We start from the raw sequence: 142,084 nt of genomic DNA on the forward strand, positions 1-142,084 counted from the left end.
CGGGTGCAAACAGGTGATGAGGGGTAGCTTGTCTCCGCAGCCACGTGGTCCCTGAAGGTCGACGACGTCCAGGAGTCGGCTCACGAGCTGTCCCACGCAGGCTCTCGCTGTCGGCGGTGTCGGCGACTTGATCGAAGCAAACAAGCCTTGGCAAAAGCAATTGCAGGAGGATTCGGAAATCAGCTGTTGGTTCTGACCAGCAAGGTCAGATGGATTGCTCCTTTGGAGGGGAGCAAGGGCCAGTCTGGAGCAACCAGACCAGCGGTGTTTGTCGTAGATTTCGTCGCCAAGATGGCCACTAGCCAGCGGGCCAGCAACCGGTTAGGCGCGTCGAGTGGCAAAATGCAGAAGGGCCCCACACAGATCGTGGAGATGCTGGAGGGCTCACCTTTGGTGCAGATGCTGCTCGAGGGTTGGGCTTCTCAGGACCCAAAGCACAACTTGGAGGGAGCCTCGGTTGTTGCACTGGTCAGCTTGTCGTAGTCGTTCCAAGATGGCTGGCTCCACGTGTCTCGGTGCCTCCACGGGTCTCCTCTTTTCAGGGACTGTGGATCGGGCGGTGAGAGGTCTGGAGGTCCAGGTCTTGTCAGTCTCTGGGCTCGGGCTCCGGCGGGAGGCGGCGGCAAAGCAGACGTTGATGCGCTGGATGGTGCTTGCGTTAGCAAGGTGGTCACTCCCTGACCACAGGGGAGATTTTCTTCAGTCTTCTGTGCAGCAGAATGTCGAAGTTCCCGTCTTCTTCTTAGTTTCAAGTTGATTCCAGGATGTCTAAAGTCTTAGGACACAGCTCCTACCTTTATTCGGATTCTAGGGGCCGGACTACCTGCTAGGTCCCTCCCTATGGGTGGGACCAGGAAGGGGGGTGGTTACACCCCCAATCCTTTGTCCAGCTCGCCCCAGGCCCGGGACTGGTGTGCCCCAGGACCGGTTTGAACTGGCATATGCCCCGAGGCTCCTTGTGAGCCACAGGCATGTCTGGTTTCTTTCAAGCCCTACCTGACCAATACACAAAATCCTGTCTGGGGTGGTGCATGCACCTCCCCTGGCAGGAAACCCTTTGTCCACACCTCCCAAGCTGGAAGGACTCCCAGCAGCAGGAGGGCAGACTTGTGTCTGTGGTGGCAGCATCCATTTTGTGGAGCTGAGGCTATGTCTGATTTTACCCGGGTTTCAGGCACTGTACATGTCGTGTCCCTCTAGAAGGGTGGAATGCTAACCCCGTCGCCAGAATTGGCGAGGGGTTAGTATTCCAATTCGTATGACACCTTACTCGACATGTTTTGATAAAGCCAAACCAAAGTTAGCATTTAACCGCGAGGTTCATAATGCACTTAAGAGTATATGGTATGACGATATCTGGAAACAGTAGAAGGAAGTTGTTCCGACCACTGCAGACAGGCTCAGCTCATGCCAGAGCACCATCTCACATGGAACCAAGCACTCTGCCTTCAGGATTGTTAAGGCCTGCCATAGGAGTGACTTATAGGTTACCAGGTGTCCCATTTAAGGTTAGGTATAGGTATACTACACCTAAGTAAGAGGTGATTACACCAACTTACCCCAGCTGAGTGATCAGCCAGTTGTGTCAAATTGTTAGGCCAAGCCTGGGGTGGCATAATACATGCTGCAGCCCTTGGCAGGCCTTGGGTACACCAATGCCCTGGGTACCTAGTGTACACTGGTACAGGGGCTGACAGGGTGATCCAACCAATTGGGTATGTACCTAGGGTACATGGAGTCCATTTTACAGAGAGAGCAGATAGCCTGAGAGCCTGAATGGCAGGATCTCAGGCCAACTAAGTCGAAAAACCAGCTAGACACTAGGCAAAAATTTGGGGGTAACCATAGTCAGATATCCACCTTCCTACAATGACGCACATGATACCTAGGAAGAGGTGCCCCAGGGCACAGTAGTGCCCACACTCCTCCATGGTCCAGGATGTACATGACTGCAAATTAAGCAACCGTCCCTGCACTTAGCAGGCCTCCCACTCAGGCACATCATGTCAGAGGGCACACAATTGGACATGCATGTTGGAAGGCTGTACATTTTGGAGACACACCCCTATGTCGTGATTCACAATCAGTGCCAAGTGACATGGACACCACATTGACTGAAATTGTCCATGGCACACGCAAGGTCCCCATACCTGTGGCACATCACCCCCACACATGATGCTGATAGCATAGGTCACCTGCATGAACTGCCTGCCCAAATAACCTTGTGCAAGAGTGGCTACAGACCGACCAGGGAACACATGGCAAGGAGGGGAATGGAGGGAGTGAGAACAGCACTGTGCTACTTTGTGGAGAAGTTGACGCACTGCACAATCAAACCCTGGCAGTGTATCCATGCAACTGCACACTTACATTGGCTGGGGACACACAACTGACACACATGTACCTACCCCCTTCCTGCTGCTGCTTCTCCTGTAGGCGCCTGTCCATATCGGGGAAGACCACCGCCAGCACACGCTTCTGGATGTGGGTCAGACGACGGCGCCCACGGTTCTTACGGCTCACAGGTGAGTCCCCCAGCAGGACCCGTGCAATCCTCCTCGTCCAGCACCGGATGTCCTGCCAGCGTTTCCTCACCTGAGACAGGCTCCGCCTCCGACCCTCTGTACCCCTCACGGCACTGACGGCTTCACTCCAGATCTCCCCCTTGGCAATGGCACCTACCTGTGAGGATGCAAAAGTGAGAATACATTAATCCACATGAGCAGAAACACAGAGACACACATATAGAACAATCCTCATTATGAACAGGCCATGGTATGCATGCAACTAATTGCACCTTTGTCATAGGGACATTATCCACTGTGGAAGGCCAAATGCACTACGTGCCATTGAAAGTACACGGGTGGCATAAGGGGTACCACACACTCACTGACCAGGGATCACACTGTGCCTCACAGGCTACACCAGGATTATGTACAGCACCTCACAGCAGTCACCTGCCCCAGCACACTGATGCTACCTCAGCAGAGTACACAGACACACACAGGTACAGGACAATCACATGGCATTGCCAACTGCGGGTACACACCTCACTCTGCCCATGTGCCAGTAGACGGGGGTGTCACAGGTGTGGGGCTGGCTCAGCACGGCATGCACACAGCACTGCTCCCTGCTCACATCGGATGGCCAGGCTATATCCATCACTCATGCTGCTTGTGTGCAACACTCCCCATATGCACTCACCCACATGACAGGGGACTTACACACACACCAATGTGCAGGGGACGAACACGGCCTTTGGACACTCACAGCACAGGTACACTGACCAAACACACATCCATGGGTACTGACACCTGTCACACTGGGGGGAACACAGGATCACATCAGGACTGTGGAAACAACATCCCCAGGAGGAGTATGCAGGCAGAATGTGGCATGCACCTTGCATTCATTGTCACAGTAGGCACTATGCAAGTGAGGAGTGCACACAGGAAACACAGCATGCTCTGCATGGGTGACATGAGGCCTTCCACACCCTGGGACCCACTCCAAACAACAGTGCATGTCTGTCACACATGGATACAATGGCAGAAGTCACTGGCACACAAAAGGGGCACAGTCTAAGCTAGTGGAGTCTGCACTCACCTGAACCCCTGGTCGACCATACAGGCTCTGGAACTGTGGGAGGATCACATCTATCAGGGCAAGGTTCTCCTCCTGGGTGAATGGCTGTGACCTCTCCACAGTCCTGGACATGGTGCCAGAGGAATCACTATCAGCAGCAGTGGTCATGGATGAATGGATGTGCAGGCAAGTGCTCTCTCATGGGACCTGGCTGCCTTATATATGCCTGGCTGGCCTGTTCATGTACAGGAGTACAGATTGATTGGTCAGTCACATTTGCATCCTACGTTTCATCCAATCCCTTCAAACCTACCCCAGTGTGTGCCTTTGCATGGTTTCAGTTTTGATGATGATGTCAAGTCAACATCCACATTGCAACAATGTAGATTCTTTCAAACTGACTTCTGCTGGGCACCTGGTGCTCAAATTCAAAAATCTAACTCAGTCTCCATGGCAACCATCATGCATTTAGGCCCTTATACTGTCCCTCATGTGTCCCCTATGTGTTTTCATACATATACACACAGGTACGGTGCGTTCCACGCCCTAGGGCACCCCACAAGCAGTGATACGGACCGTACACGCGCTTGTACGGTCCGGATCACAATATGGGCGCTGGCGTATGCGTACGCCACAGTAGTACGAACTGTACACGCGCTTGTACGGTCCGGATCACAATATGGGCGCTGGCGTATGCGTACGCCACAGTAGTACGAACTGTACACGCGCTTGTACGGTCCGGATCACAATATGGGCGCTGGCGTATGCGTACGCCACAGTAGTACGAACTGTACACGAGCTTGTACGGTCCGTACTACTGTGGCGTACGCATACGCCAGCGCCCATATTGTGATCCGGACCGTACAAGCGCGTGTACAGTTCGTACTACTGTGGCGTATGCATACGCCAGCGCCCATATTGTGATCCGGACCGTACAAGCGCGTGTACAGTTCGTACTACTGTGGCGTACGCATACGCCAGCGCCCATATTGTGATCCGGACCGTACAAGCGCGTGTACAGTTCGTACTACTGTGGCGTACGCATACGCCAGCGCCCATATTGTGATCCGGACCGTACAAGCGCGTGTACAGTTCGTACTACTGTGGCGTACGCATACGCCAGCGCCCATATTGTGATCCGGACCGTACAAGCGCGTGTACAGTTCGTACTACTGTGGCGTACACATACGCCAGCGGCAATATTGGCCCAGGGACCCTATACACGCACTCAGAGCGTATGTACGGTGCGTTTCACACCTGTCAGTGTTGACAGGCGGCACACAGACAGGAATGGAGCGGTCAGATTTTGCCAAGGGTGGACACCAATGCATTGTCTGTGCAATACCACATGTGTGTGACACAGGTGTGTCAGGATGTGATGTGGCACTTTACCCCTGAGGTGTGGGCAAAGCACATGTACGATGAGCTGTGTACACATGTCGTGTGTGATGGTGCGCATTGTACCACACATCCCCTGCACTCCTTTGACATGTGTGCATGTCGTACACACTAGTGGAGCCATGAGTCACTTGCATGTCCCAGTCACGGACACCCGCACCTGTCCCCTGATGCCAGGTACACGGAATATTACACATGACATGTGTATGGCTGCGTTGCACGCTGCAACCATGTCATGTGTGTGGCATGTGTTTCCATGATTTTGCTGTAGGTGTGTGGTCCAATGCATCAGCAGTTGCTGCTGCCAACATGTGTCTGTGTGTAGATGGCCATGGCACACTGTTCCGCACACCAGCCCACATATGTGATTTGCCATGAAGTGTGTATGTATGCAACTACACGGAGTATCAACACAAGTACATATCCACATGCTCTTTATGTATGTTCTGTCTCGACATGTACTCCTCCAAGGCAATGTGTGTGGCCTGTCCTATTCCTATGACATGTGACCAGTGCATATCGCATCCAACAACCTGTCTGTACCATACGCATACTACTTCTGCACATGTGTGGATGTCTGTGAATCCTGTGATGCGTGTGCATGTTCACTTACACTGGCCCACAGCTAGTCTCATGCCATGTCATCGTGATCTTGCCCCACTCCGTTAGTGGCTGTCCCTTGGTAGGAGTGTCACCTGACTGGCGTACGTGTCCAGGAAATGTGGCACAGACCTGACTCAGAATGTGGCATATGTGTATTGGCTGTGTAACATGTGCTCAGTGCATTGACAATGTCGTTGTACAGTGCTCACTCTTCGGTGTTCCTTCCATTTCACTGCAGGGCTCCGCCTCTCCCTCGACGTATGCCAGACATGGCTGCCCTGCATGAACGGGACTGTATACGCCGCTACAGATTCAGCCAACGGTTGATTGATGAGTTGACTGGCCGGCTGGAAGCACAACTCCTCCCGCGCCACAGGTATCCCAGTGCACTGACACCCAAGTTGAAGGTGATGGCAGCCCTACATTTCCTTGCCACGGGTACGTTCCAACATACCATTGCTGATGTCGGGGGCATGTCCCAGACGATGTTCAGCCGTGTTCTGCATGATTTCTTAGAGGCCATGTTGGTTCACCTGGATGAGTACATTAAATTCCCAATTCGTGAGCAGTTGACAGATGTCAAGCGTGAGTTCTATGCCCTGGGAGGGATGCCCCATGTCATTGGGTCCATAGATGGGACACATGTTGCGTTGGTACCACCACAGGCACAGGAGGTGGTGTATAGGAATCGCAAACATTATCACTCCATTAATGCCCTTGTGGTGTGTCTGTCCAACATGGTGATTTCACATGTCTGTGTTCGCTTTCCAGGATCAGCACACGATGCCTTCATCATGAGGCGTAGCAGGCTGCCTGAAATGATGCTGCAGCTGCGGAACGAGCGAGCATGTATTGTTGGTGGGTAGACTCTGGCAGTTCAGTGTTTGGCGTCATCTTCCAATCTCACTGCCTGTGCTGACACACTTCTGTCCATGATGTTTCCTTGTAGGGGACGCTGGCTATCCCAACATGCCATGGCTGATGACGCCTGTCCGCAACCCCAGCACGGCTGCCGAGCACCGCTACAACAACGCACATGGGCGGACCAGGAGAGTCATTGAGAGGACGTTTGGACTTCTGAAGAGCCGATTCCGGTGCCTCCACAAGACCGGCGGAGCACTCCCATATGCCCCGGTGAAGGTGTGCAAGATCATCATCGTCTGCTGCATGCTGCACAACATGGCAGTGGAGGAAGCTGTTCCACTCATACTGGATCAAGATGACCAGGACCATCCACCCGTGGAGGATGAAGGCCTTGGTGACGGGGCAAGTGATGTGGAGGAGGCTGTGGAGGACATGCGGAGTCGGCTCATACGCAACTTCTTTGCTTAGTGGTGAGTTCCAGTGTCTGAGTGTGCACGCATTGGGCCGTGTGTGGCATGTGTTGCAATGTGTGTGTCCATCTGCATGTCTGCCAAGTGAGTCAGTGGTGTGTATTGAAGTGTCACTCGAGTGATGGCGCAATGGAAGGATGTTGTCTGAGGGTCATCATTGTCACCTGTCATGTTGACAACATGATACGTGTTGAGTACATGCTTGCGGATGTGCTCCTTTGGGCTGACTCCTTGTGTGTCTCTCTTCCACAGGTCCATGGGCATGCTGTCTGCTGGTGGCATTGTTGTGCTCCTGCTACTCCTCATGAACACAGCAACATGTGCTGATTCTGCGTCACATGCACGGGCAAGTTTTGAAATCTCCTTAGGGTAAGGGATGCCTCACGGCGTTTTGGGTGTGTGAATTGTTTGTAGTCTGTGTGCACTTCTCCGGTTCATGTGTGTTCCATTTGCATACATGTGGATCCTACATGGGGAACATGACATGGGGCAGGCTTCACCTGGAGCCATGGTCAGACTTGGTGACTGTCATGTGTCAGGGGATTGGGGATTGTGATGAGGCCATCAATGTGTGTAACACTGGCCTCGGAAACATACAGGTTGCACCGGGTTGACATGGTGTGTGATTGCCCCATCAGGGCCTCAATGGTGTATAGCAGCCTCTCCGTGGCAGCAGGGGGTGTTTAGCTGTTATCCGTCACTTGTGTGCCAGTTCAATGGAATACCAGCATCTGTGTTGCAATGGGGGGTGCCAGTGTTGCTCCCACATGTTCATCCACATGACCTGTGTATGTGTTGACAGAGTATCATGTCATTCCAACACACATGACTAATAAATTTGTCCCTCTGTCTCCAAGGTGCCTCTTCCCTGTCAATGGTGGCCTGTTGCCACTGTGCGTGCGGCATGTCTGGCATAGTTTTCAGAGGTGGTGCATATGTGTCTATGTGTAGAGTGACAAGATGCTAGCGGTTTGTCAGGGAGTAGAAACTGTATTATGCACAAGATGCACAGTTCCATCCACCTCAAGGCAAGAGAGACCATCCCCCAGGGCAACTACAACATCCGTGTCGAATCCTACCCTGCAGTCTACGGACATGTGCCTTACGACTCCCATGATACTTGTCCATATCCGGAGTGCATCTGCACAACTCTGCTACTGCATCGGGCAACCAGGCCACATCAACGTCCAAACGGGATGGGGGGAATGATTCACAGCCAGCTGCAGGATGACCTTCTCGATCCACGCCCACACTCATGATGCAGCCCACAACCCCAACACAACCATGTGGCACTGTGATCCAAAACTGCATTCTGGCATCTCCATGCATCCAACCTTGGCCTAGCCACCATTCTCAACATCCGCCTGACGCAAGCATGCAGGACATGGTAGGGACACATGTCTAGACATACCTGGGAGCGGCAAGCCAGGTCACTCCACATGATCCCTGACCTCTGCGCATGACTGTTGCTCCCCTGAATGTGTCTGTAGCCACAGTTGTGCGGGAACCACTAAGCTGGTTGGGCCCAGCACAGGTGAGTATGGTACTCCATGTCTGTATCAGATGATACATTGGGACCCATGTGTGTCCTGGGCAAGACTGCGACCCCACGGTTTGGATGGTTGGAGTTAATTCTGAGATCAGGCATGCTTTGACTTTACGACACACACATGTATTGTAATAATGCAGAATCACGGCATCATCTTGTAAGTGTGATTAATTTATTTGTGGTGGGGTACGGGTTTGTGGGGATGACAAGAGGTGCACAGCGGGAGTGTAGAATCCAAAGTTCACTGGGGGAGTTGGTATCCTTGCCGTAGCAAAATGTCAGAGTCCATGCCACAGTCTTCGTCAACATAGGTCAGACAGTGACCAGCAAGTCCATGTGGCAGAGAATGTCATGTGCTGCTATTGGGCCAGAGGGCCAGGTGCCAGGCCAGGTGACCTGGGAGATGGTGATGTTCTGCTGACTCTCACAGTCTTTTTCGTGGACGACCCACCTTCCTGCGGGGACCCTCGGAAGCAGGCCGTGACGATGTCTGTGACGCTCCGTCGGATGAATCCTCCTCCTCCTGATCCCTCCCTGTGTCTGGTAATGGCCTTCGCCTGGTGCCACAGGGAGGGTTGCCCATGTTGTCGGCAATCCGACGGAGTACACCGGTCATTTGGGTTTGCACCGCCACGAGCTCAGCCTGTCTATCCTCCATCCTTCCTTGGTGTTGCAGTTGACAGGCATGTTGCTGGGCCTGCAGGGTCTTCATCTCCTGGAGGGTCCCCTTGATGTCATTGAGGGTGGACGCAATCTGGTCCATGCCCCTGGTGTCACGCCGGTATGTATCCAGGATGTTGCTGACCTGGGACACTACCGGGTCCTGAGCTGCCTGGTCAGGTTCGCGCCTCCGCCGTCCTTCACTCCCGCCACCCCTGCCCACGTGCACCTGGCCTGCCGTTGTGGGCGCATCGGGTCTCCGGGACCCCTGAGGGATGGCATCTGCGTTGCTGCCTGCCTCCTCCTGGGTGCCCGGAGGACCGTGTCCCTCCTGGGCAGACTGGCTGGGTGGTCGTGTGCGGGCAGGGCTCCTGGACGTCTCCTGGGATGTGGCAGGAATGGGGGTGGTGGTTGGCACAGTTGTACCTGACGCAGGTGCTGCAGGTGGTTGGACACCAGAGGGGCCAGGTTGGTCTTGGTCATCCACGGAGTGGTGAGAGTCATCGCTGGCGGTGGGGTCCTCATCCCGCGGAGCCTGGTCCTGTGAGACTTCCCCCCCAGTGTTGGGGGGTGATCGTCGACGTTGACCTGTGTGTGAGAGAGACAATGTTAACAGTGTTACATGTGGCATCCATGTTTCATGCATTTCTGATTTGGCACTCTTCCTCTGGGTAGTTGGATCTGTCTAGCATTCCTCTCACAGTGCACTTGTGCATGGGTATGTCCCTTGGCCACAGCTGTCAGGGCTTTACGCATGTGTGACACAATCTTAGTTGATGCATCTATTTGGGTACACAGTCAGCAGTGTGGTGTGCGGGCATAGCGAGCCATGCAGAGGCGCCTTACGTGTTGCACTGTACGTGGCCAAATGGTGTTTTGCCAAGGCAATTTGATGTTGCAGGTAGGTGACTGAAGCATTTGTGACAGGGTTCTTACCGACACAGTGGGTGGGTATACTGGGTGTGTGGTTAGGTCTGTGCCTGCAGCACGGATGGACTCGTGCACAGATTGACACATGGACCGGTCTTCATCTACGGTAGGGGGGGTTTGAGGCACTGCCAGACCTTGTCTGCATGCACACAGTCCACCGGCTGACGAGTGGACATGGCCACACCACCCAAGGGTGATTTAGTCTCCCTGTGTCTCCCTTCCTCCCTCCCTCTGTCACCCTACTCCCTCCCTCTGTCGGTCTCCCTGTGTCCCCCTCTGTCTCCTTCCCTCTCATTCCCCCTCTCCCTCCCTCTATTTGTCACCCTCTGTCACCTCAGGCCAGCTTCCTGGGCACACACAGTTAGCCGGTCTTTGAATGGCCATTGGCTTGTTCATGTGAGTTAGTTCCTGTTCTCCGGGCACCCATTGGGCAGTGTGTCTGAGTGTAGGCTGCTGCTGTGGCGGTGTGTGCTGAGACTCTATCAGAGCGATGCATCTTCATTGTCTGCTGTTATGTGCAAATTGTGCCTTCAGACCCATGTCATCCTGCATGGCAGCCACCATTTGCAGGCAAGACAGTACTGTGTGGGTACACACAGTTTGTATGGCTGTGCCCTGGGCCATATGGGCTGAGGGCATTGTTGTGTGCTTGTGAGTTGCTCAATGTTAGTTTTGATGCCCCCACTCCCAGCATCGACCACATCCTGTGTTGTGTTGGTGTTTTGTGTGGCCTGTGACTTGGCATGGCCCTGATTGATGCATGGGGCATGGAGGCGCTAGTGGCATGTGTGTGTTTGTGGAGTGTTGTTGTGTCCGGTGGTGGCTTGGGGGGGGTGGCATGCATGATTGATTGTGTATGGCATCCCCCCCATGTGAGGTGAGTTGTTTGTGTACTCACCAGGGTCTGGGAGTCCTGGCAGTCCGTGTAGTCCCTCCACCGCCAGCGTGGACATCACCTTCTCCTCCCAGGGATGGTATTGTACCGGTCTGGGGGGCGGCCCTCCTCCAGTGATGTTCCCCTGGTTGTGATTGTCAGTCATCTTCCTCTTGACCGTCCTCCGCAGATCGTACCACCTGGATTGGCACTCGTGCCTGGTCCTTCTGGTGGTCCCAACAGCATTCACAGAATCGACAATCCTCTGCCACATGGCCGTTTTTTCGGATATACTGGTCTGTCTGACCAATGTCCCAAAGAGCTGTGGCTCGACTCTGAGGATTTCGTCGACAAGGATCTCCAGCTCCTCCTTTGTGAACTTTGGATTCTTGGTGGTGGACATGGCGTGGGGTGTGGGTGTGGATGGTTGTGGGGGTGTGGGTGTGGATGGTTGTGGGGGTGTGGGTGTGGATGGTTGTGGGTGTGTGGGTGTGGTAGTGGAGGTGTGTGTGTGAATGTGATGAGGGGGTGTTTGTGTAGGTGGTTGTGTGAAGGTATGCAAGTGTGAGGTTCAAGTATGGTGGTGTGGGTCGTCTGTGGGCTCTGGCAGCAGTGGGTCTGTTGCAAAGGCTCATGTTTTGTGTGTGTGGTCCATTTTTATTGGTCCATTTGTGGGTGTGGCTGTGTTTGAAATTTGTGTGGGTGTGTTATGAGGAGTGATTGAGTTTTGGGCCTCTGTTTGGCAGTTTGGCAGTTGCAGGTCAGTGTATGTGATGTTTGTGGGGTTGTTGGGCATGTTTGGTGGTGTGGTGACACTCTAATTGACTCGCCTTGTGTAAATATGGTTTGTCCTGGTTCAGTACGTGTGTTTTTGGCGTCAGTACGGTCCGTACATGCACTGGTGGGGGTACGGTCCGTACATTCCCTGGTGGGGTGTGGGTATGGCCGTACATACACGGGTGGTGGTTTGGTGCGTACATACAGTGCTGGGGTGGGGGTTTGGTGCGTACATACACGGGTGGGGGTTCGGTGCGTACATACACGGGTGGGGGTTCGGTGCATACATATAGTGCTGGGGTGGGGTTTCGGTGCGTACATACACGGGTGGGGGTTCGGTGCGTACATACACGGCTGGGGGGGGTTCGGTGCATACATACACTGCTGGGGTGGGGGTTTGGTGCGTAGATACACGGGTGGGGGTTCGGTGCGTACATACACTGCTGGGGTGGGGGTTCGGTGCGTAGATACACTGCTGGGGTGGGGGTTCGGTGCGTACATACACTGCTGGGGTGGGGGTTCGGTGCGTACATACAGTGCTGGGGTGGGGGTTTGGTGAGTACATACACGGGTGGGGGTTCGGTGCGTACATACACGGGTGGGGGTTCGGGGCGTACATACACGGGTGGGGGTTCGGTGCGTACATACACGGGTGGGGGGGGGTTCGGTGCGTACATACACGGCTGGGGGGGGGGTTCGGTCCGTTCATACACGGGTGGTGGTTTGGTGCGTACATACAGTGCTGGGGTGGGGTTTCGGTGCGTACATACACGGGTGGGGGTTCGGTGCGTACATACACGGCTGGGGGGGGTTCGGTGCGTACATACACTGCTGGGGTGGGGGTTCGGTGCGTAGATACACGGGTGGGGGTTCGGTGCGTACATACACTGCTGGGGTGGGGGTTCGGTGCGTAGATACACTGCTGGGGTGGGGGTTCGGTGCGTAGATACACGGGTGGGGGTTCGGTGCGTACATACACTGCTGGGGTGGGGGTTCGGTGCGTAGATACACTGCTGGGGTGGGGGTTCGGTGCGTAGATACACTGCTGGGGTGGGGGTTCGGTGCGTACATACACTGCTGGGGTGGGGGTTCGGTGCGTACATACAGTGCTGGGGTGGGGGTTTGGTGCGTACATACACGGGTGGGGGTTCGGTGCGTACATACACGGGTGGGGGTTCGGGGCGTACATACACGGGTGGGGGTTCGGTGCGTACATACACGGGTGGGGGGGGTTCGGTGCGTACATACACGGCTGGGGGGGGTTCGGTCCGTTCATACACGGGTGGGGGTTCGGTGCGTACATACACGGGTGGGGGTTCGGGGGCGTACATACACGGGTGGGGGTTCGGGGCGTACATGCACTGCTGGGGTGGGGATTCGGTGCGTACATACACGGGTGGGGGTTCGGGGGCGTACATACACGGGTGGGGGTTCGGGGCGTACATGCACTGCTGGGGTGGGGATTCGGTGCGTACATACACGGGTGGGGGTTCGGTCCGTTCATACACGGGTGGGGGTTCGGTGCGTACATACACGGGTGGGGGTTCGGTCCGTTCATACACGGGTGGGGGTTCGGTGCGTACATACACTGGTGGGGGTTCGGGGGCGTACATACACGGGTGGGGGTTCGGGGCGTACATGCACTGCTGGGGTGGGGATTCGGTGCGTACATACACGGGTGGGGGTTCGGGGCGTACATACGCGGGCGGGGGGGTGGTGGGGTGTTCGGCGCGTATGCGGGCACATGTCTCCATGGTTGCTATGGGAGTTCGGTTCGGACGGTGTTTTTTGCGTACGGTTGTGAAATGGGGAGGACGGGAGGGATCGTACTTGCGCTGTCGGACTTTATTTTTCCGCACGGTGGGTTTTTCGACCGGGGACGTGTCGGTGACTTTTCCCGACCCGAGGACGTGTGGGGAAATCTTCCCAATGCGATTCGTATGGACTTTTTTCCGTTCGAATCGTACTTGGCAGTTTGTACGCTACTTTGACGATTCGGACGGAAAAAAATCCGGATACGAGTCGGACGGGGAATTTTTTACCAGGATCGGAATTGGCACCAGAGTGTTCACTGTACCTGGGAGCGTGCGATGTGTTGGACGAGTCTTCGGTGGTGGGGTGCAGGTTCTGCACCTCGAGGGTCTCCGGATCGAGAACCAGCGGGCGGCTTTTCGGAGACAGGCGCGGCCCCGGGCTTCAGACACAGGCTGTGCGGGAGGTCACTGCAGTGGGGGCGGCGCGGTCAAAATCTTCCTGGGAGGTGAAGCGGGGCGGCCGGGTACGCTACGACGTACGGGCGGCCGTCCGAGGATTGAACTCGCGTTCTGAGTAGAAATCCGGCGGGAGGGCGAGGGGGCACCAAGCGCGCTCCAGTAGCAGGCAGGTGACAGGGAAGCGGGCGGCCAGACCCGATGGACCAAGAGCGACTCAGGTAGAGCGGGGCTCTCGACGAGTGGAGGCGGCCAAGCTTCTGGGTGTCACGGCCCTTGGAGGGAGCGAAGGTGCGCTGAGCACTCCGGCGGGAGAAAGCACACGGCTCGATTCTCAGACGAGCGGAGACACGGTGAACCCACTGGTCCTGGGGTTCAGTTCAGGGGGCAAGCTCGATCAAGCCCTTGGAGACTGCTGTGAACACAAGTCTTTGAGTCAATAAATAAAGCAAGTCTTTTGCAGGTTACTTCTCTCCCTTGGCAGCGAGGCAACCACTGCAGGCAAGTCCTCCAGACTTAGGAACAGCGTTTCCTCCTTCAGCTTCAGGTTCCTCCTCCTCAGGCAGAGCGTTCTTCCTGGTCACAAGCAGGATCTAATTTCTTGGGAGCAGGGCTCCTACATTTATACTCAGTTTATTTTGTCTTTACAGGCCAGGGGGGCCTTTACATAATCCTAGTCCAGTTCTTTTCAGTGAGGAACACTTTGTTGTTGAGACTCTGGCTTCTTCTTTCAGCAGGCAGGGCAGAGACATCAGACGCTCCCGAGGGGGTGGAGCCAGCATTGTGGTGGCAGAGCACTGTCCCATTCAGAGTCAAGGTGCACTCCTCCCACCCATCCTGGTGTAATCTTCCTATTCACCACCTGGCAGCCCCAGCCTGTCTCCTGGAACTTCCCAGCCCTGTCACTCAAGCTACACACAAAGAAGATAGCCCTCCCCTCCAGAGGCGGACTGAAATGGTTAAGCAAGCAAATGCTAACTTTCTAAAAGTAGCATTTGCAAACACAGGATATTAAAATAAACTTTACTAAAAGATGTATTTTATTATTCTGAGTTCAGGCATACTAAACACGAATTTCTACCATGCTTCCTGAGCCTGCTAGGATTATAGAGTGTTATAATCTAGCAGCCCATTCTGGCCTATGGAGAGCAGGTAGCCTTACAATAGTGAAAAACGAAAATGGCTGTAGTTCACTATTAGGACATGCCACACACCTCAGGGCATGTCCTACCTTATCCTTACAATGCACCCTGCCCTAGGGGGTGGTTAGACAAAATATCGAGTTTTGAATATCGACCTACAATAATATTGAGTTTTTAATATCGTAGGGACAGAATATCGAAGTCAAGAATATCGATGGACAGAATATCGACCCCAAGGTAAGTAATATCGATGTAAATAATATCGAAGTACTTAATATCGATGTAAGTAATATCGTAAGCAAACATATCGATGTCAATAATATCGATATTTATATGTATTTTATTTGTATGTTAAAGATTATTGTAATGTATTTTAATACATTTAAAAATAAATGTTTAGAGATTAATCATTATTTTAAAGTAAATTTAGCCTTTTAGTATCAGAGCGGGTTGTGGGTTTATAGGGGAATAGGGTGGGAAGTAATTTAATTATAATTAATGAATTAATATGTTTTGCTTAATTGGTATTTATGATTAATGAATTGTTAATTAATTATTAATTGTAAATTAATTTTATTAATTGGTTAATTATATTAGTTATAATTAGTTTATTATTAATATTTATTTATTGTGATTGTTAATATATTTATTGTTAATTAATAATTAATTGGTGATTTATTTTTATTAAGTGATTAATTGATAATTAAATTAATTATGTGAATTTATATGTGTAGTGGGTTTATAGGGAAATAGGGTGGGAAGTAATTTAATTATAATTAATGAATTAATATGTTTTGTTTAATTGGTATTTATGATTAATTCATTGTTAATTAATTATTAATTGTAAATTAATTTTATTAATTGGTTAATTATATTAGTTATAATTAGTTTATTATTAATATTTATTTATTGTGATTGTTAATATATTTATTGTTAATTAATAATTAATTGGTGATTTATTTTTATTAAGTGATTAATTGATAATTAAATTAATTATGTGAATTTATATGTGTAGTGGGTTTATAGGGGAATAGGGTGGGAAGTAATTTAATTATAATTAATGAATTAATATGTTTTGTTTAATTGGTATTTATGATTAATTCATTGTTAATTAATTATTAATTGTAAATTAATTTTATTAATTGGTTAATTATATTAGTTATAAATAGTTTATTATTAATATTTATTTATTGTGATTGTTAATATATTTATTGTTAATTAATAATTAATTGGTGATTTATTTTTATTAAGTGAATAATTGATAATTAAATTAATTATGTGAATTTATATGTGTAGTGGGTTTATAGGGGAATAGGTTGGGATGTAATTAAATTAAAATAATTAATGATATTGTTTTTTTATTTGTATTTATTATTAATGAATTGTTAATTAATTATTAATTGGTAATTAATTGTTATTAGTTAGTTAAATATAGTAAATATAAATAATTTATTATTTTATTTTATTTGTTGTTATTGTTAAATAATGTATTGTTAATTAATAATTAATTTTTGATTAGTTGTAATTTGGTAGTTAATATGTATTAACTAGTAAATTAATAACTATATTAATTATAAAGAATGTATTATGAATTGTAAATAATAGATAAATTGATAGTTAAATTTATTGTGTTTTTTGTATGTGTAGTGTGTTGTGTGTTAAAGGGGGAATTGTGTGGGATGTAATTAAACGTTATTTATTAAAATATTTAGTTTAAATTATTTGTATTTATTAATAATGATTTCGTAAAGTAATTATTAATATGCAATTTTTTCCTAACAAATTATTTAATTGGTTATTATGTTTATTGAACCCCTACGCTATCCAGTGCTTTCCCAACTGTTTCACTATCTGGAGGGGGAATAGTAATTTGTACCCCTACGCTATCCAGGGCTTTCCCTACTGTTGCACTCTCTGGAGTGGGAATAGTAATTTTTACCCCTACGCTATCCAGCGCATTCCCCTACTGTTTCACTTACTGGAGTGGGAATAGTAATTTGTACCCCTACGCTATCCAGTGCTTTCCCTACTGTTGCACTCTCTGGAGTTGGAATAGTAATTTTGACCCCTACGCTATCCAACGCTTTCCCTACTGTTGCACTCTTTGGAGTTGGAATAGTAATTTTTACCCCTACGCAATCCAACGCTTTCCCTACTGTTGCACTCTCTGGAGTTGGAATAGTTATTTTTACCCCTATGCTATCCAACACTTTCCCTACTGTTACACTCCCTGTAGTGAAAATAGTAATTTTTAGCCCTACGCTATCCAACATTTTCCTTACTGTTTTTTTTGTTGGAGTTGGAGTAGTAGTTTTATTTTCTCTGATATTTAATATGTTTTATATTATTTCAGCTAATGTAATATATCATTAATAATACAAAATATTCAAATTAAAATAAATTTTTTTTATTTGCTATATGTAATTATTTAATATGTATTAATGTTATTGTTTTATGTGTATAGATGTATTGCTAATTTTTTTACAAAATTAATAATTTATACGTTACTAAAATAATAATTAAAACTAATTATTAAGTAAGTATATATATTATATATTATATGTATATGTTTAATTAATGTTTTTATAAAATTATATATATTAATTATTAATTTTAAATATTATAAAATATATTTAATTATGTTTATTTAATTTATAAGTATTATTTGGTTTATTTTACATATATTTTTAAACTAAAAAAAAACGATATTTTTTACTAACGATATTTTTTACTTCGATATTTAATTATCGATATTTTTGTACTCACCATGTTGTAGATAGGATGTCGATATTCTTGACATCGATATTTTTGTTCCGATATTTTTGTAGGTCGATATTTTGACCTTCTATATTTAGTCAGTGATCCGCCCTAGGGCCTACCATAGGGGTGACTAATAGGAAGGTAAGGGAAGGTTTAGGGACTGGCAAGTGGGGACACTTGCCCAGTCAGCATGACAGTACCAGACTGCATGCAGGTTCTGCAATGGCAGACCTTAGACATATTTTACCCCGCTGCTTCTGTGGGTGGCACAACCAGTGCTGCGAGCCCACTAGCAGCATTTGGATATACAAGCCCTTGGCACCCCTGGTGCACTCTACTAGGGACTGATAGTAAACCAAATAAGCCAAACATGGAAGTCAATTCACATTATACATTTTACCATAGGGAGCACTTGCACTGTGGCACTGGATGGCAGTGGCACAGTGCCCTGAGCAGCTAACACCAGCACAAAAATACATTGAGGCACAGACAAAAATGGAAGGGTGACCCACGCCAATGGTGCCAGGTCTAACAGGTAGTGTAGGGGATCATGTTGGGGATCGTGTTTTAGGGGTTAGGGTAGTGCAGTGGTGTTTGGGTAGTGTAGTGGGTCGTGCAGAGGGTAGATTTAGGGTTTAGGTTAGTGCAGTTGTCTTTTTGTAGTGTATGAGGTTGTGATGGGGTAGTGTTTTATGGTTTAGGGTAGTGCAGTGGTGTTTGTGTAGTGTAGGGGGTCATGCTGGGGTAGTGTTTTTAGGGATTATGGTAGTGCAGTGGTGTTTGGGTAGTGTAGGTGGTCGTGCTGGGGGTAGTGTTTTAGGGTTTAAGGCAGTGCAGTGCTGTTTGTGTAGTGTAGGGGTCGTGCTGGGGTAGTGTTTTATGGTTTAGTGTAGTGCAGTGGTGTTTGTGTAGTGTGGGGGTAGTGCTGGGGGTAGATTTAGGGTTTATGGTAGTGCAGTGGTGTTTGGGTAGTGTAGGGATTCATGCTGGGGGTTGTCTTTTAGGGTTTAGGGCAGTGCAGTGGTGTTTGTGTAGTGTAGGGGGTAGTGCTGGTGGTAGATTTAGGGTTTAGGCTAGCGCAGTGATGTTCTGGTAGTGTAGGGGTTTGTGCTAAGGGTAGTGTTTTAGGGTTTAGGGCAGCGCAGTGGTGTTCGGGTAGTGTAGGAGATCGTGCTGGGGTAATGTTTTAGGGTTTAGGGTAGCGCAGTGGTGTTCGGGTAGTGTAGGGGGTCATGCTGGGGGTAGATTTAGGGTTTAGGGTAGCGCATTGGTTTTTGGGTAGTGTAGGGGATCGTGCTAGAGATAGTGTTTTAGGGTTTAGGGTAGCGCAGTGGTGCTTGTGTAGTGTAGGTGATCTACTGGGGGTAGATTTAGGGTTCATGGTAGTGCAGTTGTGTTTGTGTAGTGTAGGGGGTCGGGCTGGGAGTTAGAGTTTTAGGGTTTAGGGTAGTGTAGTGGTGTTTGTGAAGTGTAAGGGGTCATGCTGGTGGTAGTGTTTCAGGGTTAGGGTAGTGCACTGGTGTTTGTGTAGTGTAGGGAGCCGTGCTGGGGGAACTGTTTTAGGGTTTATGGTAGTGCAGTGGTGTTTGTGTGGTGTAGGGGGTCATGCTGGGGGTAGATTTAGAGTATAGGGTGGTGCAGTGGTGTTTGTGTAGTGTAAGGGTCTTGCTGGGGGAAGTGTTTTAGGGTTTAGGGTAGTGCAGTGGTGTTTGGGTAGTGTAGCGGGTCGTGCTGGGGTAGTGTTTTAGGGTTTAGGCTAGTGCAGTGGTGTTTGGGTAGTGTAGTGGGTCATGCAGGGTATAGATTTAGGGTTTAGGGTAGAGCAGGCGTCTTTATGAAGTGTAGGAGGTTGTGCTGGGGTAGTGTTTTAAGGTTTAGGGTAGTGTAGTGATGTTTTTGTAGTGTAGGGGGTAGTGCTGGGGTAGTGTTTTAGGGTTTATGGTAGTGCAGTTGTGTTTGTGCAGTGTGGGGGTAGTGCTGGGGGTAGATTTAGGGTTTAGGGTAGTGCAGTGGTGTTTGGGTAATGTAGGGGGTCGTGCTGGGGGAAGTGTTTTAGGGTTTAAGGCAGTGCAGTGGTGTTTGTGTAGTGTAGGGGGTCGTGCTGGGGGTAGTTTTTTATGGTTTAGGGTAGTGCAGTGGTGTTTGTGTAGTGTAGGGGGTAGTGCTGGGGATAGTTTTACAGTTTAGGCTAGCATAGTGGTATTCTGGTAGTGTAGGGGGTTGTGCTAGGGGTAGTGTTTTAGGGTTTAGGGCAGCGCAGTGGTGTTCAGGTAGTGTAGAAGGTCGTGCTGGGGGTAATGTTTTAGGGTTTAGGGTAGCGCAGTGGTGTTCAGGTAGTGTAGGGGGTCATACTGGGGGTAGATTTAGGGTTTGGGTTAGCGCAGTGGAGTTTGGGTAGTGTAGAAGGTTGTGCTGGGGGTAAAGTTTTAGGGTTTAGCGCAGCTCAGTGGTGTTCGGGTAGTGTAGGGGGTCGTGCTGGAGATAGTGTTTTAGGGTTTAGGGTAGTGCAGTGGTGTTTGGGTAGTGTAGGTGATCATGCTGGGGGTTGATTTAGGGTTCATGGAAGTGCAGTTGTTTTTGTGTAGTATAGGGGTTCGGGCTGGGGGTTAGTGTTTTAGGGTTTAGGGTAGTGCAGTTGTGTTTGTGTAGTGTAGGGGGTCATGCTGGGGGTAGTGTTTCAGGGTTTAGGGTAGTGCAGTGGTGAATGTGTAGTATAGGGGGTCATGCTAGGGGTAGTGTTTTAGGGTGTAGGGTAGTGCAATGGTGTTGATGTTGTGTAGGGGGTCGTGTTTTAAGGTAGTGCAGTTGTGTTTTGGCAGTGTAGGGGGTCGTTATGGGGATAGATTTAGGGTTTAGGGAAATGCAGTTGTTTTTGTGTAGTGTAGGGGGTCGGGCTGGGGTTAGTGTTTTAGGGTTTAGGGTAGTGCAGTTGTGTTTGTGTAGTGTAGGGGGTCATGCTGGGGGTAGTGTTTCAGGGTTTAGGGTAGTGCAGTGGTGAATGTTTAGTGTAGGGGGTCATGCTAGGGGTAGTGTTTTAGGGTTTAGGGTAGTGCAGTGGTGTTAGTGTTGTGTAGGGGGTCGTGTTTTAGGGTAGTTCCGTTGTGTTTTGGCAGTGTAGGGGGTCGTGCTGGGGTAGATTTAGGGTTTAGTGAAATGCGGTGGTGTTTGTGTAGTGTAGGGGGTCATGCTGGGGGTAGTGTCTTAGGTTTTAGGGTAGTGCAGTGGTGTTTCGGTAGTGTAGGGGTGTAGGAAGGTGGATATCTGACTATGGTTACCCCCAAATTTTTTGCCTAGTGTCTAGCTGGTTTTTCGACTTAGTTGGCCTGAGATCCTGCTATTCAGGATCTCAGCCTGGCTGTTCTCTCTTTAAAATGGACTCCATGTACCCTAGGTACATACCCAATTGGTTGGATCACCCTGTCAGCCCCTGTACCAGTGTACACTAGGTACCCAGGGCATTGGTGTACCCAAGGCCTGCCAAGGGCTGCAGCATGTATTATGCCACCCCAGGCTTGGCCTAACAATCTGACACAACTGGCTGATCACTCAGCTGGGGTAAGTTGGTGTAATCACCTCTTACTTAGGTGTAGTATACCTATACCTAACCTTAAATGGGACACATGGTAACCTATAAGTCACTCCTATGGCAGGCCTTAACAATCCTGAAGGCAGAGTGCTTGGTTCCATGTGAGATGGTGCTCTGGCATGAGCTGAGCCTGTCTGCAGTGGTCGGAACAACTTCCTTCTACTGTTTCCAGATATCGTCATACCATATACTCTTAAGTGCATTATGAACCTCGCGGTTAAATGCTATCTTTGGTTTGGCTTTATCAAAACATGTCGAGTAAGGTGTCATACGAATTGGAATTCTAACCCCTCGCCAATTCTGGCGACGGGGTTAGCATTCCACCCTTCTAGAGGGACACGACATGTACAGTACCTGAAACCCGGGTAAAATCAGACATAGCCTCAGCTCCACAAAATGGATGCTGCCACCACAGACACAAGTCTGCCCTCCTGCTGCTGGGAGTCCTTCCAGCTTGGGAGGTGTGGACAAAGGGTTTCCTGCCAGGGGAGGTGCGTGCACCACCCCAGACAGGATTTTGTGTATTGGTCAGGTAGGGCTTGAAAGAAACCAGACATGCCTGTGGCTCACAAGGAGCCTCGGTGCATATGCCAGTCCAAACCGGTCCTGGGGCACACCAGTCCCGGGCCTGGGGCGAGCTGGACAAAGGATTGGGGGTGTAACCACCCCCCTTCCTGGTCCCACCCATAGGGAGGGACCTAGCAGGTAGTCCGGCCCCTAGAATCCGCTTAAAGGTAGGAGCTGTGTCCTAAGACTTCAGACATCCTGGAATCAACTTAACACTAAGAAGAAGACGGGAACTTCGACGCTCTGCTGCACAGAGGACTGAAGCCAATCTCCCCTGTGGTCAGGGAGTGACCACCTTGCTAACGCAAGCACCATCCAGCGAATCAATGTCTGCTTTGCTGCCGCCTCCCGCCGGAGCCCGAGCCCAGAGACTGACAAGACCTGGACCTCCAGACCTCTCACCGCCCGATCCACAGTCCCTGAAAAGAGGAGACCCGTGGAGGCACCGAGACACGTGGAGCCAGCCATCTTGGAACGACTACGACAAGCTGACAAGTGCAACAACCGAGGCTCCCTCCAAGTTGTGCTTTGGGATCTGAGAAGCCCAACACCCGAGCAGCATCTGCACCAAAGGTGAGCCCTCCAGCATCTCCACGATCTGCGTGGGGCCCTTCTGCATTTTGCCACTCGACGCGCCTAACCGGTTGCTGGCCCGCTGGCTAGTGGCCATCTTGGCGACGAACTCTACGAAATACACTGCTGGTCTGGTTGCTCCAGACTGGCCCTTGCTCCCCTCCAAAGGAGCAATCCCTCTGACCTTGCTGGTCAGAACCAACAGCTGATTTCCGAATCCTCCTACAATTGCTTTTGCCAAGGCTCGTTTGCTTCGATCAAGTCGCCGACACCGCCGACAGCGAGAGCCTGCGTGGGACAGCTCGTGAGCCGACTCCTGGACGTCGTCGACCTTCAGGGACCACGTGGCTGCGGAGACAAGCTACCCCTCATCACCTGTTTGCACCCGACATCGCCTGGTACCCACCTGGTGCCACGCGGGTCACTGGCTAGTGACTGTGAACACTGTCCCCTCTGCTTACAGGTCTTCAACATCTCCGATCCACTCTTGGATCCACTGCATCTCTCCCGGACCGACCGCCTGCAGCATCTTTGTCTTCAAGCTCCACGGAACAGATAGAAGAAACCCGACGCACTTCGAGGCCTATGCACCCGCTTCCTGTGGGTGAGGTAAAGCTGGCACACCTGTGCCCAAGTGTAGTATTACATCTCTAGTGCCTGTGTTCCAAACCTTGAGTTCCTAGTCCATCCGGAAGATCCTCTTTGCAGTAACTTTGTACTTTTTACGCACCCATTGAAACCTATGGGAGCACGCGTGTGACTATTTGCTCTGCACACGCCACCCGTGGACCTCCTGGTCACTAACTGACGTTAGCTCCTTGTAGGCCCAGCGATTCTAGAGGCCCTAGGCCTTTTCCCTTTTCTGTTCGTGGTACTTATACGACTATTTTAGTATATGGTTTGAGTGGCCACCAGGGCCTATCCATATAACGTGCAACTTCTGTGTATTCTGTGATAATCTTGTTTGACGATTGGTGCTCCTGTGCTCATAAAGAGACTAGGGGTTACTTTGAGAAATAAATACATATATATTTTGAATATATATCTGTGTGGTGTCCTTTCATTGGTATAAAAGGGGGTTACATTTGGTAAAACAGCTGGCTTAACACGCTTCACGAGTTTAGCCTCAAAGACTGCTTAGCCTACGCTACCACTAGGGCAGCTAGTCCGAAAAGGTTGACTTACAACCACACCATAAGGGTTGCTTGGCATGGTACAAGGTGATCACTTTAACTAGTGAGCATCATATACCAGGCCAACTTCTCACATTGGTGGCAGCGGTGGGATTTGAGCTTGCTGTGTTTTACCATTGTAATCTCTTGGTTACCAATTGAAATATCACATAGGTACCTGTAGGTACATATAAAACAAGATTAGATATACATAAGTTCTACTGAACTTAGTTGTTGTAGAGCAAAGGGAGTAGTACACCCTGACTACAACTACTAGATAGGTTTAGTAGGTAAACCCAAGTGTAGGTAGATTGCAACACATCCACCCACACTTAAGAGCAATGGCCGGGGCAGAGGGGTCCACTGTACCCATCTCTGTTGAGAGTGACCCCCAGAGGGCACCATCCAGCTTTGCTACCCTTAATCAGAATGAGCTCAGGCATTTGGCAACTCTTAGAGGCCTTAAACAGCCCAAGAACCCAAACTCTGCTGAGCTCAGAGAGCTCTTACAGAATGATGAGAATCAGAGAGCACTCAAGAAAGCTTCCCAGTTAGCCCCCTTAGGGTCAGGAACAGGAGGCCCCCCTTCTGAAGAGACTACAGAGGTACCCAGTTCCAATAGCCATCCCTTAGATGAGAACCATACTACAGGGGAGGAAAGTGGTGAGGATACAGAAAGTAGTGATGATGAAGGGAGAACTAGCCCAGTGCCAAGTATTATACTTGGCCCAGCTAAACTAAGGCTATTGGGGACTGACAATGGGTTCACCCCATTGGATCTCCCCAGTGGACTTAACACAGGGCTTGGGAGGCAAAGGAATCGCTCAGGTGACTCCAATGCTTCTCATGGCTCTAGAGGCTCTCAAGGTCACTCCAGGAAAAGGATGACCACCCCTCAGAGGAGGGAACATGAGGCCAGAATGCAGGAAGCCCAGCTGAGGATCAGGAAGCAGGAGCTAGAAGTAGCCCTGATGGAAGAAAAACTGAACAAGGCTAGGCAACCTAGAGAGAGTGGGTCTATACCCACTGGTGGCAGCATTGTCCCTAAGGACAAAGATAGGGTCTTTGATAATAGGAACCTGTCTAAGGTTGTGCCCCCCTACAAAAGTGGGGATGATATCCACAAATGGATAACTGCTCTTGAGAGAGCCTGCAAAGTACAGCAGGTTCCTGAAGACCAGTGGGCAGCAATCCTCTGGCTCTCCTTTGAAGGAAGAGGCAGAGACAGACTCCTCACTGTTAGGGAGGAGGATGTCAGAAACTACAGAGTCCTGAAGAGTGTCCTAGTTGATGGGTTAGGCTTAACCACTGAACAGTACAGGTTAATGTTCAGAGACACCCAGAAGACACAGACTCAGGACTGGTCTGAATATGTTGAATGTGCCACTAAGGCTTTGGAGGGTTGGTTGCTGGGAAGTAAGGTATCTGATTATACAGGATTGTACAATTTGATGATGAGAGAACAGATTTTAAGTAACTGTCAAAACCAGCTCCTCCATCAACACCTGGTAGACTCAGATTTGACCTCTCCCCAAGAATTGGGAAAGAGGGCAGATAAATGGGTCAGGACCAGGATCAGGCCTAAGAATCAGGGTGGTGACCAAAAGAAAGATACCACCAAACCTCAAGAGAAGGGTGGGGATAGAACAAAAGAGAAATCTTCCTCAGGGCCCCAAAACTCCACGCAGGGTGGTGGGTCCCAAGCTCCCTCCTCTACCACAGGTAAAAAGCCCTACTGCCATGAGTGTAAAACTCCTGGGCATTGGAAAACTGACAGCAGTTGCCCAAGGGCTACAAACAAAACTGTTCCTCCAATTACTCCTGTCACACCACCTATTACTGTCAGCAGTAATCCCCCAGGTGGTGGGAGTGCCCCCAAAAATTTGGGTGGGTTTACTTGGGGAACACAGGGGGACCCTGGCTTAGCCAATTCCCCTGCAGCAGATACTCTTGTCTGTGACGGTGGCATGGGGTTTGCCAACTTCACTGCCTGTCCCAACACTTTGGGTAGGTACAGACAGGAGCCCTACATCAATGGTACAAAAGCTGAGGCCTACAGAGACACTGGAGCTAGCATCACAATGGTGGCCCATTGGCTAGTTCCCTCTGAGCAGCTTTTGCCTGGTTTCTCCTACCAGGTGACCAACATTGATGGCAAACAGAACAGTCATCCCATGGCAGAGGTATGTCTCAGCTGGGGAGGTGTCACTGGCCCTAAAAGGGTGGCAGTGTCCCCAACCTTGCCTGTAGACTGCTTACTGGGGAATGACTTAGAACTCTCAGCTTGGGCTGGAGTTGAACAAGACACCCATTCTAAAATGGTAGGCCTTTCACAAAAGGGTAGTGGGGTTGTGCCATTCACAACCCCTGTCCAAATAGATTTCCTCCCTGGAAAGGTTGGAAGGGCAGTGGTAGCCACAGCCCAGGCACAGACAGACTTCCCTGTAGAGACTGGCAGAGCTGTGACAGTCACAGCTCAAACACAAACTGAGTGCCCCCCTGAAAAGGTTGGCAAGGCTGTAATGGTCTCAGCCTATACTCAGACTGACATGGGTGTAGTGAAGCCTGAAACTATGGATCACTCCACACAAACAGAGAGTAGTGGGGAGGAAGAAAAGTCTCCCTCTCCCCAGACAATAGGAAAAAGTCAGCCTCCTCAGGGAGCTGACCTCACCCCTTGTAAAGGAACTGCCCCAGAGGTAGCCAGGCCTGGCCTGGCAGAGCCTCTGATGTCAGTGGCCCCTTCCAAGGTGGGACCCAGTCTGGTGCAGGTAACCTGCCTCTCTCTACCCTGCCTCAGTCAGCCCAGGGCTGCAGAGGTCAGGGAGGCCAGTGGACCCCAAGAGGGCCCCTGTCCACAAGCACCCCCCCATCAAAAGAATGAGGATTGCCTGGCTAGTAGCCCTAGTCAGGTGATGGGTAAAAACATTCCTGAGGGATCTCCTTTACAGGTAGTTAGGGACCTCCCCCAGAGGGATTCTGTTGGGTACAGGCAAACATGGGACCTTAGGGCCCCAGACCTGACCTGTCCCTCCAGTAAGCCCACAAAAGGGACCCAGCCTCCAGCTTTAGGAAGCCAGAGGCTGACCCTGAGAGCCCAGTGCAACTCAGTTAAGGAAAGAAAGGCATCCATGGTGGAGGGGGATTGGAGGAAGCTGAGGCCTCACTTTGAGGACACTCACTTCAGTACTCCATCTCAACACCAGCCTTTTACTTTGCCAAGACACACCAAAGGTAGAGATTCCCTATGGTGGAGACCCTCTGATACCCTTAGGGTGAGGGATTGCCTAGTGGACCATGAGACAGGGGGTAACCATGCCAGTGCTGGTTCCTCCTTATATGGCCACTTGGGCAATATAGGCTTACCTGGTCAAGGTCAGCCTTATCTCCCTTCGTTTGGGGGGGGGTTGTGTAGGAAGGTGGATATTTGACTATGGTTACCCCCACATTTTTTGCCTAGTGTCTAGCTGGTTTTTCGACTTAGTTGGCCTGAGATCCTGCTATTCAGGATCTCAGCCTGGCTGTTCTCTCTTTAAAATGGACTCCATGTACCCTAGGTACATACCCAATTGGTTGGATCACCCTGTCAGCCCCTGTACCAGTGTACACTAGGTACCCAGGGCATTGGTGTACCCAAGGCCTGCCAAGGGCTGCAGCATGTATTATGCCACCCCAGGCTTGGCCTAACAATCTGACACAACTGGCTGATCACTCAGCTGGGGTAAGTTGGTGTAATCACCTCTTACTTAGGTGTAGTATACCTATACCTAACCTTAAATGGGACACCTGGTAACCTATAAGTCACTCCTATGGCAGGCCTTAACAATCCTGAAGGCAGAGTGCTTGGTTCCATGTGAGATGGTGCTCTGGCATGAGCTGAGCCTGTCTGCAGTGGTCGGAACAACTTCCTTCTACTGTTTCCAGATATCGTCATACCATATACTCTTAAGTGCATTATGAACCTCGCGGTTAAATGCTATCTTTGGTTTGGCTTTATCAAAACATGTCGAGTAAGGTGTCATACGAATTGGAATACTAACCCCTCGCCAATTCTGGCGACGGGGTTAGCATTCCACCCTTCTAGAGGGACACGACATGTACAGTACCTGAAACCCGGGTAAAATCAGACATAGCCTCAGCTCCACAAAATGGATGCTGCCACCACAGACACAAGTCTGCCCTCCTGCTGCTGGGAGTCCTTCCAGCTTGGGAGGTGTGGACAAAGGGTTTCCTGCCAGGGGAGGTGCGTGCACCACCCCAGACAGGATTTTGTGTATTGGTCAGGTAGGGCTTGAAAGAAACCAGACATGCCTGTGGCTCACAAGGAGCCTCGGTGCATATGCCAGTCCAAACCGGTCCTGGGGCACACCAGTCCCGGGCCTGGGGCGAGCTGGACAAAGGATTGGGGGTGTAACCACCCCCCTTCCTGGTCCCACCCATAGGGAGGGACCTAGCAGGTAGTCCGGCCCCTAGAATCCGCTTAAAGGTAGGAGCTGTGTCCTAAGACTTCAGACATCCTGGAATCAACTTAACACTAAGAAGAAGACGGGAACTTCGACGCTCTGCTGCACAGAGGACTGAAGCCAATCTCCCCTGTGGTCAGGGAGTGACCACCTTGCTAACGCAAGCACCATCCAGCAAATCAACGTCTGCTTTGCCGCCGCCTCCCGCCGGAGCCCGAGCCCAGAGACTGACAAGACCTGGACCTCCAGACCTCTCACCGCCCGATCCACAGTCCCTGAAAAGAGGAGACCCGTGGAGGCACCGAGACACGTGGAGCCAGCCATCTTGGAACGACTACGACAAGCTGACAAGTGCAACAACCGAGGCTCCCTCCGAGTTGTGCTTTGGGATCTGAGAAGCCCAACACCCGAGCAGCATCTGCACCAAAGGTGAGCCCTCCAGCATCTCCACGATCTGCGTGGGGCCCTTCTGCATTTTGCCACTCGACGCGCCTAACCGGTTGCTGGCCCGCTGGCTAGTGGCCATCTTGGCGACGAACTCTACGAAATACACTGCTGGTCTGGTTGCTCCAGACTGGCCCTTGCTCCCCTCCAAAGGAGCAATCCCTCTGACCTTGCTGGTCAGAACCAACAGCTGATTTCCGAATCCTCCTACAATTGCTTTTGCCAAGGCTTGTTTGCTTCGATCAAGTCGCCGACACCGCCGACAGCGAGAGCCTGCGTGGGACAGCTCGTGAGCCGACTCCTGGACGTCATCGACCTTCAGGGACCACGTGGCTGCGGAGACAAGCTACCCCTCATCACCTGTTTGCACCCGACATCGCCTGGTACCCACCTGGTGCCACGCGGGTCACTGGCTAGTGACTGTGAACACTGTCCCCTCTGCTTACAGGTCTTCAACATCTCCGATCCACTCTTGGATCCACTGCATCTCTCCCGGACCGACCGCCTGCAGCATCTTTGTCTTCAAGCTCCACGGAACAGATAGAAGAAACCCGACGCACTTCGAGGCCTATGCACCCGCTTCCTGTGGGTGAGGTAAAGCTGGCACACCTGTGCCCAAGTGTAGTATTACATCTCTAGTGCCTGTGTTCCAAACCTTGAGTTCCTAGTCCATCCGGAAGATCCTCTTTTCAGTAACTTTGTACTTTTTACGCACCCATTGAAACCTATGGGAGCACGCGTGTGACTATTTGCTCTGCACACGCCACCCGTGGACCTCCTGGTCACTAACTGACGTTAGCTCCTTGTAGGCCCAGCGATTCTAGAGGCCCTAGGCCTTTTCCCTTTTCTGTTCGTGGTACTTATACCACTATTTTAGTATATGGTTTGAGTGGCCACCAGGGCCTATCCATATAACGTGCAACTTCTGTGTATTCTGTGATAATCTTGTTTGACGATTGGTGCTCCGGTGCTCATAAAGAGACTAGGGGTTACTTTGAGAAATAAATACATATATATTTTGAATATATATCTGTGTGGTGTCCTTTCATTGGTATAAAAGGGGGTTACATTTGGTAAAACAGCTGGCTTAACACGCTTCACGAGTTTAGCCTCAAAGACTGCTTAGCCTACGCTACCACTAGGGCAGCTAGTCCGAAAAGGTTGACTTACAACCACACCATAAGGGTTGCTTGGCATGGTACAAGGTGATCACTTTAACTAGTGAGCATCATATACCAGGCCAACTTCTCACAAGGGGGTCATGCTGGGGGTACTGTTTTAGGGTTTAGGGTAGTGCAATGCTGTTTGGGTAGTGTAGGGGGTCATGCTGGGGAAAGTGTTTTAGGGTTTAAGGCAGTGCAGTGGTGTTTGTGTAGTGTAGGGGTCCTGCTGGGGGTAATGTTTTAGGGTAGTGCAGTTGTGTTTGTGCAGTGTGGGGGTAGTGCTGGGGGTACATTTAGGGTTTAGGCTAGTGCAGTGGTGTTTGGGTAGTATAGGGGGTATTGCTGGAGATAGGTTTAGGGTTTAGGCTAGCATAGTGGTGTTCTGGTAGTGTAGGGGGTTGTGCTAGGGTTAGTGTTTTAGGGTTTAGGGCAGCGCAGTGGTGTTCGGGTTGTGTAGGGGATCATCCCGGAATAGTGTTTTACGGTTTTGGGAAGTGCAGTGGTGTTCGGGTAGTGTAGAGGGTCATGCTGGGGGTAGATTTAGGGTTTAGGCTAGCGCAGTGGTGTTCGGGTAGTGTAGGGGGTCGTGCTGGGGTAGTGTTTTAGAGTTTAGGGTAGCGCAGTGGTGTTCGGGTAGTGTAGGGGGTCATCCCGGAATAGTGTTTTACGGTTTAGGGAAGTGCAGTGGTGTTCGGGTAGTGTAGGGGGTCGTGCTGGGGGTAGTGTTTTAGGGTTTAGGGCAGCGCAGAGGTGTTCGGGTAGTGTAGGGGGTCGTGCTGGGGTAGTGTTTTAGGGATTAAGTTATCGTAGTGGTGTTCGGGTAGTGTAGGGGGTCATGCTGGGGGTAGTATTTTAGGATTTTGGGTAGCGCAGTGGTGTTTGTGTAGTATAGGGGGTCGTGTTTTAGGGGTTAGGGTGGTGCAGTGGTCTTTGGGTAGTGTAGGGGGTCGTGCTGGGTGTAGTGTTTTACGGTTTAGGGCAGTGCAGTGGTGTTTGTGTAGTGTAGGGGTTAGTGCTGGGGGTAGATTTAGGGTTTAGGCTAGCGCAGTGGTGTTCGGGTAGTGTAGGGGGTCGTGCTGGGGTAGTGTTTTAGAGTTTAGGGTAGCGCAGTGGTGTTCGGGTAGTGTAGGGGGTCATCCCGGAATAGTGTTTTACGGTCTAGGGAAGTGCAGTGTTGTTTGACTAGTGTAGGGGGTCGTGCTGGGGGTAGTGTTTTAGGGTTTAGACCAGCGCAGAGGTGTTTGGGTAGTGTAGGGGGTCGTGCTTGGGGTAGATTTAGGGATTAGGGTAGTGCATTGGTGTTCGGGTAGTGTGGGTGGTCGTGCTGGGGTAGTTTTTTAGGGTTTAGGTTATTGTAGTGGTGTTCGGGTAGTGTAGGGGGTCATGCTGGGGGTAGTGTTTTAGGGTTTAGCGTAGCGCAGTGGTCTTTGTGTTGTGTAGAGGGGTGCTGGGGGTAGATTTAGGGTTTATGGAAGCGCAGTGGTGTTTGGGTAGTGTAGATGGTCGTGCTGGGTGTAGATTTTTAGAGTTTAGGGTAGCGCAGTGGTGTTTGGGTAGTGTACAGGGTCGTGCTGGGGATAGATTTAGGGGTTAGGGTAGCGCAGTGCTGTTTGTGTAGTGTAGGGGGTCGTGCTGGGGGCAGTGTTTAAGAGTTTAGGGTAGTACAGTGGTGTTTCTATAGTGTAGGGGGTCGTGCTGGAGGTAGTATTTTAGGATTTTGGGTAGCGCAGTGGTGTTTGTGTAGTATAGGGGGTCGTGTTTTAGGGGTTAGGGTGGTGCAGTGGTCTTTGGGTAGTGTAGGGGGTCATGCTGGGTGTAGTGTTTTACGGTTTAGGGCAGTGCAGTGGTGTTTGTGTAGTGTAGGGGGTCGTGCTGGGGTAGTGTTTTAGAGTTTAGGGTAGCGCAGTGGTGTTCGGGTAGTGTAGGGGGTCATCCCGGAATAGTGTTTTACGGTCTAGGGAAGTGCAGTGTTGTTTGACTAGTGTAGGGGGTCATGCTGGGGGTAGTGTTTTAGGGTTTATACCAGCGCAGAGGTGTTTGGGTAGTGTAGGGGGTCATGCTTGGGGTAGATTTAGGGATTAGGGTAGTGCATTGGTGTTCGGGTAGTGTGGGTGGTCATGCTGGGGTAGTGTTTTAGGGTTTAGGTTATCGTAGTGGTGTTCGGGTAGTGTAGGGGGTCATGCTGGGGGTAGTGTTTTAGGGTTTAGCGTAGCGCAGTGGTCTTTGTGTTGTGTAGAGGGGTGCTGGGGGTAGATTTAGGGTTTATGGAAGCGCAGTGGTGTTTGGGTAGTCTAGATGGTCGTGCTGGCTGTAGATTTTTAGAGTTTAGGGTAGCGCAGTGGTGTTTGGGTAGTGTACAGGGTCGTGCTGGCGATAGATTTAGGGGTTAGGGTAGCGCAGTGCTGTTTGTGTAGTGTAGGGGGTCGTGCTGGGGGTAGTGTTTAAGAGTTTAGGGTAGTACAGTGGTGTTTCTATAGTGTAGGATGTCGTGCTGGAGGTAGTGTTTTAGGATTTAGGGTAGTGCAGTGGTGTTTGAGTAGTGTAGGGGGTTGTGCTGCGTTAGTGTTTTAGGGTTTAGGGTAGTGCAGTGGTGTTTGGGTAGTGTAGGGGATCGTGCTGGGGGTAGTGTTTTAGGGTTTAGGGTAGTGCAGTGGTGTTTGGGTAGTGTAGTGGGTCTTGCTGGGGGTAGATTTAGGGTTTAGGGTAGTGCAGTGGTATTTGTGTAGTGTAGGGGGTCGTGCTTGGGGTAGTGTTTTAGGGTTTATAGTAGTGCAGTGGTATTTTGGAAGTGTAGGGGGTTCTACTGGGGGAAGTGTTTTAGGGTTTAGGGTAGTCAGTGGTGTTTGGTAGTGTAGGGGGTCATGCTGGGGGTAATGTTTTAGAGTTTAGGGTAATACAGTGGTGTTTCTGTAGTGTAGGGGGTCGTGCTGTTGGTAGTGTTTTAGGGTTTAGGGCAGTGCAGTGGTGTTTGTGTAGTGTAGGGGTAGTGCTGGGGGTAGATTTAGGGTTTAGGCTAGCGAAGTGGTGTCTGGTAGTGTAGGGGTTTGTGCTAGGGGTAGAGTTTTAGGGTTTAGGGCAGCGCAGTGGTGTTCGGGTAGTGTAGGAGGTCGTGCTGAGGGTAATGTTTTAGGGTTTAGGGTAGCGCAGTGGTGTTCGGGTAGTGTAGGGGGTCATACTGGGGGTAGATTTAGAGTTTAGGGAAGCGCAGTGGTTTTTGAGTAGTGTAGGGGTTCGTGCTGGTGCAAGTGTTTTAGGATTTAGGGTAGTGCAGTGGTGTTTGTGTAGTGTAGGTGATCATGCTGGAGGTAGATTTAGGGTTCATGGTAGTGCAGTTGTGTTTGTGTAGTGTAGGGGGTTGGGCTGGGGATTAGTGTTTTAGGGTTTAGGGTAGTGTAGTGGTGTTTGTGAAGTGTAAGGGGTCATGCTGGTGATAGTGTTTTAGGGTTTAGGGTTGTGCAGTGGTGTTTGTGTAGTGTAGGGGGTCGTGCTGGGGGTAGTGTTTTAGGGTTTAGGGTAGTGCAGTGGTGTTTGGGTAGTGTAGGGGGTCGTGCCGATGGTAGATTTAGAGTTTAGGCTAGCGCAGTGTTGTTCGGGTAGTGTAGGGGGTCGTGCTGGGGTAGTGTTTTAGAGTTTAGGGTAGCGCAGTGGTGTTCGGGTAGTGTAGGGGGTCATCCCGGAATAGTGTTTTACTGTTTATGGAAGTGCAGTGGTAGTGTAGGGTAGTGTAGGGGGTCGTACTTTGGGTAGATTTAGGGTTTAGGGTAGTGCAATGGTGTTCTGGTAGTGTGGGGTGTCGTGCTGGGGTAGTGTTATAGGGTTTAGGTTATCGTTGTGGTGTTCGGGTAGTGTAGGGGGTCATGCTGGGGGTAGTGTTTTGGGGTTTAGGGTAGCACAGTGGTGTTTGTGTAGTGTAGGGGGGTGCTGGGGGTAGATTTAGGATTTATGGAAGCGCAGTGCTGTTTGGGTAGTGTAGATGGTCGTGCTGGGTGTAGTTTTTTTAGAGTTTAGGGTAGCACAGTGGTGTTTGGGTAGTGTACGGGGTCATGCTGGGGATAGATTTAGGAGTTAGGGTAGCGCAGTGGTGTTTGTGTAGTGTAGGGGGTCGTGCTGGGGGTAGTGTTTAAGAGTTTAGGGTAGTACAGTGGTGTTTCTGTAGTGTAGGGGGTCGTGCTGGAGCTAGTTTTTAAGGGTTTAGGGTAGTGCAGTGGTGTTTGGGTAGCGTAGGGGGTCGTGCTGGTGGTAGTGTTTTAGGGTTTAGGGTAGTGCAGTGGTGTTTGGGTAGTGTAGTGGGTCTTGCTGGAGGTAGAATTAGGGTTTAAGGTAGTGCAGTGGTGTTTGTGTAGTGTAGGGGGTCGTGCTTGGGGTAGTGTTTTAGGGTTTATAGTAGTGCAGTGGTGTTTTGGTAGTGTAGTAAAGAACCAGAACCAATTGGGCCTGGTGGCGCAGGGTACACCTTAATCTCCTGGGTTCTCCTGCTTCAACTAACAGAGACACGGGGACACTCTGTCGGCGTAAATGATCAGATTTTATTAGCTGCAGCTAGTACAGTTGTCCTAGAAGTACACACGGTATGTTCTCAGGAGACTGCCACTTCACTCCGTGGCGCACAATCTTATATAGTACATAGATAACAAATACATTAACAAAGAACACACCTAAAACATACATAGAGGACCAATAAGGTAAGGTTAAAGTCAGAACATGTCCAATAGAAAAGGTTGAAAAACAAAGATATCGAGTAACTCGAAGAAGCCTCTCCTCCAACGGAGTTTGCCATCCCTCCCACAGGTTAAGGTATTAACATGTTTGTAACTGGTTTGCAGGTGGCGAGATACGTTCGTGTGTTTTGGAGGACAGTTGTGAAACAAGAGAATACGAGCGGAGGACAGCGAAGGCCAGAAGATAAGATAAAGTCAGGAGAGAATAGTGTGAACCAACAGATAGTTAAGACAGGGATTAGAAGAACCAGACAGGGATTAGTGTACTCGGCCAGTCTCTAACACCAGCTTCGTAAACAGAGGCACAAGGCTATTTTGACACAATATTGCAGGAAAAGCAGAAAAGACTTTGTTAGTTGTGCTGCCTGAGTGAGGGCAACACAAAATGGCGGCAGAGCACAAAATGGCAGCTCAATGCGATCGTGATCGAAAATCGAATTTCCTCAGACCCTCCTTTTGTCAGAACTCAGGCAAGATACATAGACTCACGTTAATCTGAGTCGATGTCGATGGCCATGAGGTCATCGAGCTGTTGCTGTAACATCATTCTAATATTCTCTGTTCTTTGTGCCTTGGGTTTTGGGATGCACACAGTAACACAAAGGTCGCAGATGGCGGGACCACAGTGCATACAAAGACAACAAGAGAATACGATCGCTAAAACCATACCAAGGAATGTTAGCACTTTCCAACCCCATTTGGACAGTAGTTCCCAAAACCATCCCAATAATGACCAATCTCCTTCGTCCTGATGAATCGACTCAGAGATTATATGTAATTTAGAGATGGCCTGGTATACTGTCAGAGCGTCATCAGGTATATAAATACAGCAACTCGATTTGATCAATTTGCAGACTCCACCACAATCTGCAAGAATAACATCTAGGGCAACTCGGTTCTGTAAAGTCATAAGACGATCCGCCTGTAGTTCCGCTGTAATATTACTTAAAGCTCCTACAGTGATGTCTATGGTAGTCTCTACGACACGAACCAGTTTCCTCAAATTCCTGCTGTTTGCCATAGGACCCCAAAAAGGAAGAAATCCTTTTAGGAAGTCTCCTCCCTCTTGACCCGCTGTGTCTTTGGAATCAATAATTCCTCTGCCATATCTGTTTTTATGAAAATTTGAAGAAGCAGTGTATGGAGGGAGAAGAAGAAAAGCTATATAGCAAGTACCGGAAAAACCAGTCGGCAACCACATATAGGTTCTATCATAACAGATGAAATATGTGCCCTGAGATGGCACTAATGGCGGCGAATTCTGAGAGGAATGAATGTAAGTATGGGAACAAAAGCTTTTTCTCTGTTCGGGGTCAGTAGTTTGGCCATTGATTTGCAAACAGAAATTGCCTTGATGAGGTACAGTCCAAATCGGTGGAGATTTTCCTTGTTTAACCTTATCACTAAGGCTTGTGATGTAATGAGTGACATTCCAATTAGTATATGCTTTTCTCTCATCAATAGAAATGTTACTATTTTCCATGATTTTACCCATAGCTACCATTCCCTTTATCAATGAACTATGACTGAAATCTGGTCCACCAATATAAGAACTGACAGGTCGTTTGAATCGGCTTTGATAGGCGTTAGAGAAAATTACAAAATAAGCCCAAGCAGAACCTTCATAAGAGAATGGAAGGACTAAATATGGCATCCCTTTTTCTGTGGTATGAGGCATTAATCCACACACCCAACAATCGGTTGTATTAATTACTAATTGGTGTTGGTGTAATAATTGAATAAATTAATTATTGTAATATTCGATTCTTCCTACGAGTTCATGTTGAGGGAGTGTATGAAATAGATGCGGAGAGATAGTAGAATAAGAAGGCACAGTAATAGAAGAAGGGACAACTTTTTGCTGCATAGCATAAACAATCCAACCTATACACGCCAATAGAATACACAATAATATGAAAACACATAAGGTTATACTACAACAACTGTATATTATTTTACAATGATTATTCTTCATTTTGTTCTTTCTCTCTCTTTCGCCTAATGTAGTTTCCATCTTCTAAATGGATGCTCACGGCAATCTTCCTTAATCACTTGATTATGATTGTCTGCCGTCCTATGACACTGCAAGTCCTGCAGGCCTATTGCCACTATTCAGGTCTCAACCAAGACTCCTACCGTGACCCTGCAACCGGGATAGAAACTACATAGAAGAGAGATTCTCAAATTTTCTTTTTCAGTCTGGGTTTAAATCGTAATGGGTTTTGTCAGGTACAGTCTGATCCTGAAACAATGTTCGTGGGTTTGTGGTGTTCAGACGAAAATGTGATGGTACAGCTTCTTGGAGAATGTCGTCGTTTTCTTTTTCCGACAATGTTCCAGTCAAACGTGCATCACTAAAGGGTACAAATCGGGGAACCTTTTCGCTTTCAGAGTCACTTGTACCCTTACGGACCACTGATCAAAGGGCAAAGGCAAAGGAACCTTCTTGCAGTGCACGCCGTGAATCCAGTTTTTCTTTCCTTCGACCTTCACTGCTGTACGGGTTGTTAGGAGGATCCGACGGGGCTCCCTCCAGCGAGGCTCCAAATTCTTCGTCCTTTGAAAGTTCTTTACACAAACCCAGTCACCTGGTCGGATGGAATGACCTGAGTCTGTGGAGGCCTCTGGCAGAGTGCTCTGAACCTGTTGATGAAGAACACGCAATTTAGTTGTGAGGTCATGCAAGTAATCAATCAACATTGGGTATGGTAAGTCTGAATACTTTTTAGGACGAGGGACTCCCCATATATTGGCTGGGCGTCCAAAAACTACCTCATAAGGGCTAAGTCCCAAACGAGAATGCACAGCCGTTCTGGTAAATAGAAGAGCCAAAGGTAGTGCATCGGGCCAACTAAGGCCTGTACTAGCCTGTACTTTAGCAAGCTTGAGTTTTAGGGTGCCATTATAGCACTCCACTAGACCCGCTGATTGTGGATGGTTTGCCGCATGGAATTTTAGTCTTATACCAAGACCTGCACAAACCTTTTGCATGACTTGGCCCACAAATTCGCTCCCATTGTCGCTCCAGACAATGCGCAGCAAACCGAATCTAGGGAAAAACTCTTTTAGAAGTACTTTGGCTGTAAATAAAGCAGTATTGTCTTTCAGGGGGTATGCCTCTATCCATCGGGAAAAGGCACATACCACCACTAGAACATATTTGAGATTGTTGCATCGTTCCATGTGAATGTAATCGATTTGCAACACCTCAAATGGATAGGTCGGAGGAGCAAAATGACCTGCTGGAGTTGGGGTTCCCTTTCCCGGATTGTACATTAAGCAAACAATGCAATGTTTCACTACATTGTCTGCACACTTCGGTATTCCTTCGTTTTGCTATACTGGAGCCAGAAGCTTGCATATTCTTTTCGCACTTAGGTGGGCTGGACCATGCGCCATAGTAACTACAGGTAGTACATAAGCGTCTGGTAACAGCCAACGTTGGTGCTCGGACAATTCCACCCAACATCCCATTTCATCTAACATTCCTGTACTTTCTTTCCACCTACTCAATTCTTTCTCTGTAGCCTCTTCTTGAATTGATTTCCCACTTTCTACTGTATCCTCATACATTCCTCTTTCTCTGACCCAATTTGCAGGGCCTGCAACATACATGTGACTTGTAGCATCTCTAGCTGTCTTTTTCGCTACCTCATCTGCAAATGCATTCCCGCGACCAACATCGTCAGTAATCTTCTTGTGCGCACTACACTTCACAATTGCTATTTGGGTAGGCAAAGCAAGTGACTCAAGAAGATCAGTTACCAACTGACCATGTTGTATCTTAGTGCCGTGGGAAGTAAGGAATTCCCTTTCTTTCCACAAACGTCCAAAATTGAACGCCACACCAAAAGCATACTGACTGTCGGTGTACACGTTCACTCTTTTTCCTTCGGATAACACACACGCTCTGGTTAAGGCTATCAGTTCAGCTGCCTGGGCTGAGTTATGTCTGATGCGTGCTGTTTCCACGACTGTATGCAAGGTAGTAACAGCATAGGCTGAAGTTACTTCTCCATTAGGAAGTTTAAAACAAGAACTATCTACCCATAGCGTTCCATCCGGATTCACTAATGGCGTATCTGTTAAGTCAATTCTACCTTTTGTCTCTTCCTCAGTACAAAAGAAACAATCATGTTGCTTCTGAACACCTTTCTCTTCTGGAAGAGGCAATAACTCGAACAGAAGTAATGCTCTACCTGTTTGAATAAAGATGGATCAAATAAATCTCACTAACAACTCACCCGCAATTGGTCGTCAACGGCCACACCATTGGGAAGAGAGCACACAAACAAGTATAAATTGTGATAAAAGATAATATTTTTCTTTATTCTTTTTGTTCAATAATTTTGTTGATAAATATACAAAAAACACATGTGCTCAGAATAAGCAAAAAGACAGATTTTTTTAAAGGATATATGCAAAAAATCAAAGAGGGCCCCCACAGGGGGGTTGGAGGAGTGTATAAACAATTAAATAACAGTCATTCTCATCAAACAACCCATACAATCTTACACAATCAACCCAAACATAAAACATACATTTGCTCTACATTAAAATATTTGTAAATATACAAAGGAACAATCTCCTCACAGTCTTGGAGTGTCTAATATGTTGGACACCACTAAATCGTACAAAGGGACACGCCAGATCATACAAAAAGACACGCCGACGCGCGTTTCGGTGCAATCACCCAATCATCAGGGTGCCACCTTCTTCAGGGCGTTTTCTATAATCACAGGGGGCCTGCGGATAGGTAAAATTCAAAGAAAAAAACATCTCATTAGAGGTAACAAAATAATGTATCAATTGTTCACATTGCGTACATCAATTGTAAGATAAAGCACATCAATAAATAATTAATATTTGTTCACAAATCAATTTTAAACCAAAATGGTGTGGCGCGCAGGCGTTCAAGTTGGGTTTCAAATAACATAACCAAATGCTGGATAAATAAACAAATACAATGAAGATAATCAGAACGTGATAACCAAAGCAACTGCACATTGTAGGTCATCTCTCATAGGATAGGTTGCCCATGGAGAAACCAATAGAGGGAATACAAGGAACTAAAACAAAAATAGTGTGATAAACATGAAGATAACAACAGCCAAAAATAGAAAAAAGAGTAAATATATGATATACTGTATGGGTTAAAGACCTCACCCAAGTTCAAATCCTAAGGAACATCAAATAAGACAGGGAAGCGATCACAGGATGAGCTGTAAGGGGAACCACTACGATAAGTGTCCTAAATCGGGAAAGACATAAAAGAAAAGAAGCACCCATTAAAGAATAATTTAACCCAGGTTGTGCTAGATATGTACAAAAGAAACAAAACAACACCCGCTTGCCTTTCAAGTTGTGCGGTAGAGGCTCAGGTCGGGGAAGCTTCAAGATCGGTAAGCGCCCCTTATTCTGTTCGTTAGGGCGGTTAATTCCATTAACTGCTTGCAAGCTAGATGAAAAATAGAATGACACAAAAGTATAAGCTAAAAATAGAGATATGGAGCTTGAGGCACCCATTCTTAAACTAAATTAGACATGAATGTTGCTAAATGGATACATTTAAAGACAGCGAAAAGTCGCCAATTGCTCGCGGCTTCAAATTGAATGTCGGGAGATTCAGTCATACCTTAGAATCCGTTGCACAATGATAGAAGGCCAACTGGTCACGTCGCGGTATCACAAGGATCTTAGGAGCAATATATCCCGAGAGCAGCCGCTCAAGTGGAAATGTAGGTAATTGACGGGGCAATGAGGTAGAACTGAATAAAAGATGGTAAAAGAATGTGATCAACAGACCTGGTTGCTGTACGGATAGCCCAAGGCAAAACACTGGGTTTTTACATCAAAATCATGTAAGTATCTAAAATGCCGTTACAGGTGCTAGGGGGAAAAAGGAATCTACGCGTCTGGTTTTTTACCTCATAAATAGGTTCCTGATGTCTCAAACCGATGTGGGGCAGGGATAGCGAGGTTCCGAATCAATGGTTACCGTAGCAAGTAAACGCGCGAACGGCGGGTGAAACACAGGGTCTTTAAATACAAACGTCAACCAATGAGAGGACAACAAAGCTATGACGTCAATGAGCATGTGATATTGACTTCAGTATGATAACGCTGATTGGTGCTCTGAGTAAGCCGGGAAGATAAGGGAAACGATCTATTGGTTCCCTGTATAGCTCGATACATTCATCTGCCACGGGAGAAGGAAAACGTCATCTCAGACGTATTCAGGATGCACGCAATGATGAAAAGAAATAGATCTGTATCTCAACAGACAACACAAAAGGTTCATAAAATGGAATTGAATAAGAGGTAGAACAGCATATTAGTGTGTAAACAGAGGATCTTGTTATATAGAAAAAAAACAAAAAACGTGATTCAGTTACAAGAATCAAAGGGTGAAATGGAAGAATCTAACCATGAAACGATCAGTCACAAAAGTTCACTGCAGTTTGAAGGGTTGCCAAAATCGAATGAAATTAAACAATCTGAAAGAAGATGTAGTTAGAAGGCGTAAAAGGTGTGCCCCACATATAAACCCCCAAACGAGTCAACAGTACATGGGCCAATAGAGATGGTTTAAGCCAGGCCAGCAGGGTGTGATATCGCCAGAAAAACAGCCCAAAGAGGTTAAGATTCGTTCAGGCCATTTTTTTGAGCATCAAGAAGAAATATCCAGAAAACCTCACGTTTTTTACAGATGTTAGTGATGTTAGTGCCCTTATGGCTTTGTATTTTTTCCAGAATGGTGTAACGTAAATCGCTTTCATTGTGATTAGCCTCTTTCCAATGGGAAACGAGTGGGGCTGAGAGATTGTTACGTCTGATGTTTGATTTGTGCTCTCCAATCCGTACCCTGCATTCCCTCGCGGTTTCTCCGACATAGGGTAATTCGCAGGGACATAAGATGACATAGATACAATTCGAGGTACGGCAGTTGGTCATTTCCCCTAGTTCTACCGAACGATGACGAAAATTGATTCTTTCACTTACGATGGCATTGACACATGCATGGCATGTTCCGCATTTGTGGTGGCCACGGATAGGTTGGCTGCCAGTGATGGATTTCTGTACAAGTGGGGTCTTAGAACTTGTGTATTTGGCCTTAACTAACAGGTTCCTCAAGTTTTTGTTGCGTCTGAAGGCAAATAGCGGTTTTGGAATCCTGGGTGCATCAGCGTCAAGATTTAATAAGTGCCACTGGGAGTTGACAATGTGTCGAATTATGTTGTTAAATGAGGAGTGTTTTGTAATGCATATGTTTATGTTTATGTTTTTAAGATTTTTATTGCGCACGAATACCCTAGGGTGTCTCGGCGCATATAGAACTTCCCAGAAACAAAGAACATCTGAGGAGATTACTGGTTAAATAACCAAGTCTTTAGGAGCTTACGAAACATCAAAAGGGTGGGGGCGGTTTTTATAGTCAATGGGAGGGAATTCCACAGCCTGGGAGTTGCCACCAGAAAGCGTCTATCACCCCATGTGGAGGTTCTGGTGCGTGGTACCGGGAGCACGTGCATGGAGGCTGAACGTAGAGTTCTTTTGGGAACATAGATTCGGAAAGCGTCCTTCAGGAACTTAGGTCCTGAATCATGAATAGCTTTATAGGCGATACATAGAGCCTTGAACTTTATCCGACTCTTTACTTTCAGCCAATGCAGTTGGTGTATGGCCGCGGAAGTAGGATGACGAAATGGAACCTTGAGCAGTAATCTGGCTGCCGCGTTCTGCACTGATTGCAGCTTGGCTAACACCTGCTCCTGAGCATTGAGAAAGAGGCCATTGCCATAGTCCATTTTTGAAAAAACAAGGGTGGTAATTAAGGTTTTTCCAGCATTTGAGGGAAGGTATGGCAGCAACTTCTTGATTTTTCTCAGCATATAAAAGGAGGATGCCGCCACAGCGTTGACATGATGCTTAAAAGACAGTTTGTTATCGAACATGATGCCGAGATTCCTGACCTTGGTCACTGGAGTGGGGGGGGGGACCCATATCACTGGGCCACCAGATCGAAGACCACTCAGGAGATGGCCTGCCAAAGGTCAGCACCTCGGTCTTATCCGAGTTCAATTTCAAACTGTTATCCGCCATCCAAGAGCTGATGGCCATCATCCCTTCTTGGAATTTAGCGGCGACTATAGGACCATCTTTATGAACAGCCAGCACCAGTTGGGTGTCGTCAGCGTAGGTGGTTAACTGCAGGTTGTGAACTTTTATAACCCTCGCCAGGTCCGCCACATATATATTAAATAATGTGGGGCTTAGCGAAGATCCCTGAGGGACCCCGCAAGGGAGAGTGAAAGTGGGTGAATAGAAGTTACCCAGTTTAACCGCTTGAGTTCGGTTGGCCAGAAACGAGGCAATGAGATCTTTTGCGCGATGAGTTACCCCCATGGATGCGACACGGTCGACCAAGATGGCATGGTCGACCGTGTCGAAGGCGGCGGACAGGTCAAGGAGCACCAAGATCGCGGCCCCCCCCAGATCCATAATGGATCTGATCTCATCGGAAGCCTTTACCAAGGCCGTTTCTGTGCCATGATGTTTCCTGAACCCAAACTGAGTATCATCTAATAAATTTGATGGTCGATGAACTCAGATAATTGCCGGTTCATAATTGACTCAAATATTTTGGCCGGAAAAGGTAGGCAAGCAATAGGCCTGTAGCTAGCTGAGTCAGTGGGATCTAGAGATGGTTTTTTCAGTAATGGTTTAATTACTGCCTTTTTCCAGACTTCCGGGTAAATGCCTGAATGGAAAATGGAGTTACAAAGATCCGTGAGGGGAGGTGCAATGACCTCAGTAAGAGTATTCAATATCACGGGGGGACAAGGGTCAAACGGAGATCCGGACTTGATGGAGGTAACCAACTTACTAATAAGTTCATTTGAGACCGGACAGAAGTTGGTAAACTCGGGCCTAGGAGAAAGAGAATCAGGGGTAGATGAGCGTGTAGGGAGGGAAAACGATGAGTAGATCCTGGAGACCTTAGTAAAAAAGAAGCTAGCCAACGCATTGCACAGAACTTGAGAGGGTTCAGTCGGAGGGCCTGTAGGGGGATTGGACAGGATGTCAACTACCTGAAACACCTTTTTGACGGAATTTTGAGCTGATTCAATTTGGGCCAGAAAAAAGGTACTTTTACATTTCACAATGTGTTTTTTGTATAGTGCCAAGGCATCTTTATAAGTCTGTCTATCGACAGGATTATAGTGCTTTCGCCACCGCCTTTCCAGGTTCCTACAGTGTTGACGCTGTAAGCGGAGATCGTCTGTGAACCAGGGAGCAGACAGTAATACCCTATTTGAAATAAAAGATTTAGTTGGGAACACATGGTTCACTGCATCAGAAATCCATTCCTGGTATCTGCTGGACGTTACTCTGGGATTAAGGGAAGCCTCGTACCGGGAGTCTACTAGAGTCTGGGAAAGAAGTGAGTGGTCGAAGTTTTTCCAGGCTCTAGAGCTGATGGAAATACGGGGCATAGGTTTGGAGAGATTGGAGTTGTTTGCCTGGATGGTGAAGATTACAGCGAAATGGTCCGACCATACCACAGGACTTACTAAGGATAAGGAGAGCTTGGGGTTGTTGGTAAACAGCCCGTCCAGCGTATGTCCGGCTTGATGTGTAGGGACGTCTACTAATTGAGATAGACCGGCCACTTGTAAGTTGGCTGTTAGTTGGGAGGTGTCTTTATTCTCAAGGTCCTCCAAGTGGAAATAAAAGTCACCTAGGATGGTGAAGTGCGAATGGCTTAATGAGAATTCTACAAATTCTTCCAGGGCCAGAAGGAAGCGCGCATGAGGGCCAGGGGGGCGATATAACAAAATCCCCTTAAAGGCCTGATTATGGTTGAGTGAGATAGCAAAAAGAAACGCTTCACAGTATGGTCGGGTTAGAGGATCAATTTTAACTCTTAAGTTGGCTTTGTAAATTATGGCTAAGCCACCTCCTCTCCCCGTAGTTCTGTCTTGTCTCACCACACAGAAGCCCTCTGGGGTGGCTGAACAAAAATCCGGACCCGAGGAGGCATCTCCCCAGGATTCCGTGATAAACAAAATATCAAGCTCCTGAGTGGTAATGAATTCCCTTATTTCCCAGCAATGACTCGGGAGAGAGCGGGCATTAATGAGTGCTGCACGAATATGGCGAATGCGAATTGGACCCAAGCCAGTAGTGTGCTTTACAGGGGAGGGAAGGGGGAAAGCAAATTTGCACCCTGGACATGAGGCCGGTATGGATTGTAAACAGGTAGCAAGGGGCAGACATAAGCACCGATCACTAGGAGTGCCTAAATTGAGATCCATCAGCTGGGAATGAGAGTAATATAACCTGGTGCTGTGGAGGGCCGGTTCTACACGACCAGGAGGAGTAGCCCTGGGCCCGGACCTGGCGCGGACGGGCGCAGACGGGCTCGCCTTTGGCGAGCCTTCGGCGCGCCCGCGGCGCGCCCGCTGCACGCGTCCGCGGCGCGCCCGCTGCATGCGTCCGCTGCGCGCTCACTTCATCGGCTTCTAATAATGCCGTCTGCGAGTCATGTGAGGGGGGTGTGTCAGGGAAGAACTGAAGCGTGTGACCTGCCCTACCAAAATGGTCCGAGGAGCATTGAACACAGCTCCGAGTGCAATAATTAAAACAATACAGTACAGCGATATTAAAACAAATGTTAAGCTATTCAGCAGTTTCCCCAGACAATACCAACAATACCCAGGACTTTGTTAAAGTGAAGTCCGCAGCGCGCTCGCTTCTCGGCTTCTAATAATGCCGTCTGCGAGTCACGTGAGGGGGGTGTGTCAGGGAAGAACTGAAGCGTGTGACCTGCCCTACCAAAATGGTCCGAGGAGCATTGAACACAGCTCCGAGTGCAATAATTAAAACAATACAGTACAGCGATATTAAAACAAATGTTAAGCTATTCAGCAGTTTCCCCAGACAATACCAACAATACCCAGGACTTTGTTAAAGTGAAGTCCGCAGCGCGCTCGCTTCTCGGCTTCTAATAATGCCGTCTGTGAGTCACGTGAGGGGGGTGTGTCAGGGAAGAACTGAAGCGTGTGACCTGCCCTACCAAAATGGTCCGAGGAGCATTGAACACAGCTCCGAGTGCAATAATTAAAACAATACAGTACAGCGATATTAAAACAAATGTTAAGCTATTCAGCAGTTTCCCCAGACAATACCAACAATACCCAGGACTTTGTTAAAGTGTATCAGTTGTTCGGTTTGTTTTTTCTCTTTGGGGATAAACAGAGTGTCCCGATTGTAGTAGCGAGCTCTTTTAAAGGCATCGCGTCCCACTTTTTTAGGATACCCCCTTTGAATGAATTTTAGTTTCATGGCTTCTGAGTGGTAAAGGTAATCCTGAATTGAGGTGCAATTTCTACGCAGGCGTAGAAATTGACCAAATGGGATGCTATTTTTCTGGCTGGACGGGTGGAAACTGTCAAAATGAAGGAGAGTGTTTCTCGATGTAGGTTTGGTAAACAGTGTAACTTTCAATTGGGCATTTTCGTGTTTTACTACCACATCCAAGAATTCCAAACTTGTGTTACTAATTGTAGGAAGGTGGATATCTGACTATGGTTACCCCCAAATTTTTGCCTAGTGTCTAGCTGGTTTTTCGACTTAGTTGGCCTGAGATCCTGCCATTCAGGCTCTCAGGCTATCTGCTCTCTCTGTAAAATGGACTCCATGTACCCTAGGTACATACCCAATTGGTTGGATCACCCTGTCAGCCCCTGTACCAGTGTACACTAGGTACCCAGGGCATTGGTGTACCCAAGGCCTGCCAGGGGCTGCAGCATGTATTATGCCACCCCAGGCTTGGCCTAACAATCTGACACAACTGGCTGATCACTCAGCTGGGGTAAGTTGGTGTAATCACCTCTTACTTAGGTGTAGTATACCTATACCTAACCTTAAATGGGACACCTGGTAACCTATGAGTCACTCCTATGGCAGGCCTTAACAATCCTGAAGGCAGAGTGCTTGGTTCCATGTGAGATGGTGCTCTGGCATGAGCTGAGCCTGTCTGCAGTGGTCGGAACAACTTCCTTCTACTGTTTCCAGATATCGTCATACCATATACTCTTAAGTGCATTATGAACCTCGCGGTTAAATGCTATCTTTGGTTTGGCTTTATCAAAACATGTCGAGTAAGGTGTCATACGAATTGGAATACTAACCCCTCGCCAATTCTGGCGACGGGGTTAGCATTCCACCCTTCTAGAGGGACACGACATGTACAGTACCTGAAACCCGGGTAAAATCAGACATAGCCTCAGCTCCACAAAATGGATGCTGCCACCACAGACACAAGTCTGCCCTCCTGCTGCTGGGAGTCCTTCCAGCTTGGGAGGTGTGGACAAAGGGTTTCCTGCCAGGGGAGGTGCGTGCACCACCCCAGACAGGATTTTGTGTATTGGTCAGGTAGGGCTTGAAAGAAACCAGACATGCCTGTGGCTCACAAGGAGCCTCGGTGCATATGCCAGTTCAAACCGGTCCTGGGGCACACCAGTCCCGGGCCTGGGGCGAGCTGGACAAAGGATTGGGGGTGTAACCACCCCCCTTCCTGGTCCCACCCTTAGGGAGGGACCTAGCAGGTAGTCCGGCCCCTAGAATCCGCTTAAAGGTAGGAGCTGTGTCCTAAGACTTCAGACATCCTGGAATCAACTTGAAACTAAGAAGAAGACGGGAACTTCGACATTCTGCTGCACAGAAGACTGAAGAAAATCTCCCCTGTGGTCAGGGAGTGACCACCTTGCTAACGCAAGCACCATCCAGCGAATCAACGTCTGCTTTGCCGCCGCCTCCCGCCGGAGCCCGAGCCCAGAGACTGACAAGACCTGGACCTCCAGACCTCTCACCGCCCGATCCACAGTCCCTGAAAAGAGGAGACCCGTGGAGGCACCGAGACACGTGGAGCCAGCCATCTTGGAACGACTACGACAAGCTGACCAGTGCAACAACCGAGGCTCCCTCCAAGTTGTGCTTTGGGTCCTGAGAAGCCCAACCCTCGAGCAGCATCTGCACCAAAGGTGAGCCCTCCAGCATCTCCACGATCTGCGTGGGGCCCTTCTGCATTTTGCCACTCGACGCGCCTAACCGGTTGCTGGCCCACTGGCTAGTGGCCATCTTGGCGACGAAATCTACGACAAACACCGCTGGTCTGGTTGCTCCAGACTGGCCCTTGCTCCCCTCCAAAGGAGCAATCCCTCTGACCTTGCTGGTCAGAACCAACAGCTGATTTCCGAATCCTCCTGCAATTGCTTTTGCCAAGGCTTGGTTGCTTCGATCAAGTCGCCGACACCGCCGACAGCGAGAGCCTGCGTGGGACAGCTCGTGAGCCGACTCCTGGACGTCGTCGACCTTCAGGGACCACGTGGCTGCGGAGACAAGCTACCCCTCATCACCTGTTTGCACCCGACATCGCCTGGTACCCACCTGGTGCCACGCTGGTCACTGGCTAGTGACTGTGAACACTGTCCCCTCTGCTTACAGGTCTTCAACATCTCCGATCCACTCTTGGATCCACTGCATCTCTCCCGGACCGACCGCCTGCAGCATCTTTGTCTTCAAGCTCCACGGAACAGATAGAAGAAACCCGACGCACTTCGAGGCCTATGCACCCGCTTCCTGTGGGTGAGGTAAAGCTGGCACACCTGTGCCCAAGTGTAGTAATACATCTCTAGTGCCTGTGTTCCAAATCTTAAGTTCCTAGGTCATCCGGAAGATTCCTTTTGCAGTAACTTTGTACTTTTTACGCACCCATTGAAACCTATGGGAGCACGCGTGTGACTATTTGCTCTGCACACGCCACCCGTGGACCTCCTGGTCACTAACTGACGTTAGCTCCTTGTAGGCCCAGCGATTCTAGAGGCCCTAGGCCTTTTCCCTTTTCTGTTCGTGGTACTTATACCACTATTTTAGTATATGGTTTGAGTGGCCACCAGGGCCTACCCATATAAAGTGCAACTTCTGTGTATTCTGTGATAATCTTGTTTGACGATTTGTGCTCCTGTGCTCATAAAGAGACTAGGGGTAACTTTGATAAATAAATACACATATATTTTGAATATATATCTGTGTGGTGTCCTTTCATTGGTATAAAAGGGGGTTGCATTTGGTAAAACAGCTTGCTTAACACGCTTCACGAGTTTAGCCTCAAAGACTGCTTAGCCTACGCTACCACTAGGGCAGCTAGTCCGAAAAGGTTGACTTACAACCACACCATAAGGGTTGCTTGGCATGGTACAAGGTGATCACTTTAACTAGTGAGCATCATATACCAGGCCAACTTCTCACATTGGTGAGCAGCGGTTGGATTTGAGCTTGCTGTGTTTTACCATTGTAATCTCTTGGTTACCAATTGAAAGATCACATAGGTACCTGTAGGTACATATAAAACAAGATTAGATATACATAAGTTCTACTGAACTTAGTTGTTGTAGAGCAAAGGGAGTAGCACACCCTGACTACAACTACTAGATAGGTTTAGTAGGTAAACCCAAGTGTAGGTAGATTGCAACACATCCACCCACACTTAAGAGCAATGGCTGGGGCAGAGGGGTCCACTGTACCCATCTCTGTTGAGAGTGACCCCCCGAGGGCACCATCCATCTATGCTACCCTTAATCAAAATGAGCTCAGGCAGCTGGCAACTCTTAGAGGCCTTAAACAGCCCAAGAACCCTACCTCTGCTTTGCTCAGAGAGCTCTTGCAAGAAGATGAAAATCAAAAAGAGCTCAGGAAAGCTTCCCAGTTAGCCCCCTTAGGGACAGGAACAGGAGGCCCCCCTTCTGAAGATGCCACTGAGGTACCCCTTTCCAATAGTCACCCCTTAGATGGGATGCCTACCACAGAGGATGAGAGTGAAAAGGATACTGACAGTAGTGAGGATGAAGGGAGAACTAGCCCAGTGCCAAGTGTTATACTTGGCCCAGCTAAACTAAGGCTATTGGGGACTGACAGTGGGTTCACCCCACTGGATCTCCCCAGTGGACTTAACACAGGGCTTGGAAGGCAAAGGAATCGCTCAGGTGACTCCAATGCTTCCCATGGCTCTAGAGGCTCTCAAGGTCACTCCAGGAGAAGGATGACCACCCCTCAGAGGAGGGAACATGAGGCCAAGATGCAAGAAGCCCAGCTGAGGATCAGGAAGCAGGAGCTAGAAGTAGCCCTGATGGAAGAAAAACTGAGCAAGGCTAGGCAGCATAGAGAGAGTGGGTCTATACCCACTGGTGGCAGCAATGTCCCTAGGGACAAAGATAGGGTCTTTGACAATAGGAACCTGTCCAAGATTGTGCCCCCCTACAAAAGTGGGGATGACATCCACAAATGGATGACTGCTCTTGAGAGAGCCTGCAAAGTGCAGCAGGTTCCTGAAGACCAGTGGGCAGCAATCTTATGGCTCTCCTTTGAGGGGAGAGGCAGAGATAGACTCCTCACTGTTAGAGAAGAGGATGTCAGAAATTACAGAGTCCTGAAGAGTGTCCTAGTTGATGGGTTAGGCTTAACCACTGAACAGTACAGGTTAATGTTCAGAGACACCCAGAAGACACAGACTCAGGACTGGTCTGAATATGTGGAATGTGCCACTAAGGCTTTGGAGGGTTGGTTGCTGGGAAGTAAGGTGTCTGATTATACAGGATTGTACAATTTGATGATGAGAGAGCAGATTTTAAGTAATTGTCAAAACCAGCTTCTCCATCAACACCTGGTAGACTCAGATTTGACCTCTCCCCAAGAATTGGGAAAGAGGGCAGATAAATGGGTCAGGACCAGGATCAGGCCTAAAAACCAGGGTGGTGACCAAAAGAAAGATACCACCAAGCCTCAAGAGAAGGGTGGGGATAAAGAAAAAGAGAAACCTTCCTCAGGGCCCCAAAACTCCACACAGGGTGGTGGGTCCCAAGCTCCCTCCTCTACCACAGCCAAAAAGCCCTACTGCCATGAGTGTAAAACTCCTGGGCATTGGAAAACTGACAGCGGTTGCCCAAGGGCTAAAAACAAAACTGTTCCTCCAATTACTCCTGTCACACCACCTATTACTGTCAGCAGTAATCCCCCAGGTGGTGGGAGTGCCCCCAGAAATCTGGGTGGGTTTACTTGGGGAACACAGGGGGACCCTGGCTTAGCCAATTCCCCTGCAGCAGATACTCTTGTCTGTGATGGTGGCATGGGGTTTGCCAACTTCACTGCCTGTCCCAACACTTTGGGTAGGTACAGACAGGAGCCCTACATCAATGGTACAAAAGCTGAGGCCTACAGAGACACTGGAGCTAGCATCACAATGGTGGCCCATTGGCTAGTTCCCTCTGAGCAGCTTTTGCCTGGTTTCTCCTACCAGGTGACCAACATTGATGGCAAACAGAACAGTCATCCCATGGCAGAGGTATGTCTCAGCTGGGGAGGTGTCACTGGCCCTAAAAGGGTGGCAGTGTCCCCAACCTTGCCTGTAGACTGCTTACTGGGAAATGACTTAGAACTCTCAGCTTGGGCTGGAGTTGAACAAGACACCCATTCTAAAATGGTAGGCCTGTCACAAAAGGGTAGGGGGGTTGTGCCATTCACAACCCCTGTCCAAATAGATTTCCTCCCTGAAAAGGTTGGAAGGGCAGTGGTAGCCACAGCCCAGGCACAGACAGACTTCCCTGTAGAGACTGGCAGAGCTGTGACAGTCACAGCTCAAACACAAACTGAGTGCCCCCCTGAAAAGGTTGGCAAGGCTGTAATGGTCTCAGCCTATACTCAGACTGACATAGGTGTAGTGAAGCCTGAAACAATGGATCACTCCACACAAACTGAGAGTAGTGGGGAGGAAGAAAAGTCTCCCTCTCCCCAGACATTAGGAAAAGGTCAGCCTCCTCAGGGATCTGACCTCACCCCTTGTGAAGGAACTGCCCCAGAGGTAGCCAGGCCTGGCCTGGCAGAGCCTCTGATGTCAGTGGCCCCTTCCAAGGTGGGACCCAGTCTGGTGCAGGTAGCCTGCCTCTCTCTACCCTGCCTCAGTCAGCCCAGGGCTGCAGAGGTCAGGGAGGCCAGTGGACCCCCAGAGGGCCCCTGTCCACAAGAACCCCCCCATCAAAAGAATGAGGATTGCCTGGCTAGTAGCCCTAGTCAGGGGATGGGTAAAAACATTCCTGAGGGATCTCCTTTACAGGTAGTTAGGGACCTCCCCCAGAGGGATTCTGTTGGGCACAGGCAAACCTGGGACCTTAGGGCCCCAAACCTGACCTGTCCCTCCAGTAAGCCCACAAAAGGGACCCAGCCTCCAGCTTTAGGTAGCCAGAGGCTGACCCTGAGAGCACAGTGCAACTCAGTTAAAGGAAGAAAGGCATCCATGGTGGAGGATGATTGGAGGAAGCTGAGGCCTCACTTTGAGGACACTCACTTCAGTACTCCATCTCAACACCAGCCTTTTACTTTGCCAAGACACACCACAGGTAGAGATTCCCTATGGTGGAGACCCTCTGATACCCTTAGGGTGAGGGATTGCTTAGTGGACCATGAGACAGGGGGTAACCATGCCAGTGCTGGTTCCTCCTTATATGGCCACTTGGGCAATATAGGCTTACCTGGTCAAGGTCAGCCTTATCTCCCTTCGTTTGGGGGGGGGTTGTGTAGGAAGGTGGATATCTGACTATGGTTACCCCCAAATTTTTGCCTAGTGTCTAGCTGGTTTTTCGACTTAGTTGGCCTGAGATCCTGCCATTCAGGCTCTCAGGCTATCTGCTCTCTCTGTAAAATGGACTCCATGTACCCTAGGTACATACCCAATTGGTTGGATCACCCTGTCAGCCCCTGTACCAGTGTACACTAGGTACCCAGGGCATTGGTGTACCCAAGGCCTGCCAGGGGCTGCAGCATGTATTATGCCACCCCAGGCTTGGCCTAACAATCTGACACAACTGGCTGATCACTCAGCTGGGGTAAGTTGGTGTAATCACCTCTTACTTAGGTGTAGTATACCTATACCTAACCTTAAATGGGACACCTGGTAACCTATGAGTCACTCCTATGGCAGGCCTTAACAATCCTGAAGGCAGAGTGCTTGGTTCCATGTGAGATGGTGCTCTGGCATGAGCTGAGCCTGTCTGCAGTGGTCGGAACAACTTCCTTCTACTGTTTCCAGATATCGTCATACCATATACTCTTAAGTGCATTATGAACCTCGCGGTTAAATGCTATCTTTGGTTTGGCTTTATCAAAACATGTCGAGTAAGGTGTCATACGAATTGGAATACTAACCCCTCGCCAATTCTGGCGACGGGGTTAGCATTCCACCCTTCTAGAGGGACACGACATGTACAGTACCTGAAACCCGGGTAAAATCAGACATAGCCTCAGCTCCACAAAATGGATGCTGCCACCACAGACACAAGTCTGCCCTCCTGCTGCTGGGAGTCCTTCCAGCTTGGGAGGTGTGGACAAAGGGTTTCCTGCCAGGGGAGGTGCGTGCACCACCCCAGACAGGATTTTGTGTATTGGTCAGGTAGGGCTTGAAAGAAACCAGACATGCCTGTGGCTCACAAGGAGCCTCGGTGCATATGCCAGTTCAAACCGGTCCTGGGGCACACCAGTCCCGGGCCTGGGGCGAGCTGGACAAAGGATTGGGGGTGTAACCACCCCCCTTCCTGGTCCCACCCTTAGGGAGGGACCTAGCAGGTAGTCCGGCCCCTAGAATCCGCTTAAAGGTAGGAGCTGTGTCCTAAGACTTCAGACATCCTGGAATCAACTTGAAACTAAGAAGAAGACGGGAACTTCGACATTCTGCTGCACAGAAGACTGAAGAAAATCTCCCCTGTGGTCAGGGAGTGACCACCTTGCTAACGCAAGCACCATCCAGCGAATCAACGTCTGCTTTGCCGCCGCCTCCCGCCGGAGCCCGAGCCCAGAGACTGACAAGACCTGGACCTCCAGACCTCTCACCGCCCGATCCACAGTCCCTGAAAAGAGGAGACCCGTGGAGGCACCGAGACACGTGGAGCCAGCCATCTTGGAACGACTACGACAAGCTGACCAGTGCAACAACCGAGGCTCCCTCCAAGTTGTGCTTTGGGTCCTGAGAAGCCCAACCCTCGAGCAGCATCTGCACCAAAGGTGAGCCCTCCAGCATCTCCACGATCTGCGTGGGGCCCTTCTGCATTTTGCCACTCGACGCGCCTAACCGGTTGCTGGCCCGCTGGCTAGTGGCCATCTTGGCGACGAAATCTACGACAAACACCGCTGGTCTGGTTGCTCCAGACTGGCCCTTGCTCCCCTCCAAAGGAGCAATCCCTCTGACCTTGCTGGTCAGAACCAACAGCTGATTTCCGAATCCTCCTGCAATTGCTTTTGCCAAGGCTTGGTTGCTTCGATCAAGTCGCCGACACCGCCGACAGCGAGAGCCTGCGTGGGACAGCTCGTGAGCCGACTCCTGGACGTCGTCGACCTTCAGGGACCACGTGGCTGCGGAGACAAGCTACCCCTCATCACCTGTTTGCACCCGACATCGCCTGGTACCCACCTGGTGCCACGCTGGTCACTGGCTAGTGACTGTGAACACTGTCCCCTCTGCTTACAGGTCTTCAACATCTCCGATCCACTCTTGGATCCACTGCATCTCTCCCGGACCGACCGCCTGCAGCATCTTTGTCTTCAAGCTCCACGGAACAGATAGAAGAAACCCGACGCACTTCGAGGCCTATGCACCCGCTTCCTGTGGGTGAGGTAAAGCTGGCACACCTGTGCCCAAGTGTAGTAATACATCTCTAGTGCCTGTGTTCCAAATCTTAAGTTCCTAGGTCATCCGGAAGATTCCTTTTGCAGTAACTTTGTACTTTTTACGCACCCATTGAAACCTATGGGAGCACGCGTGTGACTATTTGCTCTGCACACGCCACCCGTGGACCTCCTGGTCACTAACTGACGTTAGCTCCTTGTAGGCCCAGCGATTCTAGAGGCCCTAGGCCTTTTCCCTTTTCTGTTCGTGGTACTTATACCACTATTTTAGTATATGGTTTGAGTGGCCACCAGGGCCTACCCATATAAAGTGCAACTTCTGTGTATTCTGTGATAATCTTGTTTGACGATTTGTGCTCCTGTGCTCATAAAGAGACTAGGGGTAACTTTGATAAATAAATACACATATATTTTGAATATATATCTGTGTGGTGTCCTTTCATTGGTATAAAAGGGGGTTGCATTTGGTAAAACAGCTTGCTTAACACGCTTCACGAGTTTAGCCTCAAAGACTGCTTAGCCTACGCTACCACTAGGGCAGCTAGTCCGAAAAGGTTGACTTACAACCACACCATAAGGGTTGCTTGGCATGGTACAAGGTGATCACTTTAACTAGTGAGCATCATATACCAGGCCAACTTCTCACACTAATCTGGGCAGTGAATCTCAGATTGGAGTCTGCCAGATTGATCCATGATAGGAATTCATCGAGATTGTCCTTTTCGCCTTGCCAAACGAAAAAGATGTCATCAATGAAGCGTGCCCAGTATCGGATGTTCTCGTAATACGGGGCCACTTCATTGTAGATGTTCTTTTTTTCAAAGTGCCCCATGTATAGGCAGGCCACACTTGGGGCACATGATGCCCCCATGCTGACACCTTTGATTTGATGGTCAGTGCCAATTTTTCTTCTTTGGGTATATTGTCGGAAGCATATGGTATAAATTTGAGGGCGTTTTGGATTTTATTAAGAACCGCCTTCTCAAAGCATTCCACTTCTTTGCCCACCTGTTCAATGTTAGGTGTGAAATTGGATGGTGGTTTCAGTCCCGATAAATTATTATTGGGAGCAGAGTCCATAATATTTTGAAAGAACATTTTTAGTCGTACTTTGCGGAAGAACACGTGTAGGTCCTTCATAAGTTCGAATCTGTTGAGGTTCATAGAAGGGACAAATGAAAGGCCCTTTGTAAGAAGAGTTTCAGTAGAATTGTCCATTTGATGGGACGACAGGTTGAAGACTAGAATTTTGGTTAAGTTCTCCAATATTGGTTGTGACGTGTACGGATGTATCTCTGTAATCTTCTGGAAGAGGCAACAGAGTAGCTGGATTTAAAGTATTACATCGTTTGATGTGCACGTGACTAGCCAAAAGCGTCAGCTCGTATCCAGTCAAACGAGCACTCGTAAGATGCTGTGTTTTTGTTCTGTTTAGCAAAGTATCCACTGCATGTGGTACCATAACAATGAGAGTATTATCTAGCACCACTCCAGCAGACTGTCGAATAGAAATTGCTGCTGCTGCTGTCGCTTTAAGACAACTAGGCAATGCTTTAGCTACTGGATCTAACGTAGCCGAAAAATAGGCACATGGCCGCTGTTTATCTGCAAATTGCTGTGTTAAAACTGACAGTAGTAAACATAAAGGGTCAACCCATATGAAGTCACTGGGACCTGGGTAGAGAACAGTATAGAGAAAAGTGGTCCCAGCGTACAGTTCATTTAAAGCAAAACATTAAAGAGACACAATTAAACGAACAGCTCAGAAAAGTTCGAATGCCATTTAATCACACCGAATATGTTAAGATGTTTCAAATGGAGTCAGCAATTTTAAGCAACAATTTGTAAAAGTAGAACACGTGCCCAAAGAGAGGGATGGGGGGGTGAGTGAATTAGTGCGGAATTTGAAAGGAAGTGAACACAGTGGTAAATATACTAAATTACACTCAAATTGAACGGCATACTTAAATCTCTGCCGTATTTAATACACAGATTAAATCATAATCACAATATCCACAATTCTGAATAATGCCATATAAAGACGATCACAGTGCATCATGTACTGTTAACGATATTGGCCAAAGATGTTAAGTCGACGTTTCGACCCCTTGAGTGTTGTAGGTGTTGGATGCAACCTTACGAAGTAGGGTCTTCATCAGGACTGGGATAAACACAAAGGGAGCGTGGGCACCTGAAGAAACAAAATATGAATGAGTATAAAACTCATCAATCTCTTACTCAGGGGAAATAAAATGAATTAAAATATCAGCAAAAGATACCATGTCTGTCGGAGGACAGGCCTCTAAGACGTCCGAAGGTCGTCAGAGAGAGAGGGATTCAAACTCCTCGGCGGTAACAAACAGTCATAGAGAGTGGTGGACACCTAAAATGAAATTAGGTGGATCAAAATACAGAACCAGGGTAGTTAGTTCAAAAAATGGTCGCTCCCATAGTAAGCGAAAATAATTTACCATAGACCGCAATTCTTTGGGGTTGTGTCTTGAACTTTAATGAACAGCAATGCCTGGAAATAAATCCAGGTGATTTGGATGGTCGAACTGCTGAGAACTAAACACCGCTAGTTCGCCATCAGTGAATAAATCTAAAAAGAGGAAAAGACAAATCGGTTGAATGGAGAGAGGGGGGGGGGGACCCTGCAAATGAAGAATCGAAAAAATGCTCTAAAGATGTTACTATTCTTGGAAGGTATGTGGTGAAACATATCTGTCTTGTGCGTGAATCCCGTAGGATCACGAAGATAATAGAATTAGTAAATTCCGGGGCACTAGGTCGAGACAAAGTGTCGGGAGCCGACACAGCATGTCATATAATACATGCGGACAATTCGTACTAAAATAAGGAACCGTAAAAATGCAGGTCAGGGTGTCTCGGACAGTGTACAGAGCCCCGATGTCAGCATGGGAGTTGGAGATTGCTTACCCTGAGTCTCTGCTTCTGCTGCACAAGCGAATGGAAAGTGCGCGCCCGGAGCACATATTATTAAATAGGGAGACGCGAGGTCAACGCGTGTTCTCCGTTACCGTGCTGGCGCTAGATGCCGGTTAACAAACGTAATGAAAAAAAGACTATAGTTGGAAAAGTGCAGTCACGAAGTAAACAAAGTAATTGAGTTTTGTATAAACCTTGTAACGCATGACTCTAGCAAATCACATAGATGGCATTGGTGGCCCAACCAGAAACATTGTAATTTGTATACATATCGTTAGTAAAACGATTTAACAAAAGGAATCATTTCTCATTAGTGCAGATTAGAGAACAATGAATTTACAAGATGATAACTCTGTGACCTAGGTGGAGAAGAAAAACAGATATAACATATCCAGGTTTAATGCAAAATGTGCGCTAGTATGGGCGTCAACAAAATCAATGAGTATTGCAGTTCTTAAGCAAGACGAGCATGTAAACATTGAAGCGCATATTAATGTGTCTGTATGATATAAAATGACCGTCAAGATCAAGCACAAAACATAGATAACATTAATGGCCCAACTCAAAATGCAATATACGTTATCATTTGTAAACATGTAAATTGAGAAAGATATAGCAGATGAGCAATTCTCATTATATTAACTCCTTAACCTCGGGAGAGGAGAGAAACAGATATATCGTATACAGATATAGCTCCCACTGATTAAACGCGGAGGACTGCTAATTGGGCGTTACTACCATCAAGTTCATTGAGCCCATTAACCACAGTGTCCATCATAGACATCCATTTAGACTCTCTCACATTAAGGATGGCTGATAAATTGCCACCTCTGGGGCCCACCTTCACCTTCTCAAGAACCAGCCATTTGAGATCATCCGGTTTATGATTTTTTAAGATACAGTGTTCAACGAGGGGAGCTCCCGCCACGTTACACCGGATTCTGCTGTGGTGCTGCAGAATTCTGGCTTTCACCTTTTGTTGTGTCTGTCCAATATAGAGTAAGCCGCAGGGGCAACCGATACCATAAATTACATTGAAAGAGTTACAGTTAGTGAAAGAACTGAGAGTTATCGAGTGTCCTCTATACGTAAAGATCTTCGTTGTGTCAGTGGAATCGCAGGCCTTGCAGTGACCACACTTGAAATGTCCGATCACTGGTGGCAGGCTCCAAAGTTCTTGGATGGTCGGTGTTGTTACTGTTTCTAGAAAAGAGTGGACTACATAGTCCTTCACGTTTCTCGCTTTCTTGAAGGAGTGCATCGGCGGGTTCGGTTGATCGATGTCATCAGCCACTAATTTCCAATGCTTATTGATCACTTTCTTAATTTCATTACTTCGTGTCGAGAAAGTGGTGACACAAATCATTCTCTGCAATGCCGTATCTTGTTTGGCCTTAGGTGTTAGGAGGGTTTCCCGGGGGTTGAACCATGCCCTCTTGCGTGCCTTCTTAACCAGTCTCCTCGGATATCCCCTTAATAATAGTCGATTGCTCAGATCCTCAGATTCGACAAGGTAATCTTCCTTTTTGGTACAGTTTCTGCGGATCCTCAAAAACTGTCCAAAAGGTAAATTATCCCTAAGACCACGTGGGTGGTGACTACTGTATCTAAGTAGGGAGTTGCGTTCAGCAGGTTTCCGATACAATGTTGTGTGCAATTTGTTGTCCTCACAATAGATTTTGATGTCCAGGAAGGCAAGTTCTTTGGCATCCGAGTGTATCGTGAACTGGATGTTGTCATTACGTAGATTGAGCCATTCATGAAAGACCGCCAATTCAGTGGCGTCTCCATTCCAAATCAGGAGTATATCGTCGATGTAACGTCTCCATAAATTGATCTTGCCAGAGAATGGATTGTTGTTGAAGATAAATAGGCGTTCAAAGTGGTCCATGAAGATTATTGCTAGATCAGGAGCAAAGGCTGCTCCCATGGCAACACCTTTAGTCTGAATGTAGAAATCTCCTTGAAAGATAAAGAAGTTTTTTTGCATGGCAATCGTCAAGAGTAGAATGATGTGATGAGTGAAGTCCTTAATACCAGACCAGCACCTATGAGAGTTCCAACAGAGTTCATAATTCAGACTAAAGGTGTTGCCATGGGAGCAGCCTTTGCTCCTGATCTAGCAATAATCTTCATGGACCACTTTGAACGCCTATTTATCTTCAACAACAATCCATTCTCTGGCAAGATCAATTTATGGAGACGTTACATCGACGATATACTCCTGATTTGGAATGGAGACGCCACTGAATTGGCGGTCTTTCATGAATGGCTCAATCTACGTAATGACAACATCCAGTTCACGATACACTCGGATGCCAAAGAACTTGCCTACCTGGACATCAAAATCTATTGTGAGGACAACAAATTGCACACAACATTGTATCGGAAACCTGCTGAACGCAACTCCCTACTTAGATACAGTAGTCACCACCCACGTGGTCTTAGGGATAATTTACCTTTTGGACAGTTTTTGAGGATCCGCAGAAACTGTACCAAAAAGGAAGATTACCTTGTCGAATCTGAGGATCTGAGCAATCGACTACTATTAAGGGGATATCCGAGGAGACTGGTTAAGAAGGCACGCAAGAGGGCATGGTTCAACCCCCGGGAAACCCTCCTAACACCTAAGGCCAAACAAGATACGGCATTGCAGAGAATGATTTGTGTCACCACTTTCTCGACACGAAGTAATGAAATTAAGAAAGTGATCAATAAGCATTGGAAATTAGTGGCTGATGACATCGATCAACCGAACCCGCCGATGCACTCCTTCAAGAAAGCGAGAAACGTGAAGGACTATGTAGTCCACTCTTTTCTAGAAACAGTAACAACACCGACCATCCAAGAACTTTGGAGCCTGCCACCAGTGATCGGACATTTCAAGTGTGGTCACTGCAAGGCCTGCGATTCCACTGACACAACGAAGATCTTTACGTATAGAGGACACTCGATAACTCTCAGTTCTTTCACTAACTGTAACTCTTTCAATGTAATTTATGGTATCGGTTGCCCCTGCGGCTTACTCTATATTGGACAGACACAACAAAAGGTGAAAGCCAGAATTCTGCAGCACCACAGCAGAATCCGGTGTAACGTGGCGGGAGCTCCCCTCGTTGAACACTGTATCTTAAAAAATCATAAACCGGATGATCTCAAATGGCTGGTTCTTGAGAAGGTGAAGGTGGGCCCCAGAGGTGGCAATTTATCAGCCATCCTTAATGTGAGAGAGTCTAAATGGATGTCTATGATGGACACTGTGGTTAATGGGCTCAATGAACTTGATGGTAGTAACGCCCAATTAGCAGTCCTCCGCGTTTAATCAGTGGGAGCTATATCTGTATACGATATATTTGTTTCTCTCCTCTCCCGAGGTTAAGGAGTTAATATAATGAGAATTGCTCATCTGCTATATCTTTCTCAATTTACATGTTTACAAATGATAACGTATATTGCATTTTGAGTTGGGCCATTAATGTTATCTATGTTTTGTGCTTGATCTTGACGGTCATTTTATATCATACAGACACATTAATATGCGCTTCAATGTTTACATGCTCGTCTTGCTTAAGAACTGCAATACACATTGATTTTGTTGACGCCCAAACTAGCGCACATTTTGCATTAAACCTGGATATGTTATATCTGTTTTTCTTCTCCACCTAGGTCACAGAGTTATCATCTTGTAAATTCATTGTTCTCTAATCTGCACTAATGAGAAATGATTCCTTTTGTTAAATCGTTTTACTAACGATATGTATACAAATTACAATGTTTCTGGTTGGGCCACCAATGCCATCTATGTGATTTGCTAGACTCATGCGTTACAAGGTTTATACAAAACTCAATTACTTTGTTTACTTCGTGACTGCACTTTTCCAACTATGGTCTTTTTTTCATTACGTTTGTTAACCGGCATCTAGCGCCAGCACGGTAACGGAGAACACGCGTTGACCTCGCGTCTCCCTATTTAATAATATGTGCTCCGGGCGCGCACTTTCCATTCGCTTGTGCAGCAGAAGCAGAGACTCAGGGTAAGCAATCTCCAACTCCCATGCTGACATCGGGGCTCTGTACACTGTCCGAGACACCCTGACCTGCATTTTTACGGTTCCTTATTTTAGTACGAATTGTCCGCATGTATTATATGACATGCTGTGTCGGCTCCCGACACTTTGTCTCGACCTAGTGCCCCGGAATTTACTAATTCTATTCTCTTCGTGATCCTACGGGATTCACGCACAAGACAGATATGTTTCACCACATACCTTCCAAGAATAGTAACATCTTTAGAGCATTTTTTCGATTCTTCATTTGCAGGGTCCCCCCCCCCCCCTCTCTCCATTCAACCGATTTGTCTTTTCCTCTTTTTAGATTTATTCACTGATGGCGAACTAGCGGTGTTTAGTTCTCAGCAGTTCGACCATCCAAATCACCTGGATTTATTTCCAGGCATTGCTGTTCATTAAAGTTCAAGACACAACCCCAAAGAATTGCGGTCTATGGTAAATTATTTTCGCTTACTATGGGAGCGACCATTTTTTGAACTAACTACCCTGGTTCTGTATTTTGATCCACCTAATTTCATTTTAGGTGTCCACCACTCTCTATGACTGTTTGTTACCGCCGAGGAGTTTGAATCCCTCTCTCTCTGACGACCTTCGGACGTCTTAGAGGCCTGTCCTCCGACAGACATGGTAACTTTTGCTGATATTTTAATTCATTTTATTTCCCCTGAGTAAGAGATTGATGAGTTTTATACTCATTCATATTTTGTTTCTTCAGGTGCCCACGCTCCCTTTGTGTTTATCCCAGTCCTGATGAAGACCCCACTTCGTAAGGTTGCATCCAACACCTACAACACTCAAGGGGTCGAAACGTCGACTTAACATCTTTGGCCAATATCGTTAACAGTACATGATGCACTGTGATAGTCTTTATATGGCATTATTCAGAATTGTGGATATTGTGATTATGATTTAATCTGTGTATTAAATACGGCAGAGATTTAAGTATGCCGTTCAATTTGAGTGTAATTTAGTATATTTACCACTGTGTTCACTTCCTTTCAAATTCCGCACTAATTCACTCACCCCCCCATCCCTCTCTTTGGGCACGTGTTCTACTTTTACAAATTGTTGCTTAAAATTGCTGACTCCATTTGAAACATCTTAACATATTCGGTGTGATTAAATGGCATTCGAACTTTTCTGAGCTGTTCGTTTAATTGTGTCTCTTTAATGTTTTGCTTTAAATGAACTGTACGCTGGGACCACTTTTCTCTATAGTGTTAAAACTGACAACGCACAACCTTCTCTTTCATGAACGTAGAGCGTAAAAGGCTTACTGTAATCAGGAGTACCTAGTACAGGAGCAGAACACAGAGCAACACGTAAGTCAGTAAAACTCCTCTGACACTCGTCAGTCCATGGAAGGGGCTGAGGCATATCTTTCAAAGTGAGTGCCAACAAAGGCTTGGCCAACAGAGAGAAGTTAGGGATCCACTGCCTACAATAGGAAGTAATGCCCAGGAAGGCACGTACCTCTCTTTGTGTGGATGGCACAGACATTTGCGCAATAGCTTGGATACGTTCTGGGGTTAATCGTCTTCCCTCCTTTGATAAGAGATGACCCAAATAGGTAATCTCTCGGCGAACATATTGTAGCTTAGAAAGTGAAACCTTATGATTAAGATCGGATAAGTGTCGCAACAATGCAACCGTCACATTCTTACATATATCCTCTGAATCAGCAGCGATTAGCAAATCGTCCATGTACTGAATGAGAGCAGCACCAGACGGCAAAGAGAAAGCATCGAGATGACATTTCAAAGCTTGGCTGTAAATAGAGGGACTTTCACAATAGCCTTGAGGTGCGCGCTTGAACCGGAAGCTTCGGCCTCCAAGAGAGAAGCCAAAAATATCCCTACTTTCTTCGGCAATGGGAATACTAAAGAAAGCATTTTTCAGATCATTAACAGAAAACCAAACTGCTGTAGAAGGTATCATCGTCAATAGCGCAGTGATATCTAGGACAATGGGAAACTGTGGTACAACAATTTTGTTTACCTCCCGAAGATCAATTACAAAATGATAAACAGGAGGCTGAGAAGGATCAGTGCGTTTAAGAACAGGAAGAATAGGGCTATTACATATGTTACCTCTCGTTTCCTCAACCACATCTTTCTGAATCAAATCATGAATGTTTTCCAAAAGCGCTTTTTCACCTTCAGTGGAAATTCTATATTGAGGAACACATGGCAATTCAGCATTGGGCTTGAGAGTGACAACATAACGTGGAATTTCAAGACAACCAACATCATTTGGACCCGTAGCCCAAAGCGTTGTAGGAAGAGAGAGCAATTCAGGTGGAAATTGATCTTTAGACAAGTACATTGGAGAAGTCAGTTTCTGTCCTAAGGTGAGATATACACCAGAAGGAGAACAATATATCGTTGCATGTAATCTTTTCAATAGATCCAAGCCCAATAGATTCTCGCCGCAACCATTCGTTAAGAGAAGCGGAACTTCTAAATCATAAGGGCCAATTGAAATAGGCAAAGGGCAAGAAACCTGATTACGAACTGGGGCGCCAGAAAAACCTACAGATACATTCGTTAAGCCAGACAAAGGTGCCCCAGGGAGCTTTGAATGAATGATAGAACTTCTCATCGCACCAGTATCTTAAAGAAATGGCTCTGAAACACCCTTTGTAGTGACATTAACATAAGGTCCATTCTGATCTACTGGAATCGACACAACTCCCTTACTTTGTCCATGGCTGTCCTAGTTAGCATGAAGACTTTCATTCCCGTCTTCAATATAACAATCCTCATTGTAATACTGTGTAGACCGAGGTGCCGATCACGATCCGGTAAAAAAATTCCCCGTACGACTCGTATCCGGTCTTTTTACCGTACCAATCGCACAAGTGCCGTACAAACTGACAATTACGATTTGCATGGTAAAAAGTCCATACGAATCGCATTGGGAAGTATTCCCCACACGTCCTCGGGTCGGAAAATGTGTCCGACACGTCCACGGACGATTTACCGTACAAATGTGAAAAGTGAAGTCCGACCGAGGAATTACGATCCATCCCGTGCGTCCCATGTTACAACCGTATGGAAAAAACACCGTCCGCACCGAACTCCCATAGCAACCATGGAGACATGTGCCCGCATACGCGCCGACCCCCCCAGCCCCCGTACATTCGAGTCGTACCCCCCCAGCCCCGTATGTACGCGCCGACCCCCCCAGCCCCCGTATGTACGCGCCGACCCCCCCCTGCCCCCGTACGTTCGAGTCGATCCCCCCCAGCCCCCGTATGTACGCGCCAACCCCCCGTGTATATACACCCGTGTACGTGTCGAACCCCCCGTGTATGTACACCCATGTACGTTCGAGTCGTACCCCCACATGTGTATGTACACCCTTGTATGTGTCGAATACCCCAGTGTATGTACACCCTTGTACGTGTCGAACCCCCCGTGTATGTATACCCGTGTACGTTCGAGTCGTACCCCCACCCGTGTATGCACACCCTTGTACGTGTCGAACCCCCCTGTGTATGTACACCCTTGTACGTGTCGAACCCCCCCGTGTATGTACACCCGTGTACGTTTGAGTCGTACCCCCACCCGTGTATGTACACCCTTGTACATGTTGAACCCCCCTGTGTATGTACACCCTTGTACGTGTCGAACCCCCCCGTGTATGTACACCCATGTACGTTCGAGTCGTACCCCCACCCGTGTATGTACACCCTTGTACGTGTCGAACCCCCCTGTGTATGTACACCCTTGTATGTGTCGAACCCCCCGTGTATGTACACCCGTGTACGTTCGAGTCGTACCCCCACCCGTGTATGTACACAAGGGTGTACATACACGGGGTTCGACACGTACACGGGTGTACATACACGGGGGGTCGGCGCGTACATACGGGGGCTGGGGGGGTCGACTCGAACGTACGGGGGCTGGGGGGGTCGGCGCGTACATACGGGGGCTGGGGGGGTCGGCGCGTACATACGGGGGCTGGGGGGGGTCGACTCGAACGTACGGGGGTGGGGGGGGTACGGCGCGTACCGGGCCACCTACTCTGGTCGTTTCGCGACGTACTTCGCTTTTCCGGCACTTTTTGGGTGCCGTGAAAATATTGCCGTCCGGACTGCTGTCGGTTCGAATCGTGGTTCCTGGGTCGTGAAACGCTGCCTGAAAGCGTCCCGACGTCACGTCGCAGCATTCCCGGATCACATTCGTATGTATATTTTCGTCGGTCGGTGTTTTTTACGATTCGTACGGAAATGGTGTTTCCGTGCGAATCGTAATTCCATGTTTATAAAGTTTTACGACCGGGTACGAGTCGGACGGAGAAAACGCTCCAACCGACGGTTCGTACCCGGTTTTTACCGGATCGTAATCGGCACCCGAGCGTTTTGCTGATCAAAGTAGTTCACGGAACTAGAGGGAGGAAGGGAACGCTGTTCTTGAGTCAACATACCTCGACCTCTACCACTGTTTGCTGACTGGAGGCCAGCACGACCTCGTGAAGCAGATAGTGTCCCAATTCGCTGCAATAAAACCGGACAACTATTCTTGAAATGACCTTCCGCTCTACAATAGGCACATTGATTAGGACTTAGCAAAGGTCGCGGAATATATGGCTCAGGCTTTTGATACACCCTCTGAAACTGTGGAGGCTGTTGAAACTGGGGCTGAGCATAACGATGTGGATAAGCCTGTTGCAAGAGAACCTTAGTTTTCAATTCTTTAGTCTTTTTCTCTTGCTTATCTTTTTCTTCTTTATCTCTATTTTCATAATATTGAGCAGTAGCCAATATCTGAGCTGAAGAAGAAACAGCCCATGAACTTTCGGAGTCTTTCAACTTATGCGACAGCTCGGGAAGCAAATTAAATACGAACTTATCTACAAATAACCGCTGTCCACCCTCCGTAGTCATGTCCTGACCACTGTGATCAATGAATGTCTCCTCAAAACGAGTGAAGAAATCGGAGACACTCTCATCTTTCTTCTGTTTACACGCGGCTAGTTTATCCCAGTTAACTCTCAAGGCAGGCATCATCGTTTTCATTAATGTAATAATCCTACCAGGGAGTTCTGAAATCAAAGCCTCAGGCTTCGCACTACCCACTTGGTCTCTATCTGCGGCAATTATAGCATCCCAGTCTCCACCTAATTCTTGGGCATGATTCTCTTTACGAATCCTAGCCCATAATGCTTGTGGAACTACATTCCCCATCAACATATCAATATCTGCTAAATTCATGATGCAGGCTTCAACAGTTTGTGACAATTCTTTATAATAACCTGCAGGGTTTTTACGAGGATCCGGTAGAGACAGTTTAAGGGCTAAAACTTCAGATCTTTTCCAGGGGACATGTACCCATATTTGCTGGAAGTTTTCAGGAATAGGTGGATTACCACCTGCTCCTGGAACCTCTTCTCTCCATACCGGAGGAACCTGTCTCATTGGATAATTTTTCAGTGTCAACCTAACTGAGGGATCGGAATCTAAAAAAGTCTGTGAGGTAAATAAGGTTCTATAGGAAACAAGTGTCTTTACAGCATCCTCAACCTTAGAACCCACAATGAGTCCCTTATCAAAATCAGCCTGAATATCTAACAGACCCTGAGGAACCGAACCCAAGTCCATATCCTCCCATCCTTTAATAAGAGTATCACACATAGTATTGAAAACATATCTCTGCGTAGGCGCATTCCACTGTGAGAAGGTAGGCATAATGTCGGGTACACTATACCGAGGACCCTTCTCAATTCATTTACGAGCGAGAGAGTCCAACTTTTCTCGTTCTTCGGAAGCTGGGAACTGACTACGAGACTGTCTTCGAGAAAAAGCCAGAGACCCATTTAATGCCTCAAAGAAAGGTGATAAAAGACCAGAGACCGTTTCTGTGAGTCGTTTACGCATTGACGGAGAATTGGACATAAGGATAGGGGACAAGGTATTAGGCGAACTGACGGAAGGGAAATTAGTAATTACTGGTGGAGCGGAAGGCGTAGAAGATGAAGGTAAAGGAGTCGAAGGCGAAGCTGGCAAAGGCGGCAATACTTGAGGGGGCAAATGTGGAAGAGCCGGAGCAGGCGGATGCACAACTGGCGGCTGTACAGGCTGTAACAACGGGGGTGCATTAGCACCTTGTACATAGGGTGGAGGCAATCTCAATAGGTGAGACATTAAGGAATCCTCCTCTAAATCCTTTCTTTTATCAGAGGGGGAAGCTGGCAACATCGGATAGCATTTATCTATCGCCATACGATGCTGTCTCTCTGAAATTTCCTTCGCATTATCAGCTTCATCATCTTTGAATTGCTGAGCAGCCTGTATAATGGTCATACCCTGTGCTTTCTTATCTCGTTTTTCTTGTTTAATTTTTCTCTGTTTGGCTTCCTTACGCCAAAGGCGGAAAGAGTCAAACATTGCCGGCCGGGCTTTTCTTTTAAATAAAATAGTTTCCAAATTATCTAGAATGTCAGACTCAAAGCAACCATTTTCTGGCCATTTTAAAACACCATCATTCTTCGTGTATCGGATCCATGCCTCGTTAAAGGCAATGGGGCCAACACCATGTTTAGAATAGAGCACATAAGTGGGAGTTCCAACCGAAGGAATCGGACAAGAGTCCTCCAGCCGGGAATCCCTATTACAACCAAAACAACAAAGTTTCTCAAACTTAGTCAGACCAGGCATCGTTATTTCACTGGACTGTTCACAAACATCAAGGGGGTTAAATCAATTAACACAGCACAAATGTACTTAACCCTCGGCTTTGGTTATTGCAATAACCGAATCAAAGAACCAAAGAACCAAAGAACCAAAGAACCAAAGAACCTAAGGACCAAAGAACCAAAGAACCAAATGTGGGAGCGACCCACCAATACTTAACTAAGATGTCTTCTTACACCAACAGAGGCCCCGTCTATCGTCTCGCTTTACCATACATCATCGAAAGAGGGCCAAGGCAGGGCGGCAGTCAGGGCAGCAGTCGTCAGTAGTCGTCAGGAAGGAGTAACCTCGCTGCAAAAGACCTTCGGACCACTTTCGACATACAGGGGTCGCTTGACGTGGCTCGCGATTCCTCCAGAATTTTCTCGCGGGGTTCCTCACGACCTTCAGGCAGAACCACTACCTCTGAAGCGGCCCGACGTGGGCGCCAGTTGAAGAACCAGAACCAATTGGGCCTGGCGGCGCAGGGTACGCCTTAATGTCCTGGGTTCTCCTGCTTCAGCTAACAGAGACACGGGGACACTCTGTCGGCGTAAAAGATCAGATTTTATTAGCTGCAGCTAGTACAGTTGTCCTAGAAGTACACACGGTATGTTCTCAGGAGACTGCAACTTCACTCCGTGGCGCACAATCTTATATAGTACATAGATAACATATACATTAACAAAGAACACATCTAAAACATACATAGAGGACCAATAAGGTAAGGTTAAAGACAGAACATGTCCAATAGAAAAGGTTTAAGAACAAAGATATCGAGTAACTCGAAGAAGCCCTCTTCCAACGGTGTTTGCCATCCCTCCCAGAGGTTAAGGTATTAACATATTTGTAACTGGTTTGCAGGTGGCGAGATACGTTCGTGTGTTTTGGATGACAGTTGTGAAACAAGAGAATACGAGCGGAGGACAGCGAAGGCCAGAAGATAAGATAAAGTCAGGAGAGAATAGTGTGAACCAACAGATAGTTAAGACAGGGATTAGAAGAACCAGACAGGGATTAGTATACTTGGCCAGTCTCTAACACCAGCTTCGTAAACAGAGGCACAAGGCTATTTTGACACAATATTGCAGGAAAAGCAGAAAAGACTTTGTTCGTTGTGCTGCCTGAGTGAGGGCAACACAAAATGGCGGCAGAGCACAAAATGGCGGCTCAATGCGATCGTGATCGAAAATCGAATTTCCTCAGACCCTCCTTTTGCCAGAACTCAGGCAAGATACATAGACTCACGTTAATCTGAGTCGATGTCGATGGCCATGAGGTCATCGAGCTGTTGCTGTAACATCATTCTAATATTCTCTGTTCTTTGTGCCTTGGGTTTTGGGATGCACACAGTAGCACAAAGGTCGCAGATGGCAGGACCACAGTGCATACAAAGACAACAAGAGAATACGATGGCTAAAACCATACCAAGGAATGTTAGCACTTTCCAACCCCATTTGGACAGTAGTCCCCAAAACCATCCCAATAACGACCAATCTCCTTCGTCCTGATGAATAAATACGGCAACTCAATTTGATCAATTTGCAGACTCCACCACGATCTGCAAGAATAACATCTAGGGCAACTCGGTGCTGTAAAGTCATAAGACGATCTGCCTGTAGTTCCGCTGTAATATTACTTAAAGCTCCTACAGTGATGTCTATGGTAGTCTCTACGACACGAACCAGTTGCCTCATATTCCTGCTGTTTGCCATAGGACCCCAAAAAGGAAGAAATCCTTTTAGGAAGTCTCCTCCCTCTTGACCCGCTGTGTCTTTGGAATCAATAATTCCTCTGCCATATATGTTTTTATGAAAATTTGAAGAAGCAGTGTATGGAGGGAGAAGAAGAAAAGCTATATAGCAAGTACCAGAAAAACCAGTCGGCAACCACGTATAGGCTCTATCATGACAGATGAAATATGTGCCCTGAGATGGCACTAATGGCGGCGAATTCTGAGAGGAATGAATGTAAGTATGGGAACAAAAGCTTTTTCTCTGTTCGGGGTCAGTAGTTTGGCCATTGATTTGCAAACAGAAATTGCCTTGATGAGGTACAGTCCAAATCGGTGGAGATTTTCCTTGTTTAACCTTATCACTAAGGCTTGTGATGTAATGAGTGACATTCCAATTAGTATGTGCTTTTCTCCCATCAATAGAAATTTTACTATTTTCCATGATTTTAGCCATAGCTACCATTCCCTTTATCAATGAACTATGACTGAAATCTGGTCCACCAATATAAGAACTGACAGGTCGTTTGAATCGGCTTTGATAGGCGTTAGAGAAAATTACAAAATAAGCCCAAGCAGAACCTTCATAAGAGAATGGAAGGACTAAATATGGCATCCCTTTTTCTGTGGTATGAGGCATTAATCCACACACCCAACAATCGGTTGTATTAATTACTAATTGGTGTTGGTGTAATAATTGAATAAATTAATTATTGTAATATTCGATTCTTCTTACGAGTTCATGTTGAGGGAGTGTATGAAATAGATGCGGAGAGATAGTAGAATAAGAAGGCACAGTAATAGAAGAAGGGACAACTTTTTGCTGCATAGCATAAAAAATCCAACCTATACATGCCAATAGAATACACAATAATATGAAAAAACATAAGGTTATACTACAACGACTGTATATTATTTTACAATGATTATTCTTCATTTTGTTCTTTCTCTCTCTTTCGCCTAATGTAGTTTCCATCTTCTAAATGGATGCTCATGGCAATCTTCCTTAATCACTTGATTACGATTGTCTGCCGTCCTATGACACTGCAAGTCCTGCAGGCCTATTGCCACTATTCAGGTCACAACCAAGACTCCTACCGTGACCCTGCAACCGGGATAGAAACTACATAGAAGAGAGATTCTCAAATTTTCTTTTTCAGTCTGGGTCTTAAATCGTGATGGGTTTTGTCAGGTACAGTCTGATCCTGAAACAATGTTCGTGGATTTGTGGTGTTCAGACGAAAATGTGATGGTACAGCTTCTTGGAGAATGTCGTCGTTTTCTTTTTCCGACAATGTTCCAGTCAAACGTGCATCACTAAAGGGTACAAATCGGGGAACCTTTTCGCTTTCAGAGTCACTTCTACCCTTACGGACCCACTGATCAAAGGGCAAAGGCAAAGGAACCTTCTTGCAGTGCACGCCGTGAATCCAGTTTTTCTTTCCTTCGACCTTCACTGCTGTACGGGTTGTTAGGAGGACCCGACGGGGCTCCCTCCAGCGAGGCTCCAAATTCTTCGTCCTTTGAAAGCTCTTTACACAAACCCAGTCACCTGGTCGGATGGAATGACCTGAGTCTGTGGAGGCCTCTGGCAGAACGCTCTGAACCTGTTGATGAAGAACACGCAATTTAGTTGTGAGGTCATGCAAGTAATCAATCAACATTGAGTACGGTAAGTCTGAATACTTTTTAGGGCGAGGGACTCTCCATATATTGGCTGGGCGTCCAAAAACTACCTCATAAGGGCTAAGTCCCAAACGAGAATGCACAGCCGTTCTGGTAGATAGAAGAGCCAAAGGTAGTGCATCGGGCCAACTAAGGCCTGTACTAGCCTGTACTTTAGCAAGCTTGAGTTTTAGGGTGCCATTATAGCACTCCACTAGACCCGCTGATTGTGGATGGTTTGCCGCATGGAATTTTTGTCTTATACCAAGACCTGCACAAACCTTTTGCATGACTTGGCCCACAAATTCGCTCCCATTGTCGCTCCAGACAATGCGCAGCAAACTGAATCTAGGGAAAAACTCTTTTAGAAGTACTTTGGCTGTAAATAAAGCAGTACTGTCTTTCAGGGGGTATGCCTCTATCCTTAGGGAAAAGGCACATACCACCACTAGAACATATTTGAGATTGTTGCATCGTTCCATGTGAATGTAATTGATTTGCAACACCTCAAATGGATAGGTCGGAGGAGCAAAATGACCTGCTGGAGTTGGGGTTCCCTTTCCCGGATTGTACATTAAGCAAACAATGCAATGTTTCACTACATTGTCTGCACACTTCGGTATTCCTTCGTTTTGCCATACTGGAGCCAGAAGCTTGCATATTCCTTTCGCACTTAGGTGGGCTGGACCATGCGCCATAGTAACTACAGGTAGTACATAAGCGTCTGGTAACAGCCAACGTTGATGCTCGGACAATTCCACCCAACATCCCATTTCATCTAACATTCCTGTACTTTCTTTCCACCTTCTCAATTCTTTCTCTGTAGCCTCTTCTTGAATTGATTTCACACTTTCTACTGTATCCTCATATATTCCTCTTTCTCTGACCCAATTTGCAGGGCCTGCAACATACATGTGACTTGTAGCATCTCTAGCTGTCTTTTTCGCTACCTCATCTGCAAATGCATTCCCGCGACCAACATCGTCAGTAATCTTCTTGTGCGCACTACACTTCACAATTGCTATTTGGGTAGGCAAAGCAAGTGACTCAAGAAGATCAGTTACCAACTGACCATGTTGTATCTTAGTGCCGTGGGAAGTAAGGAATCCCCTTTCTTTCCACAAACGTCCAAAATTGAACGCCACACCAAAAGCATACAGACTGTCGGTGTACACGTTCACTCTTATTCCTTCGGATAACACACACGCTCTGGTTAAGGCTATCAGTTCAGCTGCCTGGGCTGAGTTATGTCTGATGCGTGCTGTTTCCACGACTGTATGCAAGGTAGTAACAGCATAGGCCGAAGTTACTTCTCCATTAGGAAGTTTAAAACAAGAACCATCTACCCATAGCGTTCCATCCGGATTCAAAAATGGCGTATCTGTTAAGTCAATTCTACCTTTTGTCTCTTCCTCAGTACGAAAGAAACAATCATGTTGCTCCTGAACACCTTTCTCTTCTGGAAGAGGCAACAGAGTAGCTGGATTTAAAGTATTACATCGTTTGATGTGCACGTGACTAGCCAAAAGCGTCAGCTCGTATCCAGTCAAACGAGCACTCGTAAGATGCTGTGTTTTTGTTCTGTTTAGCAAAGTATCCACTGCATGTGGTACCATAACAATGAGAGTATTATCTAGCACCACTCCAGCAGACTGTCGAATAGAAATTGCTGCTGATGCTGTCGCTTTAAGACAACTAGGCAATGCTTTAGCTACTGGATCTATTGTAGCCGAAAAATAGGCACATGGCCGCTGTTTATCTGCAAATCGCTGTGTTAAAACTGACAACGCACAACCTTCTCTTTCATGAACGTAAAGCGTAAAAGGCTTACTGTAATCAGGAGTACCTAGTACAGGAGCAGAACACAGAGCAACACGTAAGTCAGTAAAACTCCTCTGACACTCGTCAGTCCATGGAAGGGGCTGAGGCGTATCTTTCAAAGTGAGTGCCAACAAAGGCTTGGCCAACAGAGAGAAGTTAGGGATCCACTGCCTACAATAGGAAGTAATGCCCAGGAAGGCACGTACCTCTCTTTGTGTGGATGGCACAGACATTTGCGCAATAGCTTGGATACGTTCTGGGGTTAATCGTCTTCCCTCCTTTGATAAGAGATGACCCAAATAGGTAATCTCTCGGCGAACATATTGTAGCTTAGAAGGTGAAACCTTATGATTAAGATCGGATAAGTGTCGCAACAATGCAACCGTCACATTCTTACATATATCCTCTGAATCAGCAACGATTAGCAAATCGTCCATGTACTGAATGAGAGCAGCACCAGACGGCAAAGAGAAAGTATCGAGATGACATTTCAAAGCTTGGCCGTAAATAGAGGGACTTTCACAATAGCATTGAGGTGCGCGCTTGAACCGGAAGCTTCGGCCTCCAAGAGAGAAGCCAAAAATATCCTTACTTTCTTCGGCAATGGGAATACTAAAGAAAGCATTTTTCAGATCGATAACAGAAAACCAAACTGCTGTAGAAGGTATCATCGTCAATAGCGCAGTGATATCTGGGACAACGGGAAACTGTGGTACAACAATTTTGTTTACCTCCCCAAGATCAATTACAAAACGATAAACAGGAGGCTGAGAAGGATCAGTGCGTTTAAGAACAGGAAGAATAGGGCTATTACATATGTTACCTCTCGTTTCCTCAGCCACATCTTTCTGAATCAAATCATGAATGTTTTCCAAAAGCGCTTTTTCACCTTCAGTGGAAATTCTATATTGAGGAACACGTGGCAATTCAGGATTGGGCTTGAGAGTGACAACATAACGTGGAAATTTCAAGACAGCCAACATCATTTGGACCCGTAGCCCAAAGCGTTGTAGGAAGAGAGAGCAATTCAGGTGGAAATTGATCTTTAGACAAGTACATTGGAGAAGTCAGTTTCTGTCCTAAGGTGAGATATACACCAGAAGGAGAACAATATATCGTTGCATGTAATCTTTTCAATAGATCCAAGCCCAATAGATTCTCGCCGCAACCATTCGTTAAGAGAAGCGGAACATCTAAATCATAAGGGCCAATTGAAATAGGCAAAGGGCAAGAAACCGGATTACGAACTGGGGCGCCAGAAAAACCTACAGATACATTCGTTAAGCCAGACAAAGGTGCCCCAGGGAGTTTTGAATGAATGATAGAACTTCTCATCGCACCAGTATCTAAAAGAAATGGCTCTGAAACACCCATTGTAGTGACATTAACATTAGGTCCATTCTGATCTACTGGAATCGACACAACTCCCTTACTTTGTCCATGGCTGTCCTAGTTAGCATGAAGACGTTCATTCCCGTCTTCAATATAACAATCCTCATTGTAATACTGTGTAGACCGAGCGTTTTGCTGATCAACTGAAACTGTGGAGGCTGTTGGAACTGGGGCTGAGCATAACGAGGTGGATAAGCCTGTTGCAAGAGAACCTTAGTTTTCAATTCTTTAGTCTTTTTCTCTTGCTTATCTTTTTCTTCTTTATCTCTATTTTCATAATATTGAGCAGTAGCCAATATCTGAGCTGAAGAAGAAACAGCCCATGAACTTTCGGAGTCTTTCAACTTATGCGACAACTCGGGAAGCAAATTAAATACGAACTTATCGACAAATAACCGCTCTCCACCCTCCGTAGTCATGTCCTGACCACTGTGATTAATGAATGTCTCCTCAAAACGAGTGAAGAAATCGGAGACACTCTCATCTTTCTTCTGTTTACACGCGGCTAGTTTATCCCAGTTAACTCTCAAGGCAGGCATCATCGTTTTCATTAATGTAATAATCCTACCAGGGAGTTCTGAAATCAAAGCCTCAGGCTTCGCATCACCCACTTGGTCTCTATCTGGGCAATTATAGCATCCCAGTCTCCACCTAATTCTTGGGCATGATTCTCTTTATGAATCCTAGCCCATAATGCTTGTGGAACTACATTCCCCATCAACATATCAATATCTGCTAAATTCATGATGCAGGCTTCAACAGTTTGTGACAATTCTTTATAATAACCTGCAGGGTTTTTACGAGGATCCGGTAGAGACTGTTTAAGGGCTAAAACTTCAGATCTTTTCCAGGGGACATGTACCCGTATTTGCTGGCAGTGAGCAGGAATAGGTGGATTACCACCTGCTCCTGGAACCTCTTCTCTCCATACCGGAGGAACCTCTCTCATTGGATAATTTTTCAGTGTCAACCTAACTGAGGGATCGGAATCTAAAAAAGTCTGTGAGGTAAATAAGGTTCTATAGGAAACAAGTGTCTTTACAGCGTCCTCAACCTTAGAACCCACAATGAGTCCCTTATCAAAATCAGCCTGAATATCTAACGACCCTGAGGAACCGAACCCAAGTCCATATCCTCCCATCCTTTAATAAGAGTATCATACATAGTATTGAAAACATATCTCTGCGTAGGCGCATTCCACTGTGAGAAGGTAGGCATAATGTCGGGTACACTATACCGAGGACCCTTCTCAATCCATTTACGAGCGAGAGAGTCCAACTTTTCTCGTTCTTCGGAAGCTGGGAACTGACTACGAGACTGTCTTCGAGAAAAAGCCGGAGACACATTTAATGCCTCAAAGAAAGGTGATAAAAGACCAGAGACCGTTTCTGTGAGTCGTTTACACATTGACGAAGAATTGGACATAAGGATAGGGGACAAGGTATTAGGCGAACTGACGGAAGGGAAATCAGTAATTACTGGTGGAGCGGAAGGCGTAGAAGATGAAGGTAAAGGAGTCGAAGGCGAAGCTGGCAAAGGCGGCAATACTTGAGGGGGCAAATGTGGAAGAGCCGGAGCAGGCGGAGGCGCAACTGGCGGCTGAACAGGCTGTAACAACGGGGGTGCATTAGCACCTTGTACATAGGGTGGAGGCAATCTCAATAGGTGAGACATTAAGGAATCCTCCTCTAAATCCTTTCTTTTATCAGAGGGGGAAGCTGGCAACATCAGATAGCATTTATCTATCGCCATACGATGCTGTCTCTCTGAAATTTCCTTCGCATTATCAACTTCATCATCTTTGAATTGCTGAGCAGCCTGTATAATGGTCATACCCTGTGCTTTCTTATCTCGTTTTTCTTGTTTAATTTTTCTCTGTTTGGCTTCCTTACGCCAAAGGCGGAAAGAGTCAAACATTGCCGGCCGGGCTTTTCTTTTAAATAAAATAGTTTCCAAATTATCTAGAATGTCAGGCTCAAAGCAACCATTTTCTGGCCATTTTAAAACACCATCATTCTTCGTGTATCGGATCCATGCCTCGTTAAAGGCAATGGGGCCAACACCATGTTTAGAATAGAACACATAAGTGGGAGTTCCAACCGAAGGAATCGGACAAGAGTCCTCCAGCCGGGAATCCCTATTACAACCAAAACAACAAAGTTTCTCAAACTTAGTCAGACCAGGCATCGTTATTTCACTGGACTGTTCACAAACATCAAGGGGGTTAAATCAATTAACACAGCACAAATGTACTTACCCCTCGGCTTCGGTTATTGCAATAACCGAATCAAAGAACCAAAGAACCAAAGAACCAAAGAACCAAAGAACCAAAGAACCAAAGAACCAAAGAACCTAAGGACCAAAGAACCAAAGAACCAAATGTGGGAGCGACCCACCAATACTTAACTAAGATGTCTTCTTACACCAACAGAGGCCCCGTCTATCGTCTCGCTTTACCATACATCATCGAAAGAGGTCCAAGGCTGGGCGGCAGTCAGGGCAGCAGTCGTCAGTAGCCGTCAGGAAGGAGTAACCGCGCTGCAAAAGACCTTCGGACCACTTTCGACATACAGGGGTCGCTTGACGTGGCTCGCGATTCCTCCAGAATTTTCTCGCGGGGTTCCTCACGACCTTCAGGCAGAACCACTACCTCTGAAGCCGCCCGACGTTGGGCGCCAGTTGAAGAACCAGAACCAATTGGGCCTGGCGGCGCAGGGTACGCCTTAATGTCCTGGGTTCTCCTGCTTCAGCTAACAGAGACACGGGGACACTCTGTCGGCGTAAAAGATCAGATTTTATTAGCTGCAGCTAGTACAGTTGTCCTAGAAGTACACACGGTATGTTCTCAGGAGACTGCCACTTCACTCCGTGGCGCACAATCTTATATAGTACATAGATAACATATACATTAACAAAGAACACACCTAAAACATACATAGAGGACCAATAAGGTAAGGTTAAAGACAGAACATGTCCAATAGAAAAGGTTGAAAAACAAAGATATCGAGTAACTCGAAGAAGCCTCTCCTCCAACGGTGTTTGCCATCCCTCCCACAGGTTAAGGTATTACCATGTTTGTAACTGGTTTGCAGGTGGCGAGATTCGTTCGTGTGTTTTGGAGGACAGTTGTGAAACAAGAGAATACGAGCGGAGGACAGCGAAGGCCAGAAGATAAGATAAAGTCAGGAGAGAATAGAGTGAACCAACAGATAGTTAAGACAGGGATTAGAAGAACCAGACAGGGATTAGTGTACTCGGCCAGTCTCTAACACCAGCTTCGTAAACAGAGGCACAAGGCTATTTTGACACAATATTGCAGGAAAAGCAGAAAAGACTTTGTTCGTTGTGCTACCTGAGTGAGGACAACACAAAATGGCGGCAGAGCACAAAATGGCGGCTCAATGCGATAGTGATCAAAAATCGAATTCCTCCGTAGGGGGTCATGCTGGGGGTAATGTTTTAGGGTTTAGGGTAGCGCAGTGGTGTTTGTGTAGTGTAGATGGGTGCTGGGGGTAGATTTAGGGTTTATGGAAGCGCAGTGCTGTTTGGGTAGTGTAGATGGTTGTGCTGGGTGTAGTTTTTTAGGGTTTAGAGTAGCGCTGTGGTGTTTGGGTAGTGTACGGGGTCGTGCTGGGGATAGATTTAGGGTTTAGGGTAGTGCAGTGGTGTTTGTGTAGTGTAGGGGGTCGTGCTTGGGTGGTGTTTTAGGGTTTATAGTAGTGCAGTGGTGTATTGGTAGTGTAGAGGGTTCTACTGGGGGAAGTGTTTTAGGGTTTAGTGTAGTGCAGTGGTGTTTGGGTAGTGTAGGGGGTCGTGTTGGGGATAGTGTTTTAAGGGTTAGAGTAGTGCAGTGGTGTTTGGGTAGTGTAGTGGGTCGTGCAGAGGGTAGATTTAGGGTTTTGGTTGGTGCAGTCGTCATTGTGTAGTGTAAGAGTTTGTGCTGCTGTAGTTTTCTATGGTTTAGGATAGAGCAGTGGTGTTTGTGTAGTGTAGGGGTCGTGCTGGGGGTAGTGTTTTAGGGTTTAGTGTAGTGCAGTGGTGTTTGTGTAGTGTGGTGGTAGTGCTGGGGGTAGATTTAGGGTTTATGGTAGTGCAGTGGTGTTTGGGTAGTGTAGGGGGTCGTGCTGGGAGTAGTGTTTTAGGGTTTAGGGCAGTGCAGTGCTGTTTGTGTAGTGTAGGGGGTAGTGCTGGGGGTAGATTTAGGGTTTAGGCTAGCGCAGTGGTGTTCTGGTAGTGTAGGGGTTTGTGCTAGGGGTAGTGTTGTAGAGTTTAGGGCAGCGCAGTGGTGTTCGGGTAGTGTAGGAGGTCGTGCTGGGGGTAATGTTTTAGGGTTTAGGGTAGCGCAGTGGTGTTCGGGTAGTGTAGGGGGTCATGCTGAGGGTAGATTTAGGGTTTAGGGTAGCGCAGTGGTTTTTGGGTAGTGTAGGGGTTCGTGCTGGAGCTAGTGTTTTAGGGTTTAGGGTAGCGCAGTGTTGTTTGTGTAGTGTAGGTGATCATGCTGGGGGTAGATTTAGGGTTCATGGTAGTGCAGTTGTGTTTGTGTAGTGTAGGGGGTCGGGCTGGGTGTTAGTGTTTTAGGGTAGTGTAGTGGTGTTTGTGAAGTGTGAGGGGTCATGCTGGTGGTAGTGTTTCAGGGTTTAGGGTAGTGCAGTGGTGTTTGTGTAGCGTAGGGGGTCGTGCTGGGGGAAGTGTTTTAGGGTTTAGGGTAGTGCAGTGGTGTTTGAGTAGTGTAGGGGGTTGTGCTGGGGTAGTGTTTTAGGGTTTAGGGTAGTGCAGTGGTGTTTGGGTAGTGTAGGGGGTCGTGCTGCTGGTAGTGTTTTAGGGTTTATGGTAGTGCAGTGGTCTTTGGTTAGTGTAGGGGGTCTTGCTGGGGGTAGATTTAGGGTTTAGGGTAGTGCAGTGGTGTTTGTGTAGTGTAGGGGGTCGTGCTGGGGTAGTGTTTCAGGGTTTATAGTAGTGCAGTGGTGTTTTAGTAGTGTAGGGGGTTGTACTGGGGGAAGTGTTTTAGGGTTTAGGGTAGTGCAGTGGTGTTTGGGTAGTGTAGAGGGTCATGCTGGGGGAAGTGTTTTAGGGTTTAGGGTAGTGCAGTGGTGTTTGAGTAGTGTAGGGGGTTGTGCTGGGGTAGTGTTTTAGGATTTAGGGTAGTGTAGTGGTGTTTGTGAAGTGCAAGGGGTCATGCTGGTTGTAGTGTTTCAGGGCTCCGTCCATCACCACCCCCTTTTGTACTGCTTTGATCGCCATAAGTTGGCAGGGTATGCTCAGACGTGAGTCCCTTGCTCACTTTGCCCCTGGATTCAAGCAAGCCTCACTGAAGACGGCTGAAATGCCAGAAACCGGACCTAGGAAGCTTGTTTCCGGTCCAGGGAAGGCATGGCTTGGCAGTTCGGGCTGCACTGTTCCCATGAGGCACAGGGTCAGACTGATTTGCATATGGCCATGTCTGAACTGGGGTGGCAGAGTGGGCTAAAGAAAGGTGATGGATCAAACCCAGATCTGTTGACTGGGTGTGAGTATTTGACTGGTTCTGATGCTCCGTCCATCACCACCCCCTTTTGTACCGCTTTGTTCGCCATAAGTTGGCAGGGTATGCTCAGACGTGAGTCCCTTGCTCACTTTGCCACTGGATTCAAGCAAGCCTGGCTGAAGACGGCTGAAATGCCAGAAACCGGTCCTAGGAAGCTTGTTTCCGGTCCAGGGAAGGCATGGCTTGGCAGTTCGGGCTGGACTGTTCCCATGAGGCACAGGGTCAGACTGATTTGCATATGGCCATGTTTGAACTGGGGTGGCAGAGTGGGCTAAAGAACGGTGATGGATTAAACCCAGATCTGTTGACTGGCTGTGAGTATTTGATTGGTTCTGATGCTCCGTCCATCACCACCCCCTTTTGTACCGCTTTGTTCGCCGTAAGTTGGCAGGGTATGCTCAGATGTGAGTCCCTTGCTCACTTTGCCACTGGATTCAAGCAAGCGTGGCTGAAGACGGCTGAAATGCCAGAAACCGGTCCTAGGAAGCTTGTTTCCGGTCCAGGGAAATCATGGCTTGTCAGTTCGTGCTGGACTGTTCCCATGAGGGACAGGGTCAGACTGATTTGCATATGGCCATGTCTGAACTGGGGTGGCAGAGTGGGCTAAAGAACGGTGATGGATTAAACCCAGATCTGTTGACTGGGTGTGAGTATTTGATTGGTTCTGATGCTCCGTCCATCACCACCCCCTTTTGTACCGCTTTGTTTGCCATAAAAGTTGTCAGGGTATGCTCAGACGTGAGTCCCTTGTTCACTTTGCCACTGGATTCAAGCAAGCCTGGCTGAAGACGGCTGAAATGCCAGAGACCGGTCCTAGGAAGCTTGTTTCCGGTCCAGGGAAGGCATGGCTTGGCAGTTCGGGCTGGACTGTTCCCATGAGGCACATGGTCAGACTGATTTGCATATGGCCATGTCTGAACTGGGGTGGCAGAGTGGGCTAAAGAACGGTGATGGATTAAACCCAGATCTGTTGACTGGGTGTGAGTATTTGATTGGTTCTGACACTCCGTCCATCACCACCCCCTTTTGTTCCGCTTTGTTTGCCATAAGTTGGCAGGGTATGCTCAGACGTGAGTCCCTTGCTCACTTTGCCACTGGATTCAAGCAAGCCTCGCTGAAGACGGCTGAAATGCCAGAAACCGGTCCTAGGAAGCTTGTTTCCGGTCCAGGGAAGGCATGGTTTGGCAGCTCGGGCTGGACTGTTCCTATGAGGCACAGGGTCAGACTGATTTGCATATGGCCATGTCTGAACTGGGGTGGCAGAGTGGGCTAAAGAACGGTGATGGATTAAACCCAGATCTGTTGACTGGGTGTGAGTATTTGATTGGTTCTGATGCTCCGTCCATCACCACCCCCTTTTGTACCGCATTGTTCACCATAAGTTGGCAGGGTATGCTCAGACGTGAGTCCCTTGCTCACTTTGCCCCTGGATTCAAGCAAGCCTCACTGAAGACGGCTGAAATGCCAGAAACCGGACCTAGGAAGCTTGTTTCCGGTCCAGGGAAGGCATGGCTTGGCAGTTCGGGCTGCACTGTTCCCATGAGGCACAGGGTCAGACTGATTTGCATATGGCCATGTCTGAACTGGGGTGGCAGAGTGGGCTAAAGAACGGTGATGGATCAAACCCAGATCTGTTGACTGGGTGTGAGTATTTGACTGGTTCTGATGCTCCGTCCATCACCACCCCCTTTTGTACCGCTTTGTTCGCCATAAGTTGGCAGGGTATGCTCAGACGTGAGTCCCTTGCTCACTTTGCCACTGGATTCAAGCAAGCCTGGCTGAAGACGGCTGAAATGCCAGAAACCGGTCCTAGGAAGCTTGTTTCCGGTCCAGGGAAGGCATGGCTTGGCAGTTCGGGCTGGACTGTTCCCATGAGGCACAGGGTCAGACTGATTTGCATATGGCCATGTTTGAACTGGGGTGGCAGAGTGGGCTAAAGAACGGTGATGGATTAAACCCAGATCTGTTGACTGGCTGTGAGTATTTGATTGGTTCTGATGCTCCGTCCATCACCACCCCCTTTTGTACCGCTTTGTTCGCCGTAAGTTGGCAGGGTATGCTCAGATGTGAGTCCCTTGCTCACTTTGCCACTGGATTCAAGCAAGCGTGGCTGAAGACGGCTGAGATGCCAGAAACCGGTCCTAGGAAGCTTGTTTCCGGTCCAGGGAAATCATGGCTTGTCAGTTCGTGCTGGACTGTTCCCATGAGGGACAGGGTCAGACTGATTTGCATATGGCCATGTCTGAACTGGGGTGGCAGAGTGGGCTAAAGAACGGTGATGGATTAAACCCAGATCTGTTGACTGGGTGTGAGTATTTGATTGGTTCTGATGCTCCGTCCATCACCACCCCCTTTTGTACCGCTTTGTTTGCCATAAAAGTTGGCAGGGTATGCTCAGACGTGAGTCCCTTGTTCACTTTGCCACTGGATTCAAGCAAGCCTGGCTGAAGACGGCTGAAATGCCAGAGACCGGTCCTAGGAAGCTTGTTTCCGGTCCAGGGAAGGCATGGCTTGGCAGTTCGGGCTGGACTGTTCCCATGAGGCACATGGTCAGACTGATTTGCATATGGCCATGTCTGAACTGGGGTGGCAGAGTGGGCTAAAGAACGGTGATGGATTAAACCCAGATCTGTTGACTGGGTGTGAGTATTTGATTGGTTCTGACACTCCGTCCATCACCACCCCCTTTTGTTCCGCTTTGTTTGCCATAAGTTGGCAGGGTATGCTCAGACGTGAGTCCCTTGCTCACTTTGCCACTGGATTCAAGCAAGCCTCGCTGAAGACGGCTGAAATGCCAGAAACCGGTCCTAGGAAGCTTGTTTCCGGTCCAGGGAAGGCATGGTTTGGCAGCTCGGGCTGGACTGTTCCTATGAGGCACAGGGTCAGACTGATTTGCATATGGCCATGTCTGAACTGGGGTGGCAGAGTGGGCTAAAGAACAGTGATGGATTAAACCCAGATCTGTTGACTGGGTGTGAGTATTTGATTGGTTCTGATGCTCCGTCCATCACCACCCCCTTTTGTACCGCATTGTTCACCATAAGTTGGCAGGGTATGTTCAGACGTGAGTCCCTTGCTCACTTTGCCACTGGATTCAAGCAAGCCTGGCTGAAGACGGCTGAAATGCCAGAAACCGGTCCTAGGAAGCTTGTTTCCGATCCAGGGAAGGCATGGCTTGGCAGTTCGGGCTGGACTGTTCCCATGAGGCACAGGGTCAGACTAATTTGCATATGGCCATGTCTGAACTGGGGTGGCAGAGTGGGCTAAAGAACGGTGATGGATTAAACCCAGATCTGTTGACTGGGTGTGAGTATTTGATTGGTTCGGATGCTCCGTCCATCACCACCCCAGTGTTGGAGGTCGTGCTGGGGGTAATGTTTTAGGGTTTAGGGTAGCGCAGTGGTGTTCAGGTAGTGTAGGAGGTCATGCTGGGGGTAGATTTAGGGTTTGGGGTAGCGCAGTGGTGTTTGAGTAGTGTAGGAGGTCGTGCTGGGGGAATGTTTTAGGGTTTAAGGCAGCGCAGTGGTGTTCGGGTAGTGTAGGGGGTCGTGCTGGAGATAGTGTTTTAGGGTTTAGGGTAGCGCAGTGGTGTTTGGGTATTGTAGGTGATCATGCTGGGGTAGATTTAGGGTTCATGGTAGTGCAGTTGTGTTTGTGTAGTGTAGGGGGTCGTGCTGGGGGTTAGTGTTTTAGGGTTTAGGGTAGTGCAGTGGTGTTTGTGTAGTGTAGTGGGTCATGCTGGGTGTGAGAAGTTGGCCTGGTATATGCTGTTCACTAGTTCTAGTGACCACCTTGTACCATGCCAAGCAACCCTTATGGTGTGGTTGTAAGTCAACCTTTTTGGACTAGCTGCCCTAGTGGTAGCGTAGGCTAAGCAGTCTTTGAGGCTAAACTCGTGAAGCGTGTTAAGCAAGCTGTTTTACCAATAGTAACCCCCTTTTATACCAATGAAAGGACACCACACAGATATATATTCAAAATATATATGTATTTATTTCTCAAAGTAACCCCTAGTCTCTTTATGAGCACAGGAGCACAAATCGTCAAACAAGATTATCACATAATACACAGAAGTTGCACTTTATATGGATAGGCCCTGGTGGCCACTCGAACCATATACTAAAATAGTGGTATAAGTACCACGAACAGAAAAGGGAAAAGGCCTAGGGCCTCTAGAATCGCTGGGCCTACAAGGAGCTAACGTCAGTTAGTGACCAGGAGGTCCACGGGTGGCGTGTGCAGAGCAAATAGTCACACGCGTGCTCCCATAGGTTTCAATGGGTGCGTAAAAAGTACAAAGTTACTGCAAAAGGAATCTTCCGGATGACCTAGGAACTTAAGATTTGGAACACAGGCACTAGAGATGTAATACTACACTTGGGCACAGGTGTGCCAGCTTTACCTCACCCACAGGAAGCGGGTGCATAGGCCTCGAAGTGCGTCGGGTTTCTTCTATCTGTTCCGTGGGGCCTGTAGACAAAAGTGCTGCAGGCGGTCGGTCGGGAAGAGATGCAGTGGATCCAAGAGTGGATCGGAGATGTTGAAGACCTGTAAGCAGAGGGGACAGTGTTCACAGTCACTAGCCAGTGACCAGCGTGGCACCAGGTGGGTACCAGGCGATGTCGGGCGCAAACAGGTGATGAGGGGTAGCTTGTCTCCGCAGCCACGTGGTCCCTGAAGGTCGACGACGTCCAGGAGTCGGCTCACGAGCTGTCCCACGCAGGCTCTCGCTGTCGGCGGTGTCGGCGACTTGATCGAAGCAAACAAGCCTTGGCAAAAGCAATTGTAGAAGGATTCGGAAATCAGCTGTTGGTTCTGACCAGCAAGGTCAGAGGGATTGCTCCTTTGGAGGGGAGCAAGGGCCAGTCTGGAGCAACCAGACCAGCGGTGTTTGTCGTAGATTTCGTTGCCAAGATGGCCACTAGCCAGCGGGCCAGCAACCGGTTAGGCGCGTCGAGTGGCAAAATGCAGAAGGGCCCCACGCAGATCGTGGAGATGCTGGAGGGCTCACCTTTGGTGCAGATGCTGCTCGAGGGTTGGGCTTCTCAGGACCCAAAGCACAACTTGGAGGGAGCCTCGGTTGTTGCACTTGTCAGCTTGTCGTAGTCGTTCCAAGATGGCTGGCTCCACGTGTCTCGGTGCCTCCACGGGTCTCCTCCTTTCAGGGACTGTGGATCGGGCGGTGAGAGGTCTGGAGGTCCAGGTCTTGTCAGTCTCTGGGCTCGGGCTCCGGCGGGAGGCGGCGGCAAAGCAGACGGTGATTCGCTGGATGGTGCTTGCGTTAGCAAGGTGGTCACTCCCTGACCACAGGGGAGATTTTCTTCAGTCTTCTGTGCAGCAGAATGTCGAAGTTCCCGTCTTCTTCTTAGTTTCAAGTTGATTCCAGGATGTCTGAAGTCTTAGGACACAGCTCCTACCTTTATTCGGATTCTAGGGGCCGGACTACCTGCTAGGTCCCTCCCTATGGGTGGGACCAGGAAGGGGGGTGGTTACACCCCCAATCCTTTGTCCAGCTCGCCCCAGGCCCGGGACTGGTGTGCCCCAGGACCGGTTTGAACTGGCATATGCACCGAGGCTCCTTGTGAGCCACAGGCATGTCTGGTTTCTTTCAAGCCCTACCTGACCAATACACAAAATCCTGTCTGGGGTGGTGCACGCACCTCCCCTGGCAGGAAACCCTTTGTCCACACCTCCCAAGCTGGAAGGACTCCCAGCAGCAGGAGGGCAGACTTGTGTCTGTGGTGGCAGCATCCATTTTGTGGAGCTGAGGCTATGTCTGATTTTACCCGGGTTTCAGGTACTGTACATGTCGTGTCCCTCTAGAAGGGTGGAATGCTAACCCCGTCGCCAGAATTGGCGAGGGGTTAGTATTCCAATTCGTATGACACCTTACTCGACATGTTTTGATAAAGCCAAACCAAAGATAGCATTTAACCGCGAGGTTCATAATGCACTTAAGAGTATATGGTATGACGATATCTGGAAACAGTAGAAGGAAGTTGTTCCGACCACTGCAGACAGGCTCAGCTCATGCCAGAGCACCATCTCACATGGAACCAAGCACTCTGCCTTCAGGATTGTTAAGGCCTGCCATAGGAGTGACTTATAGGTTACCAGGTGTCCCATTTAGGGTTAGGTATAGGTATACTACACCTAAGTAAGAGGTGATTACACCAACTTACCCCAGCTGAGTGATCAGCCAGTTGTGTCAGATTGTTAGGCCAAGCCTGGGGTGGCATAATACATGCTGCAGCCCCTGGCAGGCCTTGGGTACACCAATGCCCTGGGTACCTAGTGTACACTGGTACAGGGGCTGACAGGGTGATCCACTTCCAATTGGTTATGCACCTAGGGTGCATAGTTTTAATTTAGTAGAGAGAACAGCAGGCTGGGGGTCTGATTGGCAGGCCCACAGCCTCAATATGTCAAAAACCAGTGAAGCAAAAAGCAAAAATTTGGGGTGACCATAGGATAGCAGACCCTACTCTCCTACACAACCCCCCCCCAAACGCTGGGACATTAAACTAGCCTTGACCAGTCTCGTCTTCATGTCCTAAGTGGAAGTACCTGGAGAGACCATCTGCATTCCCATGGTCAGTACCTGGCCGGTGCTCCACTGTAAAGTCCATCCCCTGTAGGGAAATGGACCACCTAAGCAGTTTGGGGTTTTCACCCTTCATCTGATTTAGCCACAAGAGGGGCTTATGGTCGGTCTGAATCTTGAAGTGAGTGCCAAACAAGTATGGCCTCAGCTTCTTCAGGGCCCACACCACAGCAAAGGCCTCCCTCTCAATAGCTGACCAATTCTTCTCTCTGGGGGTCAACCTTCTGCTAATAAAAGCAATGGGTTGGTCTTGACCATCTACATTAAGTTGTGACAGCACAGCTCCCACACCCAACTCAGAAGCATCTGTTTGGACAATAAACTCTTTGGAGTAGTCAGGACTTTTCAGGATAGGTGCAGAGCACATGGCCTCCTTCAGGTCATCAAATGCCTTTTGACAGCTTACTGTCCACTGAACCTTTTTGGGCATCTTCTTGGATGTCAGATCATTAAGAGGAGTCACAATGGACCCATAGTTCTTAACAAACTTCCTGTAATACCCAGTCAAGCCCAAGAAAGCTCGAACTTGAGTCTGGGTGGTTGGAGGGGACCAATCCTTGATGGACTGTATCTTACTCTCCAGTGGTTGAACTTGGCCCCCACCTACAAGGTGGCCCAAATACACAACCTTACTCTGCCCTATCTGGCACTTAGTAGCCTTGATAGTGAGGCCTGCCCTTTGCAGAGCCTCAAGAGCCTTCTTCAGGTGGATCAGGTGATCCTCCCAGGTGGAACTAAAGACAGCAATGTCATCAAGATATGCTGCGCAAAAGTCATCCAACCCAGTAAGGACTTGGTTCACCAGCCTTTGGAAGGTGGCAGGTGCATTCTTCAGACCAAAGGGCATCACCACAAACTGATAATGCCCACCTGGGGTTGAGAATGCTGTTTTGGCCTTAGACTCCTCAGCTAACCTGATTTGCCAATAGCCAGCTGTCAAGTCAAATGTGCTCAAAAACTTTGCAGAAGCTAGTTTGTCTATGAGCTCATCTGCCCTTGGAATAGGGTGTGCATCTGTCCTGGTGACAGCATTGAGTCCTCTGTAGTCCACACAGAACCTCATCTCTCTCTTGCCATCTTTGGTGTGAGGTTTGGGGACCAGAACCACTGGGCTAGCCCAGGGGCTCTCTGAGGGTTCAATGACACCTAATTCCAGCATTTTATGTACCTCAGCCTTTATACAGTCCCTGACGTGGTCAGGTTGTCTGTAAAGTTTGTTCTTTACAGGCAGACTGTCACCAGTGTCCACAACATGGGTACACCAGTCAGTTTGACTAGGTATCAAGGAAAACATATGTGAAAATGATTGTAGAACCTGCCTACATTCAGTCTGCTGATGGGCAGTGAGGTTGCCTCCAAGGGTCACTCCTTCAACTGAGCCATCTTCAGGGTTCTGAGACAACAGGTCTGGGAGAGGGTCACTCTCTTCCTCCTGTCCCTCATCTGTAGCCATGAGCAAGCCCATGTCTGCCCTGTCAACATATGCTTTAAGCCTGTTAACATGGAGTACCCTGTGGGGACTCCTGGGAGTTCCTAGGTCCACCAAGTAGGTGACCTCTCCCTTCTTTTCCAGGATTGTATGGGGTCCAGACCATTTGTCTTGGAGTGCTGCTGGGGCCACTGGCTCCAACACCCATACCTTCTGTCCTGGCTGATACTCAACCAAGACAGCCTTTTGGTCATGCCAAGCTTTCTGTAAGGCCTGGCTTGCCTCAAGGTTTTTAGATGCCTTCTCCATATACTCAGCCATCCTGGAGCGGAGACCAAGTACATAGTCCACTATGTCTAGCTTAGGCTTTTTGAGAGGTAACTCCCATCCTTCCTTCACCAAACACAGTGGGCCTCTCACAGGGTGCCCAAACAACAATTCAAAGGGGCTGTAGCCAACTCCTTTTTGTGGGACCTCTCTGTAAGCAAACAGAAGGCAGGGTAGAAGGATATCCCATCTTCGCCTGAGCTTTTCAGGTAATCCTTTGATCATACCCTTTAGGGTCTTGTTGAATCTCTCAACAAGCCCATTGCATTGTGGGTGATAAGGGGTGGTGAACTTGTAGTTGACACCACATTCCTTCCACATAGCTGTTAAGTATCCTGACATAAAGTTGGTACCTCTGTCAGATACTACCTCCTTAGGAAACCCCACTCTGGAGAATACTCCCAGCAGGGCCCTGGCCACAACAGGAGCTGTAGTGGTCCTAAGGGGAATTGCCTCTGGATACCTGGTGGCATGATCCACTACCACCAGTATAAATCTGTGCCCAGATGCAGTGGGAGGATCCATGGGACCCACTATGTCTATTCCCACTCTTTCAAAGGGAACCCCCACCACAGGTAGTGGTATCAGGGGGGCCTTTGTTGTGCCACCTGATTTGCCACTGGCTTGGCAGGTAACACAGGAGCGACAAAACTCCTTTGTATCTTCATTCATATGGGGCCAGTGAAAGTGAGGGACAAGTCTGTCCCAGGTCTTGTTCTGGCCTAGGTGTCCTGCTAAAGGAATATCATGGGCCAAGGTAAGGAGGAAGCCCCTAAATTGCAGAGGTATAACCAACCTCCTGGTTGCACCAGGCTTGGGGTCTCTAGCCTCTGAATAAAGGAGCCCTTCATCCCAATACACTTTATGGGTACCTTGAGCATTCCCAGCAGCCTCAGCAGCAGCCAGCTGTCTGAGGGGTTCAAGAGAGGGACAGGATAACTGAGCCTGCCTCAAGTCAGCCCTTGAAGGTCCCCCTGTCCCCAGAAACTCAACCTGATCAGGTTCAAGCTCTTCAGGGACAGTTCCTTCAGGGTCCTCTAGATCAGCTTCCTGGGAAGGCTGATCATCACTCTGAGGCAGGGGGGAAGGCACAGCCTTGACCCTCCTGTTCTTCTTCTTGGTAGGTGCTTGGTCCATTGTTCCAGGATCCAAGACCTGTGGTTCAGTGAGGCACTTTTTGGCCTGTGACCTGGTCACAGCAAGGACATGTGATGATATACCTAACATCTCTGCATGAGTCCTGTACTCCACTTCTGACCATAGAGAACTCTCTAGGTCATTGCCCAACAAACATTCTACTGGGAGGTCTGCACTAACCACAACCCTTTTGAGGCCAGTTACCCCTCCCCATGAGAAGTTAACAACTGCCACACTGTGTGAAGTAGTGGCATTGCTGGCATTGGTCACCAGGTAGTTCTCACCTGGTATGTACTGTCCAGGGTCCACAAAGCCTGGTGTCACCATAGTGACACTGGCACATGTGTCCCTGTAGGCTTGAGCCACTTTGTCATTAATTAAAGGAGTCTGTCTGTACTTGCCCAGGTTACTGGGGCTCACAGTCAGGGACAAATCAATGTCGCCATCACAGATCAAGACTGCCTGTGTAAGGGTTCTGTCTAAGTCAGAATCTCCTTCAGTTCCCATAGTGATTCCCACTACACCCTTTGTCTGGGGACCAACACTGCTAACAGTAGTACTGGGAGCAGGTGCCTTAGGGGCAACAGTGTTGGGGGCTCCACCCTTTTTGCAATCACTAGTCCAGTGAGTTGTATTTTTACAATGATTGCACCAGGGTTTCTTTTGACCTTCTTTCTTCTTTTTGGACTGTTGGGACCCACCCTCCTTAGTAGTAGTTTGGGGCCCTGTTGAAGACTTCTGGTCTTTAGGTTTCTGATCTCCACCCTTTTGGTCTGTTTTCTTCTGATCACCCCCTTGGCCCTGGTTCTGGTTCTTTTGCTTAACCCTGGTTCTGACCCATTTGTCTGCCTTCTTTCCCAATTCTTGGGGAGAGGTCAGATCAGAGTCAACCAAGTGTTGATGCAGTTGCTGGTTTTGACAGTTATTTAAAATCTGTTCTCTCATCATCAAATTATACAATCCTGTAAAATCAGATACCTTACTTCCCAGCAACCAACCCTCCAAAGCCTTAGTGGCACATTCAATGTATTCAGACCAGTCCTGAGTCTGTGTCTTTTGGGTGTCTCTGAACATTAACCTGTACTGCTCAGTGGTTAAGCCTAACCCATCAACTAGAACACTCTTCAGGACTCTGTAGTTTCTGACATCCTCTTCTCTAACAGTGAGGAGTCTGTCTCTGCCTCTTCCTTCAAAGGAGAGCCAGAGGATTGCTGCCCACTGATCTTCAGGAACCTGCTGTACTTTGCAGGCTCTCTCAAGAGCAGTTATCCACTTGTGGATGTCATCCCCACTTTTGTAGGGGGGCACAACCTTAGACAGGTTTCTATTGTCGAAAACCCTATCTTTGTCCTTAGGGACAATGCTGCCACCAGTGGGTATAGACCCACTCTCTTTATGCTGTCTAGCCTTGCTAAGTTTCTCTTCCATCAGGGCTACTTCTAGCTCCTGCTTCCTGATCCTCAGCTGGGCCTCTTGCATCTTGGCCTCATGTTCCCTCCTCTGAGGGGTGGTCATCCTTCTCCTGGAGTGACCTTGAGAGCCTCTAGAGCCATGGGAAGCATTGGAGTCACCTGAGCGATTCCTTTGCCTTCCCAGCCCTGTGTTAAGTCCACTGGGGAGATCCAGTGGGTTGAACCCACTGTCAGTCCCCAATAGCCTTGGTTTAGCTGGGCCAAGTATAACACTTGGCACTGGGCTAGTTCTCCCTTCATCCTCACTACTGTCAGTATCCTTTTCACTCTCATCCTCTGTGGTAGGCATCCCATCTAAGGGGTGACTATTGGGAAGGGGTACTTCAGTGGCATCTTTAGAAGGGGGGCCTCCTGTTCCTGTCCCTAAGGGGGCTAACTGGGAAGCTTTCTTGAGTGCTCTCTGATTCTCATCATTCTGTAAGAGCTCTCTGAGCTCAGCAGAGTTTGGGTTCTTGGGCTGTTTAAGGCCTCTAAGAGTTGCCAAATGCCTGAGCTCATTCTGATTAAGGGTAGCAAAGCTGGATGGTGCCCTCTGGGGGTCACTCTCAACAGAGATGGGTACAGTGGACCCCTCTGCCCCGGCCATTGCTCTTAAGTGTGGGTGGATGTGTTGCAATCTACCTACACTTGGGTTTACCTACTAAACCTATCTAGTAGTTGTAGTCAGGGTGTGCTACTCCCTTTGCTCTACAACAACTAAGTTCAGTAGAACTTATGTATATCTAATCTTGTTTTATATGTACCTACAGGTACCTATGTGATCTTTCAATTGGTAACCAAGAGATTACAATGGTAAAACACAGCAAGCTCAAATCCAACCGCTGCTCACCAATGTGAGAAGTTGGCCTGGTATATGCTGTTCACTAGTTCTAGTGACCACCTTGTACCATGCCAAGCAACCCTTATGGTGTGGTTGTAAGTCAACCTTTTTGGACTAGCTGCCCTAGTGGTAGCGTAGGCTAAGCAGTCTTTGAGGCTAAACTCGTGAAGCGTGTTAAGCAAGCTGTTTTACCAATAGTAACCCCCTTTTATACCAATGAAAGGACACCACACAGATATATATTCAAAATATATATGTATTTATTTCTCAAAGTAACCCCTAGTCTCTTTATGAGCACAGGAGCACAAATCGTCAAACAAGATTATCACATAATACACAGAAGTTGCACTTTATATGGATAGGCCCTGGTGGCCACTCGAACCATATACTAAAATAGTGGTATAAGTACCACGAACAGAAAAGGGAAAAGGCCTAGGGCCTCTAGAATCGCTGGGCCTACAAGGAGCTAACGTCAGTTAGTGACCAGGAGGTCCACGGGTGGCGTGTGCAGAGCAAATAGTCACACGCGTGCTCCCATAGGTTTCAATGGGTGCGTAAAAAGTACAAAGTTACTGCAAAAGGAATCTTCCGGATGACCTAGGAACTTAAGATTTGGAACACAGGCACTAGAGATGTAATACTACACTTGGGCACAGGTGTGCCAGCTTTACCTCACCCACAGGAAGCGGGTGCATAGGCCTCGAAGTGCGTCGGGTTTCTTCTATCTGTTCCGTGGGGCCTGTAGACAAAAGTGCTGCAGGCGGTCGGTCGGGAAGAGATGCAGTGGATCCAAGAGTGGATCGGAGATGTTGAAGACCTGTAAGCAGAGGGGACAGTGTTCACAGTCACTAGCCAGTGACCAGCGTGGCACCAGGTGGGTACCAGGCGATGTCGGGCGCAAACAGGTGATGAGGGGTAGCTTGTCTCCGCAGCCACGTGGTCCCTGAAGGTCGACGACGTCCAGGAGTCGGCTCACGAGCTGTCCCACGCAGGCTCTCGCTGTCGGCGGTGTCGGCGACTTGATCGAAGCAAACAAGCCTTGGCAAAAGCAATTGTAGAAGGATTCGGAAATCAGCTGTTGGTTCTGACCAGCAAGGTCAGAGGGATTGCTCCTTTGGAGGGGAGCAAGGGCCAGTCTGGAGCAACCAGACCAGCGGTGTTTGTCGTAGATTTCGTCGCCAAGATGGCCACTAGCCAGCGGGCCAGCAACCGGTTAGGCGCGTCGAGTGGCAAAATGCAGAAGGGCCCCACGCAGATCGTGGAGATGCTGGAGGGCTCACCTTTGGTGCAGATGCTGCTCGAGGGTTGGGCTTCTCAGGACCCAAAGCACAACTTGGAGGGAGCCTCGGTTGTTGCACTTGTCAGCTTGTCGTAGTCGTTCCAAGATGGCTGGCTCCACGTGTCTCGGTGCCTCCACGGGTCTCCTCCTTTCAGGGACTGTGGATCGGGCGGTGAGAGGTCTGGAGGTCCAGGTCTTGTCAGTCTCTGGGCTCGGGCTCCGGCGGGAGGCGGCGGCAAAGCAGACGGTGATTCGCTGGATGGTGCTTGCGTTAGCAAGGTGGTCACTCCCTGACCACAGGGGAGATTTTCTTCAGTCTTCTGTGCAGCAGAATGTCGAAGTTCCCGTCTTCTTCTTAGTTTCAAGTTGATTCCAGGATGTCTGAAGTCTTAGGACACAGCTCCTACCTTTATTCGGATTCTAGGGGCCGGACTACCTGCTAGGTCCCTCCCTATGGGTGGGACCAGGAAGGGGGGTGGTTACACCCCCAATCCTTTGTCCAGCTCGCCCCAGGCCCGGGACTGGTGTGCCCCAGGACCGGTTTGAACTGGCATATGCACCGAGGCTCCTTGTGAGCCACAGGCATGTCTGGTTTCTTTCAAGCCCTACCTGACCAATACACAAAATCCTGTCTGGGGTGGTGCACGCACCTCCCCTGGCAGGAAACCCTTTGTCCACACCTCCCAAGCTGGAAGGACTCCCAGCAGCAGGAGGGCAGACTTGTGTCTGTGGTGGCAGCATCCATTTTGTGGAGCTGAGGCTATGTCTGATTTTACCCGGGTTTCAGGTACTGTACATGTCGTGTCCCTCTAGAAGGGTGGAATGCTAACCCCGTCGCCAGAATTGGCGAGGGGTTAGTATTCCAATTCGTATGACACCTTACTCGACATGTTTTGATAAAGCCAAACCAAAGATAGCATTTAACCGCGAGGTTCATAATGCACTTAAGAGTATATGGTATGACGATATCTGGAAACAGTAGAAGGAAGTTGTTCCGACCACTGCAGACAGGCTCAGCTCATGCCAGAGCACCATCTCACATGGAACCAAGCACTCTGCCTTCAGGATTGTTAAGGCCTGCCATAGGAGTGACTTATAGGTTACCAGGTGTCCCATTTAGGGTTAGGTATAGGTATACTACACCTAAGTAAGAGGTGATTACACCAACTTACCCCAGCTGAGTGATCAGCCAGTTGTGTCAGATTGTTAGGCCAAGCCTGGGGTGGCATAATACATGCTGCAGCCCCTGGCAGGCCTTGGGTACACCAATGCCCTGGGTACCTAGTGTACACTGGTACAGGGGCTGACAGGGTGATCCACTTCCAATTGGTTATGCACCTAGGGTGCATAGTTTTAATTTAGTAGAGAGAACAGCAGGCTGGGGGTCTGATTGGCAGGCCCACAGCCTCAATATGTCAAAAACCAGTGAAGCAAAAAGCAAAAATTTGGGGTGACCATAGGATAGCAGACCCTACTCTCCTACACTGGGGGTAGTGTTTCAGGGTTTAGGGTAGTGCAGTGGTGTTTGGGTAGTGTAGGGGGTCGTGCTGGGGGTAGATTTAGGGTTTAGAAAAATGCAGTGGTGTTTGTGTAGTGTAGGGGGTCGTGCTGGGGGTAGTGTTTTAGGTTTTAGGGTAGTGCAATAGTGTTTGGGTAGTGTAAGGGGTCGTGCTGGGGGTAGTATTTTAGGGTTTAGAGTAGTGCAATGGTGGTTGGGTAATGTAGGGGGTCGTGCTGGGGGGTAGTGTTTTAGGGTTTAGGGTAGTGCAGTGGTGTTCGGGTAGTGTAGGGGGTCATGCTGGGGGTAGTTTTATAGGGTTTAGGTTAGTGCAGTGGTGTTCGGGTAGTGTAGGGGGTACTTCTGGGGGCAGTGTTTTATTGTTTAGGTTAGCGCAGTAGTGTTTGGGTAGTGTAAGAGGAAGTGTTTTAGGGTTTAGGGTAGTGCAGTGGTGTGTGGGTAGTGTAGGGGGTCGTAGTGGGGGTAGTGTTTTAGGGTTTAGGGAATTGCAGTGGTGTTTCGGTAGTGTAGGGGTTTGTGCTGGGGTAGATTTAGAGGTTATTGTAGTGCAGCGGTGCTTGGGTAGTTTAGGGGGTTGTGCTGGAGTAGTGTTTTAGGGTTAAGGGTAGCACAGTGGTGTTCGGGTAGTGTAGGGGGTCGTGCTGGGGGTGGTGTTTTAGTGTTTAGGGTAGTACACTGGTGTTTGGGTAGTGTAGGGGGTCATGCTGGGGGTAGATTTAGGGTTTAGGTTAGCGCAATGGTGTTTGGGTAGTGTAGGGGGTCTTGCTGGAGTAGTGTTTTAGGGTTTAGGGTAGCACAGTCATGTTTGTGTAGTGTAGGGGGTTGTACTGCTGGTAGATTTAGGGTTTAGGGTAGCTCAGTGGTGTTTGTGTGGTGTAGGGGTTCGTGCTGGGGGTAGGGTTTTAGGGTTTAGTGTAGCACAGTGCTGTTTGTGCAGTGTGGGGGTAGTGTATTAGGGTTTTGGGTAGTGCAGTTGTGTTTTTGTAGTGTAGGGGGTCGTGCTGGGGATAGTATTTAAGGGTTTTGGGTAGTGCAGTGGTGTTTGTGTAGTGTAGGGTGTCATGTATTAGGGGTTAGGGCAGTGCAGTGGTATTTGTGTAGTATAGGGGGTTCTGCTGGGTGTAGTGTTTTAGGGTATAGGGCGTTGCAGTGGTGTTCGGATAGTGTAGGGGGTCATGCAGGGGTTAGTGTTTAAGGGTTTAGGGCAGTGCAGTGGTGTTCGGGTAGTGTAGGGGTAGTGCTGGGGGTAGATTTAGGGTTTCGGGCTAGCGCAGTGGTGTTCGGGTAGTGTAGGGGGTCGTGCTGGGGTAGCTTTTTAGAGTTTAGTGTAGCGCAGTGGTGTTCGGGTAGTGTAGGGGGTCGTGCTGGGATAGTGTTTTAGGGTTTAGGGAAGTGCAGTGGTGTTCAGGTAGTGTAGGGGGTCGTGCTGGGGGTAGTGTTTTAGGGTTTAGGGGAGCTCAAAGGTGTTCGGGTAGTGTAGGGGGTCATGCTCGGGGAAGATTTAGGGTTTAGGGTAGTGCAGTGGTGTTCGGGTAGTGTGGGGGGTCGTGCTGGTTTAGTGTTTTAGGGTTTAGGTTAGCGTAGTGGTGTTCGGGTAGTGTAGGTGGTCATGCTGGGGGTAGTGTTTTAGGGTTTAGGGTAGAACAGTGGTGTTTGTGCAGTGTAGGGGAGTGTTGGGGGTAGATTTAGGGTTTAGGGTAGCGCAGTGGTGTTTGGGTAGTGTAAGAGGTAATGTTTTAGGGTTTTGGGTAGTGCTGTGGTGTTTGGGTAGTGTCGGGGGGTCGTGCTAGGCGTAGTGTTTTAGGGTTTAGGGTAGTGCAGTGTTGTGTGGGTAGTGGAAGGGGGTTGTGCTAGGGGTAGATTAAGGGTTTAGAGTAGTGTAGGGATGTTTGGGTAGTGTAGGGGGTCATGCTGGGGATAGTGCTTTAGGGTTTAGGATAGTGCAGTGGTGTTTGGGTTGTGTAGGGGGTCATGCTGGGGGTAGGGTTTTAGGGTTTAGGGTAGTGCAGTGGTGATTGGATAGTGTAGGGGGTCGTGCTGGGGGTAGTGTTTTAGGGTTTAGTGTAGTGCAGTGGTATTTCGGTAGTGTAGGGGGTTGTGCTGGAGGTAGATTTAGGGATTAGGGTAGTGCAGTGGTGTTTGGGTAGTGCAGGGGTTCATGCTGGGGGTAGTGTTTTAGGGTTTAGGGTAGTGCAGTGGTGTTTTGGGTAGTTTAGGGGGTAGTGCTGGGGTAGTGTTTTAGGGTTTAGGGTAGTGCAGTGGTGTTTGGGTAGTGTAGGGGGTCGTGCTGGGGGAAGTGTTTTAGGGATTAGGGTAGTGCAGTGGTGTTCAGGTAGTGTAGGAGGTTGTGCTAGGGGTAGTCTTTTAGGGTTTCGGGTAGAGTAGTGATGTTCGGGAAGTCTAGGGGGTCATTATGGGGATAGATTTAGGGTTTAGGGTAAAGCAGTGGTGTATGGGTAGTGTAGGGGGTCGTGCTGGGGCTAGTGTTTTAGGGTTTAGGGTAGCGCAGTGGTGTTTGGGTAGTGTAGGGGGTCGTGCTGGTGATAGTTTTTTAGGGTTTAGGATAGCACAGTTGTGTTTGGGCAGTGTAGGTGGTCATGCAGGGGTAGATTTAGGGTTCATGGTAGTGCAGAGGTGCTTGTGTAGTGTAGGGGGTCTTGATGGGGGTAGTGTTTTAGGGTTTAGGGTTGTGCAGTGGTGTTTGTGTAGTGTAGGGGGTCATGCTGGGGTAGTGTTTTAGGGTTTAGGGTAGTGCAGAGGTGTTTGTGTTTTGTAGGGGTTCGTATTTTAGGGTAGTGCAGTGGTGTTTTAGCAGTGTAGGAGGTCGTGCTGGGGGGAAGATTTAGGGTTTAGGGTAGTCTAGTGGTGTTTGGGTAGTGTAGGAGGTAGTGTTTTAGGGTTTAAGGTAGTGCAGTGGTGTTTGGCTAGTGTAGGGTGTCATGTATTAGGGGTTAGGGCAGTGCAGTGGTATTTGTGTAGTATAGGGGGTCGTGCTGGGTGTAGTGTTTTAGGGTATAGGGCGTTGCAGTGGTGTTCGGATAGTGTAGGGGGTCATGCAGGGGGTAGTGTTTAAGGGTTTAGGGCAGTGCAGTGGTGTTCGGGTAGTGTAGGGGTAGTGCTGGGGGTAGATTTAGGGTTTCGGGCTAGCGCAGTGGTGTTCGGGTAGTGTAGGGGGTCGTGCTGGGGTAGCTTTTTAGAGTTTAGTGTAGCGCAGTGGTGTTCGGGTAGTGTAGGGGTCGTGCTGGGATAGTGTTTTAGGGTTTAGGGAAGTGCAGTGGTGTTCGGGTAGTGTAAGGGGTCGTGCTGGGGGTAGTGTTTTAGGGTTTAGGGGAGCTCAGAGGTGTTCGGGTAGTGTAGGGGGTCATGCTCGGGGAAGATTTAGGGTTTAGGGTAGTGCAGTGGTATTCGGGTAGTGTGGGGGGTCGTGCTGGTTTAGTGTTTTAGGGTTTAGGTTAGCGTAGTGGTGTTCGGGTAGTGTAGGTGGTCATGCTGGGGGTAGTGTTTTAGGGTTTAGGGTAGAACAGTGGTGTTTGTGCAGTGTAGGGGGGTGCTGGGGGTAGATTTAGGGTTTCCGGTAGCGCAGTGGTGTTTGGGTAGTGTAAGAGGTAATGTTTTAGGGTTTAGGGTAGTGCAGTGGTGTTTGGGTAGTGTCGGGGGGTCGTGCTAGGTGTAGTGTTTTAGGGTTTAGGGTAGTGCAGTGTTGTTTGGGTACTGTAGGGTGTTGTGCTAGGGGTAGATTTAGGGTTTAGAGTAGTGCAGGGATGTTTGGGTAGTGTAGGGGGTAGTGCTGGGGATAGTGTTTTGGGGTTTAGGGTAGTGCAGTGGTGTTTGGGTTGTGTAGGGGGTCATGCTGGGGGTAGTGTTTTAGGGTTTAGGGTAGTGAAGTGGTGTTTGGATAGAGTAGGGGGTCGTGCTGGGGGTAGTGTTTTAGGGTTTAGTGTAGTGCAGTGGTATTTCGGTAGTGTAGGGGGTTGTGCTGGAGGTAGATTTAGGGATTAGGGTAGTGCAGTGGTGTTTGGGTAGTGCATAGGTTCATGCTGGGGGTAGTGTTTTAGGGTTTAGGGTAGTGCAGTGGTGTTTTGGGTAGTGTAGGGGTAGTGCTGGGGTAGTGTTTTAGGGTTTAGGGTAGTGCAGTGATGTTTGGGTAGTGTAGGGGGTCGTGCTGGGGGAAGTGTTTTAGGGTTTAGGGTAGTGCAGTGGTGTTCAGGTGGTGTAGGAGGTTGTGCTAGGGGTAGTCTTTTAGGGTTTCGAGTAGCGTAGTGATGTTCGGGAAGTCTAGGGGGTCATTATGGGGATAGATTTAGGGTTTAGGGTAGCGCAGTGGTGTATGGGTAGTGTAGGGGGTCGTGCTGGGGCTAGTGTTTTAGGGTTTAGGGTAGCACAGTGGTGTTTGGGTAGTGTAGGGGGTCGTGCTGTTGATAGTTTTTTAGGGTTTAGGATAGCACAGTTGTGTTTGGGCAGTGTAGGTGGTCATGCAGGGGGTAGATTTAGGGTTCATGGTAGTGCAGAGGTGCTTGTGTAGTGTAGGGGGTCTTGCTGGGGGTAGTGTTTTAGGGTTTAGGGTTGTGCAGTGGTGTTTGTGTAGTGTAGGGGGTCATGCTGGGGTATTGTTTTAGGGTTTAGGGTAGTGCAGAGGTGTTTGTGTTGTGTTGGGGTTCGTATTTTAGGGTAGTGCAGTGGTGTTTTGGCAGTGTAGGAGGTCGTGCTGGGGGGAAGATTTAGGGTTTAGGGTAGTCTAGTGGTGTTTGGGTAGTGTAGGAGGTAGTGTTTTAGGGTTTAAGGTAGTGCAGTGGTGTTTGGCTAGTGTAGGGGGGTCATGCTGGAGGTAGTGTTTTAGGGTTTAGAGTAGTGCAGTGGTGTTTGGGTAGTGTAGAGAATCATGCAAAGGGGTAGATTTAGGGTTTAGGGTAGCACAGTGGTGTTTGGGTAGTGTAGGGGGTAGGGCTGGGGGTAGTGTTTTAGGGTTTATGGTAGTGCAGTGGTGTTTCGGTTGTCTAGGGTGTTGTGCTGGGGGTAGATTTAGGGGTTAGGGTAGTCCAGTGGTGTTTGGGAAGTGCAGGGAGTCGTGCTGGGGGTAGTGCTTTAGGGTTTAGGGTAGTGCAGTGGTGTTTGGGTAGTATAGGGGGTCGTGCTGGGGGTAGTGTTTTAGGGTTGAGGACAGTGCACTGGTGTTTGTGTAGTGTAGGGGGTCATGCTGGGGGTAGTGTTTTAGGGTTTAGGGCATTGCAGTGGTGTTCGGGTACTGTGGGGGGTCGTGCTGGGATAGTGTTTTAGGGTTTAGGGTAGTGCAGTGGTGTTCGGGTAGTGTAGGTGGTCATGCTGGGGGTTGTGTTTTAGGGTTTAGGGCAGTGCAGTGGTGTTTGGATAGTGTAGGGGGACATGCTGGTGGTAGTGTTTTAGGTTTTAGGGTAGTGCAGTGGTGTTTCGGTAGTGTAGGGGGATGTGCTGGGGGTAGATTTAGGGGTTAGGATAGTGCACTGGTGTTTGGGCATTGCAGGGCGTCGTGCTAGGGGTAGTGCTTTAGGGTTTAGGGTAGTGCAGTGGTGTTTGGGTAGTGTAGGGGGTCGTGCTGGGGGTAGTGTTTTAGGGTTTAGGGTAGTGTGGTGGTGTTTGTGTAGTGTAGGGGGTAGTGCTGGGGTAGTGTTTTAAGGTTTAGGGTAGTGCAGTGGTGTTTGGGTAGTATATGGGGTCGTGCTGGGGGAAGTGTTTTAGGGTTTAGGGTAGTGCAGTGGTGTCCAGGGAGTGTAGGAGGTTGTGCTAGGGGTAGTCTTTTAGGGTTTAGGGTAGAGCAGTGATGTTCGGGAAGTCTAGGGGGTCATTCTGGGGTAGATTTAGGGTTTAGGGTAGCGCAGTGGTGTATGGGTGGTGTAGGGGGTCATGCTGAGGCTAGTGTTTTAGGGTTTAAGGTAGCGCAGTGGTGTTTGGGTAGTGTAGGGGGTCGTACTGGTGATAGTGTTTTAGGGTTTAGGATAGTGCAGTGGTGTTTGGGCAGTGTAGGTGGTCATGCAGGGGGTAGATTTAGAGTTCATGGTAGTGCAGAGGTGCTTGTGTAGTGTAGGGGGACTTGCTGGGGGTAGTGTTTTAGGGTTTAGGGTAGTGCAGTCGTGTTTGTGTAGTGTAGGGGGTCATGCTGGGGTAGTGTTTTAGGGTTTAGGGTAGTGCAGTGGTGTTTCGGTGCTGTAGGGGGTTGTGCTGGGGTAGATTTAGGGGTTAGGGTCGTGCAGTGGTGTTTGGGAAGTGCAGGGAGTTGTGCTGGGGGTAGTGCTTTAGGGTTTTGGGTAGTGCAGTGGTGTTTGGGTAGTGTAGGGGATCTTGCTGGGGTAGTGTTTTAGGGTTTAGGGCAGTGCAGTGGTGTTTGTATAGTGTAGATGTCATGCTGTGTGTAGTGTTTTAGGGTTTAGGACAGTGCACTGGTGTTTGTGTAGTGTAGGGGGTCATGCTGGGGGTAGTGTTTTAGGGTTTAGGGCATTGCAGTGGTGTTTGGGTACTGTAGGGGGTCTTGCTGCGATAGTGTTTTAGGGTTTAGGGTAGTGCAGTGGTGTTTGGATAGTGTCGGGGGTCATGCTGGGAGTAGTGTTTTAGGTTTTAGGGTAGTGCAGTGGTGTTTTGGTACTGTAGGGGGATGTGCTGGGGGTAGATTTAGGGGTTAGGATAGTGCAGTGGTGTTTGGGCATTGCAAGGAGTCATGCTAGGGGTAGTGCTTTAGGGTTTAGGGTAGTGAAGTGGTGTTTGGGTAGTGTAGGAGGTCGTGCTGGGGGTAGTGTTTTAGGGTTTAGGGCAGTGCAGTGGTGTTTGTGTGGTGGTTATGTCATGCTGGGTGTAGTGTTTTAGGGTTTAGGGCAGTGCACTGGTGTTTGTGTAGAGTAGGGGGTCATGCTGGGGGTAGTGTTTTAGGGTTTAGGGCATTGCAGTGGTGTTGGGTAGTGTAGGGGGTCGTGCTGGGGTAGTGTTTAAGGGTTTATTGCAGTGCAGTGGTGTTCAGGTAGTGTAGGGGGTTGTGCTGGAGGTAGATTTAGGGTTTAGGCTAGCGCAGTGATATTCGGGTATTGTAAGGGGTCATCCTGGGATAGTGTTTTAGGGTTTAGGGAAGTGCAGTGGTGTTCGGGTAGTGTAGGGGTCGTGCTGGAGGTAGTGTTTTGGGGTTTAGGGCAGTGCAGAGGTGTTCGGGTAGTGTAGGGGGTCGTGCTCAGGGTAGATTTAGGGTTTAGAGTAGCGCTGTGGTGTTCGGGTAGTGTGGGGGTTCTGCTGTGGTACTGTTTTAGGGTTTAGGTTAGCGTACTGATGTTCGGGTAGTGTAGGGGGTCATGCTGGGCGTAGTGTTTTAGTGTTAGGGTAGCGCAGTGATGTTTGGGTAGTGTACAGGGTCATGCTGAGGGTAGTGTTTTAGGTTTTAGGGTAGTGCAGTGGTGTTTGTGTAGTGTGGGCGTAGTGCTGGGGGTGGATTTAGGGTTTAGGGCAGTGCAGTGGTGTTTCGGTAGTGTAGGGGGTCATGCTGGGGGTAGTGTTTTAGGGTTTAGGGTAGTGCACTGGTCTTTGGATAGTGTAGGGGTCATTCTGGGGGTAGTGTTTTAGGGTTTAGGGTAGTGCATTGGTGTTTCGGTAGTGTAGAGGGTTGTGCTGGGGGTATATTGAGGGGTTAGGGTAGTGCAGTGGTGTTTGGGTAGTGCAGGGGGTCATGCTGGGGTTAGTGTTTTAGGGTTTAGGGTAGTGCACTTGTGTTTGGGTAGTGTAGGGGGTCGTGCTGATGATAGATATCGGATTTAGCGTAGCTCAGTGATGTTCGGGTAGTGTATGTGGTCGTGCTGGGGTAGTATTTTAGGGTTTAGGGTAGCACAGTGGTGTTTGTGTAGTGTAGGGGGTTGTGTTTTAGGGGTTAGGGTAGTGCAGTGGTCTTTGGGTAGTGTAGGGGGTCGTGCTGGGTGTAGTGTTTTACGGTTTAGAGCAGTGCAGTGGTGTTTGTGTAGTGTAGGGGGTAGTGCTGGGGTATTTTTAGGGTTTAGGCTAGTGCAGTGGTGTTCGGGTAGTATATGGGGTCGTGTTGGGGTTAGTGTTTTAGAGTTTAGGGTAGCGCAGTGCTGTTCGGGTAGTGTAGGGGGTCATCCCGGAATAGTGTTATATGGTTTAGGGAAGTGCAGTGGTGTTCGGGTAGTGTAGGGGGTCGTGCTGGGGGTACTGTTTTAGGGTTTCGGGCAGCGCAGAGGTGTTCGGGGAGTGTAGGGGGTCGTGCTCGGGGTAGATTTAGGGTTTAGGGTAGCGCATTGGTGTTCGGGTAGTGTGGGGGGTCGTGCTGGAGTAGTGTTTTAGAGTTTAGGTTAGCGTAGTGGTGTTCGGGTAGTGTAGGGGGTCATGCTGGGGGTAGTGTTTTAGGGTTTATGGTAGCGCAGTGGTGTTTGTGTAGTGTAGGGGGGTGCTGGGGGTAGATTTAGGGTTTATGGAAGCGCAGTGCTGTTTAGGTAGTGTAGATGGTCGTGCTGGGTGTCGGTTTTTAGAGTTTAGGGTAGCGCAGTGGTGTTTGGGTAGTGTACGGGGTCGTACTGGGGATAGATTTAGGGGTTAGAGTAGCGCAGTGGTGTTTATGTAGTGTAGGGGGTCGTGCTAGCGTAGTGTTTTAGAGTTTTGGGTAGTACAGTGGTGTTTCTGTAGTGTAGGGGGTCGTGCTGGAGGTAGTGTTTTAGGGTTTAGGGTAGTGCAGTGGTGTGTGAGTAGTATAGTGGGTTGTGCAGGGGTAGTGTTTTAGGGTTTAGGGTAGTGCAGTGGTGTATGGGTAGTATAGGGGGTCATGCTGGGGGTAGTGTTTTAGGTTTTAGGGTAGTGCAGTGGTGTTTGGGTAGTGTAGTGGGTTGTGCTGGGGGTAGCGTTATAGGGTGTAGGGTAGTGCAGTGGTGTTTGGGTATTGTAGTGGGTCTTGCTGGGGGTAGATTTAGGGTTTAGGGTAGTGTAGTGGTGTTTGTGTAGTGTAGGTGGTCGTGCTTGGGGTAGTGTTTTAGGGTTTATAGTAGTGCAGTTGCGTTTTGGTAGTGTAGGGGGTTCTACTGGGGGAAGTGTTTTAGGGTTTAGGGTAGTGCAAAGGTGTTTGGGTAGTGTAGGGGATCGTGTTGGGGATAGTGTTTTAGGGGTTAGGGTAGTGCAGTGGTGTTTGTGTAGTGTACGGGGTCGTGCTGGGTTAGTGTTTTTAGGGATTATGGTAGTGCAGTGGTGTTTGGGTAGTGTGGGGTGCCGTGCTGGGGGTAGTGTTTTAGGGTTTAAGCAGTGCAGTGGTGTTTGTGTAGTGTAGGGGTCGTGCTGGGGGAGTGTTTTAGGGATTAGTGTAGTGCAGTGGTGTTTGTGTAGTGTGGAGGTAGTGCTGGGGGTACATTTAGGGTTTATGGTAGTGCAGTGGTGTTTGGGTAGTGTAGGGGTTTGTGCTAGGGGTAGTGTTTTTGGGTTTAGGGCAGCCCAGTGGTGTTCGGGTAGTGTATGAGGTCGTGCTGGGGGTAATATTTTAGGGTTTAGGGTAGCGCAGTGGTGTTCGGGTAGTGTAGGGGGTTATGCTGGGGATAGATTTCGGGTTGCGCAGTGGTTTTTTGGTAGTGTAGGGGGTCGTGCTGGAGATTGTGTTTTAGGATTTAGGGTAGCGCAGTGGTGTTTGTGTAGTGTAGGTGATCATGCTGGGGGTAGATTTAGGGTTCATGGTAGTGCAGTTGTGTTTGTGTAGTGTAGGGGGTCAGGCTTGGGGTTAGTGTTTTAGGGTTTATGGTAGCGCAGTGGTGTTTGTGTAGTGTAGGGGGGTGCTGGGGGTAGATTTAGGGTTTATGGAAGCGCAGTGCTGTTTGGGTAATGTAGATGGTCGTGCTGGGTGTAGTTTTTTAGAGTTTAGGGTAGCGCAGTGGTGTTTGGGTAGTGTACGGGGTTGTGCTGGGGATAGATTTAGGGGTTAGATTAGCGCAGTGGTGTTTGTGTAGTGTAGGGGGTCGTGCTGGGGGTAGTGTTTTAGAGTTTAGGGTAGTACAGTAGTGTTTCTGTAGAGTAGGGGGTTGTGCTGGAGGTCGTGTTTTAGGGTCTAGGGTAGTGCAGTGGTGCATGAGTAGTGTAGTGGGTTGTGCTGGGGTAGTGTTTTAGGGTTTAGGGTAGTGCAGTTGTGTTTGGGTAGTGTAGGGGGTCCTACTGGGGGTAGTGTTTTAGGGTTTAGGGTAGTGCAGTGGTGTTTGGGTAGTGTAGTGGGTCGTGCTGGGGATAGCGTTTTAGGGTTTAGGGTAGTGCAGTGGTGTTTGGGTATTGTAGTGGGTCTTGCTGGGGGTAGATTTATGGTTTAGGGTAGTGCAGTGGTGTTTGTGTAGTGTAGGGGGTCGTGCTTGGGGTAGTGTTTTAGGGTTTAGGGTAGTGTAAAGGTGTTTGGGTAGTGTAGGGGATCGTGTTGGGGATAGTGTTTTAGGGGTTTGGGTAGTGCAGTGGTGTTTGCGTAGTGTAGTGGGTCTTGCAGAGGGTAAATTTAGGGTTTAGGTTAGTGCAGTCATCTTTGTCTAGTGTAGGTGGTTGTGCTGGGGAAGTGTTTTATGGTTTAGGGTAGTGCAGTGGTGTTTGTGTAGTGTACCGGATCATGCTGGGGTAGTGTTTTTAGGGATTATGGTAGTGCAGTGGTGTTTGGGTAGTGTAGGGTGTCGTGCTGGGGGTAGTGTTTTAGGGTTTAAGCAGTGCAGTGGTGTTTGTGAAGTGTAGGGGTCGTGCTGGGGGGAGTGTTTTAGGGATTTGTGTAGTGCAGTGGTGTTTGTGTAGTGTGGAGGTAGTGCTGGGGGTACATTTAGAGTTTATGGTAGTGCAGTGGTGTTTGGGTAGAGTAGGGGTTTGTGCTAGGGGTAGTGTTTTAGGGTTTAGGGCAGCCCAGTGGTGTTCTGGTTGTGTAGGAGGTCGTGCTGGGGGAAATGTTTTAGGGTTTAGGGTAGCGCAGTGGTGTTCGGGTAGTGTAGGGGGTTATGCTGGGGGTAGATTTAGGGTTTAGGGTAGTGCATTGGTTTTTTGGTAGTGTAGGGGGTCGTGCTGGAGATTGTGTTTTAGGGTTTAGGGTAGCGCAGTGGTGTTTGTGTAGTGTAGGTGATCATGCTGGGGGTAGATTTAGGGTTCATGGTAGTGCAGTTGTGTTTGTGTAGTGTAGGGGGTCGGGCTGGGGGTTAGTGTTTTAGGGTTTATGGTAGCGCAGTGGTTTTTGTGTAGTGTAGGGGGGTGCTGGGGGTAGATTTAGGGTTTATGGAAGCGCAGTGCTGTTTGGGTAGTGTAGATGGTCGTGCTGGGTGTAGTTTTTTAGAGTTTAGGGTAGCGCAGTGCTGTTTGGGTAGTGTACGGGGTCGTGGTGGGGATAGATTTAGGGGTTAGAGTAGCGCAGTGGTGTTTGTGTAGTGTAGGGGGTCGTGCTGGGGGTAGTGTTTTAGAGTTTAGGGTAGTACAGTGGTGTTTCTGTAGTGTAGGGGGTCGTGCTGGAGGTAGTGTTTTAGGGTTTAGGGTAGTGCAGTGGTGTTTGAGTAGTGTAGTGGGTTGTGCTGGGGTAGTGTTTGAGGGTTTAGGGTAGTGCAGTGGTGTTTAGGTAGTGTAGGGGGTCATGCTGGGGGTAGTGTTTTAGGGTTTAGGGTAGTGCAGTGGTGTTTGGGTAGTGTAGTGGGTTGTGCTGGGGGTAGCGTTTTAGGGTTTATGGTAGTGCAGTGGTGTTTGAGTATTGTAGTGGGTCTTGCTGGGGTAGATTTAGGGGTTAGGGTAGTGCAGTGGTGTTTGCGTAGTGTAGTGGGTCGTGCAGAGGGTAGATTTAGGGTTTAGGTTAGTGCAGTCATCTTTGTGTAGAGTAGGAGGTTGTGCTGGGGTAGTGTTTTATGGTTTAGGGTAGTGCAGTGGTGTTTGTGTAGTGTACAGGGTCGTGCTGGGGTAGTCTTTTTAGGGATTATGGTAGTGCAGTGGTGTTTGGGTATTGTAGGATGTCGTGCTGGGGTAGTGTTTTAGGGTTTAAGCCATGCAGTGGTGTTTGTGTCGTGTAGAGGTCGTGCTGGGGGGAGTGTTTTAGGGATTAGTGTAGTGCAGTCATGTTTGTGTAGTGTGGAGGTAGTGCTGGGGGTACATTTAGGGTTTATGGTAGTGCAGTGGTGTTTGGGTAGTGTAGCGGTTTGTGCTAGGGGTAGTGTTGTTGAGTTTAGGGCAGCCCAGTGGTGTTCGGGTAGTGTAGGATGTCGTGATGGGGGTAATGTTTTAGGGTTTAGGGTAGCGCAGTGTTGTTCGGGTAGTGTAGGGGGTTATGCTGGGGGTAGATTTAGGGTTTAGGGTAGCCCAGTGGTTTTTTGGTAGTGTAGGGGGTCGTGCTGGAGATTGTGTTTTAGGGTTTAGGGTAGTGCAGTGCTGTTTGGGTAGTGTAGATGGTCGTGCTGGGTGTAGTTTTTTTAGAGTTTAGGGTAGAGCAGTGGTGTTTGGGTAGTGTACGGGGTCGTGCTGGGGATAGATTTAGGGGTTAGAGTAGCGCAGTGGTGTTTGTGTAGTGTAGGGGGTCGTGCTGGGGGCAGTGTTTTAGAGTTTAGGGTAGTACAGTGGTGTTTCTGTAGTGTAGGGGGTCGTGCTGGAGGTAGTGTTTTAGGGTTTAGGGTAGTGCAGTGGTGTGTGAGTAGTGTAGTGGGTTGTGTTGGGGTAGTTTTTTAGGGTTTAGGGTAGTGCAGTGGGGTTTGGGTAGTGTAGGGGGTCATGCTGGGGGTAGTGGTTTAGGGTTTAGGGTAGTGCAGTGGTGTCTGGGTAGTTTAGTGGGTCGTGGTGGGGGTAGCGTTTTAGGGTTTAGGGTAGTGCAGTGGTGTTTGGGTATTGTAGTGGGTCTTGCTGGGGGTAGATTTTGGGTTTAGGGTAGTGCAATGCTGTTTAGGTAGTGTAGGGGGTCATGCTGGAGGAAGTCTTTTAGGGTTTAAGGCAGTGCAGTGGTGTTTGTGTAGTGTAGGGGTAGTGCTAGGGGTAGTGTTTTAGGGTTTAGGGTAGTGCAGTGGTGTTTGTGCAGTGTGGGTGTAGTGCTGGGGGTAGATTTCGGGTTAAGGATAGTGCAGTGGTGTTTGGGTAGTGTAGGGGGTTGTGCTGGGGATAGTGTTTTAGGGTTTAGGGCAGTGCAGTGGTGTTTGTGTAGTGTAGGGGGTCGTGCTGGGGGTTGTTTTTTAGGGTTTAGGATACTGCAGTGGTGTTTGTGTAGTGTAGGGGGTAGTGCTGGGGATAGGTTTACGGTTTTGGCTAGCATAGTGGTGTTCTGGTAGTGTAGGAGGTCGTGCTTGGGGTAATGTTTTAGGGTTTAGTGTAGCGCAGTGGTGTTCAGGTAGTGTAGGGGGTCATGCTGGGGGTAGATTTAGGGTTTGGGGTAGCGCAGTGGTGTTTGGGTAGTGTAGGAGGTCGTGCTGGGGCTAATGTTTTAGGGATTAGGGCAGCGCAGTGGTGTTCGGGTAGTGTAGGTGATCATACTGAGGGTAGATTTAGGGTTCATGGTAGTGCAGTTGTGTTTGTGTAGTGTAGGGGGTCGGGCTGGGGGTTAGTGTTTTTGGGTTTAGGATAGTGCAGTGGTGTTTGTGTTGTGTAGGGGGTCATGCTGGGGGTAGTGTTTCAGGGTTTAGGGAAGTGCAGAGGTGTTTGTGTAGTGTAGGGGGTCATGCTAGGGGTAGTGTTTTAGGGTTCAGGGTAGTGCAGTGGTGTTAGTGTTGTGTAGGGGGTCGTATTTTAGGGTACCGCAGTTGTGTTTTGGCAGTGTAGGGGGTCGTGCTGGGGGTATATTTAGGGTTTCGGGAAATGCAGTGGTGTTTGGGTAGTGTAGGGGGTCGTGCTGGGGGTAGAATTTTAGGGTTTAGGGTAGTGCAATGGCGGTTGGGTAGTGTAGGGGGTCGTGCTCGGGGGTAGTGTTTTAGGGTTTAGGGTAGTGCAGTGGTGTTCGGTAGTGTAGGCGGTCATGCTGGGGGTAGTGTTTTTTGGTTTAGGGTAGCGCAGTGGTGTTCGGGTAGTATAGTGGGTACTTCTGGGGGCAGTGTTTTAGGGTTTAGATTAGCGCAGTGGTGTTTGGGTTGTGTAAGAGGAAGTGTTTTAGGGTTTAGGGTAGTGCAGTGGTGTATGGGTAGTGTAGGGGGTCGTGCTGGGGGCAGTGTTTTGGGGTTTAGGGTAGTACACTGGTGTTTAGGTAGTATAGGGGGTCGTGCTGGGGGTAGATTTAGGGTTAGGTTCGCGCAGTGGTGTTTGGGTAGTGTAGGGGGTCGTGCTGGTGGTGATGTTTTAGGGTTTAGGGTAGTACACTGGTGTTTGGGTAGTGTAGGGGGTCGTTCTGGGGGTAGATTTAGGGTTTAGGTTAGCGCAGTGGTGTTTGGGTAGTGTAGGTGGTCGTGCTGAAGTAGTGTTTTAGTGTTTAGGGTAGCACAGTGGTGTTTGTGTCTTGTAGGGGCTTGTGCTGGGGGTAGTGTTTTAGGGTTTAGGGTAGTGCAGTGGTGTTTGGATAGTGTAGGGGGTCGTACTGGGGTAGTGTTTTAGGGTTTAGGGTAGTGCAGTGGTGTTTGGGTAGTGTAGGGGGTCATGCTGGTGGTAGTGTTTTAGGGTTTAGGGTAGTGAACTGGTGTTTGTGTAGTATAGTGGGTCTTGGTGGGGGTATTGTTTTAGGATTTAGCGTAGAGCAGTGGTGTTTGTGTAGTGTAGGGAGTTGTGCTGGGGGTAGTGTTTTAGGATTTAGGGTAGTGCAGTGGTGTTTGTGTTGTGTAGGGGGTAATGCTAGGGGTAGATTTATGGTTTAGTCTAGCGCACTGGCGTTCTGGTAGTGTAGGGGGCAGTGCTGGGGGTTGATTTAGGGTTTAGGCTAGCACAGTGGTGTTCGGGTGGTGTAGGGGGTCATGCTTGGGTAGTGTTTTAGAGTTTAGTGTAGCGCAGTGGTGTTCGGGTAGTGTAGGGGGTTGTATTTAAAGCTCCCTGAGCTATGGGTTGACGAGCCCGGATCCCGCACCCGCGCACCGTGAGAGGTACTATACCTGATAATTTTTGGCAGTCTACAGCACCCCGCATACGTACCTGCTCCCTGCTGACGAGAGGCAATTACCTCGAAACACGTGTCCAGGGATGGCATTTTAAACTTTATACTCGTGGCATAGGTGTACCCGCCGCTGTCACTACATTCTCCAGAATCCTATGGGGCTATTTGCTAGTATGACGAGCGGTGTGCGACCCACTTCGCATTTTGTATTTAAAGCTCCCTGAGCTATGGGTTGACGAGCCCGGATCCCGCACCCGCGCGCCGTGAGAGGTACTATACCTGATAATTTTTGGCAGTCTACAGCACCCCGCATACGTACCTGCTCCCTGCTGACGAGAGGCAATTACCTCGAAACACGTGTCCAGGGATGGCATTTTAAACTTTATACTCGTGGCATAGGTGTACCCGCCGCTGTCACTACATTCTCCAGAATCCTATGGGGCTATTTGCTAGTATGACGAGCGGTGTGCGACCCACTTCGCATTTTGTATTTAAAGCTCCCTGAGCTATGGGTTGACGAGCCCGGATCCCGCACCCGCGCGCCGTGAGAGGTACTATACCTGATAATTTTTGGCAGTCTACAGCACCCCGCATACGTACCTGCTCCCTGCTGATGAGAGGCAATTACCTCGAAACACGTGTCCAGGGATGGCATTTTAAACTTTATACTCGTGGCATAGGTGTACCCGCCGCTGTCACTACATTCTCCAGAATCCTATGGGGCTATTTGCTAGTATGACGAGCGGTGTGCGACCCACTTCGCATTTTGTATTTAAAGCTCCCTGAGCTATGGGTTGACGAGCCCGGATCCCGCACCCGCGCGCCGTGAGAGGTACTATACCTGATAATTTTTGGCAGTCTACAGCACCCCGCATACGTACCTGCTCCCTGCTGACGAGAGGCAATTACCTCGAAACACGTGTCCAGGGATGGCATTTTAAACTTTATACTCGTGGCATAGGTGTACCCGCCGCTGTCACTACATTCTCCAGAATCCTATGGGGCTATTTGCTAGTATGACGAGCGGTGTGCGACCCACTTCGCATAGTGTAGGGGGTCGTGCTGGGATAGTGTTTTCGGGTTTAGTGAAGAGCAGTGATGTTCGGGTAGTGTAGGGGGTCGTCCTGGGGGTAGTGTTTTAGGGTTTAGGGCAGCGCAGAGGTGATCGGGTAGTGTAGGGGGCAGTGCTGGGGGTTGATTTAGGGTTTAGGCTAGCACAGTGGTGTTCGGGTGGTGTAGGGGGTCATGCTTGGGTAGTGTTTTAGAGTTTAGTGTAGCGCCGTGGTGTTCGGGTAGTGTAGGGGGTCGTGCTGGGATAGTGTTTTCGGGTTTAGTGAAGAGCAGTGATGTTCGGGTAGTGTAGGGGGTCGTCCTGGGGGTAGTGTTTTAGGGTTTAGGGCAGCGCAGAGGTGATCGGGTAGTGTAGGGGGCCCTGCTCGGGGTAGATTTAGGGTTTAGGGTAGCGCAGTGGTGTTCGGGTAGTGTGGGGGGTCGTGCTGGGGTAGTGTTTTAGGGTTTAGGTTAGCGTACTGGTGTTCGGGTAGTGTAGGGGGTCATGCCAGGTGTAGTATTTTAGGGTTTAGGATAGAGCAGCGGTGTTTGTGCAGTGTAGCGGGGTGCTGGGGGTAGATTTAGGGTTTAGGGAAGCACAGTGCTGTTTGGGTAGTGTAGAGGGTCGTGCTGGGGGTAGTGTTTTAGGGTTTAGGGTAGCACAGTCGTGTTTGGGTAGTGTAGGGGATACTTCTGGGAATAGTGTTTTAGGGTTTAGGGAAGCGCAGTGGTGTTTGGGTAGTGTAAGAGGTAGTGTTTTAGAGTTTAGGGTAGTGTAGGGGTGTTTGAGTAGTGTAGGGGGTTGTGCTAGGGGTAGATTTAGGGTTTAGAGTAGTGCAGGGATCTTTGGATAGTGTAGGGAGTCATGCTGGGGGTAGTGCTTTGAGGATTAGGGTAGTGAAGTGGTGTTTTGGTTGTGTAGGCGGTCGTGATGGGGTAGAGTTTTAGGGTTTAGGGTAGTGCAGTGGTGTTTGGATAGTGTAGGGGGTCATGCTGGGGGTAGTATTTTAGTGTTTAGGGTAGTGCAGTAGTGCTTCGGTAGTGTAGGATATTGTGCTGGGGATAGATTTACGGGTTAGGGTAGTGCAGTGGTGTTTGGGTAGTGCAGGGGGCCGTGCTGGGGGTTGTGTTTTAAGGTTTAGGGTAGCACAGTGGTGTTTGGGTAGTGTAGGGGGTCATGCTGGGGATAGTGTTATAGGCTTTAGCGTAGCGCAGTGGTGTTTGGGTTGTGTAGGTGGTCATGCTGGGGGTAGATTTAGGGTTTATGGTAGTGCAGAGGTGTTTGTGTTGTGTAGAGGGTCATGTTTTAGGGTAGTGCAGTGGTGTTTTGGCAGTGTAGTGTGTCGTCCTGGGGGTAGATTTAGGGTTTAGGGTAGTGCAGTGGTGTTTGGGAAGTGTAAAAGGTAGAGTTTTAGGGTTTAGGGTAGTGCAGTGGTGTTTGGGTAGTGTAGGGGGGTCGTGCTGGAGTAGTGTTTTAGGGTTTAGGGTAGTGCAGTGGTGTTTGGGTAGTGTAGATGATCATGCTGGGGGTAGATTTCCAATTCATGGGAGTGCAGTTGTGTTTGTCTAGTGTAGGCGGTCGGGCTAGGGGTTAGTGTTTTAGGGTTTAGGGTAGTGCAGTGGTGTTTGTGTAGTGTAGGGGGTCATGCTGGGGGTAGTGTTTCAGGGTTTAGGGTAGTGCAGTGGTGTTTGTGTACTGTAGGGGGTTGAGCTGGGGGTAGTGTTTTAGGGTATAGGGTAGTGCAGTGGTGTTTGAGTAGTGTAGGGGGTCGTACTGGGATAGTGTTTTAGGGTTTAGGGTAGTGCAGTGGTGTTTCGGTAGTGTAGGGGTGGTGCTGGGGGTAGTGTTTTAGGGTTTACGGTAGTGCAGTGGTGTTTGGGTAGTGTAGGGGGTCTTGCTGGGGGTAGATTTAGTGTTTAGGGTAGTGCAGTAGTGTTTGTGTTGTGTAGGTGGTCGTGCTGGGGGTAGTTTTTTAGGGTTTATATTGGTGCAGTGGTGTGTTGGTAGTGTAGGGGGTCATGCTGGGGGTAGTGTTTCAGGGATTAGGGTAGTGCAGTGGTGTTTGGGTAGTGTAGTGGGTCGTGCAGGGGGTAGTGTTTTAGAGATTAAGGCAATACAGTGGTGTTTGTGTAGTGTATGGGTTGTGCTTGGGGTAGTGTTTTAGGGTTGTGCAGTGGTGTTTGTGTAGTATTGGGGGTCGTGCTGGGGTAGTGTTTTTAGTGTTTATGGTAGTGCAGTGGTGTTTGGGTAGTGTAGGGGCTCGTGCTAGGGGTAGATTTAGGGTTTAGGGTAGTGCAGTATTGTTTGGGTAGTGTAGAGGGTCATGCTGGGGGTAGTGTTTAAGGGTTTAGGGTAGTGCAATGGTGTTTCGGTAGTGTAGGGCATTGTGCTGGGGGTAGATTTAGGGGTTAGGGTAGTGCAGTGGTGTTTGGGTTGTGCAGGGGTCGAGATGGGGTAGTGTTTTAGGGTTTAGGGAAGTGCAGTGGTGTTCGGGTAGTGTAGGGTTTGTGCTGGGGGCAGTGTTTTATGGTTTAGGGCAGTGCAGAGGTGTTCGGGTAGTGTAGGGGGCCGTGCTCGGGGTTGATTTAGGGATTAGGGTAGCGCAGTGGTGTTTGGGTAGTGTGGGGGGTCGTACTGGGGTAGTGTTTTAGGGTTTAGGTTAGCGTAGTGATGTTCGGGTAGTGTAGTGGGTCATGCTGGGGGTTGTGGTTTAGGGTTTAGGGTAGCGCAGTGGTGTTTGAGTAGTGTAGGGGGTGCTGGGGGTAGAATTAGGGTTTATGGAAGCGCAGTGCTGTTTGGGTAGTGTAGAGGGTCGTGCTGGGGTAGTTTTTTTAGGATTTAGGGTAGTGCAGTGGTGTTTGTGTATTGTGGGGTTAGTGCTGGGGTAGATTTAGGGTTTAGGCTAGCGCAGTGGTGTTCTGGTAGTATAGGGGGTTGTGCTAGGGGTAGTGTTTTAGGGTTTAGGTCAGCGCAGGGGTGTTCGGTTAGTGTAGGAGGTCGTGCTGGGGGTAATGTTTTAGGGTTTAGGGTAGCGCAGTGGTGTTCGGGTAGTCTAGGTGATCATGCTGGGGGTAGATATAGGGTTCATGGTAGTGCAGTTGTGTTTGTGTAGTGTAGGCGGTCGGGCTGGGGGTCAGTGTTTTAGGGTTTAGGGTAGTGCAGTGGTGTTTGTGTAGTGTAGGGGGTCATGCTGGGGGTAGTGTTTCAAGGTATAGGGTAGTGCAGTGGTGTTTGTGTACTGTAGGGGGTCGTGCTGGGGGTAGTGTTTTAGGGTATAGGGTAGTGCAGTGGTGTTTGGGTAGTGTAGGGGGTCTTGCTGGGGGTAGGTTTAGGGTAGTGCAGTGGTGTTTGGGTAGTGTAAGGGGTTATGCTGGGGGTAGTGCTTTAGGGATTAAGGTAGTACACCGGTGTTTGGGTAGTGTAGGGGGTCATGCTGGGTTTAGATTTAGGGTTTAGGGTAACGCAGTGGAGTTTGGGTAGTGTAGGGGGGTGCTGGGGGTAGATTTAGGGTTTAGGGTAGCGCAGTGCTGTTTGGGTAGTGTTGAGGGTCGTGCTGGGGGTAGTGTTTTAAGGTTTAGGGTAGCACAGTGGTATTTGGGTAGTGTAGGGGGTACTTCTGTGGATAGTGTTTTAGGGTTTAGGGAAGCGCAGTGGTGTTTGGGTAGTGTAAGAGGTAGTGTTTTAGAGTTTAGGGTAGTGTAGGGGTTTTTGGGTAGTGTAGGGGGTTGTGCTAGGGGTAGATTTAGGGTTTAGAATAGTGCAGGGATCTTTGGGTAGTGTAGGGAGTCATGCTGGGGGTAGTGCTTCGAGGATTAGGGTAGTGCAGTGGTGTTTGGGTTGTGTAGGCGGTCGTGATGGGGGTAGTGTTTTAGGGTTTAGGGTAGTGCAGTGGTGTTTGGATAGTGTAGGGGGTTGTGCTGGGGGTAGTATTTTAGTGTTTAGGGTAGTGCAGTAGTGATTAGGTAGTGTAGGGTGTTGTGCTGGGGCAAGTATTTTAGGGTTTAGGGTAGTGCAGTGGTCTTTGGGTAGTGTAGGGGGTAATGCTGGGGGTAGTGTTTTAGGGTTTAGGGCAGTGCAGTGGTGTTTGTGTAGTGTAGGTGTCGTGCTGGGTGTAGTGTTTTAGGGTTTAGGGCAGTGCACTGGTGTTTGTGTAGTGTAGGGGGTCATGCTGGGGGTAGTGTTTTAGGGTTTAGGGCATTGCAGTGATGTTCAGGTAGTGTAGGGGGTCGTGCTGGGAGTAGTGTTTAAGGGTTTAGGGCAGTGGAATGGTGTTCAGGTAGTGTAGGGGGTAGTGCTGGGGGTAGATTTATGGTTTAGGCTAGCGCAGTGGTGTTGGTGTTCAGGTAGTGTAGGGGGTCGTGCTGGGGGTAGTGTTTTAGAGTTTAGGGTAGTGCAGTGGTGTTCGGGTAATGTAGGGGGTCATCCTGGGATAGTGTTTTAGGGTTTAGGGAAGTGCAGTGGTGTTCGGGTAGTGTAGGGGGTTGTGCTGGGGGCAGTGTTTTAGGGTTTAGGGCAGTGCAGAGGTGTTCGGGTAGTGTAGGGGGCCGTGCTCGGGGTTGATTTAGGGTTTAGGGTAGCGCAGTGGTGTTTGGGTAGTGTGGGGGGTCGTACTGGGGTAGTGTTTTAGGGTTTAGGTTAGCGTAGTGATGTTCGGGTAGTGTAGTGGGTCATGCTGGGGGTTGTGTTTTAGGGTTTAGGGTAGCGCAGTGGTGTTTGAGTAGTGTAGGGGGTGCTGGGGGTAGAATTAGGGTTTATGGAAGCGCAGTGCTGTTTGGGTAGTGTAGAGGGTCGTGCTGGGGTAGTTTTTTAGGATTTAGGGTAGTGCAGTGGTGTTTGTGTATTGTGGGGTTAGTGCTAGGGGTAGATTTAGGGTTTAGGCTAGCGCAGTGGTGTTCTGGTAGTATAGGGGGTTGTGCTAGGGGTAGTGTTTTAGGGTTTAGGTCTGCGCAGTGGTGTTCGGTTAGTGTAGGAGGTCGTGCTGGGGGTAATGTTTTAGGGTTTAGGGTAGCACAGTGGTGTTCGGGTAGTGTAGGTGATCATGCTGGGGGTAGATTTAGGGTTCATGGTAGTGCAGTTGTGTTTGTGTAGTGTAGGCGGTCGGGCTGGGGGTTAGTGTTTTAGGGTTTAGGGTAGTGCAGTGGTGTTTGTGTTGTGTAGGTGGTCGTGCTGGGGGTAGTGTTTTAGGGTTTAGGGTAGTGCAGTGGTGTTTGGGTAGTGTAGGGGTTCGTGTTTTAGGGGTTAGGGTAGTGCAGTGGTCTTTGGGTAGCGTAGGGGGTCATGCTGGGGGTAGTGTTTTAGGGTTTAGGGTAGTGCAGTGGTATTTTGCAGTGTAGGGGGTCGAGCTGGGGATAGTACTTTAGGGTTTAGGGTTGTGCAGTGGTGTTTGTGTAGTGTAGGGTGTCGTGTTTTAGGGGTAGTGTTTTAGGGTTTAGGGCAGTCAGTGGTGTTTGTGTAGTGTAGGGGGTTGTACTGGGGGAAGTGTTTTAGGGTTTAGGGTAGTGCAGTGGTGTTTGGGTAGTGTAGGAGTTCGTGTTTTAGGGGTTAGGGTAGTGAAGTGGTCTTTGGGTAGTGTAGGGGGTCGTGCTGGGGGTAGTGTTTTAGGGTTTAGGGTAGTGCAGTGGTTTTTTTGTAGTGTAGGGGGTCGAGCTGGGGATAGTACTTTAGGGTTTAGGGTTGTGCAGTGGTGTTTGTGTAGTATAGGGGGTCGTGTTTTAGGGGTAGTGTTTTAGGTTTTAGGGCAGTCAGTGGTGTTTGTGTAGTGTAGGGGGTCGTGCTGGGTGTAGTGTTTTAGGGTTCAGGGCGTTGCAGTGGTGTTCGGATAGTGTAGGAGGTCGTGCTGGGGGTAGTGTTTAAAGAGTTTAGGGCAGTGCAGTGGTGTTCGGGTAGTGTAGGGGTAGTGCTGGGGGTTGATTTACGGTTTAGGCTAGCGCAGTGGTGTTCGGGTAGTCTAGGTGGTGGTGCTTGGGTAGTGTTTTAGAGATTAGTGTAGCGCAGTGGTGTTCGGGTAGTGAAGTGGGTCGTGCTGGGATAGTGTTTTCAAGTTTAGTGAAGTGCAGTGATTTTCGTGTAGTGTAGGGGGTCGTGCTGGGGGTAGTGTTTTAGGGTTTAGGGCAGCGCAGAGGTGTTCGGGTAATGTAGAGGGTCGTGCTCGGGGTAGATTTAGGGTTTAGGGTAGCGCAGTGGTGTTCGGGTAGTGTGGGGAGTCGTGCTGGGGTAGTGTTTTAGGGTTTAGGTCAGCGTACTGGTGTTCGGATAGTGTAGGGGGTCATGCCGGATGTAGCATTTTAGGGTTTAGGATAGAGCAGTGGTGTTTGTGCAGTGTAGGGGGTGCTGGGGGTAGATTTAGGGTTTAGGGAAGCGCAGTGCTGTTTGGGTTGTGTAGAGGGTCGTGCTGGGGGTAGTGTTTTAGGGTTTAGGGTAGCACAGTGGTGTTTGGGTAGAGTAGGGGGTACTTCTGGGGATAGTGTTTTAGGGTTTAGGGAAGCGCAGTGGTGTTTGGGTAGTGTAAGAGGTAGTGTTTTAGGGTTTAGGGGTGTTTGGGTAGTGTAGGGGGTTGTGCTAGGGATAGATTTAGGGTTTAAAGTAGTGCAGGTATCTTTGGTTAGTGTAGGGAGTCATGCTGGGGGTAGTGCTTCAGGGATTAGGGTAGTGCAGTGGTGTTTGGGTTGTGTAGGCGGTCGTGATTGGGGTAGTGTTTTAGGGTTTAGGGTAGTGCAGTGATATTTGGATAGTGTAGGGGGTCGTGCTGGGGGTAGTATTTTAGTGTTAAGGGTAGTGCAGTGGTGTTTCGGTTGCGTAGGGGGTTGTGCTGGGGGTAGATTTAGGGGTTAGGGTAGTGCAGTGGTGTTTGGGTAGTGCAGGGGGCCGTGCTGGAGTAGTGTTTTAGGGTTTAGGGTAGTGCAGTGGTGTGTGGGTAGTGTAGGGGGTCGTGCCGGGGTAGTGTTTTAGGGTTTAGGGCAGCGCAGTGGTGTTCTGGTAGTGTAGGGGGTCGTGCTCGGGATCGTGTTATAGACTTTAGCGTAGCGCAGTGGTGTTTGGGTAGTGTAGGTGGTCATGCTGGGGGTAGATTTAGGGTTTATGGTAGTGCATTGGTGTTTGTGTAGTGTAGGGGGTCGTGCTGGCGGTTAGTGTTTTAGGGTTTAGGTTAGTGCAGTGGTGTTTGTGTACTGTAGGGGGTCATGCAGGGGGTAGTGTTTTAGGGTTTAGGGTAGTGCAGTGGTGTTTGTGTAGTGTAGGGGGTCATGCTGGGGGTAGTGTTTTAGGGTTTAGGGTAGTGCAGAGGTGGTTGTGTTGTGTAGAGGGTCGTGTTTTAGGGTAGTGCAGTGGTGTTTTCGCAGTGTAGGGTGTTGTCCTGGGGGTAGATTTAGGGTTTAGGGTAGTGCAGTGGTGTTTGGGAAGTGTAAAAGGTAGAGCTTTAGGGTTTAGGGTAGTGCAGTGGTGTTTGGGTAGTGTAGGGGGGTCGTGCTGGAATAGTGGTTTAGGGTTTAGGGTAGTGCAGTAGTGTTTGGGTAGTGTAGGCGGTCGGGCTGGGGGTTAGCGTTTTAGGGTTTAGGGTAGTGCAGTGGTGTTTGTGTAGTGTAGGGGATCATGCTGGGGGTAGTGTTTTAGGGTTTAGGGTATTGCAGTGGTGTTTGTGTTCTGTAGGGGGTCGTGCTGGGCGTAGTGTTTTAGGATATAGGGTAGTGCAGTGGTGTTTGACTAGTATAGGGGGTAGTGCTGGGGTAGTGTTTTAGGGTTTAGGGTAGTGCAGTGGTGTTTGGGTAGTGTAGGGGGTGGTGCTGGGGGTAGTGTTTTGGGGTTTACGGTAGTGCAGTGGTGTTTGGGTAGTGTTGGGGGTCTTGCTGGGATAGATTTAGGGTTTAGGGTAGTGCAGTGGTGTTTGTGTAGTGCAGGTGGTCGTGCGGGGGGTAGTGTTTTAGGGTTTATATTAGTGCAGTGGTGTTTTGGTAGTGTAGGAGGTTGTACTGGGGGAAGTGTTTTAGGGTTTAGGGTAGTGCAGTGGTGTTTGGGTAGTGTAGAGGGTCGTGCTGGTGGTAGTGTTTTAGGGTTTAGGGTAGTGCAGTGGTCTTTGGTTGGTGTAGGAGGTCTTGCTGGGGTAGATTTAGGATTTAGGGTAGTGCAGTGGTGTTTGTGTAGTGTAGTGGCTCATGCTGGGGATAGAGTTTCAGGGTTTATAGTAGTGCAGTGGTGTTTTGGTAGTGTAGGGAGTTGTACAGGGGGAAGTGTTTTAGGGTTTAGGGTAGTGCAGTGGTGTTTGGGTAGTGTAGGGGTCGTGCTGGGGGTAGTGTTTTAGGGTTTATGGTAATGCAGTCGTCTTTGAGTAGTGTAGGAGGTTGTGCTGGGGTAGTGTTTTAGGGTTTAGGATAGTGGAGTGGTGTTTTTGTAGTAAAGGGGGTAGTGCTGGGGTAGTATTTTTAGGGTTTATGGTAGTGCAGTGGTGTTTGGTTAGTGTAGGGGGTCGTGCTGGGGGTAGTGTTTTAGGGTTTAGGGTAGTGCAATGCTGTTTGGGTAGTGTAGGGGGTCATGCTGGAGGAAGTGTTTTAGGGTTTAAGGCAGTGCAGTGGTGTTTGTGTAGTGTAGGGGTAGTGCTAGGGGTAGTGTTTTAGGGTTTAGGGTAGTGCAGTGGTGTTTGTGCAGTGTGGGTGTAGTGCTGGGGGTAGATTTCGGGTTAAGGGTAGTGCAGTGGTGTTTGGGTAGTGTAGGGGGTTGTGCTGGGGATAGTGTTTTAGGGTTTAGGGCAGTGCAGTGGTGTTTGTGTAGTGTAGGGGGTAGTGCTGGGGATAGATTTAGGGTTTTGGCTAGCATAGTGGTGTTCTGGTAGTGTAGGGGGTTGTGCTAGGGGTAGTGTTTTAGGGTTTAGGGCAGCGCAGTGGTGTTCGGGTAGTGTAGGAGGTCGTGCTTGGGGTAATGTTTTAGGGTTTAGGGTAGCGCAGTGGTGTTCAGGTAGTGTAGGTGATCATACTGGGGGTAGATTTAGGGTTCATGGTAGTGCAGTTGTGTTTGTGTAGTGTAGGGGGTCGGGCTGGGGGTTAGCGTTTTTGGGTTTAGGATAGTGCAGTGGTGTTTGTGTAGTGTAGGGGTCATGCTGGGGGTAGTGTTTCAGGGTTTAGGGAAGTGCAGAGGTGTTTGTGTAGTGTAGGGGGTCATGCTAGGGGTAGTGTTTTAGGGTTCAGGGTAGTGCAGTGGTGTTTGTGTTGTGTATGGGGTCTTATTTTAGGGTACTGCAGTTGTGTTTTGGCAGTGTAGGGGGTCGTGCTGGGGGTATATTTAGGGTTTCGGGAAATGCAGTGGTGTTTGGGTAGTGTAGGGGGTCGTGCTGGGGGTAGAATTTTAGGATTTAGGGTAGCGCAATGGCGGTTGGGTAGTGTAGGGGGTCGTGCTGGGGGGTAGTGTTTTATGGTTTAGGGTAGTGCAGTGGTGTTCGGTAGTGTAGGCCGTCATGCTGGGGGTAGTGTTTTAGGGTTTAGGGTAGTGCAGTGCTGTTCCGGTAGTATAGGGGGTACTTCTGAGGGCAGTGTTTTAGGGTTTAGGTTAGCGCAGTGGTGTTTGGGTTGTGTAAGAGGAAGTGTTTTAGGGTTTAGGGTAGTGCAGTGGTGTATGCGTAGTGTAGGGGGGTCGTGCTGGGGGTAGTGTTTTGGGGTTTAGGGTAGTACACTGGTGTTTCGGTAGTATAGGGGGTCGTGCTGGGGTAGATTTAGGGTTTAGGTTAGCACAGTGGTGTTTGGGTAGTATAGGGGGTCGTGCTGGTGGTGGTGTTTTAGGGTTTAGGGTAGTACACTGGTGTTTTGGTAGTGTAGGGGGTCGTTCTGGGGGTAGATTTAGGGTTTAGGTTAGCGCAGTGGTGTTTGGGTAGTGTAGGCGGTCGTGCTGAAGTAGTGTTTTAGGGTTTCGGGTAGCTTAGTCGTGTTTGTGTAGTGTAGGGGGTCGTACTGCTGGTAGATTTAGTGTTTAGGGTAGCACAGTGGTGTTTGTGTCTTGTAGGGGCTCGTGCTGGGGGTAGTGTTTTAGGGTTTAGGGTAGTGCAGTGGTGTTTGGATAGTGTAGGGGGTCGTACTGGGGTATTGTTTTAGGGTTTAGGATAGTGCAGCTGTGTTTCGGTAGTGTAGGGTTTGTGCTGGGGGTAGATTTAGGAGTTAGGGTAGTGCAGTGGTGTTTTGGTAGTGCAGGGGGTCATGCTGGGGGTAGTGTTTTAGGGTTTAGGGTAGTGCAGTGGTGTGTGGATAGTGTAGGGGGTCATGCTGGTGGTAGTGTTTTAGGGTTTAGGGTAGTGCACTGGTGTTTGTGTAGTATAGGGGGTCTTGGTGGGGGTAGTGTTTTGGGATTTAGCGTAGAGCAGTGGTGTTTGTGTAGTGTAGGGGGTCGTGCTGGGGGTAGTGTTTTAGGATTTAGGGTAGTGCAGTGGTGTTTGTTTTTTGTAGGGGGTAGTGTTAGGGGTAGATTTATGGTTTAGGCTAGCGCACTGGCGTTCTGGTAGTGTAGGGGGTTGTGCTAGGGGTAGTGTTTTAGGGTTTATGGTAATGCAGTCGTCTTTGTGTAGTGTAGGAGGTTGTGCTGGGGTAGTGTTTTAGGGTTTAGGGTAGTGGAGTGGTGTTTTTGTAGTAAAGGGGGTAGTGCTGGGGTAGTATTTTTAGGGTTTATGGTAGTGCAGTGGTGTTTGTTTAGTGTAGGGGGTCGTGGTGGGGGTAGTGTTTTAGGGTTTAGTGTTTGGGTTGTGTAGGCGGTCGTGATGGGGGTAGTGTTTTAGGGTTTATGGAAGCGCAGTGCTGTTTGGGTAGTGTAGAGGGTCGTGCTGGGGTAGTTTTTTAGGATTTAGGGTGGTGCAGTGGTGTTTGTGTATTGTGGGGTGAGTGCTGGGGTAGATTTAGGGTTTAGGCTAGCGCAGTGGTGTTCTGGTAGTATAGGGGGTTGTGCTAGGGGTAGTGTTTTAGGGTTTAGGTCAGCGCAGGGGTGTTCGGTTAGTGTAGGAGGTCGTGCTGGGGGTAATGTTTTAGGGTTTAGGGTAGCGCAGTGGTGTTCGGGTAGTCTAGGTGATCATGCTGGGGGGAGATTTAGGGTTCATGGTAGTGCAGTTGTGTCTGTGTAGTGTAGGCGGTCGGGCTGGGGGACAGTGTTTTAGGGTTTAGGGTAGTGCAGTGGTGTTTCTGTAGTGTACGGGGTCATGCTGGGGGTAGTGTTTCAAGGTTTAGGGTTGTGCACTGGTGTTTGTGTACTGTAGGGGGTCGTGCTGGGGGTAGTGTTTTAGGGTATAGGGTAGTGCAGTGGTGTTTGGGTAGTGTAGGGGGTCTTGCTGGGGGTAGATTTAGGGTTTAGGGTAGTGCAGTGGTGTTTGGGTAGTGTAAGGGGTTATGCTGGGGGTAGTGCTTTAGGGTTTAAGGTAGTACACCGGTGTTTGGGTAGTGTAGGGGGTCGTGCTGGGTTTAGATTTAGGGTTTAGGGTAACGCAGTGGAGTTTGGGTAGTGTAGAGGGTTGTGCTGGGGGTAGTGTTTTAAGGTTTAGGGTAGCACAGTGGTATTTTGGTAGTGTAGGGGGTAATTCTGTGGATAGTGTTTTAGGGTTTAGGGAAGCGCAGTGGTGTTTGGGTAGTGTAAGAGGTAGTGTTTTAGAGTTTAGGGTAGTGTAGGGGTTTTTGGGTAGTGTAGGGGGTTGTGCTAGGCGTAGATTTAGGGTTTAGAATAGTGCAGGGATCTTTGGGTATGTAGGGAGTCATGCTGGGGTAGTGCTTCGGGGATTAGGGTAGTGCAGTGGTGTTTGGGTTGTGTAGGCGGTCGTGATGGGGGTAGTGTTTTAGGGTTTAGGGTAGTGCAGTGGTGTTTGGATAGTGTAAGGGGTCGTGCTGGGGGTAGTATTTTAGTGTTTAGGGTAGTGCAGTAGTGTTTCGGTAGTGTAGGGTGTTGTGCTGGGGCTAGTATTTTAGGGTTTAGGGTAGCGCAGTGTTGTTTGTGTAGTGTAGGGTTTTGTGTTTTAGGGGTTAGGGTAGTGCAGTGGTCTTTGGGTAGTGTAGGGGGTAATGCTGGGGGTAGTGTTTTAGGGTTTAGGGCAGTGCAGTGGTGTTTGTGTAGTGTAGGTGTCGTGCTGGGTGTAGTGTTTTAGGGTTTAGGGCAGTGCACTGGTGTTTGTGTAGTGTAGGGGGTGATGCTGGGGGTAGTGTGTTAGGGTTTAGGGCATTGCAGTGATGTTCGGGTAGTGTAGGGGGTTGTGCTGGGAGTAGTGTTTAAGGGTTTAGGGCAGTGGAATGGTGTTCAGGTAGTGTAGGGGGTAGTGCTGGGGGTAGATTTATGGTTTAGGCTAGCGCAGTGGTGTTCGGGTAGTGTAGGGGGTCGTGCTGGGGGTAGTGTTTTAGAGTTTTGGGTAGTGCAGTGGTGTTCGGGTAATGTAGGGGGTCATCCTGGGATAGTGTTTTAGGGTTTAGGGAAGTGCAGTGGTGTTCGGGTAGTGTAGGGGGTTGTGCTGGGGGCAGTGTTTTAGGGTTTAGGGCAGTGCAGAGGTGTTCGGGTAGTGTAGGGGGCCGTGCTCTGGGTTGATTTAGGGTTTAGGGTAGCGCAGTGGTGTTTGGGTAGTGTGGGGGGTCGTACTGGGGTAGTGTTTTAGGGTTTAGGTTAGCGTAGTGATGTTCGGGTGGTGTAGTGGGTCATGCTGGGGGTTGTGTTTTAGGGTTTAGGGTAGCGCAGTGGTGTTTGAGTAGTGTAGGGGGTGCTGGGGTAGAATTAGGGTTTATGGAAGCGCAGTGCTGTTTGGGGAGGTTAGAGGGTCGTGCTGGGGTAGTTTTTTAGGATTTAGGGTAGTGCAGTGGAGTTTGTGTATTGTGGGGTTAGTGCTAGGGGTAGATTTAGGGTTTAGGCTAGCGCAGTGGTGTTCTGGTAGTATAGGGGGTTGTGCTAGGGGTAGTGTTTTAGGGTTTAGGTCAGCGCAGTGGTGTTCGGTTAGTGTAGGAGGTCGTGCTGGGGGTAATGTTTTAGGGTTTAGGGTAGCGCAGTGGTGTTCGGGTAGTGTAGGTGATCATGCTGGGGGTAGATTTAGGGTTCATGGTAGTGCAGTTGTGTTTGTGTAGTGTAGGCGGTCGGGCTGGGGGTTAGTGTTTTAGGGTTTAGGGTAGTGCAGTGGTGTTTGTGTTGTGTAGGTGGTCGTGCTGGGGGTAGTGTTTATATCAGTGCAGTGATGTTTTGGTAGTGTAGGGGGTTGTACTGGGGGAAGTGTTTTAGGGTTTAGGGTAGTGCAGTGGTGTTTGGGTAGTGTAGGGGTTCGTGTTTTAGGGGTTAGGGTAGTGCAGTGGTCTTTGGGTAGTGTAGGGGGTCGTGCTGGGGGTAGTGTTTTAGGGTTTAGGGTAGTGCAGTGGTTTTTTTGTAGTGTAGGGGGTCGAGCTGGGGATAGTACTTTAGGGTTTAGGGTTTTGCAGTGGTGTTTGTGTAGTGTAGGGGGTCGTGTTTTAGGGGTAGTGTTTTAGGGTTTAGGGCAGTCAGTGGTGTTTGTGTAGTGTAGGGGGTCGTGCTGGGTGTAGTGTTTTAGGGTTCAGGGCGTTGCAGTGGTGTTCGGATAGTGTAGGAGGTCGTGCTGGGTGTAGTGTTTAAGAGTTTAGGGCAGTGCAGTGGTGTTCAGGTAGTGTAGGGGGTAGTGCTTGGGTAGTGTTTTAGAGTTTAGTGTAGCGCAGTGGTGTTCGGGTAGTGAAGTGGGTCGTGCTGGGATAGTGTTTTCAAGTTTAGTGAAGTGCAGTGATTTTCGGGTAGTGTAGGGGGTCGTGCTGGGGGTAGTGTTTTAGGGTTTAGGGCAGCGCAGAGGTGTTCGGGTAATGTAGGGGGTCGTGCTCGGGGTAGATTTAGGGTTTAGGGTAGCGCAGTGGTGTTCGGGTAGTGTGGGGAGTCGTGCTGGTGTAGTGTTTTAGGGTTTAGGTCAGCGTACTGGTGTTCGGATAGTGTAGGGGGTCATGCCGGATGTAGTATTTTAGGGTTTAGGATAGAGCAGTGGTGTTTGTGCAGTGTAGGGGGTGCTGGGGGTAGATTTAGGGTTTAGGGAAGCGCAGTGCTGTTTGGGTTGTGTAGAGGGTCGTGCTGGGGGTAGTGTTTTAGGGTTTAGGGTAGCACAGTGGTGCTTGGGTAGAGTAGGGGGTACTTCTGGGGATAGTGTTTTAGGGTTTAGGGAAGCGCAGTGGTGTTTGGGTAGTGTAAGAGGTAGTGTTTTAGGGTTTAGGGTAGTGTAGGGGTGTTTGGGTAGTGTAGGGGGTTGTGCTAGGGATAGATTTAGGGTTTAAAGTAGTGCAGTGATCTTTGGGTAGTGTAGGGAGTCATGCTGGGGGTAGTGCTTCAGGGATTAGGGTAGTGCAGTGGTGTATGGGTTGTGTAGGCGGTCGTGATGGGGTAGTGTTTTAGGGTTTAGGGTAGTGCAGTGGTATTTGGATAGTGTAGGGGGTCGTGCTGGGGGTAGTATTTTAGTGTTAAGGGTAGTGCAGTGGTGTTTCGGTTGCGTAGGGGGTTGTGCTGGGGGTAGATTTAGGGGTTAGGGTAGTGCAGTGGTGTTTGGGTAGTGCAGGGGGCCGTGCTGGAGTAGCGTTTTAGGGTTTAGGGTAGTGCAGTGGTGTGTGGGTAGTGTAGGGGGTCGTGCCGGGTAGTGTTTTAGGGTTTAGGGCAGCGCAGTGGTGTTCTGGTAGTGTAGGGGTCGTGCTCGGGATCGTGTTATAGACTTTAGCGTAGCGCAGTGGTGTTTGGGTAGTGTAGGTGGTCATGCTGGGGGTAGATTTAGGGTTTATGGTAGTGCATTGGTGTTTGTGTAGTGTAGGGGGTCGTACTGGCGGTTAGTGTTTTAGGGATTAGGTTAGTGCAGTGGTGTTTGTGTACTGTAGAGGGTCATGCAGGGGGTAGTGTTTTAGGGTTTAGGGTAGTGCAGTGGTGTTTGTGTAGTGTAGGGGGTCATGCTGGGGGTAGTGTTTTAGGGTTTAGGGTAGTGCAGAGGTGGTTGTGTTGTGTAGAGGGTCGTGTTTTAGGGTAGTGCAGTGGTGTTTTCGCAGTGTAGGGTGTTGTCCTGGGGGTAGATTTAGGGTTTAGGGTAGTGCAGTGGTGTTTGGGAAGTGTAAAAGGTAGAGTTTTAGGGTTTAGGGTAGTGCAGTGGTGTTTGGGTAGTGTAGGCGGTCGGGCTGGGGGTTAGTGTTTTAGGGTTTAGGGTAGTGCAGTGGTGTTTGTGTAGTGTAGGGGATCATGCTGGGGGTAGTGTTTTAGGGTTTAGAGTATTGCAGTGGTGTTTGTGTTCTGTATGGGGTCGTGCTGGGCGTAGTGTTTTAGGGTATAGGGTAGTGCAGTGGTGTTTGACTAGTGTGGGGGGTAGTGCTCGGGTAGTGTTTTAGGGTTTAGGGTAGTGCAGTGGTGTTTGGGTAGTGTAGGGGGTTGTGCTGGGGGTAGTGTTTTGGGGTTTACGGTAGTGCAGTGGTGTTTGGGTAGTGTTGGGGGTCTTGCTGGGATAGATTTAGGGTTTAGGGTAGTGCAGTGGTGTTTGTGCAGTGTGGGTGTAGTGCTGGGGGTAGATTTCGGGTTAAGGGTAGTGCAGTGGTGTTTGGGTAGTGTAGGGGGTTGTGCTGGGGATAGTGTTGTAGGGTTTAGGGCAGTGCAGTGGTGTTTGTGTAGTGCAGGTGGTTGTGCGGGGGGTAGTGTTTTAGGGTTTATATTAGTGCAGTGGTGTTTTGGTAGTGTAGGAGGTTGTACTGGGGGAAGTGTTTTAGGGTTTAGGGTAGTGCAGTGGTGTTTGGGTAGTGTAGAGGGTCGTGCTGGTGGTAGTGTTTTAGGGTTTAGGGTAGTGCAGTGGTCTTTGGTTGGTGTAGGGGGTTTTGCTGGGGTAGATTTAGGATTTAGGGTAGTGCAGTGGTGTTTGTGTAGTGTAGTGGCTCGTGCTGGGGATAGAGTTTCAGGGTTTATAGTAGTGCAGTGGTGTTTTGGTAGGGTAGGGAGTTGTACAGGGGGAAGTGTTTTAGGGTTTAGGATAGTGCAGTGGTGTTTGGGTAGTGTAGGGGTCGTGCTGGGGGTAGTGTTTTAGGGTTTATGGTAATGCAGTCGTCTTTGTGTAGTGTAGGAGGTTGTGCTGGGGTAGTGTTTTATGGTTTAGGGTAGTGGAGTGGTGTTTTTGTAGTAAAGGGGGTAGTGCTGGGGTAGTATTTTTAGGGTTTATGGTAGTGCAGTGGTGTTTGGTTAGTGTAGGGGTCGTGCTGGGGGTAGTATTTTAGGGTTTAGGGTAGTGCAATGCTGTTTGGGTAGTGTAGGGGGTCATGCTGGAGGAAGTGTTTTAGGGTTTAAGGCAGTGCAGTGGTGTTTGTGTAGTGTAGGGGTAGTGCTAGGGGTAGTGTTTTAGGGTTTAGGGTAGTGCAGTGGTGTTTGTGCAGTGTGGGTGTAGTGCTGGGGGTAGATTTCGGGTTAAGGGTAGTGCAGTGGTGTTTGGGTAGTATACGGGGTTGTGCTGGGGATAGTGTTTTAGGGTTTAGGGCAGTGCAGTGGTGTTTGTGTAGTGTAGGGGGTCATGCTGGGGGTTGTTTTTTAGGGTTTAGGGTACTGCAGTGGTGTTTGTGTAGTGTAGGGGGTAGTGCTGGGGATAGGTTTAGGGTTTTGGCTAGCATAGTGGTGTTCTGGTAGTGTAGGGGGTTGTGCTAGGGGTAGTGTTTTAGGGTTTAGGGCAGCGCAGTGGTGTTCGGGTAGTGTAGGAGGTCGTACTTGGGGTAATGTTTTAGGGTTTCGGGTAGCGCAGTGGTGTTCAGGTAGTGTAGGTGATCATACTGGGGGTAGATTTAGGGTTCATGGTAGTGCAGTTGTGTTTGTGTAGTGTAGGGGGTCGGGCTGGGGGTTAGTGTTTTTGGGTTTAGGATAGTGCAGTGGTGTTTGTGTAGTGTAGGGGTCATGCTGGGGTAGTGTTTCAGGGTTTAGGGAAGTGCAGAGGTGTTTGTGTAGTGTAGGGGGTCATGCTAGGGGTAGTGTTTTAGGGTTCAGGGTAGTGCAGTGGTGTTAGTGTTGTGTATGGGGTCGTATTTTAGGGAACTGCAGTTGTGTTTTGGCAGTGTAGGGGGTCGTGCTGGGGGTATATTTAGGGTTATCGGGAAATGCAGTGGTGTTTGGGTAGTATAGGGGGTCGTGCTGGGGGTAGAATTTTAGGGTTTAGGGTAGTGCAATGGCGGTTGGGTAGTGTAGGGGGTCGTGCTGGGGGGTAGTGTTTTAGGGTTTAGGGTAGTGCAGTGGTGTTCGGTAGTGTAGGCGGTGATGCTGGGGGTAGTGTTTTAGGGTTTAGGGTAGCGCAGTGCTGTTCGGGTAGTATAGGGGGTACTTCTGAGGGCAGTGTTTTAGGGTGTAGGTTAGCGCAGTGGTGTTTGGGTTGTGTAAGAGGAAGTGTTTTAGGGTTTAGGGTAGTGCAGTGGTGTATGCGTAGTGTAGGGGGGTCGTGCTGGGGGTAGTGTTTTGGGGTTTAGGGTAGTACACTGGTGTTTAGGTAGTATAGGGGGTCATGCTGGGGGTAGATTTAGGGTTTAGGTTAGCGCAGTGGTGTTTGGGTAGTGTAGGGGGTCGTGCTGGTGGTGGTGTTTTAGGGTTTAGGGTAGTACACTGGTGTTTTGGTAGTGTATGGGGTCGTTCTGGGGGTAGATTTAGGGTTTAGGTTAGCGCAGTGGTGTTTGGGTAGTGTAGGTGGTCGTGCTGAAGTAGTGTTTTAGGGTTTCGGGTAGCTCAGTCGTGTTTGTGTAGTGTAGGGGGTCGTACTGCTGGTAGATTTAGTGTTTAGGTTAGTGCAGTGGTGTTTGTGTCTTGTAGGGGCTCGTGCTGGGGTAGTGTTTTAGGGTTTAGGGTAGTGCAGTGGTGTTTGGATAGTGTAGGGGGTCGTACTGGGGTAGTGTTTTAGGGTTTAGGGTAGTGCAGCTGTGTTTCGGTAGTGTAGGGGGTTGTGCTGGGGGTAGATTTAGGAGTTAGGGTAGTGCAGTGGTGTTTTGGTAGTGCAGGGGGTCATGCTGGGGGTAGTGTTTTAGGGTTTAGGGTAGTGCAGTGGTGTGTGGGTAGTGTAGGGGGTCATGCTGGTGGTAGTGTTTTAGGGTTTAGGGTAGTGCACTGGTGTTTGTGTAGTATAGGGTGTCTTGGTGGGGGTAGTGTTTTGGGATTTAGCGTAGAGCAGTGGTGTTTGTGTAGTGTAGGGGGTCGTGCTGGGGGTAGTGTTTTAGGATTTAGGGTAGTGCAGTGGTGTTTGTGTTGTGTAGGGGGTAGTGTTAGGGGTAGATTTATGGTTTAGGCTAGCGCACTGGCGTTCTGGTAGTGTAGGGGGTTGTGCTAGGGGTAGTGTTTTAGGGTTTAGGGCAGTGCAGTGTGATCGGGTAGTGTAGGGGGCAGTGCTGGGGGGTTGATTTAGGGTTTAGGCTAGCACAGTGGTGTTCGGGTGGTGTAGGGGTCATGCTTGGGTAGTGTTTTAGAGTTTAGTGTTGCGCAGTGGTGTTCGGGTAGTGTAGGGGGTCGTGCTGGGATAGTGTTTTCGGGTTTAGTGAAGAGCAGTGATGTTCGGGTAGTGTAGGGGTTCGTCCTGGGGGTAGTGTTTTAGGGTTTAGGGCAGCGCAGAGGTGATCGGGTAGTGTAGGGGGTCGTGCTCGGGGTAGATTTAGGGTTTAGGGTAGCGCACTGGCGTTCTGGTAGTGTAGGGGGTTGTGCTAGGGGTAGTGTTTTAGGGTTTAGGGCAGTGCAGTGTGATCGGGTAGTGTAGGGGGCAGTGCTGGGGGTTGATTTAGGGTTTAGGCTAGCACAGTGGTGTTCGGGTGGTGTAGGGGTCATGCTTGGGTAGTGTTTTAGAGTTTAGTGTAGCGCAGTGGTGTTCGGGTAGTGTAGGGGGTCGTGCTGGGATAGTGTTTTCGGGTTTAGTGAAGAGCAGTGATGTTCGGGTAGTGTAGGGGGTCGTCCTGGGGGTAGTGTTTTAGGGTTTAGGGCAGTGCAGAGGTGTTCGGGTAGTGTAGGGGGTCGTGCTGGGGTAGTGTTTTAGGGTTTAGGTTAGCGTACTGTTGTTCGGGTAGTGTAGGGGGTCATGCCGGGTGTAGTATTTTAGGGTTTAGGAGAGAGCAGTGGTGTTTGTGCAGTGTAGGGGGAGGCTGGGGGTAGATTTAGGGTTTAGGGAAGTGCAGTGCTGTTTGGGTAGTGTAGAGGGTCGTGCTGGGTGTAGTGTTTTAGGGTTTAGGGTAGCACAGTGGTGTTTGGGTAGTGTAGGGGGTACTTCTGGGGATAGTGTTTTAGGGTTTAGGGAAGCGCAGTAGTGTTTGGGTAGTGTAAGAGGTAGTGTTTTAGAGTTTAGGGTAGTGTAGGGGTGTTTGGGTAGTGTAGGGGGTTGCGCTAGGGGTAGATTTAGGGTTTAGAGTAGTGCAGGGATCTTTGGGTAGTGTAGGGAGTCATGCTGGGGGTAGTGCTTCGGGGATTAGGGTAGTGCAGTGGTGTTTTGGTTGTGTAGGCGGTCGTGATGGGGTAGTGTTTTAGGGTTTAGGGTAGTGCAGTGGTGTTTGGATAGTGTAGGGGGTCATGCTGGGGGTAGTATTTTAGTGTTTAGTGTAGTGCAGTAGTGTTTTGGTAGTGTTGGATGTTGTGCTGGGGGTAGATTTAGGGGTTAGGGTAGTGAAGTGGTGTTTCGGTAGTACAGGGGGCCGTGCTGGGGTAGTGTTTTAGGGTTTAGGGTAGTGCAGTGGTGTTTGGGTAGTGTTGGGGTCGTGCTGGGGGTTGTGTTTTAAGGTTTAGGGTAGCGCAGTGGTGTTTGGGTAGTGTAGGGGGTCGTGCTGGGGATAGTGTTACAGGCTTTAGCGTAGCGCAGTGGTGTTTGGGTAGTGTAGGTGGTCAGGCTGGGGGTAGATTTAGGATTTGTGGTAGTGCAGAGGTGTTTGTGTTGTGTAGAGGGTCGTGTTTTAGGGTAGTGCAGTGGTGTTTTGGCAGTGTAGTGTGTCGTCCTGGGGGTAGATTTAGGGTTTAGGGTAGTGCAGTGGTGTTTGGGAAGTGTAAAAGGTAGAGTTTTAGGGTTTAGGGTGGTGCAGTGGTGTTTGGGTAGTGTAGGGGGGTCGTGCTGGAGTAGTGTTTTAGGGTTTAGGATAGTGCAGTGGTGTGTGGGTAGTGTAGATGATCATGCTGGGGGTAGATTTACAATTCATGGTGGTGCAGTTGTGTTTGTCTAGTGTAGGCGGTCGGGCTAGGGGTTAGTGTTTTAGGGTTTAGGGTAGTGCAGTGGTGTTTGTGTAGTGGAGGGGGTCATGCTGGGGGTAGTGTTTCAGGGTTTAGGGTAGTACAGTGGTGTTTGTGTACTGTAGGGGGTTGTGCTGGGGGTAGTGTTTTAGTGTATAGGGTAGTGCAGTGGTATTTGAGTAGTGTAGGGGGGTCGTACTGGGGTAGTGTTTTAGGGTTTAGGGTAGTGCAATGGTGTTTCGGTAGTGTAGGGGTGGTGCTGGGGGTAGTGTTTTAGGGTTTACGGTAGTGCAGTGGTGTATGGGTAGTGTAGGGGGTCTTGCTGGGGGTAGATTTAGGGTTTAGGGTAGTGCAGTGGGGTTTGTGTTGTGTAGGTGGTCATGCTGGGGGTAGTGTTTTAGGGTTTATATGAGTGCAGTGGTGTGTTGGTAGTGTAGGGGGTTGTACTGGGGAAAGTGATTTAGGGTTTAGGTTAGTGCAGTGGTGTTTATGTAGTGTAGGGGGTCATGCTGGGGGTAGTGTTTCAGGTCTTAGGGTAGTGCAGTGGTGTTTGGGTAGTGTAGTGGGTCGTGCAGGGGGTAGTGTTTTAGGGATTAAGGCAATGCAGTGGTGTTTGTGTAGTGTAGGGGTTGTGCTTGGGGTAGTGTTTTAGGGTTGTGCAGTGGTGTTTGTGTAGTATCGGGGGTCGTGATGGGGTAGTGTTTTTAGTGTTTATGGTAGTGCAGTGGTGTTTGGGTAGTGTAGGGGGTCGTGCTAGGGATAGATTTAGGGTTATGGTAGTGCAGTATTGTTTGGGTAGTGTAGAGGGTCATGCTGGGGGTAGTTGTCGTACTTTAGAATTTGGGACCACGTAGGAGGCAGGGCCCTACCCCTGTCTATCTCGGTAATAGTGAACCGCGAATGGTTAATGCGGTATGTACAAGTACTTTGTGTAACGTTTTAGCTATGAATGCACTGTGTATACGCTATTATACATCACTACGCGGGTTCCATTTTGTATCAGTGGCCATCTTATGGTTGCCCTCACATAGACTATACAGCACGAAGCGAATACGGGCCTTTTTGAGCACATGTGCCTTTCCTTGACTTTTCTGTGACCTGGGCAGCTCAGCTCTGCTGCCCCAGGTCAAACTGGTCTCACGAGTTCCCCGTCCTTCGGCCACCTGTGATTAGCATCAGGGCTTGACACACCATAAAACCTTTTCATCCTACACAAGCCTCCAGCTAATCTCTTTCACACCTGACTGTTCCTGTTTTATGGCTTGCTTTCCCAAACAGGAGATGCTCATGTTTATTGGGGCCTATCGATATCTGATGTGGGATCTGAGCCTTGCTGGGTAAATAATTGCGGACTGGCTTAACTGGAATGTGGGATGATCATCATGACTCTGCTCTTTCGTTTGTAATATATACTTTTGAATGACCATACCATAAACTGAAGAATGTGTGCCTGAAGCACAAGAATCTGTATATAAGGGAAGACTGTTTTTTGTTCTGCAGACTGCCTCATTCAGTTGCTAAGGCTTCTGTGCGACGTAGTCTCACTCATTTGAGTTTAATAAAGATGTCTTTTCATATTTCAGCTTCTGTTGCCAAGTTCTTTGTGATATTATCAAGATATACAGAATTTTATAATACCACATCAGGAAGTACTCGAAGTCATAGGGTGCTACCCCTAGCACCTCTGGGGTCTCAAAAATTGGAGTACTTCAGTTTGGCGCCCACCAGCGCGGCCTCATCAGAGAAGTGACTTTCTGTGGGAGTGATCTTGTCAGGAGACTGAAATCTACTGGAAGGACAGAACGGGATTCTACCAAGAAGGTACTCTGTGCACAGGGATTCTGGAGATTCTTTGATTATGTAGTCCGGTATATTTCTGCTCTTCCTGATTTTGATCCTCCACATGATGTCACTCAAAAGGTGAGAAAAAGAACACTTTTGGCGTGAGTATTATAAAAGACGTTTGGGCATGTAGAACTTGACAATTAGAATTTGGATAACCTTTTGATTATTAAGAATAAGAATTAAGTATAAGTGGGTCGCTCCCAGTCCTTTGGTTCTTTGGGTCTTTAATTTGGTTATCGCAATTACCAAAGCCGAGGGGTTGGTTTCTTGGTTTCTGATTTGGTCATTGCAATTACCAAAACCGAGGGTCTCGCATATTTGCGAGTTTATTGGTAGAGATAAACCCTTGAAGTTTCAAGCTAGATTAGTGAGCTATAAGATGCCTGATCTTAGTAAATTTGGAAATGTAGCTTTTGGTTTGTATAGGTTTGGATATGCGAATTGCAATTTGTGTAGGCAGGTAATGAGGAGATATTTCTCCATTTGGTTTTGATTATAATACTTGCGTTTTCCGCAGTATTTTTGGCATGCCTGTTTGTAAGCTCACATGGAAAAATGTGTTGCTTTTTGTTTTGAAAGGTACCATAGTGTGGGAAATATCTAAATAGGTTAGATTTAAAAACATATTTCTTCCTTGGTGATTTTGTATCCCCAGGGAATTAAAATATGACATAATACAAAACAAGGATCCTTCGTTCTGCGCAGTTTCACGAATGAAGATATGCACAACGATTTTGTGTGGTGTTCTGCTAGGCAGAGCTAGTGAATTGAGCGCATTCACTACTTCTTGGACATGCATCTGTCTGTGGGGCTGTTTATGCAGCCTTTTGGAACACTATTAAAAAGCGTTGCTTGTAAAAATGACCTACAACCAGTATTTGCAAATGGTTTGTTTCAAGTATAGTCTGTGAGCTGTTCTTTCTTTCTGTCATGCGTCTTGATTTGTAAGTCAACTGTGTGTTTAAATGTCTGTGTTTTTTTTATCATTAGTGCAACTTCTGTAAGTAAATTGCGACGGCGCTATTTATGAAAAATGGCTAAAGCGCGCTGTATTGTCTGTTTAACCCCTTTCTGTTTATGTCTGAAATGAGCTCAATACGTGTTTGTGGGTCTTCTGATGTTTCCAGTCTGTTAAGTAGATTGCTGGTTAATTAATATCAAGTAGAAACTTAAAACAAAAATCCAGAAATGAACAATGTGATGTGCTACAATAGCTATGTGTTGCTCTTTAATTTATAGAATGAGCAATTGTGCACATATACAAAACTGCCGTTAAATGCTTAAAGGATAAAATTAGAAACACATTCAATAGATATAAATCAGGCCCCAAAAACGAAATTATCTATTTTTGCAAAAGTAAATAAATTTACAGCATTTTCCTTAGATGCATTATATTAGATGTTCACAGGCAAACTTTTCAGCTGCAGTATATTTGATAGAAATGTTCATTCAGCCAGCACCTTCCCAGTTGAACACGGGTGGAATTTGGCAGGACCGTCCTTTTAAATGAAAGTGGCGCAAAAATGTGACGCGTTTCAAGTTGGGCTTATGCGCTTAGGCGTGTGAGTTAATGTGTCCAAAATGATAGGCAAGGGATGCAGCTTGTTTTTTATACATGGAATTATCACAAAAACGAATAATTGGGATTTTTTAAAAGAAAATTATTAATCATGGGAAAAATTATTTTAAAAAAATAAGTGCTTTTCAAAATCGTTTTTTGATATTTATAAAGCTTAATACTCATACTATGACCTCCTAGCATTAAAATTTGATTTAAGTTGTGTTGCATCACTAAAATGACAAGCATTCGCACGTACAATTTTTCCTTGGCGCAGGCGCAAACAAGCTCATTTTTATAAAGTATAAGTTATTATTTCCAATGCCTGACTCATGGGTTATGTAATAGACATTCTGGTAATGCATATTATGCAAGAAAATTGTAGGATATTCATTTTTTAATGCTTAAAATATCAAAGTCGAATTTGGGTAAAAAGACTGTTTCAATTGCATTTTCTTTCATTCAGAGTACTGTTTAAAGTGTCTCAGGCTTCAGTAAATGCATACGTTTAGGTTTTGATATATATTTACAGGTTGTGCCTTCTTATGATTCAATGAGTCAATGTGCCAGTACAAAGGCTTGTTTTAATATCAGGGTTGAAGGTTCTAACTTTAGCTGTGTCTGTCACGATACTACTGAACACGCTATGAAAAACAAGCCCTTTTTTAAAAAACTTGGGGAAATTAAATAAAATATGGTGTCGCAACCCGCAACTATTTGATGTTAATAAAAAACGGCCTTAATGGAGTCAGCACCCACATAGAGAAAGAGAAATGGAGAATTTTTTTTTTTTTGATGAAGGAAATAGAGGATGTTTGTGAGCAGGTACGTGATGAAGTCAGTAATGATAGAGGGGTGGAGAAATGTAGAACTACGGTTATAGGAACTGGGTAATACGTAGGAAGGAGAAGAACAATTGGGAAAATACAATGCCGTGGAGGGAAGAGAGATGATGAAGGGGAGTAATAAAGACATGAAGAGTAGCGTGAGGAAGGTTGTATTGACGAAGGGAATAAAGAGGAATGTGGTACCGGTTTGAGTAAGTAGGAGGGGAAAGATGAGATTGCAGGTTCTAGCAGTAGGGGTGAAAATATTGTAATTACCTGGCGGGAGGCACTGAGTTTCATATGCTAATATGACAGCGACAAACAGAGCTTGAATAAAGGCAAATGACTAAATGATGAAGAAAATATCAAAACTCATTGCGAATACAATTCACAGTGCCAGTTGTCTGGGGCAGAAAGCGGTCTCACTTGCTGGAGTTCAGTCTAACTTTAGCTGGGCCTACTGAGACGTTCATTCATTTAAGGTTGATGAAATGTATACCATTGCATAGGATTGCAACAAGCATTTATTCTAAAAACTGGTATGTGTGTTATTAAGTTTTGTGAATTTTTCACAGTACATGTAGTTTAACAATCTGGGAATAGGGATAATTTTTTAGCGCCTAAAAAGGAGAAATTATTTTTCAACATAGAGCGAATTATTACAAGTTAGGAGGGATTAGGAAGGCCTTCTGGCTTTGACGAATTCAGAGTGTCAGAAGCTGGGGGTTGGGAGAGCTGCAGAGGCTGGCTTGGTCACGCTGCTGAGATGCTATCTTTCCCGTAAACAATGGAGTTGACATTTATGACCTTTTAAATTAGGGCCTTGCCTCTGTGGAATGCAGAATGCCCTTGCTACACGGGCCTCTAAAGGTGGGGTTTCTGGTTTCTCCATAGCATCACTAAAACTAAAGAACTTAATTCCAAAGGGAAAATATAGCAAAGGGGTTTTCTTTGAAAGTCCAAACATCATGTTAAATGCTTTGCTGATACATTGGTGCTCTAAAAAAGAAAATAGAATGATGCCTGCTATAGTTGCTCTTCTTTAACAGAAAACGAAGTGTTGCATTAAGTCTTAGACAGACAAAAAGATTCTAAAATTTTTTTAAGGCTACATGCCTAAATGTGAACGAATTGCTATCATGAATTGTTCTTGCTGGTCCTGTATGTTAGAAGAGAAACAGTAGAGTTATGTTTGACAGCAGATTTCCATTGCCTGGTGATCTACTGTCAAAAAGGAGGGTAAGTATTTTAAACCTGACAAATTAAACAGGCCCAAATATTGGGTTTTGGGCTGCAGTTTTACAGTGCATAAAGTACATGACATGGTGTTGTGTGTCACCGCTTTTTACATATGCTATTGTTTTGTCTATGCTTTTTGTGCCTGATATACAGCAAGTATATCTGATGGCTTGACGTTTTGTGCGTTTTTTATTATTTTTTGCATGTTTTCGTTGTTTTTGTTGCTGCTTTTGATACTATTACAAGTTTACCTGTGTGTGAGGGGATGGACATGACGATGCCCATCGCTACGCAACAGTTGGTTGAACTTGTCCTGGTTACTAAATTCCACAGCTAGTGATATTTCATGCTGTGAACATGAGAGGCAGCACTTTACCAGTGCATGTCTAAATTGGCTATAATGGTATTACAGAAAACTAAAAGAGATCAGTTAGTCACGTTACTGCCCTTTTCATTAAAGGAACAGGCAGCCTTACATTTATGTATCCTTGATTGGACCTAAGGATGAAATTATAGATCTGTGACTAAAGGTGGCCTAATTTCTATATTACATTAGTTAATGGTGTCCTGTTTCCTAAGTAGCATATGGCCTTTGCTCCTTAAAAGAAAACTAGGTTTTCATTTTTTCCTGCAGAAGGAACTGGAACATTAGCTAAGATTACCGTATATGGTGTAGTCGACAGCGGTAGAGTTAAAATGTATGTAACTTTGGCCTTTTGTGTATCACCCGTACTCTTGGTGTAGTTCCAATTCCCTTTCCCGTATTTCTTTCACCAGTCAGCCCATTTATTATTGTAGGTGTATTGTTCAGGTACACACTTCCAGACTGTAGTGATGCACCAGGGACCCCTCATATTATGTATAATTCCCTTTTGCATGACCAGACTGATCTTCAAGAATTTTCCTTAAGCATGCTTCAATGTTTTCCAGCCTGACTGTCAGAGTAGCGATAGACTGGTTAGCTGACTCAAGTATATTATATTATAGTAAGACAAGTTTTCCATATCAATAGGAGATATTTTACGTTTACCGTTTTGAACATGACGAATTTTCAATGTTTATTCTTAATGTGGTTTTTGCCCTTTTGCTCCTGCTGCTTTAATTTTTGGTGGGATCAGATGTGTTCTAATCATGCAAATATCAGGATTTTTGTCTTTTGTTTTCATATCTGACTATTAGCCTGTGTATTGCCTAGTGCACCTGATGTGAAAGGTTTCTACATGCCTATGATAATCTGTACCATGTGATTTCTCTATTGAAATGTCCTAGATAAGGAATTTAGAAACACTTATATGTATTCATTGAAAAAAAAAAATGTGTTTGCCCTATTAGACAATGCCACCATATGTGAAGACATCCATTTAGATAGAATTCTCGTGTAGTTATCTACCCTTAGATGATGGAGGCTCTCACACGGAAACCCAATTGAAAAGCTTAGAGGCACTGTTTCGCCTACTGCCTTTTTATTTGTATTGCTTCCTGAGAAAGACAGTGTATTCTAGACGAAAATTGTCCCATGGTGTGTGGCCACTCATTTGAAAATCACAGGCCACCTGTTTACAGTCCCCTTGTTACACAACGAACTGGTTAAAGCATCGCACTTGCTTCATCAGAAGGCGTTCAACATCAGAAAGGAAGAAGGAGCTGGTTTTGCCAAGAACCAGAATTTCAGTACAAAAGAGCGCCTGTCATGTGCTGGTAACCTCTGACAGTGTGCAGTCCCTTGAGCCCCTTGGCCTGAGTTTTTGGCCACACACACCCCCTCTTTTCCTTTGCTTCAATGGAAGTGCAGTGCACCGGCGGATCCAAGATTGACAGAAGGCACTACATTCCAGTGCCCATGGAAGAGCAGCCTGAGCGTCCTCTGACACTGAATGACGAGTGTTGGAGTCTGAGAATGGTCCCGAACCTGCACGAGATGACCTGTGCCCTTGATCAATGGAGAGCACACTACCTGTAGTGCCTGCCGCAAAGGAAAGATACTGGCGCACTGCCTTGAGACATTGAGACCTTTTTTTTTCGAGTGAGCTGTGGGTGTTTGCCAGGAGGGCACTCCAACTAAGTAGTACTTTTCTCATGAAAGGCTTGAATGAAGAGGCCCAGGCGAAAGAAAACAACAGAAGAAGATTTGATGGACAATAGAAGCCTGCCAGAGAGGCTTTTTGAACGGACTCTGGGCATAGGTGGTTTCACAAGAGGTTTCCGTGTGGTTGTATAGACTAGGTGTTAGAAGACTGTTTGTTTTGCTGGCATTTGTCTAGTATGAGCAAAATAAAATCCATTTTCTGTGGAAGAATACCCCCTTTTCACCTCAGAGCATTGATGAGGGTCACCACTGTTTCACCTGAACATACAAAATGTATAGGAGCCCTAAAATGTTACTAAATATTTCATTTGTAATAGTGGTCGCTACTTTCTCCCGTTGTCTATATATATTCTTAATAACGTGTTTTGTAGTGGTTTTTTAAACATGACGTTGTCATTTATGGGTGGGATTGATTTTCTCTACTCAATTTACTTCTGCACCCTCTTCCCAACCTATGTCTTTCCCTACCACTGTTTCTTTGCACTCTTTTCACCCTTTTCCTGAACATGAGCAGGTTAAAAGATCAGAATTCGTAAGCAATTCTTTTGTACAGCTTCTGCATCGACACTAGTTAGTAGTAAACATCACTAATTGTTGGGGGTGTGATCTTATGCCACCTAGATAGAGGTATTCCTTATTTTGTCCTGCCATATGTGGCCTTTGTGCTACTACATGTGTAAGAAGACGTGTCCCGTGAGAGTCGCTAAGTAATAGGATGATGCTACAGCAACATCTCCATGACTTCGTGAATATTGACCTAGACTCGGATTGAAATGAAAATAGTTATTGCCTATGTAAGGGCAAAAGGAGGGTCTGTCGTACTTTAGAATTTGGGACCACGTAGGAGGCAGGGCCCTACCCCTGTCTATCTTGGTAATAGTGAACCGCGAATGGTTAATGCGGTATGTACAAGTACTTTGTGTAACGTTTTAGCTATGAATGCACTGTGTATAGGCTATTATACATCACTACGCGTGTTCCATTTTGTATCAGTGGCCATCTTATGGTTGCCCTCACATAGACTATACAGCACGAAGCGAATACGGGCCTTTTTGAGCACATGTGCCTTTCCTTGACTTTTCTGTGACCTGGGCAGCTCGGCTCTGCTGCCCCAGGTCAAACTGGTCTCACGAGTTCCCCGTCCTTCGGCCACCTGTGATTAGCATCAGGGCTTGACACACCATAAAACCTTTTCATCCTACACAAGCCTCCAGCTAATCTCTTTCACACCTGACTGTTCCTGTTTTATGGCTTGCTTTCCCAAACAGGAGATGCTCATGTTTATTGGGGCCTATCGATATCTGATGTGGGATCTGAGCCTTGCTGGGTAAATAATTGCGGGCTGGCTTAACTGGAATGTGGGATGATCATCATGACTCTGCTCTTTCGTTTGTAATATATACTTTTGAATGACCATACCATAAACTGAAGAATGTGTGCCTGAAGCACAAGAATCTGTATATAAGGGAAGACTGTTTTTTGTTCTGCAGACTGCCTCATTCAGTTGCTAAGGCTTCTGTGCGACGTAGTCTCACTCATTTGAGTTTAATAAAGATGTCTTTTCATATTTCAGCTTCTGTTGCCAAGTTCTTTGTGATATTATCAAGATATACAGAATTTTATAATACCACATCAGGAAGTACTCGAAGTCATAGGGTGCTACCCCTAGCACCTCTGGGGTCTCAAAAATTGGAGTACTTCATAGTGTTTAAGGGTTTAGGGTAGTGCAATGGTGTTTCGGTAGTGTAGGGCATTGTGCTGGGGGTAGATTTAGGGGTTAGGGTAGTGCAGTGGTGTTTGGGTTGTGCAGGGGTCGTGATGGGGTAGTGTTTTAGGGTTTAGGTTAGTGCAGTGGTGTTTGTGTAGTGTAGGGGGTCGTGTTAGAGGTAGTGTTTTAGGGTTTAAGGTAGTGCACTGGTGTTTAGGTAGTGTACGGGTTTGTGCTGGGGGTAGATTTAGGATTTAGGGTAGAGCATTGGTTTTCGGGTCGTGCTGGGGTAGTGTTTTAGGGTTTAGAGTAGCACAGTTGTGTTTGTGTAGTGTAGGGGGTCATCCTGCGAGTAGATTTAGGGTTTAGGTTAGCGCAGTGGTGTTTGTGTAGTGTAGGGGGTCATGCTGAGGGTAGTGTTTTAGGGTTTAGGGGAGCACAGTGGTGCTTGTGTAGAGTTGGGGGTAGTGTTTTAGGGTTTAGGGTAGTGCAGTGGTGTTTTTGTAGTGTAGGGGGTCGTGCTGGGGCTAGTATTTTAGGGTTTAGGGTAGCGCAGTGTTGTTTGTGTAGTGTAGGGTTTCGTGTTTTAGGGGTTAGGGTAGTGCAGTGGTCTTTGGGTAGTGTAGGGGGTAATGCTGGGGGTAGTGTTTTAGGGTTTAGGGCAGTGCAGTGGTGTTTGTGTAGTGTAGGTGTCGTGCTGGGTGTAGTGTTTTAGGGTTTAGGGCAGTGCACTGGTGTTTGTGTAGTGTAGGGGGTCATGCTGGGGGTAGTGTTTTAGGGTTTAGGGCATTGCAGTGATGTTCGGGTAGTGTAGGGGGTCGTGCTGGGAGTAGTCTTTAAGGGTTTAGGGCAGTACAATGGTGTTCAGGTAGTGTACGGGGAAGTGCTGGGGGTAGATTTATGGTTTAGGCTAGCGCAGTGGTGTTCGGGTAGTGTAGGGGATCATGCTGGGGGTAGTGTTTTAGAGTTTACGGTAGTGCAGTGGTGTTCGGGTAATGTAGGGGGTCATCCTGGGATAGTGTTTTAGGGTTTAGGGAAGTGCAGTGGTGTTCGGGTAGTGTAGGGGGTTGTGCTGGGGGCAGTGTTTTAGGGTTTAGGGCAGCGCAGAGGTGTTCGGGTAGTGTAGGGGGCCGTGCTCGGGGTAGATTTAGGGTTTAGGGTAGGGCAGTGGTGTGTGGGTAGTGTGGGGGGTCGTACTGGGGTAGTGTTTTAGGGTTTAGGTTAGCGTAGTGATGTTCGGGTAGTGTAGTGGGTCATGCTGGGGGTTGTGTTTTAGGGTTTAGGGTAGCGCAGTGGTGTTTGAGTAGTGTAGGGGGTGCTGGGGGTAGAATTAGGGTTTATGGAAGCGCAGTGCTGTTTGGGTAGTGTAGAGGGTCGTGCTGGGGTAGTTTTTTAGGATTTAGGGTAGTGCAGTGGTGTTTGTGTATTGTGGGGTTAGTGCTGGGGTAGATTTAGGGTTTAGGCTAGCGCAGTGGTGTTCTGGTAGTGTAGGTGATCATGCTGGGGATAGATTTAGGGTTCATGGTAGTGCAGTTGTGTTTGTGTAGTGTAGGCGGTCGGGCTGGGGGTTAGTGTTTTAGGGTTTAGGGAAGTGCAGTGGTGTTTGTGTAGTGTAGGGGGTCATGCTGGGGGTAGTGTTTCAAGATTTAGGGTAGTGCAGTGGTGTTTGTGTACTTTAGGGGGTCGTGCTGGGGGTAGTGTTTTAGGGTATAGGGTAGTGCTGTGATGTTTGGGTAGTGTAGGTGGTCTTGCTGGGGGTAGATTTAGGGTTTAGGGTAGTGCAGTGTTGTTTCGGTAGTGTAGGGGTGGTGCTGGGGGTAGTGTTTTAGGGTTTACGGTAGTGCAGTGGTGTTTGGGTAGTGTGGGGGGTCTTGCTGGGGGTAGATTTAGGGTTTAGGGTAGTGCAGTGGTGTTTGTGTTGTGTAGGTGGTCATGCTGGGGGTAGTGTTTTAGGGTTTATATTAGTGCAGTGGTGTGTTGGTAGTGTAGGGGGTTG

Source organism: Triturus cristatus, chromosome 1_1 (genome assembly GCF_964204655.1).
Source record: "Triturus cristatus chromosome 1_1, aTriCri1.1, whole genome shotgun sequence".
Taxonomy (NCBI): Eukaryota; Metazoa; Chordata; class Amphibia; order Caudata; family Salamandridae; genus Triturus; species Triturus cristatus.